Source organism: Anarhichas minor, unplaced genomic scaffold (genome assembly GCF_050575085.1).
Source record: "Anarhichas minor isolate MPS153535 unplaced genomic scaffold, ASM5057508v1 ptg000045l, whole genome shotgun sequence".
Lineage (NCBI taxonomy): Eukaryota > Metazoa > Chordata > Actinopteri > Perciformes > Anarhichadidae > Anarhichas > Anarhichas minor.
In genome coordinates, this window is record NW_027466491.1 from 1,080,893 (window position 1) to 1,225,071 (window position 144,179).

Consider the following 144,179-nt stretch of genomic DNA (forward strand, 5'->3'; position numbering starts at 1 on the left):
TATTCCTGCAAATACATTATTCCACAAATCCTAAGGAGACAATTCTGAAACAAAAAAAACATGACCGTTTTTGAAGCGCTGACCTTTGCATGTTTGCTTTGTCCGTCTGTGAGCTTCTTCTTGTCGTCGGCAGGTAAACGGCATCCAGGAGTCTTCGCTGACGTCCCAGTTATCCCTCTAAATCAGAAATCGTGTTTCCGAGAGATGGCGCCGTCTCGGGGTAACCTCTGACAACCCTCCTGTCGTTACACGTACAGTGCGAGTACATTTGTGATCAAATGGACAAAAGAAGAAGAGGAGTTTGAGGGGCCGAAGAGCGAAATGGGTAGAAAGCGAGAGAAGAAGAAACGGGAGTCGACTGACTCCTGACCCCCCCCTGAGATGAGGCCATAGATTACCGGGAAGTAATCACAAGTACTTTCTACGTCTGCAGTCAGACTACCAATGAGGCCAGTGAGGATCAGTGTAGTCCTCACTCGACCTTTGCCCTGGTTGTCCTACGGCTGCAGTGCTGCCGCCTCCTCTTCCTCACCACAAACACACTGTCAGCGAGCAGCCGACACGTAAGCATTCAACATGTGAGCACGAAAAGAGGATCAGACTTTCCAGTGTTAGGTTTCTTGCTGCATTTAAAACAGTCATGAAAAGTCAAAGCTGTGTCCTACCGTCCCAGGTGCAGCCTCTGTTGACGAGATGTCCATGTGTGTGTGGCTTCAGCTGCTACCGAAGACCAAATCAAGAGAGAGTGCACGTTTGTCTTCACATTTGTTTAGCCAAATGAGGCACTGACTTTCCATGTCCAGATCGTGAGGACTTTCTGCAGACCTTTATTGGAGAACATCCATCCATCCATTATCTGTAACTGCTTATCCCGTTCAGCGGTCGCGGGAAGGGGGGTGGGGGAGGGGGGGGGGCAAAGGCCTTTAGAGAACAGAAAGGACATATTTAAAGTCCTTTAGAGAAATTTAGAAACCGCACAGGACTTTGCATTACTGATCAGATGATATGAAAAGCAGCAAGGAAACCGTGAAGGATGCGACTCCAGCAGGAATACAGGCAATCCTTTTATTGCCACACATAACCTGGATGCTATCTGAAGGACTGCTAAGCACCACTTCAATGTACGTTGCAGGTAGAGTTTGTGCCCTAAAAAAGTATTGAAATCCTATTGAAAAACTATTGAAATCCTTCACCATTTGTCTTTTGTCACAGGCCTTTGTCACAGGCCTTTTGACTTAGCATAGTATAGGAAAAGCACAAGTGTTGCTAGTAACGCTAAAGACGGCTCTGTTCTATTCATGTGTTCCAGTGAGAGTGGGTGAGCCAGCATGCAGGACCCTGAAATCAAACCAGGCAACGTTGGATTATGTAAACTGAAGGTCGCTAGAGCAGCTATGATCAATATTTCATATTCTCAACGGACCTCATGATTACTTTTATGGTAAAAGGGTTTGCTTGTAGTGAACAGTTCCTCGTAGCTCTGCAGACCCAGACGAAATTAGCGTTTAGCTTGTGAACACGGTGGGGCATGGAGCAGCTAAAGAGCCAGATATTTTCTCAGGAGTGGGAGGAGACCAACAACAGAGCTAAAAGGATGTAAAGTATGCAAATTGGACACTTTTTGCTAACAGGTTTTTGTATCTCTTGCAGGTTATTTCAGCGGCAGATGCTGTGTCATTGGATCTGTGAATACTATACGCTTGAATGGGATACCACTCAGGGTTTGCGTAGTGATCAGAGATTGTGCAGCTAACAAGGGGACTAATGCATTTAGATTGTATTTCCCCTTAGTCATGCTTGACACACACACACACACACACACACACACACACACACACACACACACACACACACACAGAGAGAAACACAGACAGACACACAAAAGTACCGCTGCTGAGATTTACCAAATCCTCCCTCTGCTCTCATTTAGAAAGCCCTGTAATAAACCTCTTAATCCCAAATCAGTATTTTCTAGAGGGTTGCACAACCACGAGCGCGCTTTATGCAACTGGCAGAGCATCCAGAGTCAATTATAGAACAGTTGGGAGGAAGGGGAGGATGGATGACAAGGCTGCTGATGCAAACCACATTTGGATAAAATGGTTGATTGAATACTAACATGTTATCTGAGGACCTTCCATTGAGCATATTCTATAATTTGACACTGCCAATGTCTAATTGTAATCATAGAAAACATATTGTGGTGCATACTTTTATATATGTGTGGTTTTTATGACAACAGATCACTCTTATAAAGTTTGAGGGGGTAACTATTTTCTGATACATTTACAAAACACCTGCCTCATCATCCCTGATTAGTGTGGCCGCTGTTCAGTATCAACCCATAAAGACAGACAGTGAGCTAATTAAATTTTTTTTTTTTACATAAGTGCTTCGTTTTTTACCACCACATTACTTAACATTGTTAGTCCCAAAAATCTAATCTGATCAAACTATACCCACACTCTCCTGATGAAGCCGATTGGTTTTCTGACCTTTAAACTCTTGATAAATAATAATACGAAAAAAATGTACTCCCCCACTTTTTTACTTTGTTTAGTGCTTATTTAGTGACTAATATTTAATGCAATATATTCGATTGCTTATGAACTCGACTTCTTCCTTATAAAAAGGAACATTGTGGTCTTCCTTCTTTTTAAAGGTTACTGAGCCCCACTTTAAGAGATTCCACTCACCCTCTAATCATCTCAGTAACTGTGCTCACAAATACAGAGATACCAGAAAACACCCTCGCACACACTCTGCAGTAGATCTACATGTAACTTTACATTCTTCACCAGCAGATGGCACAATTGGATCGGTCATCCCTCTTCCCTCCTGCCTGTTGGTTCGGCACTGTGGTTTTCTTTAGGATGCCAGCTGAGTCTGAATTATTTAGTTCGCCTGGCTGTGATGGAAGCAGAGATAAAGAGGAGGGCAGAGCGTCACTCCGATAGACCTTTGAGACCATTTACTACTCAAGTCCTCAAGTTTCAAGTCAAAGCTGTTGTCCCAAAGTGAGACACAGACTACCTGACAAAATGATACCTGCTTTGACTTAAGACTTATCACTGGAATTTGATGTCATGTAATGGAGAAGATATGGAACGCAGACAAGAGCGTATAGCTACTGCAAACTGTGTGACTAACCCCACCACCGGTCACATTTTGGACATGCTGCCTCTGTTTGGACGACTTATTTCATATTTGTACCTCATGTCATCTGAGGAGAGGACTGGCTTGAGTCGCCTTGACAACTAACCGCCCAATAGGCTCGTGAAACCTGAACATCCCATCTAACCTTTCACTCCGCACGCTCACAATCATTTACTTGGCATACAGGGGCAGCAGGATGTACAGTATGTGTGCTTGTTTTGTGCGATGGACTTGGTGCAGTTGTCCTTTCCAGGCCAAGACCAAACCTTTACATCAATGACATGAGCACACCTATCTCAACTACACTAAGACACGAAGAGAAGAGGGTGATTTTACGGCCTGTAGTGACATAAGGTCTCTCACAGTTAAAGCAGAAGGTGCATTCGTGATCCTGTCTGTCCTCAGCAGCCTTTCACCTCTCCCCAGCTCTTTGATCCACTGATGCTAAGTGCATCTCCACTAATGAGGTCCATATGGCTGAAGACAGATTCCTACAGACAAACATTAAAGTGGGTTGAGCTGTGGGGGAAAAAAAGTCAATAATGTGGGGGGGAAAGGCTCAGCGAAGGACTTCTCAGGGAACCGTCAATTATCACGAAGCATCTTTAGTGGCAAGTTTTTCAGAACATTTAATAAGCAAATTTCTGTTCCGCCAATGAATTTTTTAATGCAGAAGTATTTTTGACATTGAGGGAAATGTGCTTGTTTGCTTTCCTGAAGCCACAGCCAGCAGTTGGTTAGCATATAGCTTAGCACAAAGACTGGAAACAGCAGGGAACAGCTACAGATCTGTCCAAATGTAACAAAACCCGCCGACCTGAACCTCTACAGCTCACTAATCAAAACTTTATATCTAGTTTGTTCAATCCGCACCAAAACCAAAATGTAAAATCAACAACTCGCCTTTTTTTATGAGGGGGGGTCATGTGTGATATTTGTTGACCAGGAGCAGTCACTTCCTGGAGTCTCCTCTATTCGCTCTCCAGGGTAGCCGTTTCCCTGTTTCAAGTCTTTATGCTAAGCTACGATAGCTAAGAAAGGGAATAAGTAGTGTACTTCCCAGAATGTCAACAACTGCTATGAGGTTGGATACCTCTCATGTTAATGACTTCTAAACAAATGAAACATAGGCCTATGATTTGCATCATTATGGGAAAAAGAGGTAGGATGTTGCTTTTTGAGTTCTTTTACAAATAACTTTGCCTGAAAAAAGTATTTTGCTCAACTGAAAAATGTGTAAAAAAAAGTGTGCGTGTGTTTAATGTGATGCTTCCATAGGCTGTGTGCAAATGTGTGGGCCCGGCAAAGGTTTGCATCAAAGGAAGGGGATTCATTAAGAACGGCTGCCACCATTGTTCTGAGGATTAACACAGCCACTCTCTTTGACACACACACACACACACACTCACACGCACCTTATGTTTAAGGTTCAACTCCCCAGAAGAGCACCCTTTAACCCTACTTCCTCTCACACACCCCCAGTAAAGCGTTCACTGATAGTCGGCGGGGCTCTGATCACTGGGCACAGGACAGATCGAGACAGTAAGACCGCTCTCCCCATACATTACCTTGTATGGACAACATCTCCATACAGCATGCACAGCACTTCACGGTGCACCTCTGTTTGAAATCAGTCATCTCTGCTGGATTCATTCCAAACCTCTGTCCCTCCATCCTCTTCTCTCACCCACAGTACTATTCTTATTCTTATGAAAACAGGACTACGTTATCATGTAAAACATACGGCATCAATGAATTTCATGCTGACATCACTTTTTTCCTCTAGCTGTTGTACCTTCATTTCCCTTATATTTGTATTGTATATGAAGATGTAGTCCAATTTGTGTATTTGTTTGGATAAGTTGGAAATTTGTGCATTTCATGCATCTGACCAGTAAAAGGTCTAGTCTAAATATTTGCTAAAAAAATGTGATATCCAGCATTCAAAAAGACAAAAAAATACAAGTATTGTGATCCGGCATCATTGCAGCAGGTTGCCACCAGTTTCCAGTAAGGACCCAAGACCTCTCTTTTCCCGCATGTGCTCACCTACTCCGTAGAACTGTGTAATAAGTGAGTAACAGTCTGTTACTCATCACTTGTTGGCTCTAAAAGAGTTGTGTCACCTACTGTTTCTCGGGTAGCGTAGACGTGTTTCAACGAGCCAGGCTTCCTTCCGGGCATCGGGCATGTAATAGGCTGCGCAAGACGGATAAAAATTCATCATGACTTTAATTTTACAGTCGCAATCATCTTTTCTTTCCAGTGTCTCGAAACCATAAAAAATAAATATACATTATGTTACAAAACATTTCCAGTGTCTGGGATTGATTTAAAAAACAACAACATAAAGGACATTTATCAACAGCATTGATTACAGGAGGGCAAGAAAAACACTGGGGTTGTCCGAAGGCATTTAGTGAGTGCTAAACAAGACTTTACGTTAGCTGTGAAATGCTTAGAGTTGGCTTCATTTACACTTTGAAGACATGTTTCTAATCATAAGGCTTTGACTAATTCTCAACATGTATTTTTATGCCACTAAATGACAACAAATGTCTTTTCTTTCACCTAAAGTGAGTTCAAAGTGAAACAGACTCCAACCCCAACGTGCACATTTTACTGTAGTTCATGACTTTTGTAACCAGGAGTGTGTCGTATTGGACAAACAGGCGGGATGGACACTGGAAAAGAAGGCTTCAGGTTCATAGTGCTCGAACTGAAAAACTGAGTTTTCAATCGGAGGGGGGAATCCCTCTCCATTCCACGTAACTATTGTTCATTTATGCTCACCGTTCTGTGTGCGCATGCACTTGAGACATTCTAGGTCACTCTCACACACAAACATAACAGTCTTGCAGCCATTATACGTGTGTGTGTGTGTGTGTGTGTGTGTGCGCATGTGTCTGTACGTATAGCAGAATATACTGTAGATCTCTGGCGAGCCCACTACAGGCCGACACAGTATGTGTTTGTTTGTGTAAGGCCTCAATTCAGGATTGTTCTCAGTCGAAGAAACCAACATATTAAGTGATTTTCACAATCGGAGAGCTTTCACCCGACTCAACACAGGCAGATGATTTTTTTTTCAGTTTAGAAACTTTACAAAATAGATAATTTCTTCTTCACCTTAAACAATATCTACATGTTAATTACACTCTAAATGCACTGCATTGAGAGGCTGGGGAAGCCTTTCTTTGAGTAAAAAAAAAAGAAAGAAAAAAGAGCACTTGGTGTGTGTGATTGCGCCGTCCGGTATCAGAGTCTGATGTGTCCGATAGAACAGGTGGTGTTATGTCTGACGCTTTAAGGGACTGGCAGTCCTTGAAATCCATTCGGAGTAGAAATATACCGGCATGTATTCGAGTCTGGGTTCATGCGCAGTGCTTGTTCATCGGACTTTTCCAGCTTTCCTGACTTTTACCCATTGAGAGGGCGACTTAACCACACGGAGGAACACCAATTTCGGGGGCTTCTTCATCTTCTGACTCAGTCCCCGTTTCCTACAGTGGTTTTGGCACACGTGGCTCCATCTTGACACAGTCCAGCATTCCCTTTTTTTTATTATTTCTCACATCTTCTCATTATCTCTGCTTGTTTTTCTTGTCTCTGGCAGTCTCAAAGTCTGCAATTAATACTGCTCCTCAAGTGAGAGGGACCATGAGCGGAGGGACGGATGGACAGACCGGGCACGGAGAGAACGCCTTTTCCCTCCTTCCACCCGATCTGCAGCAGTTGGCCTTCAATTTTCTATTCTGTAATCCCAGTCCTCTCGGCTCTCCTCCTTTCTCCTCCTTCCCCCGGCAGGTTCTTCGCTCCTCCTCTCACAAGGGCAGGCTGGTCTGAGTTTTCCTAATAGGTCAGATCGAAGTCTCGTTACTGCCACTGTTAACGGAAGGGACGGAGGGAGGGAAAGTAGAGGGATGCAGGGGGAGGGGGGGAGGGGGGTGCAAGGAGAAAGAAAGGAAGAACGTGCAATGTGAAAAAAAAGAAATGAATGCAGAGATGCAGGAAGTCATCATGCGGCATCTCAGCAGGATGGTCATATTATTCATGCTACAGTTAAAAGAAATACCATTATTGGCTTTCTTGCTGAGAGTTAACTTGAGAAGATCGATACCACTTTCTCGTCTAAGAGTTGTTTCAATCGTCTCGTCTAACTCTCGGCAGGAAAGCTCAGCGTATTTCCCAAAGTGTCTTACTATTCCTTTAACTATTATGATGCATGCATTATGCATCCGTTGACTAAATGACAATGACTCACTTTTGAGGTAGCATCCATTCATTTGTTTTTATGAGCACAAAGAATGATGCAAAAAAAAAAAAAAAGGTCATTGTCACATGCCAACACTACTCAGTAAGAACCACTTACTCTGAGTCAGACTCGTTGCCTCCGTTGACCGTCCCCGACTTCAAGTGCATTGCCACGCCCCCGTTGGTCTCCCGGTAGATGCCCGCGGGCGGGGCCCCCACAGGGATCTGCGGCCGCGGGGTGACGGGCGGCTTGACGAGGGAGCTGCTTTCGTGGTTTCCCGGGCGACCTCCATCATTGGAGGCCAGCGAGGGCGGCCGGGACAAGGGCGTCATGATGTTGACGGAGGGGGGAGGCGGGGAGGAGGTGTTGTTGTTGTTGGGGGTTGGGGAGGTGATGGTGGGGGTGGGGGTGTTGTAGTCGCTCAGCTTCTCCCTCAGACGGTTCTTCATGTTCTTGTCGGTCAGCGGAGGGGGGTAGCTAATCTTGTTCTTTAAGATGCCTGGGACGGACACAGAGAAGTTATTCCAACGTAAATCCCATCAATCAATTTCACTCAATTTCATTGAAAAGGATCCTCCTCTCTCACCTTTCCTCTGCTCCGGGTGGTGGTTGCTGTTGCCGTGGGGCTGGCCAGACGGAGATGCGTCTCTAGCGTTGCCAGGCGTTTGTTTGTCCCTCTCCGGGAGAGTCTCCCTCTCTCTTTCGCCTACGTGGTTGAGCTTATTTTCCGCATGGAGCTCCACGTTCACCTTGGTCTCCACCCTCAGCCTCTCCGCCCCGCCGGGCTCCTCGCTGTCACTGGCTGTGGTGGCCTCTGCTGGCCAGTAAGGCTTCACGTGATTGGATACTGAATCCACTAGTGGAGAGGAACTGGATTTTCCTGCGTGAAATAGGATGTAATGTAAGTGCCTTAAATGTGTACTTAAGTGAGCAAATGTACTCAGCTACATCCTTCCACTGATTAAACCTCGGGTTTAGGCTCAATAGGACCACCCATATACCTTTAGGGGTGCTGTGAAGGGGCTGCCTCTCGTTGTTCCACTTGGGCTTGACATCGATGTCGTCGTCCTCGCTGTCCGATGAGTGGGAGGAGGCGTAGGAGGAGCTGTGTTCGTCCACTGACAGCTCACTGTCTGAGTCAGAGTCTGACGGGGACAAGGAGGAAGGTACGAAGATTAACTTCTATTAACAAAATGCACCGAGGTATTCATTTTTCTATACGGGCAATAGAGATATATGAAAAACCCACCATCTCCCTTGGTGCCGTTCCTGTGGAAGAGAGGTCCATCCAGATCTGTGTGTCCTTTCGCTGTTCCTGAGGAGACGCTGGGCTTCTGACCAGACTCCTCCCTATGTAGATAAAGACAGACGCAGGAAGAGGGAAGGGATGGGAGGAGTAGGAAGTAAGAGAGAGAGAGAGAAATGTGAGTGGAAAGGAAGAGGTGGAGATCAAGAGGAGAGAGAGAGAGAGAGACAGAGAGAGAGAGCCGCAGGTAAGGAGCATGTGTTTGTATCGCATTCCCACTTCAACAGGTACAGTCCCATCTCTCTTATTTCCCAAGTTTATTTCCCTATCTTCTCTCTCTGTCCTCCCCCCCTCTCCCTCCTTTTCCCCTTTGCCTCTCGCACAGGCAGCACGCCATCCCGCTTCCCCCTTCTGGCATTTTCTCTCTCATTGACCCCTCGCGTCAGCTCGCGTTACCCAGATGACAGCTTTACGAGCCGAGGCGTACAGTCACACCTCACCTTCATTCTGTAAAACTCTTTTAGAACACCAGGTATATGTAACACCGCTCCACCGCCATGAAAACATGTCTGTGATACGCGCAAACACACACGGCGGTACAAGACGCGCAGGTGAGATGAGCCTGAGATGATATACCCTGCAAAAAGCTACATCTCAAAATGTCACCTTTTTAGAGATTAATCAGGAACACACAAAGCTGAATTGCTCCAAACGAATTCTTCAAAACGCAGAATGTTGAATTAAGAAAGCAATAAAAGGCATGTCACCTCAACTTGATATATTCTTGGCCGTCACTTATAACAAATATTTCCGTAAAAGCTGTTGCCAATTGTATCACTGCCAACTACATAACATATACAATTTTGCTGTATTGTACAACTACAATATGTTTACATTTTATAAGATCTGAGATATTGCTAATAGTGAATTGCTAGCATGGAGCAGTGGACACAATGCTATATGTACCACACATGAATGATTATGGTGCAGCTACCGTCTTGAACTGTAATAAATTAAAGAAAAAGTTAAAAAAAAACATTTCTTTGACACTGCAAGAGTAAATATGCTGAGTTGCAAGTTAATAAGGTTGCCCTAGCTAAAACCACATTAGCTAAAACTGCATTACTTTCAGCTAGCTGTACCTAGCTACCTACCAAGCTAATACTAATGCTGTTTAATACAACAGCCCTGTGGTGGCTGGATGTAATGTTGAGTGTATAGTCATAGTAAGAAAAGCATGTTGACTTATACATACTTAAAAAAATTCTAAAATATCTACTTAATTTAATAGAGCTGATAAAGCTAGGTAGGAAACACTACAGCTGAGATACTACATTTCTAACTACTGTAGTTTTTGGCTATAAACGCTCTCACATCATTTACTACATTTCTCTAAAAAGCAGAACAAATACCACTCGAAACGCATGTTATAACGTAGAGTGCAGTCAGACTCGAGTCTGCGGTGGGCCTACTGTGTATGTGCAACTGTGCACAACTGTAACTGTGCAAACATTATTTATATTCATTATATTCATTAATATTACTATTAATGATTATTATTTCCCTAAAAGTGATAAAGTTATAGAAAAGGAACACCCAGCTAAACCTGCATGAGCTTGTTTTGCGTCGGTGTACCTGGCTTAACTAATGCAGCTCAATACAGCAGTCCTGCAATGAATCCTACCTTCATGAAGGTTTTAATGTTTACTTTATGTTTGGAGTGTATTTTTCTGAATCTGTCTGTTCCAATGCAATCAAGCTATATCCCACATTAAATTATGAAAACATATTCACAATGTTTCTCTGTACTCTTTTCTTTAAGTTTGTTCTCATTCAACCATTCTTGCACACATTTTGTTGCTCCCCATATCCCCACATGAAACCTCCAGCTACACAAGACGTATCAAATCAAATAAACAACATTAGTGGTTTAATAACCACAGAACAACATGACAGTATGTATGAATAGTGTGGATGGATTTATAGAAGCTGCTGTGTTCGTTTACCTTCCTGCGCATATCAATGAGAGCAGATATGCCTTCTGCTGTATGTGCGTGTTGGGTTTTTGCGACAAAGCCGTGCACCGGCAAATCTCAGCATGATCTTTCATGCAAGCGGAGTCGCTGTACAGTGCAGGTGCCATTCTGTGGCAGCATGCATGTGCGAAAGAAAGGAAAGCAATACCGTCAAAACGTAGAGAAACTCTTGCAACTTAACTTATCCTTGCTTTGGATAAAGCAGCGAATAAGGGCAGGTTGTGTGTGTGTGTGTGTGTGTATGTGTGAGTCTATTTATAAGAAGAAGAAAAAATGAGGGGCTGGGGATGAGTTAGTATGTGTGAGACATTTGATGCATCAGCAGACATGCAGGGAGGAGAACAAAGAAAGACAACAAACGGACAAACGGACACACTCATGCAGCAGTGTAGCAGAGGCAGCCATGCAGTCAGTGAGCGTGCTGTACCTCAGTGTGTATGCCAGGTAGCTGCTGCGGCTCTTGGCTGACCTGAGCGTGCTGTCAAGGGAGACGGTGGACTCGCCGATGCCCGAGCGGTACAGCTGGCCGTCTTCTGTGTACGTGTTGTTGCAGTTGAGAGAGCGCTGACGGATGGACGGTTGAGAGGAGGGGGGGGCAGAAAAAAAAAAAAATATGACTTTGTTTTGACTGACAATTCCAAAAACCCCAAATATAAGTTAATAAAAACAAGATGCGGGGCCATATTAGTATATCTGTTCACTCACTGTGAGCAACGAGGCCCTCGTGGTGCTGGATTCGTCTGGTACGCTCTTCTTTCCTGTGAAGACGTTCTTGAGGTTCTTCCTCACCTCCTTGTTGAAGATCACATGGAAGAAGAAGATGAAGACTCCCTGCAGGCAGCTGAAGCCAGCGAACAGGTAGTGGAAGGTCATCACGTCGCTGTTGACCGCCAGCAGGCCGAGCATCCAGGTAGCGCTGATGAGTAGCAGCAGGAGGAAGGCCATTCGAAGTGCAGGACTGAGGAGGGGAAAAAAACACATGGATCAGCTTCCCCCCCAGTGACAAAAAGCTATGCTGCTCATTCACTTTTATTATATTGGATTATTAATGTGACTTACATTGCTCCGGACTTCTCCATAGCCTTCTGCCTGCGACCACATGAAGCCTTCGCAGCCAGAAGAAAGATCACTATGTTGACCTTTGGAGCGAAGAAGATGAGGGAAGGAAGAGGCGTTGTGAACAAAACACTTAATTCTCTCTTGTATAATTGGCCTTCAACAGGACTTTTTGAGGTATTTTATTTTGATATTCCACATCATTTAGATGATTTATAACGATGTAAAAGCATTAATCCACAACACTTAACGGTCTGAATACATTCAAGTTCACATACCAGGACGACTACAAAGATGGGTCCTGCGAAGCTCCAGATGAGTGTGTCGTGGACAGAAAGCCAGCAGAAATCTGGGTTCCCATAACCCTGAGGGTCAAGACCTACTGCCAAACCTAGAAACACACAAAACACCAGTGTTAAAACTATTTCTATGCCTTGTTTCTTTTATTCCCTTCTCCTTTGGAGGGAGTGCCACAGTGCAAGCAGACACCAATTTTGTTTTGTGTTTCAGTTTTTCCTTCTATCGTCTTAGTCACTCATGACTGTCATTTTTATTCCTTATCTGTTCGTCATTTAGTGCGAGTATCGCTCAGTAACTCTATACGTCTCTCACAGTATGTCTCAATCCAAATTCCAATCAAGTAAGCTTTGCTGGCATCCAAATACTGCCAAAACATGTCGACACATCGCCAAGCATTTAATATACTACTGCAATCGTATCAGACATCAAAGGGCCGTAAAGTCAAACACTGTATGCAGTAAATGACAGGCTTGAAAAAGTGGTACTAATTGGAGATACCAGATGATTGAAATGTAATATTGCAGTTACGTCAAGAGACGGTAAAAAAAGGGCCATAAAAACAAATAAATGTCGAGAGTATTTTCCACAATTAGATGCTTTTTTTATACATGAAATGATGCTACTGTTTTTGTCTTCATTTGACACATTGTGGAAATCTAAACAACGCGTCCGTCTCTCATTCTGTGTTTCTCTTTCCTCCTCTGTGTTCAATCCTTTTCCCACGGGGATTAGAGCCTCTTCAATAGAGACGAGTCACAGCACGAATGCACCCCTGACAATCAGCCATCATCCTTCCTTCCTTGTTTCTGAGCGTGTGTCTGTGTGTGTGTGTGTGTCTCACCAGTGATTATCGCCGGTATGCCCCAGCCCATGGCGTAGTAGAACCTCATGTGGCCGTGGTTGATGTTCCGCAGCTCTGTCAGCATGCGGTAGATGTGCAGCCCCTCCACGAACATCCAGGCAAAGGTGCACATGTAGAAGTAGTGGAGGAGGATGGCTATCACCATACACACAAACTGGAGGGAGATAAAAGAGTGATCAAAGTATGAGTCTACATTCAAAGAGAATCCACAAAAAAAAGCAGCTTTGTTTTACCCAAAACGTTGGTCTGATTGCCGTCCCCGCTGTGCTCTCCCTCTTCTATCGCTCGATCAAATATTGTTGAAATTGATGCATCAATAAGTCAATATTTTGGGAATCATTTATTACTAAAAATATACCCTGAAAAGCTAAGTTCCAGTATCTTAAATGTAAGGATTTACTGTCTTTCTATGTTTTACATCATTGTAAATAAAATACGTTTGGATTTGTAAAAAGAAGCAATTTGAAAATATCTCGACGGACTCTTTCTGGCATTTTATAGATGTTATTTGCAGCCCCAATGGTAGCATATGTCAAACTTCAATTAATCAATTTATGCAAGGCAGTAATGATTCAACCTATCCCCACACTCCTTTGTCTCCTTCCCTCCCTATTCCCATGTCTGTTGTTGCATTGGAGGAACGCAGTGTGTCAGGGATTGTCCCAGCGGTTGAGATGCTGTATTTTAATAATGCCGTGTGCTGCTGTGGAGATTAGAGAGCGAGAGAGAGAGAGAGAGAGAGAGAGAGAGAGAGAGAGAGAGAGAGAGAGAGAGAAAGAAAGAGAGAGAGAGACTACTTTGACGGGGTTGTAAATCATCCTGCGGATGGCCCTGGGCTCACACTGACAGCATTCCACAGTTGAAACACACACACACACCTAAACACTAGATAAAGGACGAGCATGCACAATGTAAAAAAAACACATTCAACTTTTTTTAAATCATACAGTTGCAGATAATGCAGTACAGTGTGTTGTGAGTCAGGGCTCGAGTCCCCCTTCATCCCAGTCACAACACGGTGAGTCAGAACATTTCTACAAGAAAAAAAAGACTCTCTGGAAGCTCTTAAGCTTTAACCCTGGTTTGTTGGACGCTTTGCTTTCATATTTCACATTATAAAGACTGCTAATATATGCAAATGTGGAGGGGACGTTGAATTGTTGGGCACATTTTGTTGATTGTTGACACGAGTTGATTGCAGAATGTAAGACCCACTGAGATATTGTGTAGGCTACGCGACCTGGATTGACTCGACTTTAATCTCTGATGTACATCTGGTTGACGGCTGGTGGTTGGCAGTTACTACCAGCCGCGGTGATCTGGGACCGACAGCTGGGCCTGATGATCTCGTGACGTCTTGTGTAAGACTGTCGACATCTGGTTTGGCCAGACTAGTCAGAGCTGATGCGTTATGCGACGCTATATGAGTTTTGAAAGAAGAAACAAATGAAACGTTGAAGTCACGAACAATAAAACGCACCGCTGCTCAAGTAAACACACTCGGGTGTTTGGCTGCTACATCCTTACTCGTTCTGGTGTGACCAGAGGCTTTTGGTTGTTAAATGTTTGCTAATGTTAGGGAACCGTAGCAAGGTCATGTTCTATAATTGACATTACTGAGCAAGTTTGGATGATTGCATGATGATTTTTTTCTCTATTTTTGCTGTTGTTACACTATGTTGTAGCATATATGATACCGGTAGTTACATATTATTGCTTTAAACAACGTGTTAGTTTAATCCCTTGAAACCTGGACAGATGGCTGACGAGGGCTAAAGAGGCATCAAACGAAGTGCTTGCAAATAAGAAAAATTTATGAATTAGACAGACAATGTTCAATTAATACCAATTAACGTGGCATTCATGTCACTATACGATTTAGAAAGCTGCTTACGTAACAATACATGTGCTTGCTGCAACACTATCTGTGTTAAAAAGTGCAAAAATTAGTAAAATCTATCTGTGTTCATGTCTCCCCAAGGCCTACCAAGTGTCTAAGCTCTCCAAGCCTCAATTCTTCAAAAAAAAAAAAGAGCAGGATTACCCGTCAATTAACATTTTCATGATGTTTTCTGTACCACAGAGGACATTTATCAAGTGAAAACTAAGAAGTTGTTTTGGGAAACCTTTGCCAGTTCCTACCGCCCCGAGGCCTGCTTCTGGAGACAGGTACCAGTCACAGCATGTCTCCGCTACTGGCACACAGACGTGCGTGTGTGTGTGTGTGCATGTGTGTGTGTGTAAATCTGAATGTCTGTGTCAGCAGACTTCAAAGAATTCAAACACCTTTTGATCCTTTACATTATGTCTGTGTGTGTGTGTGTGTGTGTGTGTGTGTGCGTACATGCATGGCCGTTACTGTGACCTACCCAACTCCAAACTGGATTATGAACTTAACATGATTAGCTGATTTGATTTCTTACTACAGACTCTGTACTAACTCCGGATATATAAATATATATTACACCTTTTTTTAATTAGAGAGCTTTACAGTAACAAAGTCACATCCAGCCGGCGCAGTCAGCTGAGTAAAATCAGCTCATGGGAGGTTATATTGGGAAAGGTCTTTGGAAACCAGCACATTCCTCACCATTACGGTCATTAGCCGATCATCCAAACACATAATCTGTCAAATAGAGACCGTCTCAGGTAGGCCTTGGCCCATTAAGCCTTGTAAAGTCCAGTGGTGTATAGTAACGAAGTAGAAATACTTCGTTACTGTACGTAAGTCGTTTTTTTGGATATCTGTACTTTACTTTACTATTTATATTTCTGTTGACTTTTACTTTTACTTCACTACATTTTGCAAAGAAAACTGATACTTTTACTCCGATACATTTCCCCTGAAACCTTCGTTACTCGCTACAAAATCAAATCTATCTTTAGAAACAAAATGAATCATGAGACCAACGTCGGGGACTGTGGTGGAACAGAGACTGCAAGCAAGCAGGTTTGGTGAATCAGTGGTCCTAGCTTACAAGTTAAATCATTGGTTAATCACGTTAATGCGCAAAACAAGTGCTCTCAAAGCCGCGGTGTTTTGATTCCCAGTGATGCCCAGGATGCTATATGCTATAGCTAGCAAGCGACAACACACACAGGACGGGTGGGATGAGGAGAGGTGATGGGTCAAACAAACACTGGTGTTTCCTCCAGGAGGCCGCAGTTTGTGCCGTGTGTGAAACGAGAAGCCAATGTTGATTTATTTGTGACGTGACTTCCGTACTTAAGCAACGCCACTTCCGTAGATATTTTAACGCAAACCACGATCTTTTCCTAAACCTAACTAAGTAGTTTCATCGCCTAAACCTTAGTTGTTTCCTGTGAAGATGGAAGTTTATTTTGAAAAGACAGTATGCATGTAACAAGCGAAAACAGACTCATGTTGCTGGACTTTTGCAGGAAAAACGCACGAAAAGTGAGGAGTAACTTTTCGTAAGATATCAATAAAACGGGGATGAATTTATATCATTGTATAAAGAGAGTGACATGAGAAGATCAATCTCATGTCTGTAAGTTAAATCAGCTATAATCACTCTTTTAAAGTGATTAGTGACTCGTCTAAAACATTTAAAAAAGGAATAACTTCAATAGAATCATTCTATACAATGTAGCTTCTTTACATTCTATTAGAATGTAAAGAAGCTACATTGTATTAGAATTGTCTTTTGAAGATGAACAGGACATTTTTCAGTTTCAAGTAATGACTGGGTTGTTACTTTCGGTGCTGCTTTAGTATCGATCATGTTTTGATATTTGAGTCATTTTGTGGATGATCAGATGGAGTTATGATGGTAGCAGTCGCCCAATTGCAGATTCAGCTTGAGCAAAACCTTTGCTATTGTGTTCAAATCAGGCCCATAGGAGTTCACAAGGCAGGTGTCCTTTCTCAAAACACTGACCTGATGCATCAAGTGGATATTTTTTGCTGAACACAATATTATGCATTTGCCCTCTACATCCTCTAGTCGGAATGAGCATACTTATAAACGCACTGTTACAACTCCTTCATAGTGTCATATTGCTTTTCGGAGAATTATGATGATAAGTTCATAGTAGATGCAAAAGTATACTTATGTACAATATATTATGTTGAACATTGTTGCTCCTGGATGGATCACAGCCAACCCAATTATTTTCAACACAGCTCCATGTCCTTGGTCATGGTGCCACAGCACTTAAAAGAAGAAACTTCATAATTCTCATAATTCTGACCCTTTGCTTTTTTATTAACAGCATTTACTTGTACTTTTACTTTCAATACTTAAGTACATTTAATATCAGAAAATTACTTTTGATACTTAAGTACAATAAATATCAGATACTTTAAGACTTTTACTCAAGTAGTATTCTAATAGGTGACTTTTACTGGAGTAATTTTCCAGTAAGGTATCTTTACTTTTACTCAAGTATGGCTTTTGGGTACTTTATACACCACTGGTAAAGTCCCTGTCAACGCCACGTTTACCCGCAGGCCAAACAAATATCGCCGGCAGTTTGTAATACAGTGAACATCAGCGTGAGGCGCCCTTATCCCTTTTCAAACATGATCGTCTCTCTGCCTTGAGCACGTTCATGTTGCTTCAGCACGCTCCCCTCCGCCTACATGCAGTCTGTTCAATGTGGGCTAAACGCTCACCGTGTTGTCAGTCTGGTTGATGCCGAGCAGGAAGACGAGCTCAGAGAAGAAGAGCGCCACCACCAGGTTCCTGTGGATGGCGTGGAGGTTGGAGCGGAGCCGGCGCAAGACGCACAACAAGATGAAGGTGAGGAGGAGGAGGAAGAGGGAGACCGACACCGTGGTGTAGGTGACGATCTTCAGGGGGAGAACGTCACCGTGCTGTGGAGAGCGGTCACAAGACGTCAGGAGTCAGTAATGAGACAAAAAGACAGAAAATAGCAAGCTAGGTTGGATGTTTTTTTTTCGTCAATACCTCTCTCTTGGAAATGTCCATGAGCACGGCGAAGCTGGTCATGTGGTTACACTGACAGCTAATGTGGCTGTTGTTCCTGTTGAGCACCTCACAGCCTTTAGCGGACCACCCGCCTGTACCTCCGATCCTAAACGCACCAACGCACCAACGCACACAACAGAAGAAAGTGAGAAAAAACTAAAATATATATATTATAAATGCTGTTTTATCTGCAAGATTTCATCTCTGGGGTTCTCAACACCCTTGGGCGTGCGAGGGAAGTGAGGTGCAACTCACGCGATGGAGTGGTTCCAGAAGACACACACAGGTTTGGTCCTCTCCTCCGTCTCCAGCATGGTGTACTCCAAGGTGATGGGGGGTTCCAGGATGGGAGGAAGAGGCGGACCCTCGCTGTGCACCGTGGCGCTCACTATGGCTGTGTTGATCACTGGACGGTTAGGGAGCCTGGAAAGACATGGGGGGGGGGGGGCGGGAAACACAATTAAGTTTGTCCTGAAATGATTCACTTAGAGTTTCTAATCACTTCGCTACATTCAGTTTACATTTGCTTTTAATGGCTTTATTACACAGATGCACACTGATGGTTGGATGTTGTTTACATTTGGTCATATTCCCTGTTGTCCTTTTGTTAACTTCTTAATGTCACCTTTGAAACATATTCTTACTAACGTTTCTTTCTTTCCACACACATGAAGAACACAGTTTTTCTGAATAACTAAGCGAAATTTTATAGGCACTGATAAGGTGGTTCCTTCAAACACACCTACAGTAAATATTATGACATGTACTGTATTAACATCAGATTAAAACATTTTCTTCAAACATTTACAGAACATGATGAATTATACAGTACCCACACTGTAAAGTACAGAAGAGAGATGTAAGAGTCCAGATTACGTGAGGGCTGTCTCTTTTCCATTATTTCAGGCCTTGTTTTAAACAATTTGACTGGATTACACTTCATACTTTGATCCTAGCAAAGTGCTTGAGAAAGTTGGTCTGCGCTCCCTTGTGTGGGAAGGTTTTTGAAGGCCATGACGATGAAGTCATCAGCAGGCCTAAACTTGAACCGTCAGTAGTCTACCTCAGGCTCCTGCGGTCAGGGTCGTATCTTTCTGGGAGGAGCTTCCCCAGCGATTTGTACACTATCACCACCGCAACCGGCAGAGGAACAGCTGGGTCAAGGTGGCGCCGTCTCCTATCGGACGCCGTGTGCTCCTCCTCCTGCGGGGGATCGGTCTGACTCTGAGGGCCAAGGGTGGGCTCTGCTGAGAGGAGACAGCAAGAGATAATTTAACAGACTACGACTGGAGTTGTGTATTTTTTTTTTTACACATTCTAAAGTATCACATGGCGCTGCTACCTTTGTGGCTCTGAGTGTGGAGGTTGAACTGGGGGAACTGGACGGACGACCCGAGCTCTTTGGAGAAATCCTCCTGGATGTCGCAGAACCGAGGCAGCGTCGCCCTCTCAGGGTCCGACACGTCCAAGTAGTCCACGGTTAGAACTAGGTCAGTGGCAGGAAGGAGAAGGAGACAGGGGCAAAGGATGAGGACCATGTGTCACGTGTGATCGTGTTACCCGATGTGCGATCGCGGCTCCTCCACTCACTCATGTTGTCGGTGACGATGGTGAAGGGTTTCAGGTAGGTTTTCCTGACGTTCTGCGCCAGGGTGTTGGCGTAGTCCTCGAAGTTGCGCAGCAGATGGGCCGTGCCGCCGTCGGTCTTCTGGATCTGCTCCCAGTGCTCCTTGGTGTCGGGATCCAGTATGGCGCTTCCTGCTCGCACCAAGTTCTGGAAGAATCAGAGAATGAAGCAAATTACATGAATGAAGCATTCTATTGCATATTATCGTAGATTATGTAAATGAATCACATGATTATCAAAGAGAGTCGTAATAAAGCAATGGTGGAAGTATTAGAAAACTACAGTGATGAATCAAGGTGCTCTCCCTGTGAGAATCAACCAGTGGAGGGCAGTGTGCCACCAGTGCTCCGAGTGCTACAGACTGGGTTCCACTAAATTAAAGCTTTCAGATATTTTCCAATCCATCCATTTTGCAAGAAGCTGCTCTGCGAATCCGGTTAGTTTTCTTCTCCTACCTCGTTGAACTCTGCGTCTCTCGTGGCGGTGAGGTTGAACCCTGCCTGCAGGCTCTCGTACTGCAGCACGTGATTCAGCAGCTGGGCGGCGGTCTTCACGTCGTTGCCGTAGTAATGCTGGGTGTTGTTGGTGGCGCTGTGCAGCAAACGCACAATGGTCTTGGAGCGCTCGCTGTCCATCCTGGAGCTGTTGCGACGCAGGTCCTCGTTCTGGAAGAAAAACGGGGCGTCGGGGGACGGGATAGAGAACGAGCAGGTCAAGGTCAAAAGGCAAGACGAGTGGGTGCGATGCAACATAGTGGAACTCGGTCAATCCCGGGATTAGTGGGGCTTTGAGGAGTTCACGCCTCCAGTGTCAGGTTCAGGTTCAAACACAATAGGTGCAATACCTTAAACAGGAAGGCGTTTCAAGCAAAATATAAGAAGGAGTAACAAACAGGAAGTAAATAAAAAAAAGCCTTTCTGGCAGTGGCTCAATCATTTAGTTTCTGAGACCACCTGACACCTTTTGGACAACTCATCTGTGGTTGAGTACACAGAGCAACCAGTCAACTCTTTTTATAGATGCAATACTATGTTCGACTCTCCCACTGACTATCCTATGAAACAGCATGACATCCATAGTTCAATCATTTCGATCATTATTAAGGGAGACTAACACAGAGGCCTAAACATTCTGATGAGAACTGATGAGAAAAAGGAAGACTTTTAGTTTAGAGATAATTCATTTTTCTCTTTATTCAAAGGGTTTCATGGGCCTTGAAAACTGCAATCCTTGCGTAAAAGATTTTCAGCTGAAAGCGACAGCATACTGTTTTACTTTGTGTAGCACTCACCAGTTTCTTCAGATGGGAGAAGGTGACGGTGGTGCAGTTGAAGAGCTCAGGCGACAACCAGCCCTTCTCATCGTTGCAGTGGCGAATGGCAGTACCTTAAAAAGAAAACAGATTTTAAATATGTTTCTGGCAAATGTTTCACAGACATACTGTCCATGAGGCGGCCAAGTTAAACATCTAGTAATGTGAGTGCACACAATGTGTTAAAGGCACAACAACGCAACACTTTGTGAACAGTGTTGAACTGATATCCAACTACATTTTTTGGGGGTTTAAAAAGAGAATTCAATCTAGTTTTATTCACAGGTCATAATGTCCTAAAAAGATCCCAACGGCTCGGACTATGTGCAACAGTTAAATACCGGAAAAATCTAAAACTCTTCCTGTCTTAGTGGAACTTGCTCTGGTCTGATTCAGAGAAGACTTGCAAAGTCTCTTCTAATGCTATTGTTGCAAAAGAAGAGCTGCCCGAAGGACTTGCCAGTGAGTCGGAGCTACGAGAAGGCGACGAGCAGCGTTAGCATATAAATTCCCCAAAGAGTCTGGGGAGACGACAAAGGGGTCGCCGTGGTGACGGCAGTATCCAAGGGTGTAACCAGGAAAGTGACAGGGCTTCACTGAGGAATAGGTCAGTGAACACAAGTCTTGAGTTCGACTGTCTTCCTCTCTCACGCACTGCTGGAGGAGGCTGGGCATTCCCGTCAGCTCTTGGTCTACCTGGTGTTTTTCCAAGACTCTTTACAGACAAACCAATGACAAAGCTCTGGTGGATTAATGGACCAATCAGAGAGCCTCATCACTGTGTTGTTAAGCTTTAGATAGCGAGTGTGTGCGCTTATATGCCTTAAAATACATTAACACACAAACACACAGCCACCCATGCAGCTTGATCCAACTGCTGTGAGACCAGCGTGTTTTTATTTTTAATAAAGCGAGACCATGCGACTTTAAAAAAATAAAACAACACAATCTTAGCCTAAGGAATGTAGAGTTGAATTCATAAGCAATAAAACAGGAGTCAGGAGTTGTGCAGCTACAGCGTTACTTGGTCTAATAGCTTTTGGTAGCTAATGTTGGCTAGCTTTAGGTAGATATTGTTTTGCAAGTCAGTTAACTTACTTTATGGGATTTTTCTACTTGTGTTGGTGTACACTATGTTTTAGCATACAACATTATGCTGTAACTGTCACGTGTGGCTATGGGGTTGCTGTTAGCTGGCTAAACTAACCAGTGGCCGGTTCATAAAAACTGGAAAAAGTGGAAACAGCTAGCCTGGCTTTGTCCGACGATAAACAAATGTATAACTCTTCCTTTAAATTTCCCAGAAATGGGATGATGAAACTTAACCTCAACATTGTCATTGACCTTGATATAAATGAGTGGGCTGAAACTCTCCATTCAGTGGACCACACACTGTTCTGACTCCATCCAGTGCTAAATGATGACACCACATGTCGCTTTTGTCAGCACAGGGGTTTAAAAAGCACTCACCGATTGATCCTTTGGGACAGTTCATGGCGGCGGGGCGTCCAAATTTGGTCTTGGGCCACCAGATGCCCGCATCAAACGCCTTGGGACAGCCCTCATACACCACTGTGGAGGAAAGGACAAACGTGAATGTAAACACACATACAGCTTCCATCACACTGATGTATCAGGCAAGAAAATGGTTTGTGAGCATTACATAAATTGGCCCTTAAAGAAGTGCGTTATAAACTGAAGCTGGACCTGAACTTGCACGACATAAATTACCCGTTAAAAGGTAAACGCCTGCTTTGGTTCCACCTCAGGACCACACTTACCCTTTCTTTAAGGATCATTTCTACAATAACACAAGACATTCTGTCGTTACTAATGGCTGTGGTGACATTCACCGCTGTGTTTGGGTTCAGAGCTGACAGATCGGTATGAGGCCTGCCATGGTTGGTCACATCTCAGTGAGCCGCAGGACATGACCAAAGAAACATCTCGCTTGTTTCATTCTTCCATGTCCACTCCCTCTCTCACTCCTTTCCCTGCATCAGAATTTCTTTGCCCCTTTAGATGTGAAATAATGTCTTAAATCCGCTTGATCAAAAAGGAACAAAGCGAGATTTTTAAACAAAAGGAACCCTCTTGTCATATAGATTTACATCCATTAACAGTCCAAACACGTTCTGAGACCGGAGAGCTCCGTATTGGGTCAAACAGTCAGCACATCGACATTCAGTTTCTGTTGGTGGGGACTCTGTGGTTTTGTCTTCTATTCATCTCTACTGTATTGTGCGTGTGCGGTCCCACTGCCAAGTCAGCTCACTAGCCAGACTTGCATCTTCTGCTTGACTGGGTGGCGACAAAGACGTGCAGTTAGCTCGACTGCTGCACCGGCAGACGTGAGCGACAATATTTGTCTCCTTTTGACACTTCATCCGGGCTCACTCTGTGAACCGGAACGTTTAAAGGAATAATACACCCAATTCCTAAAATAGTTTTTTTCACTACTGTCCTTGACATGACCATAACAAGCCATTTTTTATTTAAAAGATATTTATCTGACTTTCACTTTTCTTTGACAGTATTTTGTCATAGTTATGGACTTGCTATGTTTCACTTCCATGTTAGTATTGTTGTTAATTTATTATAAATTCATTGTTATGTCTTCTTTATTTAATGTGAGTAAACATTAGCTCTTTTGCAAGGCTAATTTTTCCAACCTTCAGAGCTATTGTTTAAGATTTTAGTCACTCGATTTCTGGTTTCCGTGCATTCAAATTACAGTCAGTCGCTAGAAAACGATATCAGGAAAGTTCATATTTTAAATACGCATACCCTCGCATCCAGTGGGAGTGACCTCAGCGAAGGGGTTATCACAGCGGTTACACTGACGACCGATGACTCCTCCTTTACAGGGGCACTGCCCGGTGACGGCGTCGCATGTTCGAGACTCGGAGCCAATAGAGAAACACTCACAGGGGTAGCAAGTGTCCTCGCCTTCTGGCCGATAGTGGTTTTCCTGCAGGAAGGGAGAAGACATTAATGACTAATACCATATTTAAACTTGTCATCCATAAGATGCCGATTGTGTTATTTCTCCTTTCAAATGTTACATTTGTCTTGCTTCTCGCTTTATCTGCTCTCCTGAGCAACCTTTGCTGGTGAATCACAAAAAGTAATAGTAAGTGTATCAATCCAGGAAATGTGTATTATTACCTTGCAGCGACACTCTCCGGTGGTCTTGTTGCAGTCTTTATGGAATCCCCCGTTAGTGTCACAGTTACAGGGTCCACACATGGGACTGCCCCACCAACCTTGAGGACATGGCTTCTCAATTCTGTCATCAAAGACAATTTCAAATTAATTAAAGCAGCTTCAACACATATCTTTATTATAACAATTCAACAAATGACACTGGGACCATGTGAAAGGGGCTAAAAAATATCAGTTATTACAGGTGTCAGCACACTTGCATTGTAAAATAAAAATGTATCATTACATTGTAATGTGAGAGAGTGGACAAAACTGTTTTGGAAAAAAAGAAGATAATAATCTTTTGGTTAACGCACAGTAGCACCAGTGCACCTTTTGTCATTCCAATTCTTTTGGAATAAAAATAATGTGTTGTACAAGCAAAGTGATGGTTGATCGGGTTTTGCCATTTACCGACATGGTATCAGCTCCAACAAAATACTCCAAATCTGATAGTTGACTATCTAGTAAGTTTATCTACAACTAAACGCTCTTTGTCCCCTTGAATCTAAAATAAACTTCCTTTCGCACTTTTAAGTCAGTGATTCAGGTGTGACTCATTCATACAAACACACACACGGACTCTCTTTCTCTCTCAATGGGACAGCGAGATGCAAACTCAGACTGAGCGATGTGATCTGATAGGGGACGAGCAGCAGCATGAGGGCAGCGGTGACTAAACACCTATGGAAGATCAGTCAGGCGTGAAGGGGGAATCCCACATCCTGCTTAAGGCAGGACGTGATGCGTGTCATAGGGGTCAGGGGGGGGAATGACTGCTTCTCAATCAGGGCTGGCTAATTCACACGCCCCTCTGAGACAATGCTGACGGCGCAGAACCAACTCGCCACTTTCTGCGCTTATATACAGACTTTCCAAATGTCGCCTAATAGTTTGATTATTTCTTTTTGATGTCTTATCCTTTCCCTCTCTCTCCCTCACACACACAGGCACACATACACTATCGAGCTCAGATTACTGACTAATAAAGCTGCTCTGAAAGACTCAGGACGTTGGCTTACAAGATTACAAAAAGAGCAAGAGCCTAACATAACTAAAGGAGATTAGTGTGCTTTGTCAATTTTTTAGCCTGCTTCATTTTTTAAAATCTGGATACAAATTACGGTCTTGGGGGGGATCTTTCAGCATGCAAAGCTCACTATTCTGAAATGCAGTTAAAGATGCAATCTAAAGTAAAGATCTAAAAGATACAACTTTTAGAGCATAAACCAGCCTCTGAAGTGAATATTACACTAAGTGCTACCGGCTCAACTTCTGCAGAATCGCTGCCGCTTTATGGCACAATAAAGTGCTATAAAGATAAAGTTTCTTCAAGTGATAGAAGGTGAAAATCCAACATCTGGCGTATTGAAAAATGTGACCTTGTTTAGCCACAACTGCTAAAAAAACTTCAAACACACACACAGAGAGGGGAAGGGAGCTTACTTGTTTTCACAGTACTGGCCGTAGTGGTTCGGTCCACATTCACAGGTGTAGCCGTGGGAGGAGCTTGGTTTGCGAGCGCAAGTGGAAACGTGTTCGCAAGGGTTGAGCTGGCAAGCATCCACACACTCCTTCCCAAAATGACCTGCAGGACAAAGAGAAAACAGTGAGGAATGACACTCAAACTTAACCGAGTGACATTAAGAGTTTAACTGGAGTCTGTGTTGCTTGTGTATATATTACCTGGGTCACAGACACAGGTGTGTGTGCTCCAGTCATCGCTGCAGTGGCTGTTCTCAGGGCAGATGTTGGAGTCGCAAGGGTCAGCCAGGTCGCAGCCGTCTTCCACGCGGATCTTTAGGCCCTTAGCCATATTCACGTTGGCCACGTTGGTGGACGTCTCACCCATACGCACTCCCTGATGGAGGGCACACATTGATGATGAAGAAGAAGAAGCAGGACAAGAGGAAAGGGAAAAAACAGAAGGAAGAAGTGGTCCAGGAAAATAGAAAACTACTGTTACACTTTGAAATGTGAAAATACACTTACCTGTATGCAGCCAACAAATCCTTTTCTGACATGGTTTCCCTCTCCAGGCAAACCTCCTACATGAAGAGTTCGCAGCTTCAATCCTGGGAGGTCATTGCCGAGCTCCACTGACTTCTGCTTGAAAGAAATACAAAAAATAATGATAATTCTTTTTTTCTTGAAAACGTGTGTACATCCTTGTGAAGTTGTGATGTCATTTGCCTGTACCTTGTACATGCCGTAGTCCAGGGACACACGAGCCATGTATTTGATGTCCTTGCCGTCTTTGCCGCTTCTCAGCTCGACCAGCAGGTGGTGCCACTCCCCGTCATTGACGCGCACTTGTGGGAAGCTCAGCGACGCCAGCAGCTGCTCCTTCAGAAACACCTCCATACGTACCTGCTGCTCATTCACCTGAATGGCGGGGAAGACGGTTATTTTACCTTCATTTCCACTCAGAAAGTATTCTCGACTGCGGAGGAATCAAGTCCAAAAAAAGATTGCACTATATGCTGACGACGATTACATTTTTGTTGACAACAATTTGTTGACATTGTGCCGTGTACTGTGTCTTACCATGAGGTTGATGGTGGAGTGGGGTCCGGCGTTGGCTTGCATCAGGGTGCCAGCGGGCTGCCTGGTGCGGAACATGAGGCCCATGTACCAGGGAACTGCGATGGTAATGTCCGTGTCGCTCCAGGAGACCAGCGCCTGGCCGTCGAAGAACTGAGGAGATGGCATCACTGGACAGGGACAAGCCGGGAGGAAGAGTAAGGGGAAAACATCATTAGGGTTTAGCATTTTAAGGACAAATCTGTGCCACATTTATATTGAAGCATTGGTGTTATTCCAATTAAAATGTTAAATCACTGCTGAGAAGCAATGGTCTACAGGTCAGGCTTCACAGAGATCTGCTGGATTGCTGCACGACACAAAAACATGAAAAAAAGCTGTTCCTCTGCTGCACATGAAGATAAAGGTTTCAGATTTTCTAATGATTTAACAGCCAACTGATCAATCATGTCCAACATAATTATCCTCTTCAGTAAAGAGTTCAAAAATGCGAAAACAAACAGCATCCATGTCTTTTGGTCACACTTGTCTTCTAAATGCAACTTTTGTCATGCGATCATGCCAGGACACGTTAACTTTCAAGTCCGTACGCTCCGAGATTGGAACTTGCTGGCGTTGGGATCCGATCAGCCTGATCACATGCCGAGGAGGACTGGCCATTGTCCAGTGTGGACACACATATGTGGACACAGCTGAGTTTCAATCTGGCGCATCTGATCATGAACCTTGCACTGAAAAGACAAGTGTAACCACGGGCCATTGTGACATGAGGCAAGAAGGAAAAGTAACAACACCACTCTTATGAGATTGAGGCAGTCACATTTTAGTTTTACTGTAATTATACTTGAATAAATATGGCTTTTAAAAAAAAAACCTCGATAGAACTTCAACGCATTGAGTGGCTTCAGAATTAACAGTTTGCTTACTGTGCTGAATCGTGATATTTGGCTGGTTACGATCACTTTTGTTTTTAATTTCATGTGATATAATTACTCATTTATGTCTCAGGATTACTTCAGTAATTCTTAGACAAACATTCAATGTCTAGAGACATTCTGTAAATCCACAGAAAAACCTACAGACATGACACACTACAGTACATAAGCTCCTGTTGATGCTGAGAGAGAGATCAAGAAACACTAACGCAAACACACTTAACACACACGCACAGCAAGGGTCCACCTTTCAGCACAACGTACAGTGAAGTGCTTCCTCCCGTATAATCTACAGCATAAACCCTGTATGTTCTTGGTTCCCCGGGGCACATATTTCAACAGAAGCTTTCGCAAATACACACATACACAGGCTGTAGTTATGAGACAAAGCACATATTTGTTACTGGTAACCAGTAGCTACAGTGGCTTTAGTCGGACTACTTTACCGAAAGAAAGGCCATACGTAGAGTAAAAAAAAGTAAATCCCAGAAAACAGCCACTCCTTGTTTCTGATTTACTTTGACACAAAGGTGCTTTAAGTCCAATGTAAGCAGGTTAGCATGCTCCATCAGATGCTAACACGCTCACGGTGAAAAACACATTCTGCACTCTGCTAACTTCTGTTTAGCAGGTTTTTATTTATCATCAGGTTCACCATCTACGTTTAGCCTGTTAGCGTGCCATAATTAAATAATATTTACTATGCTAAACCTCATATTTTCTTACAGTAGTATTAAGAGATTGAGCACAAATCTTGTATGCAGCGCTAATCTCGGCCCTTAAATTGTGCATGGATCAGAGGGAGGTTCACACGGTTCTGTAAGAAGCTACACAGTGGCGCTTTGACATCCAAAGTCTGCAGCCAAGTCCAACTGAGACTCATATTGTCTCACCTGAACAACTTTCACACTTTCCTCACAAATAGTAAAGGTATTAACCAGGTGTGTTGACTATAAACAAATCCTCAATTACTGCAACAGCATGTTTGACAGCAATACAGAGATTCAAATACTTGTCATAACAAGCTACTGCCACCCATGTAGAAGCAAATATGTTCCAGTATACAGCATGCTTATATTTAGCCTGACTGTAATCTGCTTTAAATTAGCGTGACAGAACTCATTCATTGTCTTTTTGTTTTTTTAAATGGTCTGTACAATTGATATCTGATGTGATCTGGAATTGAGTCTTTTCATGTCCGTCCAGTCTGGATGATTTTGGCACAATAACAAAATCTCTTGTTTCTCGCGTGGCAGCAAGGTGTGCAACGCCTCAAACCAAATGTGTCAACAAGCAGCCGAGCGGCAAAAAACCCTTTATCCCAGCTTGCTGTGATCCCAGCCCAGTTCAGATAGTGGATACTGGGGCCTGGCGCTGGCGCTGGCTAGGCGGCTACCTCATAGACGAAAGGGGAGGAATTCACACCTTCACTCATTGTTTGGAAGCTCGCCCTGAAGGAGCAAATCAAAGTTCTCTCCTTACCGTAGAAGAACGTGAGATGGTGTTTTAGAGTGAAAATAAAAACACTGTAGGAAAGATGTGATGCTTTTACACTTCCTCAGCTAACAAGGAAACACTGCCAAATGTTTAATCCCTTACTATCTATCTATCTATCTATCTATCTATCTATAAGTGCTGTATATAGGTCAGCACCAGAGTAACATGAGGTGGGATCAGAAACACACAGGGGACAGACATTGGGTCAGCGTGCGTGTGTGTTTTTTTGTTTCATCCTTTGTCTGGGTTTTGATGAGTGAGTCACAGTTGGTTCTTGTCCTTAAAACTCCAAACCTGAGGCCATGTTTAGTGTCTGTACAGTAGTGAGCAGAGGTTTCACTGTGAATCTCCACTGTGGCTGCTGCATGAGTCACACTGAGTCAGGGGAGGCGCTCCTTATCCCATTTGATCTCCCAAGCACAAACCATTTCCTGGAAGTCCTTGAGATCATACACACACACACACACACACACACACACACACTGTGCACTTACAGTAGGTAAACACAGAAGCTCACAGGATGAGCATGTAGACGCAGGCACATTTGGCCAAAGACACACGTGTATATGAATAACATATGTTAACGCAGAGACGTAGTTACAGACACTTTTTAGACTCCATCATGATTCTTCTTCTCACCTTGTTCACAATTCTTGCCGCCGTAGCCGGTCGGGCAGTCGCAGCTGTAGGTGTGCCACTTGCTGGCACACACTCCTCCGTTCTGGCACAGGTCGTTCATGCAAAAGTTTTTCTTTGCCGGACAACCTTGACACCAAACACATAATAATCAATATCTGTATGTGCAATGTATGCATCTGTTTATAAAAAATAAACTCATGCTAACTTTAGCTGACTGCTAATGGTATGTTTTCATTTAAAAGGAGCAAATGCGAAGCATTAGGGTTTTGCTCTTGTGCATGTTTTTTTATTCAACATTAAATTAGGCTGTTTCGTTGACATGCAGCATGTCCAACCTGCTTCGGTGCCGTTGTTGGCGACGTAGCTGGCCATGTCGATGGGTTTGCTGTCGATGCTGAGGTTTCTCATGCAGCCCACGAAGTCTCGGTTCCACACCGGGAAGGCCTCAGGTAGGTTGGGAACGCCGCCGAGCAGCAGCGGCCCCGTCAAGTCCAGAGACCTGCAGACGACACAAACGGAAAATGTATCAGAGCAAAATCCAAATGTAAATAAAAATATCCAAATATCTACTGAATGTGTGTCAATGTGAAATACTTTTAATTACAAGAAACCAGAAACACAATGATTCAGATCTGCAATGATTAAACCCATATTTTGACTGTTTGTGAATAACTAATATAAATAACGATGATGTTCAGGATTGTTAATTTCTATTCTACTTGTAAATCTGTGACAGCCCGCTGATGCTCCAGAGTTCAGCCCTAAAGGGCGACTGAGGTACTGCATGAAGCCGTTAGCGTGACTGATATTTCTGAAATAAGTTTCCAAGGTTTTAATAACCTGTCACAAGGCAAACTGCTGCCATCACCATGACCGAGTCAGGTTCTACATAGTAGGTCATGTAGAAGCTGCTTACACCTCCAGCCTCTGAAACACTCAACATCAAACCCCAAAGTGCTGTAAGGGACTTAATCTAATGCAATGCTAAACCGTTGCATGTCGTGTGCATACAGCACAAACACCGATGTGTAGTCAGGAGCATGGGAAGCTTATTCAAAGACTCTTTGAGGAAATAAATAAACAAATGTAAATCTGATGTCGTTTTAGAGCCATAAACTGCAATAGTTGCCTCAAAATAACCCGTCAAGAATATGTTTGTATGTTAATAATGCGACCTGCTGGATAGATTACTAGGACTGATATTTGTTTTCAAGATGAAGCATTTAAATTCTGTTTCAATCAATTAATAAATTCAAGATATTTGTGCAGAATGGAGTCTGTACAGAGTTGTAACAGGAATAGCAGAGCATTGCTGTGTAAGACATAGTTAATACATGTGATGGGTCACTGTATGGACCTCAGAAAAGGTTCTTAAAATAGAGATTTGCACAAAAGCTAATCTGGTTTTAAAAGCTGAGTGACTGTTTTAGTTTCAGTGGCATTTCTCAGGTTTACCCTCCCTCTAAACAGTGCTGCTCTGTGACTCAATCCCACTCTGGATCACATCAATTGTCCACAACAAATCTCCAGGCGTTTGCTAGTTTGCATCACATTACACACCAGCGTAACGTATATACAGTATCTGTATATTCCAGCCCGACACAGTTTAAGTATCCAAACGCCTCTCAGCTTCTGTGACCTGTGCAACAAGTTCCTGAAGGAATGTAACCTCATTAACTCCTCTTTGAAGCTCTCTCTGTTCCCCACCCTCTGCAAACTAAATGTGTCTCAGCATGCTAGCTCTCCATTAGACTCATTAAAAAGAAAGTCTCACGCTTCAAACATACAAATTCATTACTGTGCGGGAAATCGCCCAGTAAAGTTCGATTAAGCCTGTGCTTTTTGGACGTCTAAGGCCGTGTCAGACAGCAGAAAGGCCATGAGGATGAACACTCAGATTAAAGGTGGAGAGGGTTGTAGAATGAGAGCTGTGTAATCTGTTGTAATGAAGCCCCAAAGGTACAACACATCTGTCTATTAGTCTGACTAGTTTGCGTGCGTTGGATGGATTGGAGATAATTTGATGTAATGTGATTATTGATAAGACTTGAAGATTAGTGAAAGAGAAAGAACGACTCCAGCTTACTTCTTCTGTCCGGTCTGGGTGCCTTGGGCGGCACAGGAGTAGTTGCCGATCTGCTTTCCGAAGCGTATCGCCATGGAGATGTCACAGTCGTCTACGGCAACCACGGCTACCTTTTCTCCAGAGGGTCCATGAGGGACGCCTAGACGCCCGATGTTTGGCTGAAAACATAAAACAAAACACAGGTCGCACCTAGTTATTCCACAGAAGTTGCATGTTAGGACCCAGGATGTGCTGCATCAGTAATTCCATGTTTACTACGGGGGGTACTTGGAAAGACTGTGGAGCAGCTTAAGTAATTGGATTGAAAAACGTGATATGTCAATATATTGAGTCAGCTATAACACATGAGCACAACAGTTTGGGACCGAGTGCATGAAAAATAGCAGGAAAGCTAGCAAGCAGAGAAGCATGGAGGCTAAAAGTACTGGATGAATTGTTGAAAGGGATAGCTGAGTTTAATAAATAAACAGTTGAAATAGTTAGCTAAAAGTAAATGGTTAAATGTTTAAAATAGATAGTATAAGCTAAAGGCAGTGGATAGATAGTAAAAATAGATAGTTAAAAGCTAAAACCTATGCATACAAGGTTAAAATGTAAATCAAATGGATAAATGGTTAACATACACATGCAGTCAAAAGCTAAAGGTAGTTGATGAATTGTTAAAAAAGCTAAAAACTAAAGGTAATGTATAAATAGTTGAAATTGTTAATAGATAAATGGTTAAATAACAAAGCATAGTGGATAAATTGTTCATTGGCAGTAATGCAAACAAACTTAAACAAACCAACTGAAATACTGACATTTCAATTGCATGAAAGAATATTGCAACATCCCCTTTTGTAACATTATGAGTTAAATATTATCCTGTTTAAAAACAGTACAAATGAACACATGCATAACATGACGGGCGGTGTCGATAAAGGGGCAGGATACCTAACTTTATCTGACGTATTTCTGATAAAGAATGTCGGGAACACTGCTCTACACTACATGGAATCTCATCTATTGTCTCCTTTTACCCACCGAGTGGTATTTTTTACAGTGTATGGTCATGCTCAATCTTAACTGACGGAATTTAGCTCAAACGTTTAATGCTCGATTTCTTTTTACTCAATAGAAGAAACTTGGCCGAGCTTTGGTGCTCGATCGGTGCAGATCAGAGCAACACAAACAATGTCTGTCTGACTTTAGCCGACTTGGAGCAGAAGTGCACAGGCCTCTCTTGGCTTAGGATGACAAAAAGCCCCATTGTGTGCATTAGCTTGCACCTAATGATTACAAAGTAGGCTAATTCCTCCATCAAGGCCAGTGGCCGACAAATGTGGATCTGAGAAAATGTGGATCAGCTTAGAAAAATCAGGCCACCAAAATCGCTTTAGTTTCTGTAATGTCTAACCTGAGACCGAAGTTCAGTCGAGCGTTTTACTTCACAATGGCGGCCTCGGAACGGGAAGCAGAAGGAATTTGAGGACTTCAATAAAAAAAATGTTTCCACCAATTAAATAACAGCTCTTTTCATAGCTAAAGATATGAGCCATAAAAGGAATAAGTCTTTAAACCAATAACGTCGATATGGAATTTTCACCATACTTAAGAGTCAAAAGACAGATTATATTCTCGCTGTGAGTGGCTTAAAATAGATCAAAAATGATTAGTCACCTCTCTCTGCTATCTGTCCTGGGAGAATGGCAACTCTCTATGACTATAACAACACACAACAAAGGGACTACAGATCTTAGATCTGATTGCAGGGAAGTGTTTGCATAAGGCACCCAGGCTGTTTAGAGGTATGCCAGTTCGAGTGATCGCAGGAGAGACTTTCAAACCACTGCGGTGGCGCATTAACGGTACACAGCTCAACCTAAGGGAACGGAGATCTGGAATAAATTATTTCATTGTTGTCGTGTCGAAAAGAGAGTCACGCATAGCGAGACGCTGTGTGCGTGCATGTGTCTGTCTGCTTCATAAATAGGATTAGAGTAATGAGATACTGGTGGGGCAGAGACTCTGCAAACAAAGGAAAAGGGGGGAAAATAGAAAAGAGAAAGCGGCACACAAAAATAGGGAAGTGGACTGACCAGAAATAAGAGACCGAAAGAGAAAGACAAAAGAGAAACTGCCGGACGGGTAAAAAAACATGAGCAACAGAGGGAGGCAGTGTCTTCTATTTTAGCTCAGGTGGGCTCTGGTCTGGGCATATTTTCCAGCCCACAGGGAGTTTATCGCTGCCACTCCCTTCAACATGTCCCCGTTTCCACTGATTCCACCAAAAAACACCTTCACACTTTCCACAGACAAACAGGAAGGCCAACTGAACAGCGCTGCGTCTCTGACGCCACAGCTGTTTTCTTTCTTCTTCACTTCTAATCTCATTTGTCTATTATTATTTTCACTCACACACATATTCATGCGCACGTACACACACAAGTGAGGACAGAAAAAGAGAGCGAGTGAACAAGTTGTGGGAGCATTTGATCCCGTTCCTGTGGAAGTGTGACAGTAGAGAGAAGCCGTGTCAGGCGTGGTACGAGGAGCAAGGCATCATGGGTGAGCTCTGTCGCGTCTCCTTTAGAACAGAGGAGCTGTGTTGTCTTGGATGTTTACGATTAATGTAAACTCTCAGGCTGTTTTGCATGTGTCTGTGTGCGTCAGTACCCTATAATCACCTTGTATGTGGAGCATGTATAGCAATTATGATAGGAAACCACACCCCTCTCGCTGGCACCCGGCCAGCCGCCCCTCTGCCCTGTATCTGCAGGTGCCGACTTGTGTTACACCCCTTCTTTCCACCTTTACCTCCCAACATCACCGTCGAGACTAAAGACATCCGCAGTTCCACTCAGCCGACGTGTGAACAAGGAAACTGTTTCTTGTCTCCAACAGTTGGTTGAAGTGGCATAATTCAAATGAGAAAGGTAGGAGGGGCCTATTTGAAAGCCGTCATGATTTATTGCGTCGTCACGGTCTGTTGGATTCAAACTGTAGAACTGCCACGACGGCGGCCTGCGGCGGAACGCTGCACTTCGGGGAATGTGCGTCAAAGCTGCGCACATGTGGAAATAAATTCGGAAATGTGGCCAAATGTCTATGAAATGTCCCTGATAATTAGGACCTTTGATGCATTACCCCGCTGTGTATTATGCATGAACGTCTCCTGTGATCAAGGGACTTGCTCCAGTGAGTGAGAATGAAAAACTAATCAGGTTTTGTTCAGAAAGCAGCAAAGCCTGCGGACTGAAGCTGGAAGAAATGTTGGCACCGTGCAGCCAGCAGCAGCACAACAAAGACGACCCCGGCACAATTAACCACAGTGTTCAAAGATGCATAACAGCGGTGAAGGAAAGAACAATAAAAGGGGCAAAAGAGCAGAGAATAAACGGCCATCGTCCTCTTCTATATGACCAAATTCACAGCAGAGAACAGAAGTTTAAAACACCACAGTGACTGAACAACATGCTGTGTAAGTGTGTTGTATTGTAGTTAGTTAAAACTGCCCCTGGGCAGGAACACATTCTTCTAAAAACCTGATCAAGGGACCAGCTTTGCTTCATATCCTCATTTTTACATCTTTCCTGTCTATCTTCTTTTAATATCGAACACAAAACTACGATTCGTGCATCATAAATATCGCTTGAGGCCAGATTTGATGAAACGAAGTTACGAAAGTGAAGAAGAAATGCTTCATTCCTACTTTCATCAATCAATATCAATGTGCAGGGGACATGATTTGGATATTGATAAATGTATTTTACAAAATGTTGAACTATTCCAAAACAAATGTTGGTCAAACGATGACCCAAATGACTTTTCAAGCCAGTGGGGAGAAGAAAACGAGAGGGAAAGTGTGATAACTTGAAGGGCAACAAAAAGGTAATTTGTCAGAGAGGAAATCCCTCACTCAGTGACTCCTCTAACAGAGGAATCTGTAGCTATGCTGATTACGATCATCTCTTTTGAGTTCAGTCGAGCGAGGACGGGATGGGATAAAGACAGGAAGCAACGCACAGGAGAGAGAGAGAGAGAGAGAGAGAGAGAGAGAGAGAGAGAGAGAGAGAGAGAGAGATGCCCAGATATGATATCGTACATAATGGACCCGCAACCCAACAGTCTCAGGGGTCGCAGCTGTTACATGTGCTGCTCACTCACAGGCCGACGTGTATGTGCACACCGCGTAAGTGCTGCATGTATTTAGGGTCTCTGTGTAATGTGTAGGGGATAAAGGAGCATTAACGCAGCTGTTGGAACATAACTGATCCAGGCTCATACCTACGCTTCCCACGCTGCACATCTTTTACACACAAACTCTTACTGTAACGGAAGAACAACGCCGATGCATCTTTATTTTCCGGACACCGTTTGCTTTAAATAAAACAAAATTTCCAATAATGTAGGCATCCTATCATGTTATTTGCTGTGAGCCCACAGGGTTTATTTCGAATATTGAACCATGTTCTTTGCTTTAAAACATTATAAACTCCCTTTTTAAATCTTTGCACTGGATGCCATGTCCTACATTGAACATTTGTGTTCAGTCAGCTGAGTGTCTGTTTATGGTTTCAAGCTTCTGTTCTGACCCCTGGTTTTCAAGTGCACTCGGCCCTCACATTGAGGGGCCCCATGAGAGTCTCTCGTTTACCCTCCGCCCGACTCCGGGCTGCTGAAGATTCCCCTCTCACTGAGGTGTCGTCTCCAGGGGCGATAGGCTTGCCACCGCCATGGCAACGTACTTGATCCCCGCAGCTAGCCACAAAGACGAGGAGGGCGGAGGACGCGAGCTGACGGAGGCCTGAAACGCGGCGAAAAACACCCACACTTTCGCCCGACAGGACTACACCCCTTTCCACACACAGACGCAGGACATGGATCCTCCAAAGCGCACAAACACACACACACACACACACTGTCCCTCCATTCCACCAACACACACACTAACACCTCTATTACCATCGGGCTGCCTGTCAAAGCCGACATGATAACTCAACCGGCCCTGCGGCCGGGAAAAAGATCCTTGCTGCACAGATTGAGTTACATGCAAAACACAGTTCGACAGCTTAGTCGGAAAACACCTCAAACTCTGTCAAAACGAGCAACTAATGGCCAGTAAACATGTGTGTGTGAGTGTGTGTGCGTAGAGGGTGGGATAGAGGGAATACTCCATGGTGATTGTGTGTTTGTGCGTGTGTTTGGAGATTATGGGAAGGATGTCTGCAATTTGTGTTTAAGCGAGAGTGTTGAGTAAGCAAGAGGCAAGCTTGTTTGTGTGTGTGTGTGTGTGTGTGTGTGTGTGAGGCAAGAAGTGGCTAGCGGAGCTGCAGACGGCCTCGCGGCCCATTCTGATAATAAAGGAAGGGGGGCGCACACGGTTTTATTTTATCTGGGCTCGCCTGAGGAAATGCTATTGTTTCTCTAACTCCTGGATGAAAATTACACTTGATGGACATTTGAAAATGTCTGGATGCTTTAAGGCGCGCGTGTGTTTGTGTGCTCTGTGTAACTCTTGAGGTAACCACAAGTAAAGACCAAACATGTTTTTGTTATCATAAAGTATCCATAAACTGGAGCCAAAATAAAGATGGGCATTGACCCAACATCAGTATCTCTCTTAGAGGTTTGTGTGTGTGTGTGTGTGTGTGTGTGTGTGTGTGTGTGTGCGTGCGTGTGTGTGTTTTGGCCCTGTCATGCACAGGCTACTGTCTCCCACCTTCCCTCTGGCAGCAACAGACTCTGTCATGTCCACATTACCTCACCTGCCCTCTGGCTATGTAAACCTAGAAGTGTGAATTATTCAAACACACACACAGAGTTCCCAGAGGCTTTCCACGGGGCTACGGCGTCCCGCGTTCAAGCCTATATGTTACTGCTGTCTTCATCGTCTCATCACACTTCTATCTATCAGCGTAACAGACGGGCAGCGGCCATTGTTGGCTTGTGGCTTTCAAGCAGCAAAACAAATGCGGGAACGACACATACACTGAGGAACAGGTAACTATATCCCGTTTGGAACTGCTTGAGAAAATTCCTTTTACAACGTGACAAACATGACCAGCTGCCTGCACACTGACATCAATGGGATTACCTTCTGACTGAACGCATTTCAACGGCTCGTTAGAGCATATTTTGCAGGCAGGTTTTGTCTCTCTGACTTATTTTGCATGATTAATCTTAAAAAAATTTTATTTATTTTTTTTAGATCAAGTGCATTGGATAACTTTAGTCTTGATGATTTGAGGAGGAATCAGTTTCGTTTTTAAATAAATACATGAATATAAAAAATCAAATGTGCTTCTGTGGCAGTAAAATATAACTGGAAGTAAAAAAAAAAAACTACTTTAATCGCTTTATATTCGAAATGCAAAACATGTATCTAGATCTGACCTCTGAGAGAGCAGCTGCTGTACAGTGACCATCTCACCATTATCTAAACATCCTTGTAGAGAGCACGACACAAAGCAATTATGGACCGCTCGGAGTTATGCTAATGCTTAGCAGTAAAAGCAGCGGCGCAGTAAAACTCAGCTTGATAGGGATCATATAAGAGATAAGGGATTTACATTAGTGGAAAGAGATAAGATGAGGAGACAAAGAGACGCAAGAGGACGAGGAGGAGGACGCATCAGTGCCAGGACTAGTGGTTATAAACTAGATGGATGTGTTCTCTCTCTCAACTTCATTCTTATCTCTCTATTTTTCTTGCCCCCAAAATTCCACAGTCCGTCCGTCTCTCTCAACTTGAATAAGAGGTTTACTTCATGCTTGGTGAGGTGTTTGAAATCTCCTCCTTACAGTGACACACACACTCCCTCACATCCCGGGAGAACGATGGAGAAATGTCAGAATGAGAGAAGGTGAAGACTTGTAAGTCTTATTATCTTAAACTTTGAATATTATATATATATATATATACAGTACAAAATATCTAAATTCTTTATAATATGATAATATTATTGAATATTTTTACTGTTTTTATTGACTCATCCAAAACTAGTAACCCTGCCACACACACACTCGCACACACCCAAATACATAGTAAAAGAAGGTGGCTCCAACAGCCACAGAAGCCTGAAACTAGGCGTAACCAATATTCAACCAACTTATCTCTATTATTTATCTAATTATCCAATTAACACCAACCACTAAGGACACATTAGGGATCTTAGTGTAACAGAAAAGAAGCTTAAGAATACGATCTAAACCTTAATCCCTTAAACTAACCTGCAGCCGTGTGGGCCCCGAGATACTTGTTGTCCGTGCTCATTACAAGAGCTATCTCCCACGATTTTGTGAACGTTGTTAATCCTCCCTGACAGAATTGGATGCTTCAGCTTGTCAGGCTGCTGCCAAGGAAAACGCAATGCTCACTGGGTGTCGAACCCGTCTGTCTTCCTGCCAAGGCTTAGACATGTTTAGCTCACCTGAACAAACCTCAGTGGAGGAAGCCAAGGAAGGCTGCTACTGTGTCATTTCTGCTTATACAACACTGGTCTATTTTAGATATGAGGAGCTTGATGGAGAAACAGAGGCAGGGAGGACCACAAGGCTGATATAGAATGCACTTACTGTCCCAAAACCTGTCCCTACCGGCTTCACAAAGAGAGACCCTGACCTCTGTCTCCTGTTAGTGATTTAGTTTAAAAGAACTTCAGTGTGAGAGCAACGACATGCAACACCAGGCCGAAGCAGAAAAGGAATGTTTTGTAGATTATGCAATGTTTTGACGAATGGGTCCCTGATTTGTTTATAGGTTCAACGAAGAAGTCAAATAAATGAGAGAGAAGAAAGTCAAGTCACACTGCCAACTACCAAGTCCACACACCTTCTAGGGCCAAACTAAACCAGAAAACCAACCCCCAAATCCAATACAGCGTCTTCATTAGTCCAGGCCAGACCATAGCCAGACTAAATCAGAGCGAACACCCGAGTGCCATGTTACCTCTGTGTATCTGAGGTTAGCATGTAGAGTAGAGTTAGTCCACTAGACCGTACTAGAAGCAGAGCGGGGACTGCGTGAGATCACGGGGGATGGGGGGGGGGGGGGGGGGGGAAAGAAAGAGCACCAGTGGGGACTAGGCTAGAGGTCAGAGGTTACCTCCTTCTGATTGAGCTCCAGCCAGGCAGTATAGAGCGGGAGCCGCAGAGCCCCACTGGAGTCCACCAGACTCCCCCCGTCCTGGGAGAGAGACACCGTGAGAGAGAGACACCTCGTTAGACCTGCAGCCCACAACCACGCCACGTCACTATATGTGTGTGTGTTACGTTGTCATGTTTATGCATGTTTGTGCATTGAAGTCTGTTTTTCCGGTGATGAAACTGGGGTAGGCAGTATATGTTTAGTATCAATGGCCAACAATTCCATAATAACCTTTCCAGAAAACTGCCTACCCTGGGGAGGGACTTGAATTACAATATGCTGAAAGGTTCTTTTGGATTTTTGCTCAATGATGCTAAACATAAACGGCCCTCCCCCAGTTTTAACAGCCAGGAATATACAGCGCGGGGCAGAAGAAGTATGAAGACAGACATCGCTGTGTGCACGTACTGTATGTGCGTGTGTGGACGCATGCCCGCTGAAGTGTCTGCGGTTGGATTTGCTACCAGCCAGTTTTGCCAGCGATAACGACATCCAAAGTAAAACACGATTCCTTCCTGCCCACTTCAAACACACCTCTCCCACCACCTCAACACAATAGGCCACAACTCATGCGCTGCCGCCTTCGGACAAAGATGTCTCTGGCAGATTTATATCACGCTGAGAAATACTACGCTGTGAATTTACAGCAGGAAAAACACTGGGAACGAGCACGGGAAAGCCCAAAACCAGCCTCCACATGTCAACATAGGTTGTTACACCACACTCACACAAAGCATGGTTTTTACAAGCATGTTTACATGCTGCAGTACTAGATAAATATGTGCTATAATAATGATAATAAGTGATTAAAAGCACTTATTATATGACTCCTTTACTTTGTTTAAATAGTCATGGATACAGTATGATGCCTTGTAATTAGTAAAATAATCGTTCCTGGTACTTAAGTGCAATGTGTGTGTTTATGTGTGATGATAACCTTAACTGCTTGACGTCTGGGGAAACCTGCGTCAAGAAGAACAAAGAATAACATGGACGCTTCCTCTAAAAACACACCCTGCCGGGGAATGTAGGTTTCTGGGGCTTCACCTCAAAAAAGAACTACTTAACCTCAAAAAGCACAAACATGCACCCGTGTCTGTGCAGAAACAGACAATGTCTGCACATCCCTATGCACAGCTGATGAAGTGTGTGTGTGTGTGTGTGTGTGTCGCCATGACACAGTCACACACCTAATAAGGCATGCGTCTTTACGGCCACCCAGGAAAGCCACATGTGGCCTCGAATATTAGCAATAAAACTGCAACACAAGGACATGGATGGCAACTCTAAAACCACTCCAAAGAGCAATTATCCCCTGTGTGCATGTCTAGAAGACTGTGTGTGTGTGTGTGTGTGTTTAACTGCTTATCAGCTTGTCCTGGAAACCCAATAAACTCTGGAACATCAACAATGAGACAGAGGGAGAATACAGAGAAGAGGGCAGCAGCTATTTATTTAACAGCACAGATTTATATAACTGTGCAGAGCAGTTCCCCCTGATGGCGACCGTTGAGAAAAACTCAATTAGAAACATGTAGATGTTGCATCTGTAATGCATGACAATGTCTTGTGAAATTGTGGCTTTGACTTTTACCACTACAAAAAGTCACATGAATATGAACATGTAATATAACGTATCAATATATTAGACTCAGTTAATGTGGTCACTTTCAAAAAGGTTGCCCAATGGTAAAGTTAATCTGAAGCTAAAAGGCATGAGAGAATATGGAACGTAAACATTAAACCTGATTTTTTTGGCTACATTTTGGGGCAGCAGAAACAAGCTATGAACGCAGCATATTGACAAGTGGTGTTTATGTCTGCTGATGGATGTAAGTTCAGTATTAGCTCACCTTTTAGCTCTGTTTTTGGTCTCCACCCACTCCTGTAGAAAATATCTGGCTCTTTAGCTGCTAAATTCTCCACTATGTTCACCAGCTAGCCGCTAACGTCTGTCTGTCTGCTGTTTAGTGCTGAAAGATTGGTAGCATGCTCTGTAGAGCTGAGGGGAACTCTCTGTGGGCTTCCTTACTACAACTGACCCCTTTTCACATACACCTAGTCACATGATCAATTGATATTTAAAAATATTTAATACAGCAGCTTTAGAAAAATTTGATTAGTCTCTATCTTAAAAGCCTAAAAGTGTTAAAAATGTGGAAATATTGCAGCGAGACCGGTCTTCATTTGAGTTAACCAACAGCTTTCCAAATACAGCTGAGTGGTTAAGTTGCAGCCCAGCAGCGGTGGAATGCAAAGAAGACACACACGGCATATTTAAAAAGTACTTCAGGCTATGCTGTGAAGTAATTTGCACGTATGTTCTGATGCTTAAAGTCATGCCCTGCAAACAGCACCAGAGTGAGAGCCAGGGAGGAGCGGCAGAAGCAGAAAGAGTGAACTTTTGGTGCTCGCTGGTGATAAGAGCCAGCTAAGCCTGTCTGGGAATGCCGTCCTCACACCCGAACCGTAAATATCATAGCTCATATTAGCCAGTGTAACTGTATTAAACCTGTCGAACATCGAGCCTGTGTGCAGCGAGAGGCAGCATTATGAAAATGCTGGAAACACACGGGCATGTCATGTCAGTAGTCATGCTACGCTTCGCTGAATTTGGCAGCATATGGATGGATCACATGGAACTTCATTACAGTTTATTCATAGCTGTGGTTTACACTTAATTGGTGTTTCAATCATAAACTTTATTCTTGTTTAAAGATAGCCAGTGAAACATGAACGCAAGTGTGATTGATATTCCTGCGAGTCCCGTCTTGTTCTCATGCTTCCCATGTGAAATCATACCGACCAATAATACAAACTCTGCCTGGAACTGCAGGCTTATGGGAATGGATCAGATGGGACGCAGACACAAAGTCACATTTTTGGTCGCCACCAAATTAAAAGGGTTTAGATGATGGAGTTTGACGTGCAACACCCACTGTATAATCACTGTGTTTAAGTTTGGTTTACAGTGAATGCTAAATGTAGAAGATGAAGTATCTGAAGTGACTAAAAGTGCTTTTTGACAAAACATTTGTGCCTCAAGGTCCATTTGCTCTAGTTTTCCCAGAGCCTTCAACAGCACCTCACACTCACAAGGTCCACAGCATGGACCTTGAGCTAAGATGTTTCTGTCAGACTACTATTTCTAAGGTCATGAATCAACCTTCATGTTCTTTTATATTGTTTCTTTCAAGGCAAAACCCTCTATTATAAAATAAGATTTTTTTTCAAATGGAACTATTTTGGTGAGGTTATGGCTGTGGTTATGGTAAAGTTCAATGGAAATATAATAAATCAAGCCTTCCTTGTCTATTCTGCATCTATTCTATCCTGATGTACTCCATGCAGGTGGCTTGGCAGACGTAATCATGATACGACTGACATCCTGCCCAGCGTCCAGCTAAATAACATCATTTCCTGCAACAAGAGACATCATTTCCTGCAGTTAGCACACATCAAAACCCAAGACAAAACCTCCTGCTGCTCCAGGAATACCCATCTACGCGCTTCATCTGTGCGTTTGTGTGTTTCCTGTTTGATTCTGCCTTGCTGGGATGGTCAACTATCCTTGAGACTCTGCACCAAGGAATTCAAAAAATGTCTTTATCCTTCCACTTCTATTGTAACATCCCTAATAGCGGTACGGACATGTGCACATTTTCAAAAAAACACGCACACCCTCAGAGTAGCTCTCCATTTGTCTGCCCCCCCCCCCCCACCCCCACAGATGCAAACACACGCACAGACAGCTTTTCCAACCGATCCAGATCCCCGCAACAATGGCAAGTCCGTGTCTGTTGTCTTGCCAACCCTCCCCCGACCTTTGACCTGTGTCTTTTAGCAGAGGCACCCTGGTTCTTCTGAGGAGAGCAGCAGCGGATTTTAAAAAGGGGGCACCCATAAAACCCTGCACAACTTCAACCAGTGTCATCATCTGACCCAGTAAATCACCGTCTATTCGTGCATGTGTGTGTGTGTGTGTGTGTGTGTGTGTGTGTGTGTGTGTGTGTGTGTGTGTGTGAGTGGGCCGTTGGGACCGTTAAAAAACAACTGGGGGCTCGTGCGGGACAAACAGCCCTGGATTGGGCTGCACCAGCTATTTGTGACGGTACAGTTGTACTTGGTCTCTTTCCTCGGTTCTTAAAAACTACGAGCTAGTTTCAAATTAGTGATTCGGGTTGCACCGTTAAAAAACGTCTTCGGTAATAAAAACTTCAGTGACGTCAAAGTGAGTTAGCTTGTAATCATCTGTAGCTCTGTTCAGTCAAAGGCAACCATACAAAGAAAGTCACAAGCGTCACAAGTTGCACAACTTAACTGGAGCAACTAAAGTCTATCAATCACCCTTAGCCACATTGACCAAATCTCTCCATTCATGATGGCTAAAGCCCCCGGAAAGCTCCCAGAAAGATAACACATGGACGGAGACGGAACATTATTTATGTTGCGTGTTTGAGTGACATGAATCTGGATTACATCACGGTTTGAGAATTGGGCTCTGATCTTCTTTCTAGTCTCTATCTGTGCTATGCAAGCAATGCTACCCACGCACACATGTGTGTGTGTGCGACTTCCATTGACTTCACCCATGCATTCACATGTCAACACATCTGATCTATTGTGAGAACAGTACTGCTTTCTGCACATATACATTTCCACTGAGCCCTCCAGCAACTGATGTGGCATTAAATTACCATCAGTCAATCCGACTTCTGGTCATTCAACGCATGAAGAAAAGCTGACCCCGAGTCAGTGCTACAGTCGGCCTCGGGATAATTTCACGGACTGTGTCACCAGCTTTGCAAATCACTGGTCTGTATTAAGACCGGCATTGGTTCTTTACACTCCAGGATACACACTCATAATACTGGTGTAATACATGTGTGTGTGTGTTCATGTACTTGTATCTGCCCGTCACAGAAGAGAAGCGGAAGCCTGTGGGATCAGTAACGCCAAATAAATCAGAAAAGCAAACTTGCGCGGGCGGCACTTGAACAAAGCAGGAAATGAATCTCTCGTCGCCAACATTCCTACAAATACCAGACAACCGAATAGACAAACAGAATAAAGACGTCTTCAGTGCGTAATGACTGCAAATAATACCTGTGGTAGTTAGGGGGCTTGCAGCAACGTTAACAGAGCACTACATGGTTTAAGCTATCGTCTCTAGCGTCATAAAGGCCGTGCTGTTAAACAGACACGCTCACGGCCTAAATACACCTCAAACAATAGATACACATGTGACCCTGCGGCTAACATGGTCCAGTACGGTAGCCTGATTATTCACCTTTGATGGAAACGTTCCTGTCAGGGCTCACACGTATGCTATGGGCTCTATAGCCGGTCGCAAGAAAGGGGTGAACAACCTGTGAAATGTGAGAAGGTGTGCATTGTGGACCAGCGTCAGGCCAAGAAGCACGGTGCAAAACATAGGTGCTGCTGAAATACGACGCTGGAAGTCTTGGGTCAGACCAGGGATGCTCCGGCTTTCAGCGTCAGATACATGAAGGACGAGCCAGAGGCAGATACGGGGAATGAATAGAGGGATCGATGTCTTTTGTCAGAGCATGGCATTGCGCATGCATACCAGTTAGCATATTAGCTTTGAAAGGCTATGGAATAAGGCTGCGCACATGTTGTGTCACATGTCCACAAGGCTTGTATTGATTAGCCCCACTTAGGTGAGACGGCAAATGAATCGCTGTTACGACTTCAAATGGGTCAAATTGATCTTTAACCAAGTGACGATGAAGCTAATCGTCGCATTAGCAAAGCCATACTATAACTCAGCTTCCATACGTAACATTTCTATTACAGTAGACCACTGACAAAGTTGATTTGAGGGAGAATTTCACATGCAGATAGAAATGATTGGATCAACATGCATCTTGTTTCCTGTCTGGTTTAATGTGATAAGAACAATGCCCGCAGGCTCTGGAAGTTTGTTGGAAGTTAACACCAGCACTTGACTGCAATGTAAGCCCTTCTAATACAATATTACAACAGAAGTGGACACATGAGCCAGGTTGTGAAATAATCGTCGTCTCTCGTGTGGGATTGGTCTTCGCACAGAAGCAAGAGGAACATCGTGGGAACATCTTGAAACACTTAAGATGTCTCACGGTTTAAAAAAAAATGAAAGAAATCCTTTTGTCAGCGATTAAGATTCACTTAAGATATAGTGACATCATGCAAGAATCCCTACATGTGTAGACAATCTATCCTCCACTGAGAATATATACTTGAGCTCGAAAATACCGTAGATGAACTTTTGACCCGCGAAGCTGCAGCCAGGCCCCTGCACTTCTTTAAGATGAGCTGTACCATAATTCAGTGTTGAAGGGCTAAGGCAGAGGGTTGATCCGGTGTCAAGAGTTAACGTCATTAGTCAAACCTGCACTGTCTGTCTCGGCAGCCTCAAAGAAAAGACACATTTCATACATGTTGCTGCCACGATACACCTCCTGAACGTCTAAATACTGGCTAAGTATGATCTTAATGGGCTTTGCGTTTTAAGGGGGGGGGGGGAAATGCAACATTCACCTAGATATTTCTACATTACAAACTCTCCAAAGCACACTCTGAAGGGTCAGTGTCTCATGCTTTACCCTCTATCTCACGTTTGTCAAGTGCAATTTTCACGGGAGGAGGAGGAGGAGGAGGAGCAGCGGTCGATCGGGGTGATTGAGTTCCTTACCTTGTTGTAGTAATGGAGCTGGACAGAGTGCCACTGGCCATCACTGACCCCGCCCGGGATGTAGGGAGACACTGTGGTCTTTGTCTCACCTGGATGGGGAAGGGAAGGAGGGAGAAAAAGGAGAGAGGGTGGAGGTTAAACCAGTGCCGGGGATGTAGGGTAGGGGAGAGGAATTGAGAGAGGGAGTAGGGAGAAAAGGTAGGATGTAAAATTAAATAGTTGAAGAGGAGGAGGGGTGAAAGGGAGAGGAAAGAGAGGTAAACAGCAAAAGTAAATTATGAATATAATGTAATTTAAAAGGTTGAGCACAGCTGCTGCTGAATGCTCACATAACGGTCTACATCTCTTAACATATTCCACGGGTTATTGATGAGTTACCTTTAAAAGCGAACTTGACAGACACACACACACCATGATCATAAATCAACTGGGAAAGCCAGTATTAATCTGTAGTATCAATGGCTCCTCAGGGAGAAGATTGCGCGGCACAATGGCACCAGATTTACTCTGTTTGTCAAGGGCAGGAGCAGCCTGGGCAGGAATCCACTGTTCTGGAAATCAACAGGACGGCAACACTCGCAACCAATGTGTGTGTGTTTGTTTGAGAGAGAAGGTTAATAAGTGATGGCTCAGTTTTCTGGGTGTGCACGTGAGAAAAAAGAAGAAAGAAAAAGAGGGCGAAGTGTTTGGAAGTGATCGTGTGTACTACTTCATTACTGTGCTTGTTTTCACCATACTACATGAAGATAGAAAAACATTGAAAGAGAGGCTCTCATCCCACTCTCCTCATTAAGCATGACTCATAATTTGAGTATTTAATTTGATGAGTCATGCACTCTACATTTAGTCACATTTCAGATTTGTAGTGGGGCACAAGGACTTGGCTCGCCTCCCGAACAGGCTTCACCCGACATAATCACATTGAGCAGGATTCCTCTCCGTATGGAACCATGGGAAAGTAGGCCTGCTGGGAAAACAACAGTCACCAGCCCAGAGAGCCCGACGTGTTTGATCTGCTTTCCAACAGTTGCCAGTTTGAATAATGATGGTGGGTGTGTTTGGTTCAGCGGTGGAAGTAAACTGTCTGTACTTGAGTAAATGTATAGACAGCGTTACAGCTTTAGTCACGTGTTGCTTTGCATATTCAGATTAATAATACAAAATATAATCAACAAATAAAATACGATGTATTCTGATTACTTCTGCCACCACTGGTTTGGTTGCACATGAGCTGTGTGTGTGTGTGTGTGTGTGTGTGTGTGTATGCGAGTGTATATGTGTAAGAGCATGCATGCTTTAAAAACTTGCAAGTTTTGAGTGTGTGTGTGTGTGTGTGTGTGTGTGTAGTAAGTGTTCTTTGGCCACTAAATGACTGTGCCATCATTAATCAGTCTGACAGCTCCCTCTCTGAGGAAGGAGCTGCTTTCAAAACATAAAAACACACCCGTCTCTTACCAACACATACAGAAACACACACACACACACACACACACACACACACACATAAATGAATGTGTTCATTTTTTGATATGTTTGAATACGTGAATGCAGTAACACACAAACACACACGCACAAAATCGCACACCTTTTCAAAAAGAAGTGCATGTTGATAAGAGTCGGCTCTTTGTGAAAGTCACTTTAGATAAAGTGCACTTGCACCTGTGTTAATCTACTTACAATGTAGCTGATATTAACAACAATTACTTTAAGTGGTCGCCACACACACACACACACACACACACACACACACACACACACACACACACACACACACACACACACACACACACACACACACACACACACACACACACACACACATTCATATTATGGGGGCTAACCTCCAGAGAAGGTGAGCTGAATCTGCTCGTCAATGATCTCCAGAGCGATGAAGTCGTGTTTTTCATTGAATCTGCCGTTGTAGAGGAGCAGAGCGTTCCTCTCTGTGGTAGCAAACCTGCAGACAGATGGGATTTTAGAGATTCTTATAGGTTATTTTCTTTCTTTTCCTCTATATATATATATGGAAGAACAGCACGACTAACAGTGGAAATCAACCCAAAAATAGAGAAACAGTATGTGGTATTTTATTAAACAGTTTGTGTCTCAATTCTTTTACATGTGTACGGGATTTATTTGTCCAATTTAAAATTCCAAAGGGAGAAAAATAAAACAATGGATATTCAGATGAGTCACACACAAAGGGTTGAGTGGATTCCAACAGTTTTTCTCTGCTCTAGCTCACGTTTCCTGTTACATTTCTAAGCACCTATCCAACTCAAACAGAGCGGGACCGAGCGGTTGAAGGCCTCGCAGATAGCCTGGCGATGAAAGGGCCGATGGGGCTCTTGAGGAAAAGTCACTTGGAAAGGAAAGGCAGGATGTGTAAGAACCGGCGGGCCGCAGAGAGGAAACAGTTCCCCTTGCCTCGGACGATGCATGAGCGTGTCCCACGTGTCAGGACGGGGACGGGGGGGGAGAAAGACCTGGTAAATACCTACTGGCGAGTGTGCTCCACAAGGGCACACAGTTCACATTGCTCTTTGTGCACGTCTGTGTTGGGAATGTAAGGTGAGGGCAGAGGAGTCAGCCGGCAGATGCCAGTGAGGAAGTCAGGATGGCTGTAGCCAAACACTGATAAGGGGAAACACATCACACGGCCTTTCCTGTTTTCACCGCACTGCAAACCTTTCTCACCGTCACGGTGTCGACGAACTCCCTTTTATCAAACTCCCCTCACCTACGACTGGTAGCGAAACATTCGATAGAAGTTTTTCTCGTCATAATATTTACTGTGTCGCAGTTCTTCGATCAGCAGTTTCACGAGCGAGCCTCACAACGCTGCACATACGGAGTGTGTGAGTGCGTGTCGTCTCTGCTATTACATGTGTGTGTGAGAGGAGGGAACCGGGACACGATGGAAAAGTGTGCACATGTCTCGGCACGCCACAGTTGCTGTTTTTATTTGTGCAGCAACACACTGCTACAAGAGGTATCGCAGAGGTGCGCTGCTGTTGCTGTGCAGTGAAAAGGTGTGTGGTGCGGCAAAGAAATAAATAAATGCTATCCAGAAAGTTTAACAGCCTGTAATTCTGGAGTTTCCTTTATTTTCAACACAATTTCATCCATACATAGTCATTTGGAGTGAATGTCACTTTGTGTTCATTGGTAAATAAAAAACAGACAAAAAGGGAACAAAGGAAGGAAGTAGGGAAAGTACTCACGTGAAGGAGACGGTGAAGTGGAACCTTTGCCGCAGGCCTCTGAAGGTGATGAAGGACTGTCCGGGGAAGTTGCGGGTGGTCATCTCACAGTAGGGCTTCTCGAACTCTCCTGGTAGACACTCGCACATGAAACCACCTGCGAGCCGGTTGACGCACTTGGCGCCGTTCTTACACACACTGGGCTCACAGCGGCCTGACAATGCATCCACCTCGCAGTGCTCGCCTATGAGAAGAAAGGGGGAATTAGTTGTATTCACTGTACGTCATTTTATTTTATTTTTTTACTCAAGTTGGCATCTTCCCCGGCTGTCTTCGTTTGAACGGCTGGATATCTTCACACCTTGTCTGGATACTGTAAGCCTGTAGATACGATGTGTGTATTGCAGTGACAGTGCATCTGAATGATGAATTACCTGTCGTCATCATCATCATCTCATCAATTCACTGTCATCATTTTATCTTTTGTGCGAAGCGTGTTTTCCACCGTCGACTGAAATACACATCATCCGTTTGGAATCCAGTTGTTTTAACAAGACGCCTTTGATTAGAAGCCAAGCACACTTTTACAACGAACCCGTGCCTTCTGCTAATAAGTCTGCAACAGTGTTATGTTGTTAAGGACTCTTCTAAAATCTATCTCCATCCAACACTGACAAAGCCCTGTTTATAGGTTTTTCTGGGTCTGTTTTTCTGGCCATATTTGGAGAGAAGACAGAGGATTGGACATAAAGAGGAGTAATGAGGGGGAAAAAAAGCTTAACGGAGAGCAGTTAAAAGAAGAACTCTAGTGACAGGGATGAGAGATTCCGCCATTAACTCAAATCCACGGCTGATACTTTCGAGCCATATAAAGATAACAAAATTCCTTCTTAGCGTAACTCTAGCTTGGCTTTAATGAAGTCCCAGAAAACATTCACTGTTAAATGAACATTCCCACAGTTGGATTTCTCCCTCAACCACTTCTTCATCTACTTTAACCAGCCATGTCCAACATTTACCAGAATGAACCAAGGGAGCTTTCTGTTTTCCATTCAGATTGGATATATGCATCTACTTTATAGGTCTGTGTGATCAATCATCAGCGCATCGGTGCGAACGCTCTGCATTCCCTACTGTCAGTGGAGAGGTTTCCTCTGTTTATGAGGTGATTTCTGCAAACATGACTGTTGAAAGAAATACGAAATAGTGTTCTCGGAATAAGCCCGTTTTTTCAGAGCGACCGATACCAAAACGTATGATATTATATCATCTAATTCAGTTAATTGCTGCAGTGGGTCTGGCCATGCATTCCTCCTAAATGTGATCATGAGGCTCTAGCTCAGCTTTCCTGGCTCGGCTCGCATAAATTCCTCCACTAATTCGCCAGCAGACCTCTTTCTGACAGGACAATATTATTTGTGATGGGTCCCATGCCGTGTTGTGTGTCAACTTGCTGTCCAGATAAGATCTGTCCACCCAGGACACACACACAGATCCCCAACACCACAGCCTGGAACCAGCTAATGGCCCCTCTCTCCTCAGCATAATCCTTTTTTTTTTTTCGAGGGGGAATTATAAGGATCTGTTTCCCTGTAATGTAGGAAACCCAAGGAGGATAGATCGGGCCCCCCTTGTCATCAGGCCCATAATGGCCCCTGATGGGCCCTGACTATCTGGAGTTGAACTGTGACCTTCAAAGAGGGGACAGCGGGACGCAGGTAAGGGAAATATGATGGGTGAGTGGAGAAGACGGACATGGGGAGCAGGAGGAGAAGGCGAGAGAGGGCCGGTGAGTGACAAAGGCAGGTATAATCAGGTAATTACATCAGATAGGATGGAGGAGGAGGAGGAGAGGACAGGTAGAGTGTTGGGAGAGACAGAAGAGAGCGGGGACGACGGCTGTCAGAGGCCCTCTCTGCTCTATTAGGGAGAGACAGAGACGCAGAGACAGTCAGCCAGGTATCAGATGTACAAGGGGGGAAGTACGGGAGGACATCGGGAAATATTTCGGAAAGTGATTTCAATGGGGATGATGAAAGCTTCCGAGGCTCATCTACCATGTGAATGCTGTGCAGAGAAACAGAGTTTAGAGTCCTTTTTCTTCAAATCAGTTTTTGATCAGTTAGAATATTCTCAAACTTGACTTGTCTAAGAGTCCGTGGTTACTAACTGGCTTCTTCTTCCATTCCTCCTTTTATCTGTCGAGTCTTGTCAATGCGTCTCCATTTTGTTGGCTCACTGATTTATGAGGATTAACTGAGAATCTGTTTACTTGCCAAGAGTCTTTACTGATCCCAACAAAAATACCTGTTCCCCTCATGTATTCCTCTAAAAACAATGACACACTGTGACACAATAGGCATGGATAGTATTACTTTTTAAGAAGCACAGAAATAATGTGGATTATATGATATGTGAGATCTGGTTTGACCAGTATAGTCAGCAATGCGCACATCTCTATACAGCAATAAATCTACTGCATGTGTACCTGCAGCATGACAAAGCACGTTTCCCCTTCCTGCACTGGGGTCGACCTCAAGCGACAACAAAAGGTGCTGAGAGCTTTTACAACCTGTCAGTGCGGTTTAGCACATTTTGTACCAGTCATTGAAGCCTTTGTCAGAAAGAATATGAGCCCTTGCATGTACTTAAAAAAGACATAGGTAGTTTTCTTCTGTGCTGGCTTTATTACACACAGGCAAATACCACAAATGTGTAATTTGATTTAAGCACGATATAGTTTAGTTGAGATACTTTTGTCCAATAATCTAGTTTCAAAATACAAATAAATGAAGAGGTATTAAATGTAATAAATGATTTACTTTGATAGTCCCACCTTTCTCCAACGATATGCAAACTATGAATTCTTTTGAAAATGTAGGGAAATGTTTCTATGATTGCGCTGCAAATTCTGCCAGCTTTGGGCTACAATGAACTGCAAAAAAAATGAATTCTGTAATTAAGTCTGAGTGGAAAAACTGAGCACTAAGATCATGTATTTTGTTTTCTATTAAAAGAAAAATGAGTTGAGTTACGAGTAACGATTTATTTTTTTTATTTCCTTTTTTGTTCCATGCAGAAGACTCACCTGTGAAGTCTTCCGGGCACTCGCAGGTGTACCCCCCCTCTCGGCTGCGGCACCTCCCGTTGTTCTTGCAGGGTCCCGAGTAGCAGAGGTCGACCTCGGTCTCGCAGTAGTCGCCGGTGAAACCGAGCGGACAGCGGCAGCGCAGCCCGTTGATGGGGTGGATGGGCCGAAACAGAACCGTGTCGGAGGCGATGAAGGGAGGGGAGCTGTCGAACTTCAGCACCGACACGCACTTCATGTAGTTCTCGCAGGGCTCCCGCAGGCAGATGTTGTCATCAAATGGCAACACCTGGAGAGAAGGGGAAAATCGCGGCCTTAAAATGCAACTTCAGCCTATGGAGAATACTTGCACTTGAACGTGCATTGACGTGTGTTACCTCCTGAGAGGATATCAGCCTCAGCAGAGTCCTGTTGAGGTAGATCTGCTCCTGCAGCTCCTCGGAAGGGAAGAACGTCCCTTTACCCGGGGTGCCTCCGGGCTGCAGCGCCGAGAAGGTCACGTTGAGGATGGAGCCCTGCACGTCGGTGTCGTTTTGGATGTTGAACACGAACACCGCCTCCCGTTTGGTGGAGAGCACAGCCGCCACGCCCTCCAGGAAGAGGCTGAGCAGGGGGGACAGGAAGCGCTCCTGGGACATGTTCTCCAGACGCACCGTGATGCTGTTGGTCAACATGTCGTCGGTGATGATGGTGACGCGCAGCGTGCAGACGGCCACGACGTGATGGATGCCATCTGGGGGGAAGAGAGAGACGATATTTTGCCGTTAATGCACTTCTACTGATCGGCAGCTCCAAAAGCAACAGGCTTGCATGCAACAGATTAAACACTGACATGAAGAAATCATCGAAATTGAGCAGTAAACTATAGTCTGACAGGCAAAATGAGGCCCAGCGTGTCCTCAGACATGGGGCCAGGTTTCAGCAAGGTGAGCGCCTTCTGTGACGCAGTGCATATCAACAAAGCAGATGAAGCCGACAGCAACACACACTTGAAAGCCAAATGTGTTTCCAAGGTTGCCAATTAAAGTGAAATAGTTGGGAAATGAAGATTTCACTTGAAATAAAAGCAAAAAGGAAATGTTTGTAGACCTGCACTACAACACAAGCATATTGATTCACTTCCTGTAGTAGCGTGTGTATAGTTCTCTCACATATTTCCCAACTATTATCAAGTTACACTGAGACTTGATTTACTGCCAAACTGCTCCCCCTTCATGTCTCCGGACAACTGCCTCTGTCTCCTCCGCTCATGTTCCCGTCCACTCGTATCTATCATTAGCTAAGTTCATTCTTCAGTGTCCCACAGCGGCTTGAATACTGTTTCCGAAAGACATGCCTATACAGTATTTATTAATATGAAAATAGAAACGTTAAATATATATATAATAGATTTACCACTCAAAACGCGTGGTCATTTGTGCTGTGTGCATTTGTGCTGTGTGCAGCTTCAACCCAATACTGGTTGGACCCAATCCTATCTCTTCTGCCCTCTCGGCCCTCTCTACGCTGCAGCTTAACAGATTGACTTGTGTACTTGTGTAACACTTTTGCCGCTAGATTGAATCAAGTAGTTGCCAGTCGGGGTGGTTTCGGTCTGATTCAAGCCCCGGCTGGGAGTAATTGGATCAGTGTAGGATTTCTGCCCCTGGGGAGGGCTGGGTCTGCTCTCATACCTACTTCTGGTACAACTGTAAGCTCTGGTGCCTATGGAGGGGAACAGAAGGCTATAGGCTGCAGAGGGCACGGGCAGGGTGAAGTACAGCTGACAACAGGTGGTGAGGCCAGATGAAATTTGAAAGGGGGGGTGGGGGGGGTAACCCTGTTGAAACGGGGCAGGGAGATGGGTCGTATTGCACAGCTTTGCTGCACCACACCTAGCACATGAGTGTGTCATGTGTGTCTGGGGGAGGTTTCGGGGTGAAAGAGTCATGGTGAGGTTCGGCCACAGGTGGCCTGTCACTCTGAGACGTAGGTCGTTTCTCAGGACCCCTAGCTCTCCTCACACAGTCCATCAGAGCAGGGTGTGGACAGGTCGGCTAGCTTCAAGCTAACCACTAACCAGACCGGGGGGGTCGACTCCAACTGCACTAGGACATACAACTCACAGTGGGACTCGGCAGGAGGGTCGGCTAGCTCGGTGCAGCCGGAGTGATGCACACAAATGCAGACACACACATATTAACGAGTCACTGCCGCAGGACAGTGATATTAAGCAGCAGCTGTGGTGTACAGGGCCGCTGTAAAGCGCTGCTCATTCAACACAGTGCTGACTGTCTGTTGGCTTTTGTGCGTTTTGTTTGTCTGCAGCGCTGCACACCTGTCTCTCCATGTAGGTCGGAGAAAACACTGCTATCCCGCTTGCCGCCAGAGATCCGTCAACTGACAGGTTCACACACACACATTCACACTGGAACGCACACATTCTGCATGCACTCACATATAGTGGCAGAGAAATGCACGCACGCACTGGCACGGTTCTGTTTATGCAGTCGTAATTTAGTGAATGAAATTCTACGTCGGCTCTTACTCATGCTATTCTTTGGTTGAGGCTTTGTGGTATTTTTACTCTACACTCAAAGTAAAAATAAATCACATCAAATGAGTCTGTAACCAAGAAGATCCTGACACAATCTGTTACCACACACGCTCACCCCTTCATTTGCATTTATTCATTCTCGTTTCACATCCAAACATTCAAACCACATGCACTGACAGCTGCTCTCAGTGTACGGCTTTTACACGGTGACTGACACGGGACTCAATCACCCATTCTGCACACAAGTCAAGCTATTTGGTGACTAAGTAAACTACAGCAGATTAGTGCTCCGATACAGTCGGTGCTCCGAGAATTATTAGCTTCCCCGGAGTGGGAAGGACTTTGCAGTGTCGTGACAGTGTGGTGGTGGGGAGAGCTGGATCCAAAAATGACAGGCCGCGACAGAAAAAGATCACAGGCTCGTGGAAAGATGGGGAGCGGAATCTACGAGGCAGAAAGAAAAGACGAGGGCGTTGCTGAGAAAAATCTGATTTCGACCGCATTGGCTATGCAATCATTCTCATCTATTATAACCGAAGGAGTGTCAGTTATTACATACTGAAAGAGGATGGCAATATCTTACAACTGTCTTACTCCAACACCAATAATTATTTTTTACACTTGGGACACATTTACAAGCAAGTAGTTTGTTTTCTTTCTCTTTTGGGGCATCCCAACCCACGCTATTTATAAAAGCCCACCAGCTGCTAGCATGGGATCACACACTCACACACACACATACACACGGAGGATGGGTTGAACCGTGGAAAGGGTGTGTCACGGACAGACGCCACGGAAAAAAACATTTTATGTGTACAAGCATGTCAGCACACACACACACACATACACATATAGCCGCCCACCCACAGACACACGGGTTTAACGGGACTTACTACTACTGAGAGCGTTTTAATAGATGACCCTCCGAGTAAAAACAAGCGGCAAAGCCGCTACGTAATCTCCACACTTTTGAAGTATCATGGGTGAACAGTTTATTAGCTACACACACATCCCCTTATCTCTATTAGCTGGCATGTTTACAAGCGTCCAAACACTCACTGGACAGCCCTGGTAAAGATCAGCAATGTGTTTGCGGCACATTACGATTTGGTTATTGTCCTCCTACAGCTTTGAAGCACTGATAAATGTGAATCTAACGATTAAGACGTGTAAAACACATCAACTGGAATCAGTTAAACGTAGTAGGTTATATTTAGTGAGGTGTAGGTGGGTTCATTATTGACAGAAACAAAAGGAGATGTGCCAACAGGCCACACAGCTGGAGTCCCGCTAGCAGGGCTGCAGAGGCGATAAGAGCTGTTAATGACCTGTGAAGCAAGCCGCAAAGATGACACACGAATGACCACACACTCGTGCACACGCATGGAAAGCTAATAAATATGTCTATCAACTTTCAGCGTGCTCCACTGACCACATAGTGCTGTGGTTTGTGCTCACCAACCAACCTAAATTGCTGGCCAGCTGTCACTGTGAGGGACAAGAACACGCACACATGCGCACACACACACACGCACACACACACACACACATGCACACACACACGTTTCACACACGTTTCATGGTGATATCTGTTAGTTCAATTTGTTTCCCCTATTCACCTGTAGTGTCTTAAAATTGTTGTTTATTTTACGATACATATCTTTAATAAAAGACGTTTTCTCAAGATGAGGTTTTTTCTGATACTCTGAGCCAGAATGCTCCACTTCAGTAGCACTTACAAGTGTGTTCAGAGAGGGTGTTCACATGTCATTCATACCCTGATTTATAAAACATTTTATAACCAAAAACATGGCGAAATCTTTTTTGAATGGCTGTTGACAGTATTTTCGAATTGACGGAGTGATATAAAGAGATATCCAAAATTCCCTCTTTGACTCCAATATGTCAACAAACTCAAATTAATAGTTCTTCCTCGTTCCTTCCAAAAGAACGCTACCGTTAGAGATGTTGACACTATTACCAAACACCTCACATGAAAAACAACATTATCAAGGACACAATCATCCGTATCTCTGAAAATTACTATTTTTGTATTTGAGACTTGGCATTTCTTTTAGTAAAGTATTTGCTTGACAACTCTGGTGGCCACCCCACCTGCCCAACTCCAACGTGTAAAATCAACAACTGTGTTTAGTCAGTTAGCGAGAGGGACGGCTAATAAAACAGCAGAAAACAAACAACACATTTGTAGCTGTGACAGGTTTTAGCGAGGTGACAAGCCCACCAGGGAGACACACTTTAACCCTTTCACACACAACTTCTGCCGACCTTAAACCCAGTTGAAAGGTTCAATACAGACGTGATCCACAGAAAACACCCAACCTGGTGCTATTCCTCCTGTCAGTGGCTCATTCTCAGCTGATGAGGTTATTTCCCTCCTGCTGACATTTATCGTGACTAAAGAGAACGGTAATAGAGAGCTTAAAACCTTACAAACCTTTTTACTGCACAGTTAAACTTTTACAGCGGAGCAGCCAATGAAAACTGCTGTCAGGTACTTTTAAATCCCAAGAGAGAAGCGGACCCCCCCCCCCCCCCCCTCTTAAAGGTTTTCAAATATTTCAATCAGTACAAAAACTGTAACCTGAATGGCTTCCAGCCAATCGTAGAGCAGAAACTCAACTGTCAGCTCCGCCTTATTGGACACGCCTGAACACCCTCAGCCTGGGTAGGGCAAACAAACAGCACGCTTGTCTTGAGAGGTGATCAAACACACACACACACACACACACACACACACACACACACACACACACACACTCTCTCTCTCTCTCTCTGAGAAGCACAATTTGGCAGCACATCTCTTTGCAATAAAACATGGCAGGAAACTGCCCAAAAAAAGTCACTTTGCTCTGAGCTGAGTGCTATGAAAAAAAATCCTTCTTTCTCATCTTTCTGCTTGTCATCTCATCGATCTAATCTCTCTTTGTGTGCCCATACTCCAATTAAAATATTTTGGTTTTCCTCAAAGGAAGCATTGCCCTCAACATTAATTTCAACTGTTCTGTTCAGAGGCCAACAAGGTGTCAAGGCTCGTCTCCATTTCTCTCTTTCTTTCTCTCTCTCTCGGCAGCCAGCGCCAACATCAGATCCCATATCAGCAGTTTGCAGACACACTGACATACATCCTGTATGCTGGAGGCAGAGGGAAATCGCCGCCACAAAAATCACACTGAAATTAACCTAATCAAAACGCCGTCGATCAAAAGAGGTAAAAAAAAAGGAAATGTCTCTGGAGTATCAAACTTTAATTTCTACAAACTATTAGACAGCTACAGAATTGATCCGGCTTGATTGACACTCTCTCTTTGCAACCATTATATAATATAGCCCAAAATAAAATAAAAGTTATACGGTTGAACCATATATTCTACCCTTACACAAATCAAGAAAAACAGCAAAGAAAAACAGCACTCATGGCAGCCTAAACGTGGTGTCCTGCATGACACGCAGTGCTCAAACGATGAAAAGGACAACGCTTCATCCAGCATTACTGCTTCCTTAAAACAACAGTCCGACATTTGTCATAAAACAGGGTACACCTAGTTCTGTTAACTTGCAAAAAAGCTTTTTTGGAATGCAAACAGCGGCTAAGCGAGGATAGATGATTAACCACAGGAATGCCAGAGGCAGCAGGTTAGCAGATAAAGAAAGAGATTCATGGGTTCTCAGAAATAAATCTCTCGGACCAGACTCCTGCTATACTTCATTTTATGACTTATATAAACAACATTGTTCGCTTCAAAAGAGGCACAATTCATACAATCTGGCAAGATGATTACCGGAGGGATGACTATGCCAAAGCTTTAGGTCCAATCACAGCCAAGAACACCTTGCTGTCACCTTAATCGCAGCTGTACTTAAGAATTGACAGAGTCGAGATTCTGTTCTACAACCTCTGTCATCCCGCACTCGACGCTGCGGAGCCTCTGTCTGCCGTCACTCGACTGCTGATGCGTGTGTGCGAGTACACTCGCTCATATCTGGAAGCACTCAGCGAAAGATCCCTCTCGTCTCCTTCAACAAGCCGCTGGTCGTATCTTTTCCCCTCAGGTATGCCTCGTCTGTCCGTCTGATTGAAGCGTTGAGGACAGACGGGGCTAAGCTTTGAACGCTCACACAGAGACGTGGAGATAAACTTGACGGACATGCAAACCGCCGGGGCGGTCAGATTGGTGTGAAAAGGGAGGGAAACTATGGCCAGAGACGGCGAGAGGAGGGGAATGATACAGTGTATGGTGTTTAATATGCAGTGTGAGTATGGACGAAAACAGCAATAAAGAACTGGAGGGAGACAGATGAAGGGTTGCACAGTGTGTGTGTGTTTCACTCCCGTCTTATATCTCAGGGGGCTGATTAACCGTCGTGTCAGAGTTGCAAATCGTGTGTCCATGTGTGACCATATATCATCAAGCCTGAACATATATATATACACATAAACACACAGCTGTTGCAGTCTTATTTCACCCCCAACACCTACAGCTCTTCAGGAGGTCCAAACACGGATTAGCTCTCTCTCATTCTCTCTTCGAGCCGTCATAGAGCAAAAAAAAAAGTGGCAGCAGGCACACAAAAGACTCCTTTCACCCCAGAAGTGAGTAACAGGAAGTGTGTTGGGACTGCGGGTGAGGTCTGGGCGGGTGCGCCGGAGTTGTCAGATGGATAACATCCCGGAGAACAGGTGGGATTACACGCAGACACACTGACGGAACCGGGAACCAGTGATTGAGCCGATCAGACAGCCATGACGACAGGTGGGAAGGCAGCTCCTTGATCAAACTGGAGCTAGAGGCCGGATCCTTTGTGTCACACAACTTCGAGAACATCTCACATTAGAAAACAGCAATCCTTAAATTGGAAGTTGAACGCATTTATCAAAAAAACTTTATCATAACATGGACAGCACTATGATTGAATACGTTCGACCATATTCGGCATATTTGTGAAATTGTCTTATTATCACAAGCCCATTGCAAGAGTGGACTCTGCCTCAGGCCTTGTTGCCCGACAGACAACAAGGCCTGAGAATATGGAGAAAATCCAATATCATATTTTTGACCAGATACCTATCAATATTGCGACGATATTGTAGAGTTGACCATTAGTGCTTTTTCAGAATATTTATACAATGAGATTTTTGATAAATAATCATCAGTAATGTGGATATACTGACGAATATAAGGCAAATATATCAGAACAGCTTGAACAGCAGCCTTTAAAACCAGGAGCACTTGTGCCATATTAAGATATGACGATATCCACAATCTAAGACGATGTCTAATTCTCATATCAGGATATCAATATAATATTGATGTATTGCCATGTTCGAGAAAAAAGTACCGCTGTTATCAGGGTAAGTCGGACAAAAATAGTCTGGATATCAAAAAAGATGTTTTGGGTTGCAGTTAAAGGATAAGTGAAGGCACCAGCCGTGACACTGCCAGTATAGAGAGCTATACTGTGTGCAATTAAGGTGTATCTGTTCCATCACACAATACACGGTTGAAACACATCTGGTTCAGGAAAACCATCAACACACTGTGATAACGGGAAACCTTTGGCTTGGCACACGAGGGAGTTCAGAAGCCTGTGCCGCCGTATCGACTTCTCCTCCACCTTCACCTTTAAGCAGAATGGACTTCCACAAGCCCTCCACAAGTGCCCTTAGTGGCTGTGCTTAAGCGGAGCACTGGGGGGCATCGAGTGCCAGGCCAAGAACCGACCCGGCTAGAATATCTATGTCCCATTTAGGATCTCTGGGAGAGAGCGGTGAGAAGAATGGAGGCACTGTTCCTGCCCAGACAATGCTGAACGAGCCCGGATGAGAGGAGGCCAGACAATGCAAAACGGGCCTAAAAGGAGCGCCTGGCTTGTGTTAATGCCTGAGGGTTGACTGGTATCACGGCACTTGTTAGCTCATCGCTTGCTAGACTATTGCCAAAGAAGGTAATTAATCACGGAGATACTACAGAGACCCTTGATCAGCGAAGTGCAGATGCGGACATGTGACCGAGAGCAGAGGGGGGGGGGGAGAAGGCATCAGGCTTGTTGTTGTGACAAGGTTTCCGAGGATAGAATCAGCAGCTGGTAGGGAACATCACATTCTGCTGTTAACAAGCTTGAGAAGATGCCCTCGGGACAGAGAAACGTAGAAATGGGAGGTGAGAGAGAGGGGGGGGGGGGGGGGGGGGGGCATTGTGGGAAACTGCATTAAAGCTTGCCTGTGTAAATCATTTACAAATGTCTTTGTCCACTAAACCAGGCGAGCGTCATGCGATGCTTGCTTGGCTCACGCAAACTCAATTATAACATGTCAGAGCATAACACCAGTTGTGCTGCACAACACCCGGCCTAACAGCGCACTATCAAGCACCATTAGCTCTCTAAGTGTGCAGGCACTATCACATCACTCTCGTTGCAGCGCTGCTTTCATGACTGTTTTTCAAAACGCTGTTAAATCCAGCTGTTCCGCTCCAGTCCTTCAGCCGCGTCAGCCATCCCCTGTCCCTTCTGAGTCGACTAATCGAGTTAAAGCCCTCCACTTCTTCTTGTTAGGTTACAGCTCCCAGGTGTTATCGGGCTCTGTTTTTCACAAGACGATGAGGAAAAAGAACATCTCGCCTTCAGGCAAAGATGTGGGCCAGTTTGCACCCCACACAGTCTGAAAGGCAAATTAAAAGGGACAGAAAAACGATCCAGGAACTGCTTCTCATTCTTGGTCTGACAACTGAGGGACGGTTTAATTGAAGACTTCTAATTGCAAAATGTGATTTAAGGTCACTTTTAATCAATCATTCAGAATCTCTCCAGGATCTAGTTGTAAAAGTGTCATCCTCATTTCACATCACAGTTTCTTTTGAGTGCTATCTGTAATCTAATAACTGTAGATATCTGTTTTTTTTTAAAGGCGGATGTCATATTGTGTATCATGTCTCTTAATTAAGTAGGAAAGAAATACATGTAAAATAGCTGAAGGGATGAACTCCAGGACAAGTCAGAATGTGTACTGTCATCAACTCCAGTAGGGAGCCATTAGCCCCTTGACATCATGCAAAGACAAGAATGAGCATCCTCATGACCCGTCAGAGGGCTTCTGGTGGTCCCAGGATTATCTTTGGGAGTACCCAGTTCATTAAATGTATGAACAAGTTCTTTAAATGTATTTTTTTTTTTTTTTGGCGCTTTGAGCACCAGAAGCCGAGTGCCAGATAGTCCCATTTTATTGGAGGTGAACTGTCAAAGAAGGGACAAGCAATCTATTCAAGGACTTTAGTTATTTATTATTCAGTCATCATCAGTTTGCACATCGGCGAGTGAGTTCAGGCAACTTCCACGATGAATCGCAAAGTGGTGTAATTTCCATGCAATCTGTAAACGCCTCTTTTTCATGCTGCTTTTACCTGTTTGTAATTTTGTGAGGTCGACTGAGACACGGTACGTGCCCCCATTCATGTGTACGATTTTTAGATTGACATGCACATAAAACACCTGCATACGCATTGATACCTTTGCAGGATAGCTGGTGTCTACCAATGTATCACCATGGTGAGTCCTTTCAGCATGTGTGTGTGTGTGTGTGTGTGTGTGTGTGTGTGTGTGTGTGCTTGTGTGTGTGTGCGGTTGGCTCAATAGAATTAGCACTATTAGATCTTTTTAAAGTCCTTATTCAAGAGAGCACAAGAGGGTGAAGAGTCAAATGGGCCATTCTCTGTTTCGTAGGAGAGAATCACTCAACTATAACCAGGAATGCACACACACACACACACACACACACACACACACACACTCACAGCCTAGTCAACAGTCAGTCGAGCTCTGCTGCTCTGCTCACACATTGTCCTCAGACACAAACACATGCGTTCCCATTTCCAACTGCCCGTTCAAACAAAGATGAGTGTGTACACATAAACAAAATGTACAAACGCCAATCACACCCTCATGACCTGCACATATGGACACACCGCTCCTCCCCTCACTCTCTCCAGCATTGATCCCATTTGATAAGCTGACAGTGGACAAATAGTCGGTTTGGGGGGGGGGGGGGGGCGCACTGATCAAAAGCCTCCTCGCGGGTCGACCCGCAGCGCTCTCTTAAGAGCTACCCAGCCATGAATGGCCTAATAGGACCGGAGTATCCATAACACCGACACCAGACCCAGTCTCTCTCTCTGCTGTTAGCGGCTCACGTCCCTCGCCCATCCTGGCCTTTGCTCACACATATGCATTCCTTTCATTCACTTTTATTACAGACACTTCATGAGTGTAGTAAAATATCCAGATTTTATTGCAAAATCTGTTTCCGAAAAGCAACAAATGAAATCATTGTAAATACAGAAAACAATATAGTATATAATGAAAGAAATCTACTTCAAACATAGTTTCTGTCTTTCTTTCCTCGTCTCTCTCCGCCTCATTCCAACTCTCTACTTCCCTCAGTGTCTTTCTCTCTGAGGAGGTGTCGGGTTGCAGTTATTGTTGGTGCTGGTTACTGATAAAAAGGGTGCCTAGTTACCAGCCAGCGCACGATTGGCTCTTTTCAACAAAGCAGGGTGAAATAAAAAGGAGGAGGGGGGAGGAGGGACTGGGTGGTATGGGGAGGTGTCGCCCTGGGAAACCATGAGGCTTGTGTCAATTTAAATAGAGACTCGGGCAAATCTCCAAGACGTTTGTGTGTGTGTGTTCAAGTGTGTGGATGTATGCGTGCATGGGGTCGCTTTCAGAGGACAAAAGCTCGGGAGACACCGACCCTTCCGACACCCCTGAATACCCCACCGACACCTGCTGAATGCCCGCTGAATACCCCCATCGTGCCTCCACCCCTGCTGGCATTAAAGTGACACTCTGCCAAACTCCACCTCCTCACGAAGCCACGGGCCGCCCGGTTAAAGGGGCAGAGAATGCTTAATACTGACATCGTACAAACAATCTTCCAGAATGCAATTCATTGTAATTTAAAACAAGGAAAAGCAGCAAATACTCATCTTAATACAAGTGGAAGGTCTGCTAGTTACAAGATTAGCTACTGGATGAAAAGAATACCTGCCATTTCTCACTTAATGTCTGCTGTCAACCCACAAGGCAGGAAAAAGCACCAAAGAATAGAGTGACTTTTATAAAAGCAGGCTGCTATAATTGTTACTTTCCATTCCTAATTAGCCACGATAAAACTCCCCAGCTACCTCACCCTCTGCCCCCCCCCGTCGAGTATCTGAGGCCTGGAGGCTTGCTCTTAAGACCTGCTGTCAACTCCAGGAAGTCTAGAGAAACCCTATAAATTGTTAATGTATTAGCCGGAACTGTTCTGAGGACGAGAAAGCTGACAATTATCCGAAGATGGCACAGAAAATGCCGAGCAGCCAGATTCACACAATCTGTCTTCAAGGATGTCTTCTTCGGGTCTGATGCGGTCCTTAAAGTTACCTTAAGATTTATATTCAACAACTCCTGTTTATCAATTTGTTTATGATTGGAATCTTTCAGAGATAATTATTCAATGTATTCACATTCTGCAATTACCTCTCTATGTTGTAGTTCTTATTGTTAGTGGCTGGGTCCGCCTTTCCCGCACTTCAGATTGCCTTTACATGCAGCGATCCAGCGTTACTGTTCTAGTCTTCTCAAAAAGCCAATGGATAAAACTGGCAAAAAATACTCAAGCTGACAAACTATAGAATAGATATGTCATGCATTAGCGTTACGTATTTTTGGGAAGCTGAGAGGTTGCGCTCCAAATGTGTTTGGCTAATTGCCCTGACACATGGCGGCACATGGAGTATATCAGCTGTTCAGACGCTGGGGGCCAGTTGGTCCCCCAGCCAAACGTTATCTCAATCAATGAGTTCATTCATGAATCCATTCAGCCAGTCAGATTCACCGATTCATTCATGCATTCAGTCCATCGGTCAGTCAGCCGCCGAACCAGCCAGCAGATTGAAAACAGTGTTTAATACAGACGCAGGTGGCTGGACCCGGGCCGGGCTCACAGCCCACCTGGAGCTGCTGGCTGCCAGCTGACCTCTTGATGTTTCTATCCTCCTCCTGGCCCCGCGCCGCCACCGATTCAGCCGGGACGAGCCACCACTGAAATACCTTACTTGCTCTCTCTTTCTCTTGTTTGGGTTACCAAAAAGAAAGTGGAGAGAGGATTACGGAGAGGGGAGCTCAGGTGCAGCTCACAAAGACCGTTTGTGCGCCCACATGTGTTTTTTGTGTCCCGGTTTTACAGGCCCTTACTGGGTTTTACTGGTCGGTGGCCTTCATCGTGTTAATCCCCGGGGAGCCTTAAGGTTTGTGGGCTTTTGAGAGAGGGAAATAAAAAAAAAGACAGAATGCAGAAGTGGAAGAGAGAGTGGGAATCTTCGCTTTCAGAATCAGAAAGAAACGGCAACCGACAACCCTCTTCAATGCATCAGCTATAACACTGTTTGAGTAGAGCCATGAACATCCCCGTTTACAAGACGAAGCTGTTTGGAAGCAGTAAAACGCGGCCACCGTGGGGGGTTGCAGAGGTAGAGGGCTAGTGGGGAGAAGAACAGTGGTGTAACAAAGCGGTACGGTTGAGCGGAGGGGAATAATTCCCTCTCACCGGGAGATTCTTTGAAGTCCGAAAAAAGAGAGTATGTGAGGGTAAAAAAAGGGGAGATGCTCCCCCCCCTCCCTCTATCCTCTCCCCTTTCCTTCCTTTCTTCCCTCCTCCTGAAGTCACCTAATTTTACTCCCTTCCTCTTGACGACTCATCTATCTCCCTTACTTCAGCTCTTATCACGGCCAGAACTTCCATCCACCATTAGCCTATATCTTCCTCCTGCTCCTCCTCTGTTTACTTCTTCCCTCTCCCCTCGTCTTCTCCTCCAGAGGGTCAGTTAAATGTCAATGCATTGTGCTCGGTGACACGGCTGACAAGAATGGTGTGTGATAATGAGTCAGCTTCAGGACAGAAAAGGGAGGGAGGCAGTGAGACGGATCAGTTTCTTTCAACTTACCAGTGTCTTTATAGAGTATCCATAACCTCTGCATTGCAGCTTCTAAATTAGGCAATAAAGCCTCTTTAAAGTATTTTTCTGTTATTAATTCTCAACTAAAAAATAAGTCGGAGGGGTCAGTAGAGGCTACATGGAAGCAACATTTTCTTCCCTTCTTTTTTTTTCCAGAGATAATCTTTCCTGTTCGGAGTTTTCTCCTTGCCAATCCGGCCTTGTCCCGATCTTAACCCCTCTTTTTTTTCCTGCTTAAAAAGTAATTACAGCCCACGCTGGTTTGAATGTAAGTCCGACAGGTTCATTATCCTGCATCACACGGGGCTGTTGTGTGCGAACCTATCGCTATGTAATTCTTAGCTATACTCCACAGGAACACAGATGAACAATGCAGATTTACAAAACTTTACTGTTCATCCCGATGTGACAGGAGTTTGTCACACACTTTTTTAGCATTTGGGTGGTCTCACTAGTTCTCACCGGCACTGACAAATTGACAGCATTCCTCACTGAAAATACGGTAGCAATTACAGTCAGCACGTAATAATCTCAGTTTCTTACTATCAGGATATCTTCAGATTCTATGTTGCAAAAACGAAAGACTTTTGTTTCCCTCAACACACAGTTAAGTATCTGTCTGATCTGTCATTTCATTCATGCTAAAGGCTAAGACACTGTTCACAAAAAACCTCTACATCTCAACTTTGTGTTCTTCAAAATCCCAATCTCCCTCCTCTCATACAGGGGAATTCATCAGGGCGGGGGGAAGCAGTAAATTATGACTTCAGCTCAACCTGCAGGTACACGCCACAACATCACACAGCTATTTAACCGACCCCCAGAGAGACTAATTTTAATGGGCTCGCGAATTACAGTCTCAGCACTTCACGTCAATCAGTCACAAATACGGACTATTTCTGCTCTTCAAAAAAAAGGTTATTGATGTATTGGGCCTGTGTTATTACACGTTTAGATGCTTTCAACGAGATTGGGAAAGAGAGGAAGAGCAGGGTCACTATATATACTATAATAAGACGAAGGGCCGTAAGCTCTACTGGCTCCGTGTGTGTGTGTGTGTGTGTGTGTGTGTGTGTGTGTGTGTGAATACTGCTGACAGGAGAGGGAGGGTGAAAATATTGTAGTAGGCGCCTCAGACATTTCTACAGGGCAATTTGCTCCCTTTAATGTGTTTCGAGTGTGTATTTGAAAGTCAAACCACACTGCACGTATGTGCACGAGCCCTACTGCACATGCACACACACACTTAAAGCGAAGTCAGACTATAAAGATGCTTTTTGAATTTTGCTCGCAGGTGAAGTCATTCCTGTGGTGGAGGTCTGGAATGCAGAGGCTTTTAAGTAGGAGGAGAAGTGACTTCTAGTAAGACATCAACGCAAGTGTGTGTTTGTGTGTCAGAGAGAGAGAGAGAGAGAGAGAGAGAGAGAGAGAGAGAGAGAGAGAGTGAGTGTGTGTGTGTGTGTTCTCTATTGATCCTGCATCTGTTCCACCTCACCAGATGTGGTTTAATCCCAGGTGGGAGGTCTGTAGTTTTCCAGAGAAAAAGAGGGAATGATAGTCTTTGAACAGTTGTATGTGTGTGTGTGTGTGTGTGTGTGTGTGTGTGTGTGTGTGTGTGTGTGTGTGTGTGTGTGTCAAAAGCATGGTAACATATGCTAATAAGTGCTAAACACAAAGTCCACCTGAGGCTGATGTAAATGGAATTAGTTTTATGGACATTTGATCATAAACCAAAGTATTGGACAAATTAAAAAAAAAAGATCTGATGATGGCACAAGATGACCAAAGTGGACCATGAATGTCTGTACAAAATGTCATGGCGATCCATCCTATTGCTACAGACCAGAACGGTGGAACAACCCAGCAACCGACGGTCAACCCGGCATTGACACCCACTAACCACTAACATGGTTAAAAAGCCATTGATTTGCACCCTGCATACTTAACAAGTGCTCTTTAGATAGAAAATCAAATTGTGGCTTAATGAGTGCACAATTCCTCCTCTCTGTAGATATTATTGTTTCTTTCAGATGGCTGTCTGTGAGCGAGTAGGAGTTATTCGATTATTGACAGTGTGAGATCTCTGTGGGGAAAGTGAGCCAACGAAGCACCAAAACAAACAGGGATATAAATATGAATCTTGAACTGATGCAAACACGTGTGTGATAGAATTCACACCTCACAACGTGTGAACTAGCCACAGAGGGAGAGAATAAGAGATATAAAAAAGTATTTGCGTGCGATACAGGCTCCACTTACGCAATGCCAGAGGTATGCCAGCCACGGCCGCTGTCATCGCTTTCGTAATAATAGGCCACTATTTCCACTTTATCAGCCCCCACTGGCTGAGTGACTACAGAGAGCCGGTATGGATGGGAATACAAGGCCGACTGTTTATACGTGTGCAACTGAATATGTGTGTGTGTGTGTGTCAAAGGTTGATCATCCCAGCTGCAAACCAAGTTGCCCTGAAGCCAAACCACAACTAACCACAGCTCACCTCTCTCATTTTACGGATGCTGTCTTACATGGCTGACAGGCCTCGACTCATATCAGTTTTGTCCTCTCAGCACAAACGATGTACGACTCTGCAGATATCCAAGTATCTCTTCTGTTAAAATACAGTCCAAAATGTAACCGATCCTACCAATCTATCTACTGGGAGCAGCGGGCAGCTATTCACCATCACCCGAGGAATGTACACATGTATAGGTGTGTGTGTCTATGTAGTGATGAATGTGTTGGAGAGCGGCAGTATGCCAGGCATGGGGAGCCAGCTGTCGTGCCCCCGGAGACCCTCAGTAAGTTAAACAGCAGACTCCAGAGCAGAACCAACTCATTCCGCACATCACTCGCATGGCCCGAGCTCGGAGGGGCTTGTCTCGGGCCCCGCGGTATCACAGCTTTACCCCCCCCCCCCCCCCCACTCAGTCCACAACCCACGTGTGGTATCAGATGTATGGCAGCGGACACGAAACACCAACGGCCGAAAACCTGAGAACCCAGTATAATGCATGAAGCACTCAGGATCCATGTCGCATACATGACCGAGGGGCCTCCAGAAATGTGGGACCATCAGCACCAGGAGCTCACAAGATTAGGACGACAGACTTTACTGACGGCTTGTAAAGACCAACAAGCGCGCTGAGAGTCTTCAAAAATTGGATAAAAAAAACAAATAAGTAGCTCGCACACTGGTGTTATAAATACATTTTTATTTCATGATCTTCTCACTTTGGGCTCACTTTGGGTTTTGATGTGCAAATAGAAGCCTATTTTTTTATTAGGAGTCCACATAGAAAATCATGTTCATGAGGAAACATCCAAACGCTAACTACGGGCTAAAGTAGAGGTTTCAAACTGGATTTTTAGTGTCACAAACCACTTCTGTCCCTAAGAAATGTGCTTAAAAGTACTCAACGTTCCTCTGATCCCTGTAATAAAAGGTTCCCATTGAACCCTCCAAATTGAAATGCCCCGTCCTGCGAGTCCATTGTGACCTGTGTGACTCTTGACACGTTGAGACAATCACTTCACACAAACAAGACAAAGCTGCTGGCCGGGGTGAGAGCTGGCTGCAGAAAGGACCATCAGCATTTGAAGACACCCGCAGGACACACACTTTAGACATGTTAAAACTGAGCCTTTTCCTTTCGTGTGAAAGCAGCTTATCGGTGAGAGCACTGTATTCTAATATTAGAGGGAGAGAGAGAGAGAACAGGATTGGGAACTGGAAGAAAACATGCAAATGAAGGCCTGACTCTTGACCTGCTGACGGTCCGTGGGCACGGTCACCGCAGACTGAAATGCGAATCCTCTCCCTGCTTTGGTTTCTCCGCCGGTATCTCTTATTAAGAGGGAACATGAATTTCCTCATTCACCGGGACGCAAGCTGTAAATCATTATTTCGGTCTAACCATCAACTGTTCCTGTGCGGTTAGGATTTAAATATGTACTCCATGAGGGCAGCAATTACATCGCACACAGGAATGAATGATGATAAGCATGTATCTGACTATCAAGTGCTTTGTATTAAACAGTACAGTAAACAATTATAAATGGAAATATTGCAATGGGCCAATATTAGCTTTGTGAGCGGAAGATAGCGAACACTGACTCAGCACACAGCTCTGGATCAAACAGGTGCGCTCCAGTTAAGTTAAACAAGACTAATAACTAAATGTGTTATCATGTAAGTGGATTCTCTGGTCTTTATTCAAGTCCCAGATAACCATGTCTGAGTGACTAAAAACCAGGACTCTAAAGGACGCATGAGCCATGTTAACTTATTCCATGTCTGTTTCCCAAAGAAAGACGAGCGCTATCTGCGACAAACAGAAGGTAGGAAGGACCAACAGTCCAGATGACCCCGCAGTAAGTGGACGTTTACCCAGATAAGACAATGGAGCCCTCAGCTGCTAAAGTCTAAGCCCTCCACTTTGTCTGTGTGACCTGGGGGGGGGGGGGCCCAAGTTGAAGTAACCGTAATCAGAGGTCACGACCCCTGAACCTGCGTCGTCTCATCGGGTCTTTTTTTTTTTTTTCTCGGCCTGACAGAAAGCAGCCGTTAAACGGGGTCCTGACTTGTCCTGCCCCCGCGCCTCATGACTGAGTGAGATTTGAAGCCATCGTGCTGTTTGCTGTGATCTGCTGGAACACGATTCCTTCACCATTACGAGGCTGAGATGTAAATGCAGCCAAGAAATGACTGAACCTAACCAGTACATGCAATAACTTCACATTTCTTCCTTAAAGTGGCTTGGTTCTGTCTTGCCTTGTTGCATCGAGTGGCAACAGAACTGATGGCTACATTATCCACTGATCTAAATCAACATGGAAATTGATTCCCGGCAGCATTTTAGAGGATCCTGATTTGCTGCCGTGACTGTCTATGGTCAGTGGACAGTGAGCTTATCCATTAGTCTCTAACGCACTAGCACAAGCAGAAGTAGCTCTGGCCGACGTCCCACTTTGTTGCAGTGCATTAGTATTGACACAAAGTCCAGTGGAGGTCCCTGAGGTCACAGACGTTCTGTTCTCTAAAGCAGCACAGTGGCATCTACGGCCATTTTTTTAGGTGTCAACACCCAAGTGTGAAAGTTTCCCTTCTTACAGCTCTTATCACTGAAGAGACATCAGGAATGAGTAGGAGCCGATTCCTCACATTCACCTGATCTACTACACACACACACACACACACACACAGACACACACATACACACACTAACTCATGCACACAGAAAAAACAGCTCCTCGCCGTAACCCAGGATGTGATTTGATAAGACACTGCTGAAGTGGACAGCAGCATGTTCGTCATTTTCAAAACATCACATGGGATGATCAGAGACAGAGAGAGGCATTGTGGGTCCTTGTCCTGCTCCATAACAGAGGTGTCAACAGTGATGAAGAGGAAGCTATCAGGTCCAGTTTATCTTTGAACATACAGACTTACTAAGATGATTACTATTAGCAAAACTGGCAGGATTGTTTGGATTAATGTTGTGGACCGTCTAAAACCTATTAACAAATTATCATATTTTTAAAAGCTGTTTATAGATTATAAATGACAAAAGACAAAATCTCCATTTAAGAGTGGTATCAGTTCAATATGCTACATCCCCTTCAGCACACACAAAAACTTACACACACTCGTATAAGTAGTTTCTAAAATGATAAATGAAGGTATCTAATCACAGTTATAACATCAAGTCAAGCAAAACATGTTGGATGTATCATGCAGAATGTGATGTTAATGTGACAACAAGCCCCCCCAAAAAACATTCAGCAGGAACTTTTGAGCACATTTGTGAGTTGCACTTTGTAAAAGCTGTTCCTGGCAGATGGAGCAGCCATTTATTTGATACCTGTGTAACTGAAGACATTTTTGGGAGGGTGAGGCGTTTTTTTTGTGCGCCGTATAAAAGGTGGAAGGGATCTTTGTGTGAAACTTGGCCTTAACACTCCGGGGGGGGGGGGGGGGGGAGGTCGGCCGCTGCACGAAAAGCCCACGGTCTGTGTTTGATCTGGATTATGAAGGAGCGACTGCATGTGCAAGTGAAAATGCACGCTTATATACAGGTTACGGATGTGTTTTTTGTGCGTATATGTACGTATGTGTAACCCGTCCAAAATGTAACAGGAGGATGTCTCAGTTCAAAGAAGCGTCTTGACACCCTATCAAAAGGCAGAGCAAACCCAATACACCTCGGAGCTCCCTCTGTCTACATCGTCTCTCCCTCTCTGTTAAAAGATGAGGCCTGGAGGTGTTGGATAAATCACACAAAGCTTCAATCCGCACGCCTTAGCCTGTGCCTTTGAAATGCTTACAGAGGCCTAAGCCGCTCCGCCCTTAGGAGCCAAGTGTGACCTAGGGTGTGGTGTTCGCTTTGCCTGCGATGCTCCATGTGCTCTTGTGTGTGTTAATGCAAAATGAGTGCATACTGTGCGCGCACATATTTCCCCCTTAAAGCTGACAAGACAGAAAGGTGCTGTCAGAGCAGAACAGAAGCTGTCACGGAGGTTGTCAGGTGACGCCCGTGATGACGCCCGGGGGGGGGATGTTCCTCTGCCAGTTCAAATCCCCTCATGACAGTAAACATCCAGGCTACGGAAGTGCCCCTGAGCAAGACATTAAATCCTTTTGCACTTGACCTCCCCAGAGGGGGTAAACATAAGTATCCTTCCAGGGATCAACAGAGTCACAAATGCATAACAGTAGAAAATTAGCATCCGTTCTGCAAATAAAAACCTACGTAGAGCTAACACGACTTTGAGTCTACGGCCATGCTAGCAGTTCTGCGAGGCTGTACTTAGCTGCTCCGAGCTAAATGCTAACATGCTCACAACGACACTGCTAACTTGCTGATGTTTAGCAGGTGTGCTTTCCAAGTTCACCTCCTTCGATTTGTGTGTTAGCATGCTAAGATTTGCTAATTAGCACTGAAGACAAAGTAACAAGCTAAGGATGACAACAATGTAATTTGTTTTGCAGGTACTTGGTCATAAAACAAAGTATTGGATAATTCAAAATAAATAAATAAAAACACGGATGGGTGGACCAAATTCCATAACAATCCATCCAATAGTTATAAACTGTGCGCTAAAAATAGCCTCACCCTAAAAAATGTGGAGAACACATAGTTGCCGAGATTAAAAGGCTTTGTAATTAGACTGCTAGCATGGCTGTATATCACGCTGCCAGCCACCTCAGTAATACACCGACGCAGGATCTATAGATGCATCAACACCACCTGTAATCTACGCACGATTGCCACTTAATCGAAAAGATAACATTTGGGGAAAGTCGAGTGCTGTTTGACAGATAGTAAGACACAAAGGGGCAACAATTTGAGAGCCAAGCGTGCATCAACAAGTTCCCACACACGAGCTATTAACCGTCAGGATTACAACTGTCACCGGCTCCTTCTCTGGCTGTCGCTAAAGGGGGAATGACTAAAAACTGACACCTCTGAGAACACAATCTGGCATTAAGTCTCTCTGTGGAGTCCAAAGTCAACACTCGTAGAGGGTCAGTGTTGAAGCCCCAATCGAGTTTATAAGGAAGTCCAATTATGAGATGGTGTCAGTTTTCAGGAAACGCGTTGACAGAAATGTTTTCATCCAAACTCTTAACAAACCCTTAACAAACTCTTAACTGAAAAAACTTTTCTAGTCTACTTTAAAATATTTTTCACAACCATAAAGTGTAATTTCTTGTATCAAAGGTTATTTTTGTAAATATAACAATTCCTCCAGAAGGGCACCTTTTTTTGTTTAGGTCTGGATTAAGCAACGGAACTTCAACGTTCAACAATTATGGGTCCGTTTGTGCCAGTGAACTCAATCCATTTAAGCCGTTTGACATTTCATCCTAATACCTGCATTGTCAGTGCCAATGCCAAGCCTTAATAGCTGTGAGGATCGTAGCCCAATGCATTACACGTAGGACTAACACACAGGGAGCAGGGGTTGGTCCTTAGTAATGGATGAGATATGAAGTTACAGTTCGTGGCAGAAGTAATGACATAGGGAAGGATTAGAGCAGAGGTTGCAGGGTACACTCCAAACAGCAAAGTAGGGTTGTAATAGGCGGGAAGTTGACATTTTGTATAGCTTCTTCTCACCTTCCTGACTTCTCTCAAATATAGATTAAACAGCCAATAATAAATGAGATAGCAATAGAAAAGACAAAGAATTCAATTTTAATAACTGATGCATTTCGGGACATACTTTTATTGGATTTCTTGCGGAGAGTTAGATGAGAAGATTGACACCACTCTTACATTGGTATGCCAAATATGAAAGTACAGCCAGCAGACAGTTAGCTTAGCTTAGCATAAAGACTGGAAACAGGGGGGAACGGCTAGCCTGAATCTGTAACCTCTAAAGCTCACCGATTAATGTTTTACAATCCGCACAAGAACTATAGTGTTAAAACAAGTTGTCGATTTCCTTTAACTTTTCAGATCCTTCGTGATACATTTAAGATACAAGATTTGCTTTCGAAGTAATAGCACCCAAAGTATTTCAGCACACAGAGTACAATCCTCTCTGAAGAACAGCTGCTGATTGCTTTCTGACACGGATTAAATGGTGCTCTTAAGTCTTTGATGTTCCTAATCTGTGTTTTTTTTTAAGAATAGTTATACAAGGCTGCACCGAGTTAACAGGCCTCAGCTCCTCAGGCCGGTTGTTCGTCATTGCTGAGACCCTGATGATGAACACTTGGCTTCCTCTGGTCTTCGGTCTAGAATGAAGAACAGCCTGGACACCTCGGGCTGAAGTCTGGTTTCTAACAGTTGAAAAGTCAGTTATGCAGCTAAAGGGCAAACTGTGTGTTTTTAAAGTAACCGGTGAGACATAGAAAACGGATTCTGAACCTAAGGCTTCATGTGTTGACACAGTCACATGAACTTCAGTCACATAATTAGATGCGGTACATCAGTAAACAGTCTGACCTCATGGCATGCAACCTACACATGACTGGTATTTGAACGCTCATATCTAAATTTGTACAAGTAAATGTCATGTCATTCACATGAGACTGTTGCCATAACTTGGCACCAGAGAGGCTTGACGGGGTCAAGTGTCGAAGCCTAAAGCTTAAAAAGCATAAATAAGACAAACAGATACATAAAGATGAAGTCTTTTGTTATTTGTCCTCCCAAAACTCATCTTTGGACTTCACTGTCAGTTCATCATGCGGGTTCCTACAGAATTCCTAAAACATATCCCACAAAATCAGACATGAGACACAATTGTGTGAACACCGCACAACAGGACACCAGTGGAGCGAGGCTCCAACCGTCCCCCTATCATCTCCTCTTTCTCCTCTTCTTTTGCCTCCTTCTCATTCACTGTCACACCTGTCATTCACTCTGGCTAGATAGCACTGTATACACCCTCAGCCCCCAGCTCTCCACCACTTAACATTCCTGCAGCTGGTCACCGTGCATCGTGACGCATGTAATGTCACACTCGTGAGCCGCCGGCGAGCCGCAATGCTCTCCCAGCCTCCTCGGCGAGCGGGACAAAGGGGAGTACTGTGTCGTCTGATTGTGGAGAGAATGAAAAGGGAAAGGGACTGAGAGAGGTGTGTCGAGTTACAATCAAGTACGACCCCTCCACCACCCAAAACCTGTTGGAGTTTGAGTGGTGAAATCACTGTCCGGCAGCATGTAAACGAGAGATAACCCTGCCTGTGTGTGTGTGTGTGTGTGTGTGTGTGTGTGTGTGTGTGTGTGTGTGTGAGACAGAGAGGGGAAAGGAGGGTGTATGGCATCTGTGTGGTAAACCAGATGGAGGCCTTTATCACCAAATAGCACAAACTCATATATATTAAAAACTCATTTATACACTCAAATTACAACCTCCCTCTGAATACCACCACCTCTACCTTGCTCAACCCGGACACAAAACATGGGTGTTTGCAAACAAACAACCCCCCCCCCCCCCCGCAGCACACACACTTGCATGCTGGGAAGTCACCTCCGTTTCTGACGGGAAACAAGCACAGCGATCAGAGAGATTTCCTGCTGGAAGCAAAAACACCGATCTTGATAAAAAAGCGGCACATGGATTAAGAGTGTGGAAGGAAAGATGGCTGCAGTAGCCTAAGGTGGACAGATTAGGGAGAGACTATGCCAAACAGTGATAGGAGTGTTAAAACTAACATCTGTCGCCGGATACAAAGAACTTAAAAAAATGAAACCGAACTTCTTCTAGCATCTTTCCAGTCAAACAAAGTCATTTTTCCTGCGAGGTAAAGGGAGCAGTTTGCCCCCAACCTATCCCACAATCACCTATTCCTTCTCTCAGGCAGTGACGGCATCGGCAGACACCCTTGGAACCTTAAACGCCCCCCCCCCCCCCCCTCTCTCTAGCCTGCAATTGGGTGTTCAGACATCAGTGGAGTCAAACAGTGACCGGTCCTGATCCCCCTGGTATTTACACTTCAAACTCCGGCCCGGAGGCACACATGCTCGCACAGACCCAAACATTAAAGCCCGCGGTGGATGCTACGAGATTAAGCACGAGTGCAATTCCTTTCTCGCTCATTGAACACACAAACAGAGACATGGAGACGAGGTATTACACCTGCACGTGTTCTCTGCGCCGTCCTCTGGTGTGCAAAATGCAGGCAAAGAGATATACGGGCACAGAGGCAGACAGGCATGTGGACGGACAGAGAAGGCGAGACGGACAGTAATCGAATAAGTTTCTGTAACCACTAGGGACAGATTTAGCTCCGACAACCACGCGGCGGGACGGCAACACTCTCCAGGCACACGGTAAAGCAACGGGTGCATTCTTTGGAAAAGCGCAGGGAGACAAAGGAAGACTGAGAAGACATTGGGGGGGGGGGACAATGAGTCAGAGGGTGAGAGGAAAGAGCAGTGAGATAGGAGCAGGAGGGAGGACACAGAGGGGAATGTGGAGAGGGGTGCAGCTTAAAGCCAGCAGTGTGCGATATCTTAGGAATGAATGGGATCTCCCAATATCAGTTACTGAGGGTGCCAAGCCCGGGAATGGCAGCATATCTCACACACATACTGCAGGAAAAACATATGAGCTGCTGCAGACAGGACTGAAGCACACAGGCTCTGTCTATGCAGACTGCAGCAGTTTGAAACGACTTCGCCCCACACACACACGTGCTTGTCATTGTGGTTATTCAACTTTACCTCTGTTGATTTTGACTTAAGCAACAAAGGAATACGGACATCTCAGAGCCACATAGACAAGATCTCTCATCCACACGTGCCTTCCGTGCTTCAACTCCCCCCCTCCTCTCCCTGCCCCATCCATCAAGGTTGGGAGGTCATAAGTCATGTGTAGAAAGAGTTCAGGGTCATTTCTCACCGCTGAGCGTGTGTGTGTAAGACCCCATGTCCCACTTTGATCTCACAGGTGAGAGGTCACGAGTGTCATTACCGCCACGCCCGCGCTCAAGCGAGGAGTCGCTTCTCGTTTGTCGAAACATCCAACGCAAGACGGTTACCCGGGGAAAATAAGGTAAAAAAATGGGAACAGAAAGTCTGACAGGAGGAGGTTTGTCCCATGAACAGAGGAACTTGCTGGATCAGGTGATGATGATGATGTGGCAAGAGAGAATGAATGAAAAGCTGCAAAATGCATACAGAGGGCAACGCATCACGCCCAATACTCCACAGGTTATTGCACAGCAACTGGGCCTCCTAACGAAGAGACAACTATACTTGTCTTTCCTTATGAATAAAGCGGTTTTCACAGGAATGTTTTTAAGTGGAAGGTCAGTGAGTACACGCATAAAGTAGGCACAAAAGCTGAAGCTAAAGCTTTTGTGTCACAGTAGGAATCTAATTATGTGTATTGAGAGAGGAAGCAGAGAAAGTGTGTGTTGGAGGGGGGCAGGCGGACGAGAACAGAAATGTTAAAAAGCTGAGCTATGCAACTCCTCCAACGGGATTAAGAGCCAAACCAAAGGCATGGAAGCTCTGTGAAAAAAATCCCCATGGGGGAAAAGAGGGGGAGGACAGCCAGGAGGGGTTTGTGTGTGTGTGTGTGTGTGGGTGTGTGTGTGTGTGTGTGTGTGTGTGTGTGTGTGTGTGTGTGTGTGTGTAGCGGCATGCCGTCCCGCTCACCAAAGTTAAGGAAAAAGATCAGAGCCGAGGTGGAAAGAAGACGCTATAGTGGAATCTGCTATGCTGTATCACTGAATGATATAACACGACTCCACCTATAGCCAGTCGGTGCTAGCCTTAACTTTGGCTGTTGTGAGCCCAACTTATCAGGTAGAACGTTTCCTGGAAAGAAAGAAAAAAAAAACTCCAGTGCACATTAGGCGATGCTTATTGCACATCAGGAAGCGGCAAGTTTGGTTGGAGCTGATCAAAGAATGTGGTGGTTACATGGACGAATAAGCAAAATCACTAATTATCTAGACAGCTGACAGCCGAGGCACATTAATAACAACAGAAGCCAGCCAAGTGCTGGTGAATCTTGGCTTTAGATAATGGGTCTGACTGTCAGTTCTGGAGATCAACCAGCTGGTCTGAGAGTCTAATTGCGTGGCAACCACAATAACAAATTGGAGAAATGGTGATGCAAGGGTGTACCACTGCGGACTAATTTCAACTTGTAAGAAATCACAGACCTGTCACTGACTGGATAGGGCTCAGTGACGTCTAGTTTAAAATACAGAAGAGAAAGCAAGGCTAAAGGAGCACCACACGGAAATACTGTACAACTCCGTTATTTGTGGCAGTTCGATATTGACAGATACTCCGCTATTAAAAAAACAGAGAGAAAGGTTTTAAGTGAAATTTGACAAGCTAAGATAAGAGCGCTTACAAAGAGAACACATAGCCCTTAGCTATCGAGTCACAGAGCTACCGTCCCACACACACACACACACACAAGCACAGGGGGAGAGGGACCGAGGACAGATAGTGTTGTGGCTAGCAGAGTGTGTAAAGCCAGTGTATCTCGGGAGAGGTATCAGGGCCTTCTTGTGTTTCAGAAACATTCTCGGGCCTTCTGTTCGCCACAATAAAAGCACCTGTGCACTTCTTTGACAGGTTCAAGGGAGAGCCTTGATTAGCAGGATGTGAGGAGAATAATGTCCTCCGCAGTCAAGATGTCTTTTGTTTAATTGATCAGGAATAATAATCAGGGTTAAGTACGTAGGCAAGACGGAGCTAATGCACTCCGATTAATCTCATCAATCATGGACAGAGGACATCAATGCTGATGTGAGCAGACATAATGAGCTGATAACTCTGATGCACTCAGAAATAAAACATATTGGAGGTTCAGGAACGAGATCTGTGGATGTAAAGCCAGACTCTACCGCATAGTCAGAGCATTATTTGGACCCAGTTCGACTCGGGCCCCTACATGGGGCCGGGGAATGAGAAAAGACAACAACCACGCAATAAAACTAAATATGCCAAAAGAGAATATGGGAGACCATTTGAGCCAGAGGCACAATCAGAGACTCGTCTCTCTTGTTAAAGTGCTATTCGCTCACCAATCCCCTGAGGCCTTCCTCTCCCAAGAGCCCGGGGTTGAAAGGTCAAGACACCAGCGGTAATGGTTACCTAACACTTGACATCAGTGTGAGCCACCAAAAAGGGGGGAGGGGGACAATTTGTTTAATTGTACGCGACCACGTGCTTACTTATATTTGCGTGTGTGTGTGCGCACATGGTTGCAAGTAATGAAGGGGTCCAATCCCCTTTGGGACCATTATGAGTTCACTGTTGTCAGGGATACTGCAAGAGCTGTCAGCTGTTTTCGACAAACATGAATGCGATGTAAGTGAATGAGGACGGCTTGTGGTCAGTCGCTGCCTCCTCGTACGCTCCACAGGTCGTCTATAACGACCATAAAGCACTTAGAAAAGGACAGTCCGTCTTTTGTCCAAGATAAAGGACAGGGAACAAGTCCTTTAAGAAAAACACTGTAGAGGAAGAAGGGGGGCGACTGGGGGGTGAAGCCTTCCACTGCCCGATGAACCATGGTGTATAACAATGCAGGTTTAAGTCCAGCTCAAGAACTACTTTACTGCTTTCAAAGGCTGAAATGCCCCTGAAATGAAATGATCAAAGAAAAATATTAAAGAAAAAAACAAAAAAAACTTTCTCGCTTGCAAAACGTTCTGAGAATTATTTCTAACCGTCAAAATGATCGAGAGCGCACAGTTAAAATAACCACAAACATGATTCGATTATATACTGTGAATGTGGGCTTGCCCCAGTGCATCCTGGTCCATTTTTTGAGCTCATTTATAGTCCTAGAGTCAGTTTGTGCGATAGGCTGGCATGCCTTAGTTTAAAGAGATGATAGAATGATACAGAGAGAGGGTGAGCTGAGGCTGTGTTGGGCCGTTTGCCCATTTCAGGACTTAATGTGCTTTAAGAGATCAACTAACAGAGAGAGATGGAGAACGAGAAAAGAATAAGAAAGAAAGAAGGTTGAGCAACCAGTTGTCAATAGGTGACAGGGTAGTTATTCTGTAGGGGGATTAGAGTTATCCTGCCTGTTCAACTGCTTGATTAATATCACTGCGGTTTCTTGCAAAGTGTGTGTGTGTGTGTGTGTGTGTGTGTGTGTGTGTGTGTGTGTGCTTGACTGTTGCCGTTACGCTGCCAGTTTAGGTGTAAATGTTCCGTGTTTGCATTTGTCTAATCTTTAACTTGAAAGAACAAAGTCTGCTTCTGTAGTGGGGGAAAAAGAAGCAAGTTAAGGCATTTTTTCTCCCTGCATGTCCTTGTAATATGAACGCACAACAATCATTGATGTTCATGTTACTCATGTTACAGAAAGTTACACCAAAACAAAACTGCATCAAAAACTTCCATTTCGTTCAAGATCGCCGTTTGTGTGAGATACTATGCACATCGTGGTAAGTTATTCTGGGGAAATCTTGGGAGACATCTTGCCACAAGATGTACATAAATCTCCCTGCAGCGCACCTACACCAGGCCTTCAGACACTTCAAAGAATGCGGCCTATTTGCTCTAAGGGAGGGAAATCATGCGTGTGCATATGCCTGCCCACATATCTGCAACAACAAAGCAGGTTCAGTTATCAGGGTGACCTGCTAATAGCACCTTTTTATTACCTCAACCAACCACTTGCACACAGAACATTTATCACCCAAATGGCACAAAAGCAGCACAACCGGATCCTGCATAGAGCCTGCAGCAACCACTCACTGAACATACAGTCAACACACCACAGCCGAAACCTGCCCTCGGTCTCTATTCAACAGCAGATTCTATATATCGACTCGGCAGAGTGTTGATGCATCACACGTGGTGACTCAAATTTCCATCTTTAACACATTTTAGCACCTTGTTACACATGTAACTGACATGGAAAGAGAAAGAAAAAGCTTGCAAATAGAGTAAAAGGAAGAAGACATGTTCAGATGTCTTTCTTACCTGACACGGAGATGGTCATGGGTGCTTCCAGGGTCCTGTCATTGTCCAGGTCCCTGCTCAACCTCAGATCCCCAGTGTCCTCGTTCAACAGCAGCAGATTGAGCTCATTTCCAGACTCAAACTTGTACCGCAGCTTATCCGACACATCCGGGTCATGAGCTGGTACCTTTCCTATTATTCCTGATGGGAAACTGTTGGACTTGTTGGTGATGTAGTTGTTGAAGATAATCTCAAAGTTCTGCAGCACCGGCATGTTGTCATTCATATCTACGAGGCGGATGTGCACAGTGGCCCGACTCACTAGTGGAGCTGAGGTGGCCTGGACCACAATGACATACTCTGTTTTAGTCTCATAATCCAGGTCTGTGAGTGCAGTGAGGTCGCCGTTAAAAATGTTAAGATTGAAAACTTCTGGAAAATTCCCTTCCACAATCTGGTACATGATCTGAGCATTGGTGCCCTCGTCGGGGTCGGTGGCAGTGACCCGGGCCACGACGGACCCCACCGGGCTGTTCTCCTCCACGTCGATGAACAGCTCGTCCTTCTCAAACACTGGAGCGTTGTCATTTATGTCTTGGACAACCACGTGAATGGGAACAGCAGCCTTCAGAGGCGGAACCCCCCTATCCACAGCGTAGGCCTTCAGATTGTAAACTGGAACATTCTCCCGGTCCAGTTTGCGAGCAGTTCTGATGATACCAGAGTAAGGCTCGATGTGGAAATCCCCCTCTCCGTCATCGCCACCCTGAAATGTATAGCTCACCCTGCCATTCGAGGCAGAGTCTCTATCCGAAGCAGAGATCTGGAGAACGCTGGTATAGACAGGTGCGTCTTCCAATACGGTCCCCTGGTATCTGTCCCTTAGAAACTGAGGAGTATTATCATTGGCATCGAGGATGCTAATCTCCACATAGGCGGTATCAGATTTCTGAGGGATGCCATTGTCTTTGGCAATGATGGCTAATGTGTAGGAGGCCTGGTCTTCATAATCAATCTCCATTTGTGTCGTGATGGCACCTGTATCTGGGTCAATTTTAAATTGAGGAACATTGTCCTCCATCATGTACGTGACGCGAGCATTTTCCCCCGTGTCCTCGTCCGTCGCACTGATCACCACCACAGTGGTGCCGACTGGTTTCTCTTCGGAGAGCATCACCTGGTAGTTGGCATTTTGGAAGACGGGCCGATGCGTGTTGGCGTCCGTCACGTTGATGAACACCTGAGCAGTGTCGTAGCGTGTTCCATCACTGGCGGTGACTGTCAGGACGTACTGGCGTTCCTGCTTGTAGTCCAGGGGGAGGGCTAAAGTGATGAGACCGCCGCCGCTCTGGCTAGTGATGGCAAAGCGGTTCCTGGTGTTGCCACTGGAGATCTGATAGGTCACCACGCTGTTGATGTCCCTATCTACGGCCGTCATTTTCAGTACGCTGGTACCCACGACAGCATCCTCATTGATCTTCAGCGAGTAGACCTTCTCTGTAAAAGTGGGCAGGTTGTCGTTCACATCAAGCACCGTGATGCTGACGCTGGCTGAGGAGGACATCACAGGTATCCCATTATCTCTCGCCTCCACGCCAAAGGTGTAGAAGTCCGTGGTCTCCCTGTCGAGCTCTTCACTCACTGTGATCCAGCCTGTGCTGTTGTTGATCGTGAACGGAAAGCCCGGCGTGGTGTCAGTTAACCGGTACACCAAACGGGCGTTTTCTCCAGAGTCACCATCAATTGCTTGAATGTGGATTACAGAGTAACCAATGGCCACATTCTCCAACACGGTAGCCTGGAAAGGTGTGCTGACAAACATGGGGGCATTGTCGTTCACGTCCACCACTTGCACCACCACCATCCCTGTGCCGTTTATCAGAGGAGGCCTGCCACCGTCCTGAGCCTTAATCCGCAAATTATATTCTCGAATCATCTCATAGTCCAGAGGATTGATGATATCGATCACACCAGTGGGGGAGTGAATGTAGAACTGTCCTTTAACGTTGCCACTGATGATGCTGTAATGAACTTTGGCGTTGTTCCTCTCGTCTTTGTCCGTAGCTTCCACCTGGATGACTTTGGTGTTGACCGCCACATTCTCAGGGATCTGTACAACATACCTCTTTTCAGTGAACTGTGGGTAGTTGTCATTCTCATCCTCCACAGAGATCTTGACAGTAGCGGTGGCACTGCGGGGGCCCGGGTCTTTGCCCTGGTCGTTGGCCTCAACAATCAGCTGGTACTTGGCCCGGGTCTCCCTGTCAGGCCGCTCTCTGATCCTCACCAGGCCGTTCCGGGGGTCGATTTCAAACACAGAGTTAACTCCGTCGCCGTTGACGATTTTATAAATCATGTTGGCGTTGGAGGGAGCGTCCCCATCAGTGGCTCGGACTGTCATCACTTCAAACCCTGTTTCGACATTCTCCCGGATGCTAACGCTGTATTCAGTTTGCTCAAACACCGGGCTATGGTCGTTAGTGTCACTCACAGTGACGGTGAGGTAAGAAGTGGCAGATCTCTTGGGGGAGCCGTTGTCAATTACAGTGACTTTGAAAACATGGGTGTTTTTGACTTCTCTGTCTAGTGACTGGACGGTTGTTATGCTCCCTGTCTGAGAGTCTATGTCGAAAAAGTCGTTGGACCTACTGTCAAAAATGGCCTCCATGCTGTACTCCAGCCTCCCTGCCTCTCCATCATCCGGGTCAGTGGCTTTCAGGGTGATAACACGCGTACCGGGCGGCTCATTCTCGGGCACGGACACCTGATAGTTGGGGAGGTGGAACTGGGGAGACGCGTTCACCTGTCGCTTCCCCCTGCGGATCAATCTGCCAGACTTTCTCAGCATGCTCTCTGCGACGGACCCGTGTTGCTTATGCACTTTTAGAAGCGTCAAACTCAGCCGCACGGAGAGCCTGCCGCCCGCAGAGCTGCGCAGCGCGCAGTGCAAACTCGCCTCGGGCTGTCCTCGGTGCTCAATACATAAGTCACTGGCCAGGAACAGATCCCCACGCCTGAACACTGCACTCAGGTCTTTGCCGACACACATGCTGTCCAAAAATGCGACGTTGCGCGTAAAGGTGGGCAAAAGTTCTGTTACGTTCAGCAGCAGTTTACCTGCCGGTAAGCAGGAAGTCGCCTCCAGTTTCGTGAGGTGTTTAATGTGAATGTCTGGCTTACCTGACGATTTCTTTCTCTTGTATTTAATAAAACAGTCCTGGCCGTGGACGAACACATTAAACTGTGTCAGGATAACGTCCCCAGACGTCAAGGAACCTGTTCTGAAATAAACAGGCGCCGGGTTCCTCGCCGTGTGCGCGCACTGAACTTTGTGGGACAGACGGACGACCCCGTCGTGTCTCTCGACTTGGAAAAAGCTCTGAATGAATTTTGGGGATAAAGTCCTGTCAAGTTTAAAAGTCCATCCGGGGCCGAGCGACAGGTTTGCCAAAAGGGTCCCGGGCTGTAAAGTCTCCGAAAGGTGTATCTCCAAACATCCCGCGAGCGGCACGTTGAGCAGGACACAAACCCAAATCCAACACATCGGTAGCTCCATGCTTGTGAACCTGCCAAAATCCCATTCAACTTTACACAAACTCCTCCGCAAAAGCCTTAACTCTCCCTCTCCCAACACCGCGTTTTGCTTTTACCCCTCATCGTGAAGTTTTAACGTGGAAAAAGTCGCTCCGTATCCATAGCATCGGCGCGTCCACGGCGCGCAGCAGCTGCGTTAACCCACACTGAGTTTAAAATGAGTACAAAATGGCTCCGTGGCTCTCCTCCGCCTCCTCCTCCTCCTTCTCTTCTCCTCGGAGCCTTATTACCATAAACCTGCTGCGTTCCCCCCTCAGGGACGCTTTCATGGGGAGGTGGGGGCAGCTTCTTTTTTTTTCTCATGGAGATTTAGGAAGTGGACCTGACCGGGTGACCAATGCGCGCAAGTGCATTGTTATTACAATAAGGGTGAGAGCTGGGTGAAATTCCTAATGCGTGTTTAGAGGGTGTACTGTGTGCATGCTGAATGTAAGTAAGCATTGAGGGTGCATAACACAAAACAGCTGAACTAAGACTTCAATGTCCAACATTTAGAAAGTGATGTTGACATGTCACACAACTCTAATAAGCTGCTACTCATGTGTTCATGGAGTAAAAAACAGTTCAACTACTTGTATCAGCACAAAATATTACAGCTTGATAAGTTATTATTTTATTACCTATTTTAAATAACATACCGTGTTCTTCATGGTGAGAATGTTGAATGGTCATCACACAGTAACTGTTCTTTGCAAAGTTGATCTCTCAGAAAATAAGAACGACTCTTTATCTACGAGTGAAATACATTAACCATGTAATGTGTTTTCTTCTCTATTTTCATTATTTGGAACTTGTATTTTCACTTGAATGTGTTGCATGATGATATATCAGCAGAACCTTTTCTTATTCTCTTGCTATTTTTGGTTTGAGCCTTTATGTCCCCCCCCCCCAATCCAGCTGACAGATGACAAACCTTCCAAAACATTTTTTTTATAATTTCTGGAAAAAGACAACATGATGAGGTCACATTTGTATAAGTATGTTCTTACATAAGTGTCATGAGGATTCATAGGAATATACAGTATGCTGATCGTGCGAAACAATGCTGACTCGAGAACAACAGGTTCACCCTGCAGGTTGATCTTGTATAACAGCGCCCCCTTGTGGATCAATAGCGGCAGGACAGCCAGTGCACAACTTGTATATTAACAACACATCACTTATGAGGTTTATTCAGTCACTGGTAAGTGTTCAAGTATTTACAGTTCGTAGTTTAGGAAGAACTTACAACAATATGCCATTTGAAGAGAAAAGGCACTTGAAATGTCCAATGTGCAATGTGCTTCCTACTATTACGATAAAGAAGAAACACTAAAGGGCTCAGACTGCCAGCGTCATTAACAAAGACAGCTTTTCTTCCAGAGCACAGGTCAGAACGTCGACTGTATGGAGACAAAAACTCACCGTACAAAAAGTTTAGGTCCGTGGATTGTTCTTCTACATTTAAAAAAAAGAGAGCTTGACTTTAGTTTCTGTCATGACAACTTATTTTCCAAAGGAGAACCACAATTGCAGCGATTGAAAATACATCGAGCACTTATAATACATGAATATCCTGTCTTTTTTGCCTTAATTACCATAATGCCAGGCTGCAGGTCTCTGCAATGCACAGCAGAACAGATCTAATGACATCATGAATGTACTATGGAGAAGTTGCAGAGCATAAATAAAGGCAAAGCACCACATCCGATATTCGAGTGAACTGACGGAAAAGCTTGATTTTCTTTTTATTTATTTATTTAAATTATTGCATCTGGTCTCCACTCCAAAGCACACACAGGCTTGGAAGCAGATAGTTTACCTGAGCAGCCAGCAGATAACCTCAGAAAGCGTCTTGTCCTGGTCCTATCAATACATCAAAGTACTTAAAGAACAATCCCCCCTCTAGGGTCTCTAAAACGGCCTCCCCATCACAGTTGATCCCTCGTGAACAGTGTGCTCTACCTAATGTACCAGGCAGAGCTCGTGCCCATCCCCGGTCGTCTCAGCTGGCTGGTTCGGGGCTCGGCTGGTCCTTGTGCTGCGCGGCTGCTGCCATCCGTTCTCTGCCCCGCTGGAGTGTGTGTTCACTGGGCCCCAGCTGCATGATCTTCCCACTACCCAGACACTCTTCTCCTTTGTACAGCACGGCAAACTGCGGGGAGGAACGTTAAGAAGGGCTGAGAAAGCGTGCACACACTCCTACAACAAGAGAAAGCTTTTTGCCGTTATTACTGGCAGGCCCAAGCAATCGCACTGTATGCTGTAGCACAGGTGTGTTACCTGTCCAGGTGTCAGAGCTCTGACCGGCTGGGAGAGTGTGATCCACACAGAGCCGTTCATGTTCAGCGTCACTGTGCAGGGAGCTGGAAAGCACAAAAAAAAAAAAAAAAAAAAGAGTTTTTATTTGTTCAGTTAACACTCTTTCATCAACGTATGGGACACAAAACTCACTGAGAGGCATCTGGTGGATGAAGCGGAAATGACACTCCATCATCTGGGTCTTGACTAGTTCAGGAGGCGGGTCAAACGTGACCCAGTGGAAGCGGTCTGTCCGCACCGTGTCACGGAAAAGAGCCGGGTGATTGGTAGTCGGAGCCTGATCGGCGACACATTTAAGGGAATAAAAAGGAACGGAAAAAGTTGGTCAAACAGTGTTGCACGCTTGACTCCACCTTCAAAAAAGTGAGCACACTAAATGTAAATCCTAAATGTTAGCGCAGCGTTTTAACCATTTAACAACCTCGACAAACTTTCTCACCACAAACACATCTCCAGTATCGGTGTCTTTGTCCACCACAAACCAGGGGTCCCTCTGCCCTCCTATTCTCGCCCTCTGGCCCAGCGTCAAAGTGAACCAGCCTGAAGGACAAGAGAAGGAGCAGGAAGTACACCATGAGATGTTTGAAGTGTCAGTAGTTTGGAACACAAATGTAAAAGGATATCCACGAGTGAGGCGGAAAACAGCGATTTAAGTGTTAATTGGCCTAAGATATGATACATGTGAGAGCCATTACATCAGGACTGTATAATAATGCAATAGTGACACAGCAGTTCTTCATTGGGTCAGAGAGGTTCACAATTTGAGAGCCTCAAACAACAATGGGCATGCCTTTGTGTGTTCCCATGACAGCCCCGTCCTCGATGGAGACAAAGTTCCCCGGTTTGGGTTCCAGATACTGGAAACAGGAAGAAGAAAAAAAACAGTATTATTTTACATGCATCTGTCAATACATGATAGATGAGAGGAAAAATAAATGTGTCATGTTGACAAACTACTTGGAGGTTTAATTCTTACCTCCAAAATAAAGTTTTCAAAGTTTCTCTCTCCGATGAAACAGATGCCCATACTCTAGAGAAGATAAAGTTTACTGTTGGTATACAATGTGAATCCATAGATCCCTATTGACGCATCTTTCTTTCTTTATTCCTATGTGTGGCTACCTCTTTCTTCTTCAGCACATGGTGAAACCCGGCCTCAGCAGCAATCTTTTTGACAAAGTCTTTGGTGAGTCCGGCCAGCGGGAAGGTGGTTTGTCGCAAGGCATCCTGGGAGACCTGACTGAGGAAGAAGGTTTGATCTTTGAGGAGATCTGCTCCTTTGTACAACCTCACCGCTGGGAAGAGAGACGGAGAGTTTAAAGAGACCTTAAAGCTGGTGCTGTGGTGAAATTTCACTCCCTGTCATAAACTCTTACGATTTCTAGTCTCGAATCGGTCTCTGAAGAGAGTGGACGGCGGCGCTGTGTGCGTCTGCTGGAACACCTCTTCGTCTTCCTGCGACGTCCTGGCGTAGTGGCCTGTGGCCATGGCATCCGCCCCTGAGTCGACAACAGCGCAACGCGAATGAAACGCCACACGTGTTGTGTGTCCGACATTGAAATCAGTCCAATTCAATCCTCTGATCTCTAACCACCACCCGCTGTTTACCAGATATTAAACAGCTGTTTGGAATGAGTTTACATCGGTGTAGGAACACATTATGATTCACATACCCAGAGTGGTGAGAGCATACTTGTGGAAATGGTTGAATTTGATGTGCTTGTTGCAGAGTATATCTGGGTTAGGCGTCCTCCCCCTCTCATATTCCTTCAATAGTTTACTGAAAGAGGCAACAGACAGATGATGCGTTCACATTAAAGAGTTGCACAATTAAAACGCGTTTGTGATTCGTGCACGCACGGCTGCAGCAAATACCTGAAGACTTCATGCCAGTACTCTTTGACATAGGACACCTGATGGAAGGGGATGTCCAGGGTCCGACACACTCTGTAGGCGTCCTCACAGTCTTTCTCTGTGGTGCACACCCCGCTCTCATCCAGTGAGTCCCAGTTCTTCATAAAGACTCCTGTTACACTGTAACCTTCAGGTGGAAGGGAAAGAGAGAGAAACAGCTGCGTGTCTGGCTTTGTATTTCTCCAGGGAGTGCGGTTTCAACTGGTTAGCTGACCATTTAACATGAGCAAAGTCAGTTCAAGTGTGTGTGCATGTGTGTGTGTGTGTATGGTTTTTCCTCACCTCTTTTCTTTAGTAACAGCGCCGCGACAGAGCTGTCGACGCCGCCGGACATGGCGCACACCACGTGTTTAATAAAACCCATGTTTTCAAATGACAGTCCTTCCTTTTAATACTATTTTTCTTGCGTAACTAAGAAAAGTCCCCATTGTCACTTTCGCGGGCAGCCATGTTTTTGGCCCCTTTAATAATAACGTCCGACTAGAAACCACCTTTGAGACGGAACCAATGTTGCTGGTGGGGGGGGACACAAAATAACGTACCTATTTGCTCACTTCCTCTTCAGTGCAGCTATTCACAATTGCCACTAGGTGCTGCTAAAGGACACATAAAATAAACCAATACACTGACTAAGATCAAATGGTTCATCATCTGTATGGAGAAGTAAATGACCCCAACTTCTACTACTCTGGAGTTCAGGAATTAAATTAAACACCGTGCAACATTGGTGGGCTGGTGGACTGTCACTACACAAATCCTGTTTCATGAATGGAGCATTTCTTCTTCTTTGTGTTGTTGAACAGCAGTTAGCACCAGCTGATGCGCTATACCACCCCCTCTGCATAACAGTATTATGTCGGTCAAATTGGTCAAATTCTGCATCATATTCCGCAAAACTAGTCTTGTTGAGCGGCAACGTTATGACAAGTCTTGTCTTTAATTTGAATTCCCACTATAATAAATAGTATAAATGGACCATGTTTACTCATATTTCTGTTCCATAAAACCATATATGTAACAAAGTATTTATTGTATAGATAAGTGTTGTTCACCTGCAGTGGAAATGCTGACTTAAACAAGTCTACTAAGATCAGGTTGTGTTAGTAAATTGTATCCCAATATTCAATTCAAAGAGAAAAGGCATGTCTCGCTGGAATTTCCTTGTCTTAAATGTGAGTGTAAAAGGAACACATTCTGACAAAATATGCAATTGTATTAATACCATTTTAAAATTCACACAATATGAAAAAATTATCCACAATAAATACTACCTTCCACCTGGAAAATGTCTAAATATCTGGTACTTCTGGACGTTTGATTTCCATTCTCTATGGCATATGGTTGATGTCTGCATCTCTTTCATTAGTCTACTGACTCCCTCACTCATTTCATGCTGTAACGAAAGATCCAGTGTAAATGACTCAGAAAATGATCGCAAGATATTTGTCACTAGAGAAAATGGGCTTGTGTCCAATTAATGAAATATAATGAAACACACCAGGTTCTAGTCACAGTTATGAATGAGCTCCATCAGTAGTGCAGTAGTGCATCAGTAGTGCATCACTAGAACATTGGCCCACGCGTCACACTCGAGGAGAATGTACACACACACAAGTGTGGGGGCAGGAGCAAAAGCTGTGGGCAGACTGCTATTGATTGAAATCTCACAAAGCAGATATTCTATTCGGTGAGTAGCATCGCCCACCTAAAATGTTAAGAGCTGCAAGGAGCCGGGGCTCACTGAGCCGGGTTTCTAGCGGGTGGGGTTAGAGGTGAGATGTAGTTTTAGGTGTCCTTAATGTCACAAGTTCAAACCCCTCGACGTCAATCTGTCTTTGCGCAAAACACTGAACCTGCAAACTGCTCAGACAGTGGTGGTCATGTCTGTTGTCAAGAGTTGTTTCGACGCTTTAGAACTTTGAGTTTAATAATGTGACGGAATCTTACAGGTAGAAATGACATGAGAAAATGATTCTACACGTCTCGTTTATTCTGGTCAGAGGTGTCGAATGCCAAGAAACCAGCAAAATGAAGAAGTTGTTACACACTGGACTTTTCCCCCCCAGTGCTGTGCCTTTGTAGAAGTCTTACTATGATACACATTGTCAGGGTAGTGGCTGTATACACAGCATATCTTCATTCAAATGACATCAAACCAAAAAAATGTCCGACATGTGAAATTTTGAAAAAGAAAATCCTATCAAAATATACATGAGAGCAACAAAATATTAAAGTAACTTTACAATATATCACCATAATCTAGCACTAATAACCTCAGCCATTGTCATACATCATGATCGGACTGTGCAACATTAGAATCATTTGTTTACATCTACACATAAACAGAAAAGTGCACTGTCGACAAAAGACACCACTGTCCCACTTCTTTTATACATCCCTGCACGGGCAGACAACATTTCAGATATAAAAGAGGATGGTTTGATTATATACAACATTTCAAATGTGTTGGTAATACTTTAAGCAGATTTGTTAAGTGTGTTAATAGAGACCAACGTTATCTATTCTGTGGTCTTCGAAGAACAAACAACCTCAGTGTGTTTGAGGTACAGGGGTTATGATGAGAGGGGCTCCATCCGTGTTGCTTTGAAAACTGAAGTATGGAAAAAGTTTCTCTCTAAAGTGGGAGCCAGTGAAAGAATAGATACGCGATTTAGAATTCACATCAAGGAAAGAAACCTCTCCTTTGTTGTAGTCCACAAAGACGCCCACATTCTGAAGCTTTTCTTTCAGTGTGAGTTTAACCCAACGTGATGTAGATGCAATATATATTCCTTCATCAAGCCCAATGAGCCAAGCACCATTTTCTACTGATTTACTATTACCCCTTCTATCCACAGACTCTCCGACCACTCCAACAAGCCACTCAGTGTTTCCTTTCACTTGCACCTCGTAGTAAAACTTCCCTGCTGTGAACCCCTCCTTAGCCAAAACATCTGTACACATTTCAAATCTCTTTGGATTGGAGGGAAGATTCTGTTTTGTGCCTGCATCTCTCACTTGTTTTCCATCCGGACTTATGACAAGTGAACAATATGCTGTGTCGGGATCAAAGGTCAAGTCCACTGCATGTTCTCTCATTCTTTTCATTTTGATCTCCGGAAGCTCCTCCAGAATTTCATCAACTCTCTGTTTCAGCAGAGTCACAGCGCCTCTCGCTGCCTCGAACGACGGATCACTGCGAACGCCAATGTCGGCCCGGTTGGCGTATGAAGGAGAGCGCAGGGTCGGGAAACTCTGGAGAACATAGTGGTGATCCTTAGACTGCGACAGCTGCTCCAGCTGTACGTTTCTGCTCTCGAGCTCTGCGACCTCCGCCCTCAGCTCTCTGATCAAATCTTCAGCCTTCTGCTTCGCTGCTCCGTGCCTCTCCTCGATCACCCCGACCAGCTCGGCCTGGCTTCTCTGGATGGAGCGGATCAAGTCGGTGAAGACCTGCACGCTGGCTTCTTTCTCTTTCTCAGCTTCCGACTGGCTGACATCAACTGACCTTTCGACCTCGGCTATCTTCTCGTACCGAGATTGTGTCATCTTTTGGATATTTGCCATCGCCTTGTCTCTTTTTGCCATCGCTGCTTCGTATTCTTCCTCAAGTGGGACGACATTGTGGCTCTTGTGATCGGTTTTGAGACACAGCACACAAACAAAGGCCCGGTCAGTCCTGCAGTACAGTTCTGTTGTCTTGTCGTGGGTCTTGCACATTCTGTGGTCAAAGTTCTTCACAGGGTCTAACAGTACGTGGCATTTGAGACCGGCAACCCTCTGATGTGGCTCGAGGTGAGTTTCGCAGAAGGACACCAGGCACGTCAGACAAGATTTAACTGCATTTTGCTTCATCTCGGAGCAGATATCACAAACAACGTCTGCAGTTCCAGGAAGTTGTGGGTCTGGGGTTGAGGCTTTGACTTGAACCAGCGTCTTAAACTCAGCAGCTAACTCGGACACAAAAGTGTTGACTTGGAGCTCAGGCCTCTGGGGAAATAGTCTTTTGCATAATGGACACTGGCAAGTGTCACTGCCGTCCCAGTACGTGTGGATACATGCACTGCAGAAGTTGTGTCCACATGGCGTTGAGACCGGCTTAGTGAACACATCCAGGCAGATGGAACAGAGGAACTTGTCCTCTGACAGCAGACTGCTGGCGGTGGCCATATCTGGACAAGAGGTAGTACACAAATGCAATTACAACTCATACAATTCAAGTCAATGGGCTGCATAATCTGTTGAAACTGTGTTATGTGTGACGAGAAACACAAAAAGGAAATGAAAACAGTTGAACTATATTATCTTTCTTACCTGTAAAAGAGGAAGTTTTCAAAGCAGCAGCGCTTAATACTCAAAGTTAACTACACTTTAAGAACTTGTCCGTTGACTCCTCACTAAGTTTCATTTTCGCATGGTGACGTAGGTAAGAGCTCCTCCCCTGCTTTGGAACTTCCTGGTAAAAAAATAAATAAAAAAATTAACTCTTTCGACTCCATTCACAAGAGTAATTGTGGCCTATTTTGCTAAATATGTTCATATCCTTCGAATTATAGGCTAGTCTTGTCATGTTGCTATTGGATTTTGCACAGATGTAATTTTTCGACAGGAAACTATTTATATTGCACGAGTGAATTAAGTCAGTTTCTACTGAAGCAGTGTTGATTGTTAAGTGTGACAGCAGCAGGAATGAAGGAGCTCCGGTTCCAGCTGCCTTCAAAGAATAAACATACAAAATAAAAGAATAAAGAGGAAGTCACATAACTAGTTATATCATTTTAGATCCAATCTGTAGGCTACTTGTAGTTTACAGACCTCGTTCGGATTTATTCGTGTGTTTGTAAATATATATTTATGTGGAAACTGGCGTGTATCTGCATTGTATGCTATCCTTTGTTTTTTTTGTCGTGAAACATTGCTTCTCGTTTTGATATGTGTGATATAAATAATCTTTATTATTATTATCAACCACACAAGATATGTTTTTAGATTAAACCTTCATTGCACAACATGAGACTAATAGCCAACAATCTAGCGTTAAGTATTACAATTACACAGAAAAATAGGATTTTCTGCAAAACGTGGTGTTTTGTCGTCAAATCCAAGAGCCAATCAGCTCTCGTGAGGTTATCGTTGCCCACGTGTTCATGACGTCGGGATCAAGTCGGACACAAAGCTAACCGGCATGCATTGTGCCGACTGGCTCATCTCAAACGAGCCCAATTGCAGGGAATGAACTGTTTGTCCCGCGCGTGGCGGCTTGTGATTGGTCGTACACTTGCTTGACAGGCAATCTGAGCAAATCAGCGCGAGCCACAATTCGACCAAGAGGCAGACCCGGAAGTCTAAAGCCGTATCGGTTTTTTTCCCCACAACCGGCATGTAAATACTATCTTGTAGCGTTTGGCATAGACAGCGCAAACCTAGATTTAATGTTAGGAACAGCTCATTTAGATGTGTCCAACCCTGCAGCGCTTTAACATTAGTCGAAAGCTTGCTTGCGAGTGGCTTAAACGTGTGTCCTGATATGAAACTGTGTCCCAATTGATCGGCTGAGATGCTGCCCACCGGTCCACAGCTGCGGCTATTGTCCTGTGTAACTCTTGTTTTACTTCTTCAAGTCACCGACGCCAAGAAGGATTTAAAAAGCGCCTGTACTACCTGTCAGCAAGTTACTGACAACTTCAACAAGGTAAGAGAACACGAATAAGCTTCTCCTTTGTGTTTGCTTATCTTGCTCTGTTGTGAATGTTTCCTGCTACCTTAAATGGTGCCAAATGTATTAAAACATAATCCACACCCTTCACTGTTTCTGTCTGTACAAACAATACCACTATTTTTTTGTATTTCAGGGCTTTGACAGAACAGCAAAGCAGAACTTTGGAGGTGGCAACACAGCCTGGGAGGAGAGAACACTGTCTAAATATGAGACGAGGTGAGACGGTGCAGCCTGTCCTGACCCGGGTCACCCTGCCACAGGAGCCGGGTCATCAGAGCCGTGTTTGCTTTGCACCAGAGCTGCTGGCTGTTGTACTTGGGGCGAGAAGCTTATCAAAGTTGTAGATGAGCGATATGCATTTTGACTATATAGCTGACAAAACTGCAGCATGTGGCAGAATGTGTTAATTTGCCACTCTCACAAGGCCTACAAAGCTGTGCAACAAACACTTCCTGTGTTATCACACAGCTTATGGGTTAGCACATGCTCATCTCCAAACTTCTATCCGTTCATGCCTTTTGCTTCCTTTACAGCGAGATCCGTCTGATGGAGATCGTGGAGGGGCTGTGCGACAGCAGCAGCTTCGAGTGCAACCGCATGTTGGAGGAGCACGAAGACCATTTTGAGACTTGGTGGTTCAAGAGGTGTGTGTGTGTGTGTGCTAATGCAAATATTTTCAAAGTTTCAGTTAAGTTTCAGCCACGATGGCAAGCAAACAAATCTCATGTCTTCCGGTTTTCTTTCCTGTTGCAATACAGGAAAACAAAACATCCCGATCTGCATAAATGGTTCTGCATCGACACCATCAAAGTGTGCTGTCCAAAGGGAACATTTGGACCGGACTGCAATGGTGAGACGAGATGTGCTTTAGCTCAAAAGTAATGCGTTGAACAAATATACACAAGGGCCTGATGCAAAAAGTGGTTAAATATTAGTTCTGTTGTCTTTCTGATTTAATGTCTTGAAGCCTGTGTGGGCGGCTCTGACGCACCTTGTCATAGAAATGGACAGTGTGACGGCGACGGGACTCGCGGAGGCAACGGGAAGTGCAGCTGTGACCACGGCTATGAAGGGGAGTTCTGCTTCGACTGCATCGACGGCTACTTCAACGAAGTGAGGAACGACACCTTCTCCCTGTGCACAGGTACACATCGAGTGAACAAGCTGCAGCTCTTTCTTTGACGCCATCGCTTACCCTCATTTACATACGAAGGAAAAGAGTGAGTAGTGAAATCTGTTCTCGCACAGAATGCCACTCGTCCTGCAAAACCTGCACTGGAGCGACCAATCAGGACTGCGATGAGTGCAAAGACGGCTGGGAGGACGACGAGCAGGAAGCTTGTGTTGGTATGAGGACCAGTAAAAAGTCTCTATCTAGTATACAAGAAAAACAAAAGCATGGTCTGTGTACACACCACTGTCTACCTCACTGCAGTACATGTCGTGTGTTCCAGATGTAAACGAGTGCTCTGCAGATCCTTCACCGTGTGAAGAAGATCAATACTGCCTCAACACGGAAGGCTCTTACTCCTGCTCGGGTAATTAACGTTCTCTGCTTTGCACGTTTTGTCCGTAAGACTTGGTCGCAACAATAGCGACTGCATGATGAAGTGTAGCTAGTGTCATGTGTATTTCTGCCATCATGTATATAAAATCGCTTTTGTCCTTCGCAGCTTGCGACAAAGTGTGCTCCGGTTGCACTGCGGCCGGTCCTGATAAGTGCCGGGCTTGTGCCGCCGGGTACCAAGACACAGAGGGCACCTGCACAGGTATAATGTAAATAATTCACTATTTAAAGGGGTTCACTCCCCTTGGCTGTATGTCAATTCTAGAAGGATGCATGAGGAGTATTTCAAAAACAGACCAACTCATCGGAAGAGAGAACTTTGTTTCGGTCAGGTCGGTGTATCAGCGTTGCCTCGCGTTGTGTGTTTTCCAGATATTGACGAGTGTTCCCAGCCAGAGCCGGTATGCACCAAGGAACACGAGCAGTGTGTCAACACTAAAGGCAGCCATGTGTGCATCTGCTCCAGTGGTTATGGGAAGCAAGAGGGAGAGTGTGTCCAGACGCTCCAGCCAGGTGAGGATTAGTGTTGGTGTCATATTATCTGTGCCCTGCAGGTTGTGTAATTTAGCTGTATACTTTTTTTTTTTTTGGTTGTCATTTGATCAGAAAGTTGTCCACTACAAAGTTTAGTGATGCTACAGCCTAGAAAGAATATATATGCATTGTCACAATCCAGCCATTAATGACACTTTTCTTTGATCCATTCCTGTTCAGCTTCACAATCATATTATCAATATTAAAGGAGAATATATTGGACTATTTTAGAATATGTATTATTATTTATTCATGCTTCGATTCTCATCAGAAAAAGAAGAGGGGTCGGAAGCGTCCGAGACGACCACAAGTCCAAAGGAGGAGCTTTGATTTACAAACCGAAGACGGACCAGGAAGAACCTCTGCACATCTGAAACCGCCCATTTCTTTTACCAGATGCACTTAGTACCAACAAACGCTGGCCACGCAAGTTTTTCTCCAGCAGTGGATCATGGATTAAAGGACAAAAAAAAAAAGAGACATTCTATGCTCTCGGTACGCTGGTCGTTGTTGCTTTTCTCTGGTGTGCTCAAACTACCACTTGTCTTTATTTGTTGTATGGTTTTAAAATCAAAGATTCAATAAAGGTGAATTAAATATAATTTAAGATAAACCCATGTCAACAAGGGTGTGTGTATATTTTCTTGTACAATGTGTCCTTTGTGTAGTGCAATGGATTACATTAGCAGGTGGATGTTGGGTGTTGTTGCAGTGATCAAAGATGACCACATGGTGGCAGTGTTGCCATATAGAATTTGGATGCTTACAAAGATGAGCGCCGAGAAAGGAATAACTATAGTGTCTCACTGTTTACCCATCGTCCTCATGTCTCATAGCCATTCTGGTGCATGGTCATGTCAGAGTGTGTTTCACCGTAGTGAATCATAACTGTATATTGGATATCTCCATACCTACATGTTTAATATTCTCAGTCTTGGATTATTTCCACACATTTAATCCACATTCCTCACACAAGCCATTCTAGCACCGACTTGAAAGTCTGCAGTGCCGCCACCACTCAGGTGTTGGGAAGCTTTTTGGAAAGACCTTCCTGTGGCCCCGTTTGGATCAAAGCATATTTTTCTAACCCAGGTCTCACCTTGCAATAAGGCTTCCCGGCTTCCTGCGGGATGATGTCAGCTGTTTAGACTGGTGAGGCTTGCCAAGGTGCAGGAGCAGCCAGCCGGTTGAGACCTGTCTGAGCTGGCGGTGAGACTCCCCCCCCCCCCCCCCCCCCCCATAGCTACCCCTCCACTTTTCACCTCTGGATGTGGAACTATGGAAGGGTTTTAATCAGATAGACGGTATTATTTGCTGCTGGTGCAGATGTAAAATCTCAGGATTGATAGTAATCTTGACATAAGGCCCCAATAAATCAAAGATGTACTCGCCTCCACCCACAATCTCCATTTTTTTGGTGGGAATATAATTCATTCTGTCAAGATATGCATGAAACCACATGGTAGAAACATGTCCAAAATGACTTCACCAGGGCAGAAGAAGTTTAAAGTCTTTATCACTTCAGACATTTTGAGAAATGCGTTTATTTGATCTCTCTGCGAGTTAGATGAGAAGAATGATACCGCTCTCTTGGTATAGGCATGACGCTACAGCGAATGGCGATTAGCTTAGCTTAGCATAAAAACTGAAAACAGAGAAACCGGTCTGTCCAAACACAATTCGCCTCCCAACACTTCTAAGGCTCACTCACTAACACATTGTTTTACACCGGGTTTTTTTTTGTAAAGATTAAACAGGATTAACCCTTGGACGGAGCCAGGCTAGCTGTGTCCCCCTGTTTCCAGTCTCTTTGCTATGCTAAGCTAACAGTCTGCCACTTTCACATTTAGCACACAGACATGAAAGTGGTATCAATCTTCTTATCTCTCAGAAAGATAGCAAATAACAAAATGCCCCCCCCCCCCCCCCCCCCCCCGAAAACCAAACAATTTCTTTAAAATGTTTTTATCAACACAATTAAAGCAACAATGTAACAAGGGCAAGAGACAGAGCAGCAGTGCCAAAGCCCTGATAACCACTCACAAACATGTATCATCAGTTGCTCAAGGGAGGAAGGGGTTGTCTTTACAAGAAAAGATGAGCGCGTGAAGAAAACAAGCATGAGTCAGCACGACTAATACATGAGTCAGTGTACCTGATGCTACAGCACGCATCTAGGTGAATTTATCTTTGTTTAGAGCACTGACAGAGGGGAGATGTTTGATATGATGCTTCATGGCTTTGGAGATGATACTGACTCTCCACTTTCACCACCTCAGTGATAGAAGCGGCTCAACCGGGAAAGTTTGTGATCATGTTGCAGAGCGGGCTGATGCTGAGTGACTGGGTATATACTGTGAGTAATCACCACACATTCACCCGGCTTTTCCTTCACTTGAAAGCCCTTTTTCTTCTCATTTGCAACACACACCAAGCAGTGCAGCAGCAGCAGGAGCAGTTTGGTGTTTCAAGCCGGAGTAATAATATACTCCACTCGACTTATCAGCCTAAACCACAGAGTGTTCCCACAAACGTGTTACTTGGCCTCGTGGCAGAATAATTTACATTGAACTTAGCAACACAAATGTTTCCAAAATGACAACAGAAACTTTAGCTCGGAGATGCTCAATGAGCGGGCAGGTAGCGTCCTGAGAATGTTGCTTAGACGCTTCCAGTATCTTGAACTTGTGACCTTTCTGAGACTGCTCTTCTAACCACTGGGCTGGCCTGCTGTTGTTCCAGTATTGTTTATCCCACATGCTGGCCTCCCTTTCCGTGCGGCGTGGTTGAATCCCATAAAACGTGCACAGAGTAGATGGTGTTTGTGTGTCACATGCGTGTGTTTACAGCATGTGTGCGAACACTCTGCGGTTGGAAGGGGCACCCTGCTCTTTCCTCTTGACTTTGTGGTGGTTTTCTTTCTGCCAGTAAATCTCAGCTGTGGACCACATGGTCCAGCTGTAGTGGGGTGACTGTGAGGACACTGACAGGGTTACTGAGGAAACCCAGGAGCATGCAGAGCATGAAATGACAGTGAGCTGATAGCACAATAATCTCCTCCATTCAGAGATGCTTTTTTCCGAGCAGGCCAGGACACCCTGCCCTCTATACTGCCTGGCTCGAAGTTGGGACTCTCACCCTCCTTCATCCGCGGTGAAATTTCAGGGCTGCTGTTTCCCAAGCCTATCTTTAGACAACAATCCTCTTTGTTCCATTGAAAGGCGGTGGGACTGAGATAATCACAGTGCTGAGGTATACGCTGAGGGAAACCGCATGCTAAACTAGAAGCCAGATGTGGCACCATGTGCTTTTGTTCAGCTGTCAGTGGCCTGCACCGCCTCTGATGTCAGGCACTCCTTAAACTTGCTGCCCTCTATGATTCCTCCCCCCCCCAGCTCAACCGCCAACGATTAAGCCAGACAAATTGGAAACGCTGCCGAGCAGACCCGAGTGCAGCTCAAACAGAGATTCTCAAAGTGCCGTTTGGGAATTTTTATCACGAAGGAAACGTCGGTGAATGGACGCCAGCGCTCCTGCTCCAAGAAGCTTTAGAAACATTGAGAACATCTGGGGGCTGCATGTGTAGCCTGAGGTTAAGGAGGGGGGAAATTGGGAATTTGTGTTGTGTGCGAATAGAGATACAACGCAGTGACTTGCAGTCTGTGTGACCCCTGGAACATCGATGAACCCAAATGCTGGATTGCACTCATCTGGGGTACAAATAAGAACACATTATGCACTTTTACTTGTCCACACAAGTGTGTATTCGAGCCTCTTTATCTGTAGACAAAACCATTTTCTAGTTTTCTAGTCACCAAAACTGTGACACAGCAGGCCAGAAACCCAAAAGATGCTAAACCGCTTTGTGTCGGTTGATAAGTCTGTGTGGGTTTGTCACCAAAACGACTGCTTTCACATTGATTAGTGCAGCTTTAAGCTGCATTTGGATGAATTACAAACTGGGTTTAAAGGCGGTTAAAGGGTATTTTTGACGTGTCTCCTGCATAAAATCATCAGCTAGGAGAGATTGTAAGCTGAAACTATAAAAGATTCATCATAATTTGAATAGTGCTGTGAAAAATCACATAATTTGCAAAAGCCGTGACGTTATTCACCTCGTGAGATGTGACTATAGATCCTCTTGCTACGTATAGAAGTAGATTATGGCTGTTTCACGTTCCTGAATCAAGCAGCGCTGCATTTACTCAACATGTTTTTGGATGGATGATCCGTCTCTATGAGACTTTCAATTGACTTTTGAGAGGAACAAACAGGGAAACGTAATTTGAATCTGAATTATTTACGTCATCACGGTGGTCAAGCTGCACTGAAGGCAGCAGAGCAATAATGCATGAGCAAAACATTCAATAACACCGGTGTTTTCGTCTCTCGTGTAAAAATGATATTCTACCCGGGGACTATTCTGTTCAATAAGAGTGTAAAACCAATCCAAACATTTTGAATTATTCAGCATGTTTTGTTGGTTCATTGTGCTGGGGATGAGAAGTTGTTATTCTTTTCCCGTGAGTATGTGTCGCCATGAAAGGCTTATATTTTGTGTACTTTTACTGGAGATACGTAGAATCGAAATTAAAATTAAAATGTACTACGGAGGAACGTTATCTTTTCCTTTTATTCTAAATAAGATGCTGGTTTCCATGGAACAATGCACCTTTGAAACCCCTCTCAACACAGTTGAGAGGGGTTTGGAGGGGCGTGGTGCTGTAGCTGGCACGCTCTCTGCTGTACAGAGGTTTCACAGACAGATAGGATGGATTGATGTTACTCACCTTTGTTTGATCTCAAAGCCAGCGCCCATGTCTGTGTGTGCGCGTCTGTCTGCACTGGCAGGCATATGTGTGTATGCCTGCATCACAGTATGATGAGATTTGGCTTGTGTGTGTGTGCTGCTCTAAAGTGCGACGGCATCGTCTGGCCTCTGGTCTCTTACACCCATCAGGAATGAGAAGAGGCAGACAGGGCGACTTTGATCTACCTCTGAAGAGATGCCGCAGTCCTCCCTCCTAAAAATCTTTGATTTTTTTTAGAAGCTAAGATGGGAAAGTCAAAAGAGAAACAGCATTTGAATAAATCCCTTTCTGTGCGGTGCATTGTTGGCATTGTTTATTGTACTAATTTAACACTCAGGTTACAATCGTCTTTGTCAAGTAACATTTTTGGTTTCCGTAGGTGGGGTAGGGGATTAAAGAAACCTGATTTGCCAAGCAAAATGTATCTTGGAGAGAGTCTACTTCTTTTAGGTGGTGTTGGACAAAGTTGGACAAAACAAACGAAAAATACAAGTGGCAGCGACCTGGCTAAATGTCCGTTTGACATGGTTTTAGACATGAGTCATCGCCCTATGGCCTCTTGGGAAGACTTGGGCCTTGACACCCACGGGCAGGTAACGGATAACCTCACATTTTTATGTTCCATCTGTTGTTGCAGACTCCCCACTGGGTGAAGGATCTTGTGAGTCCCAATGAAATGAATGTAAGCCAAAACCAGGTGCAAATTCTCCCAAAAACAAGTACTTATAAACTGTGTTAAACTGTGTTCTGAGAAATTAAAAAAACAAACACATACACAGCGTGCAACCAACCCACGTGAACTGATGAACAGTTGCAGCAGCTGCGGTTGTTGCTAAACCAGCATTCTTGGTGCCATGAATTCATCATATGTCTGCGTGATACTCTCCAAATTTGAATTTGGCATCGTAACTAACCAGCCAGATGTTGATACTCGACAGATTCTGTGAGTTGAGGCATGGGCTTATTGCTTGAGGTTACATACCATGTCATATTTCTTTTATTAAAGTCTAAATCAGAGGTGTAAAACCTAAAAAACCCAATAAAGGTGTATTAGTCACTGTGTAGGTGATAGTACGACCTACTTCACACTAGGGTTGTAAAACTGGATCTTTTCCTCTGAATAGACCTTTTTTTTAAAACCCCTGCAGTAACATAAAACACCGGCTGGCTCCCCACATCAAAGGCATATTTCTCTCTCACTGTTGGACACAACTTCAAATGTCTTCTGAACCTCCGTCTCTATAACCAGTTTGTAAAAACCTGTTGGAATCCGGGGGCCTGATCTCCTCGTAGCGGTGTGTGTGTGTTGCCATGTCGCTCGGGCGGTGTTGACACTGGAGGGCGTAAACAGACGTGGAGGAGAAGGGACAAGGTGGTGGTGTGTTAGGGGATAGAGGGGGGGTCACACACAGGCAGACAACACGGGGACTGAGATTCATATGATGTCATGATTACTCTTAAAACAAAAACCCCAAAACCTCAAGCTGATGCACCCCCCAGACATTTATTTAACGCATATTTTTGTAGGTTCTACAAAACCCTCGACATTGTTTCTATTCCTCTCTTGAGTTTATTATTTTTAGTCTCAGCCTTCAATTCTTTCTCATCTGGCTTTCTTTCTCTCTCTCCTTTTACTCCTTTTATTTCTCCGCAGGCATGTCCCTTAATCTCTTCTTTTACCGCTTGAATAGGAGCATGGACCACCATTTGGCTGTCACTAAGAAACATGTATGTGCTGCATGAAACAAAAGTAATATAATCATGTTTTTTTATTATTTAAATGTATTAAAATGTGTCCTGCTCTATTATCACCTGCATGCATGGATTACCCAAAGAGGCCTGCAGGCCCCAGGGGTTCAAGTCATCATTTAGACTGTTATGTTTCACTGTAATTCATTTGTTTCTCTTCATTGTGTTTTCAAATATTCAAATGAGAAAACCCAATGCCATCAAACCTTGAACTGCTGATGTGTTTGAAAGAGGCTGTGACACCAAATACACCACCCTGCCTTCAGTTCTTAAGCCATCTTTGACTTGGGCTCCTTTCAAAGTGCTGTTTAAGGGTTAAGACTCATTAATCCTCTCAGGAATACAAGAACAAATGCACGTGATTGTGTGTCGGCATCTTCTCCTCATGCGTGGAATACTGGAGCCCGGCATTAGAAGAGCTTTCTGTACCACTCTTTCTTCTTCTTCTTCTTCTGCTTGTTGTCGACCTGGCCCTGGAGATCTTCTATCTGGGACCTCATGAAGCTCTCTGTCTTCTCCCAATCCTGCACCTTTTCCTGCAGAGTCTGTTTGAGGCTTTCTGTGGCCTGAAGGAGGGACGACTTGTCCTCCTGCCACTGGAGATGTCTGATCTTCAGCTCCTGCTCAGCCTCCACCAGAGCAGCCATGACCTTGACTTTCTGCTCGTCCAGTCGAGGCAAGCAGGAGGTTCTGGGTTTCTCTGATGGTGGCACTCAGTCTCCAGCAGATCTTCTGCCTTTTTCAGGGCTGCAGCGAGCTTGCTGTTCTTAAGTTCTCTGTTCTTCCAGCTGGGCTTTGATGGGAAGACAGATTTTTCCAGCATGTTCATGGCGTCCTGGGCATTCACATGGGCATTTTGAAGGGCTTCCTCCATCTTGCTCAATTCACTCAGTAGTTTTTGAGTTTGAGCCCTCTCGATGTCCAGACAGCTCTCCAACTCCAAGTTTTAGCCACTGCAAACATCTGGAGATCCACTTCCTGTTTCTCTCTTCTCATCTGCTCCAGCTTGACGTGCGAATCGTATTGCAAAATCTTTGTGCAGTTTGGCCCGGAATTGGTCCAAAAGTGGAAGTTTATAGCTGAATCTTTCTGAAGTGGTCGGATGTATGTTAGACAGCAACTGTTGGAGACTGTGACAGACTTGCATGCTGTTCTGGAGGCAGAAGCGGAAGACTCGCATTTGGCTCATGATGATGGGTTGCAAATAGCTACATATATATATAACTTCACTCTCAAAGCACAAGTGCTCAATTTGCTACATAGTCTCGTCTTAAATGTCAGTCACGATATCTCAATTTTGTCAGCTGCACAGTCAGAATACAGCCTGCTACTACTGGGTTATCAAAACATTCTCACATCTTGATCCAGCTTCTGCAACGTGACTCTGTCTGAGTCGCGTTTTTATTGGGTAGTTTAGTGGATGTGTTTCATTGCAACGTAATAAGAGAGGACACGAGTCTCCTATGAGCCTTCGAAGCCACACGGCCACATGAAGATCGGCCTATCACGACAACAGGCATCAAGTCCATTTCTCCCTTATTATAATGGACTGGATGTGAAGCAGGCCTGTAATTTCCCGGCTGTTATCAGCTCATGTGGCTTTGTTTTTTTCTGGACAGGGAACCGTGGAAAAGAGAGTGCCGCGATCACAGGAGAGCTCAGCAGCTCAGCCACGCTGACCAACCCCACCGGTGGCAGTTATGCAACTGACGGGGTTACTTTCGGTCAGAGCAAAGGGGGGGGGGGGGGGATTCACGTTCAGCTCGATGACCTCAGGGTAAAAACAAAACTCCTTCCTTCGTGACGGCAGATTTTGGAACAGCACCTACTCCGGTTTTGAGGTTTGATGGGCCGTCATGGACGGGGCATTCTGTATTGAAGGCTATGCTGATGAGGCTGCAGTCAGACAGAGTGAGGGGGAGAGAGTGCAGCACTGCTGGGTCAGCTAAGCCTAGCCTGTCACCTCTCTGTCAGCTCAGCACTTTTGGATATATATCTGCCGTGTAGAGCTGCTGGGCCGATGACACGCCACTCATTCCCCACTGAAGCCCGCTCTGCTAAAGCCTCTCACTTCCTACAACCCCCCCCCCCCCCCCCCCCCCCCAACACACACACTATAACTTTTCACAGCACAAAATACTACATACTCAAAGATGTTCCCAATTACAGCTCTTGTCCTGTCCATAAATAAATTGAAGCAGTAGAAGAGGAGACATCCTGACTTTTACCTTTTACTTTCACAAACATTGGATGCTACATTTCCCAAAATGCATTTATTTCATCTTTAGTAGGACACTTATTGCCTATTTAATACCAATGTCCTTCAAACTCCTTCACCTTCAGTTTCTCATCAGAAAGTATCAACCCAAATCCAAGATGACCCGCGATCAGGGACACTTTGGAAAGTTCCCTCCCAAGCCACAAAAGACATTAAACAACTGTTTTCACAGGCTGAGGAACGAGTAAACAGAACTTCATGAGTAAAGTACCCCATTAATGGTGGAGAAATGTTTCCGATGGCAGTCACACTAAACACAGTTTATACAACAGTTTCTTCCTGTTTCTGTGAGGTCTCTCCATCATTTTGTCCACTCCCAGAATACACTGTCGCAGTTGTGGAAGAAGCAGTTCAACCCTTAACTTATAGCAATAACGCAATGTTAAATACTCCATTAGAGGTAAAAGTCTTGCACTCAAAATCTTACCCATTTCCACTCTGGGTAGCACCAGAAGAGGTTATTTTACTGACGTCTCTCCTCCTGTCGTCACACCTCTGGCCACTAGGTGGCGACCTTGGCGTAAGAGGCGATCAGTCAGTCGCCCCACTGAGGCCCACACATGTGCTGACTTAATAGCCAGAAACATCTGGACACACGAGCAATTCAAAGGCTGGACACAGCTGTAGACAGAAACCATCCAGCAGAGTGTTTCAGCAGGCGGCCTGTCTTTGTTTTACTGCTCTGAGTTGGTGCCGGCACGAGCTTCTTCGCCCGGGACCTGAATCTTTTAGTTTACGACAGGCCAACAACACCATGCACCAAACAAACCATGCACCAAACAACACCATGCCTTCACATGATGTTCTTTTGTGGTAGAACACACCCTCGGGTGATGATATTGAGTCCGATAAGTCATCTTTTGTGTTTCTAATAGCGCACATACTGTGGGAGACTGATCCACAATCATTCTTTAAGTTTGCAGGAGGTACGAGCCTGGCCCACGTGTAAGGTTTATTCTACTTATTGTGGTTGGTTCGTCTGGCCTGAAAGCTTACCAGTAATTGGTAAATGATGGTGACATAACACACCGTCTGTCTTTGATCTAGAAGGCTTTTACAGGTATTTCCCCCTCGTTCTCCAACCTGATGTCATTGGTAGAGTTGAAAAGAGAAGAGAGGACAGACAAGAAGGGCTTCTGGTGTTTCATTCCATTGCAAGAAAAATGTAAACTTAAGCGTGTGACCAAATGACTGCACATCTCAATCTGGCAGTTTTAAATAATGCTGGAACCGAGTCGGTGTCCCGTGGCCAAGCAATAGCAGCTCCGGCTTGGCCTACATCCTGTTTCTGGGACTATTTAGCGGTGGCTGTGAATGGCTCTGGTAGCAAACGGCGTGGAAGTGTCTCTGATTGCAGAGAGAATGGAAGGCAGTGAGCAGCCCACTCACCAGCCTGCCGCTGCCTCTGCACACACACACACACCTACACACACACAATTACACTCGGAACGCTTGCATATTGGCAACAAGGATGGCTCTGGTGCGCTATCCTTCTATTCCAATCATCAGGTGGGAAAAAATAGAAATGATTAAATTTAATTCTGAAATTTGATTTAATCGATCGCATTGAGAACAAGGCCGATACGCTCCCTCGCGCACACACATACACTCTCACTCACTTGACTCTTTCCATCTTGCTCTCGCCCACACACTGACACACTCTCACACGTTTTGTATGTGCCAATAGAGTACTCCCAGATGGACTACTACCAGAGCAGGGATTACGTAACAAAAGGCCTGTTTCAAACTACAAACTTTAAAATTAAACAGAGGGGCAGACGAGTGGATTTGTTCCCCATGAGTGCATGTTTGCCATTAGTTGATAGTACTCGCTGTGGCAGAAACATTACCACCAGTAGTAGTAGTACTAGACAATGTTTTTCTAACCAAAGTCATTTCTAACAAAGTCTGACAAAGTCATAAAACATGATAAGCAAGATGGACTAAACTAATTTTTCTGAGCCACTGTTAAACGGATGCTTGTTTGTGAACCGGGATGAGACACTCTAGCTCTAACACTAGTGAGCAAATCGGTGTCATGTTTGCTGCTGGCTGCTATTATTATTAGATAACAATGTTATCTGTGTGTGTTAACGTAAAGAAGACCCAGTTTGTAATAATTATCACTTAAAGGTGCAGTGTGTTGGATTTGGTGACATCTAGCGGCGAGATTGCAGATTGCAATCTACGGAAACGTCTCCCGTGTGCCGAACGTGTATGGAGAAATATGATGGCCGACGCAAAAATGTAAATGGCCTTATCTACAGCCAGTATATGGTTTGACCATTCTGGGCTACTGTAGAAACATGGTGGACTCCATAAAGAGGACCCGCTCCGTGTGTGTGGATATAAAACGGCTCATTCTAAGCTAACGAAACCACAGTGATTTTTTTATTTTCAGGTGGTTAAACGCGAAAGAAAACGTACTTATTAAAATTATATTCCAATGCTACACACTGCTACCCAATATGTACGCACTAAAACGGATGATGGTAACATTCGTAATGTTAACACCACTATATCCACTCCTTTTCATACTATCAACAAACTGCTACTATTTATCTGTTTGGCACTCACAAGGGCACGACGAGTCGAGCTGACTTTACTGAAACTCGTTAAAACCTCCCGAGCAAAAGTTCAAATCTGAACTCGTCTCCACTTTGAATGCAATGAGGAGGATTTGTAATGATTTCGAACTCTCACCCCGTCAGGGAGCCGGTCACACAGCTGGAGGTTGCGAAAGAACAAGATTCGACTGTTAATCGAATGCCTCTCGCCTCATCTCCCGCCAAGCAGTGAAACCCCCTGCCCCTCTCAGACCCACGTGGCTGGCAGAATGCTACCAGTTACAAGCAGGGGAGGAAAGAAAAGGGGGTTGTAGGTGAGGGGGGGTAACTGGGAACAGATGTAACTTCTGCCACGAACACACACATGCTCCGTAATCCTGCTCTCACTATCTCTCCCTCACTCATGTCCTCCCCTTATGACCATGTTTTCAATATTGCTTCCCCGCTTTTACTGTTTTTCCTTACAGCCCCCCCCCCCCCCTCCCCCACCGAACACCACCATGTCTTACCTCCCAACCCCTATTTTCACCCCTTACCCCCACTCTAAACAGGCAGGTTTTAACAACAAGCTCAGTGTAGCCCACTGGCGTCACCTTGCTCCTCTACTGGACACAGGCTACTCTGTCTGGACGCAGGAGGGCCTACTTGAGATGGGGGGGGGGGGGGGGGGGGGGGGGACTCTCCAATCACCCTGTACCACCACAGCCGACACAGGCAGGGAGTGCAAGTATGTCGGAAAAAGACAAGGGGAGAGTGTTAAATGCGATTCCTGCCTCCTCCCAGTCTGTCTTGCCTTCCTATCCATCTACTGTTTCTTTGTCTTATCACTCACACCTGTCTGCGGGTCAAACAATGTGCGTGTTGTCAAAGGTACAACACCGTTAGGTGTCTCTGTTTTACTCTACGAGCTTCCCCACCTGGCCACATCACACACAGAGAGCAGCACAATAGCCTTGTTGTGTTGGCACTATTGCTCAGGAGGGAAATACAAAGTTCATGCTGTCATACCCCCCCCCCCGAGTGTTTGACGATCAACTTTGATGCAAACAGCAATCTGAACAATCGCCCCTTTATAAAACCTATAATTCCCCACAGCTCAGAGTTGGATGGTAATAGTCAGAGCCTGCATGCTGATCATGGGTTGTTACATTTGGTCTCTCTGGATTGAATTAAATGCATCGTACTGTACTTGTGAGAAACTGCAGGGTTAGTTCAGGTCTCTCCCAAAAAGGGGAGTACAGGCCCTCGCAAATGTTGCGTTTCAACTGAAAGCCATTGTGTGCAGAGAGCTGCTCTGTTCACGAGGGGCCCCGACGAGGCAAATCAGTAAACGACATTATCCCTCCTACGCTACACAGAGAAGCCACCAAAGTCAAAGGCGACTGGATTCTCTGTTCGGTCTTGAGGATGTTTTCTCACTCTGATGACTCTGATGACTCTCACATGAGTGCAATCTGACCTTAACGACCCACAGCTGATCTCAATGACTCCCATGTGACCTGCAAAAGCCTCGATGACCCAGAGAGGTTGAAATGGCTCCATTGAGTGGAAGAAGCCTCCAGCTGTGTGACGGAACATGCACGTCTGGTGGTCTTTGACCTGTCATTATCAATTATTGATTTCCATTAATCCTAAATAATGAGATGCAAATGAAGAAAGGCAGATTAGTTACAGGAGGATTTGTAAAACAAGATCTGTTATATGATTTGTGCAAAAAGTGGCTTCATGAGGTTAATTTACATTTAATCAATTAAAAATACGAACAATGTTACCCTCTCTCTATATGAGGCGTTATCCAAACTTATCCATCCTTTTTTTAAATAAACTGCGCTTGCCTTTTAGTGCGCGTTTGTGCATGTGAGCATGCCCCACTGGTTAGCTCCGGTTCCCGGTCAGGTAAACACTGTTGGCTTTGTCAGCACGTTTGCCGTAGTTAGCGCTGTTAGCACCGTTAGCTGCGAGCAGCCGGTCGTCATATTGAAAGCCGTTGAAAGACATCAGAATGCTCCCAAGCTCGTCTATAGCACCTTTTAACGGTGTATTTTCTGAGATGGCATTTGCTCATCTACGCACCGGTATTTTAACTGTGAATGTTGTAAATGTGTTGTATGTTGTTCGTTGATTCACGTTATCATTTCTGCTGTCCCTGGATAACTGGATTTCCCTTTCGGATGGAATACGGAGGAGAGGAGCTGTGACAGCGACAGATGAGGGCTCTGTCTTCCTCCCTGTTCTCTCTGGTATTATATGAGATAAACAATGCGGCCATGTTATAGGAATGCATCCTATATTCCCCACTGAAAGCAGCAGGATGTTGCTGATGCTCATAGGTTCTTTCAGCCAGCAGACCCCGCCCTGCGGCCCCAGCCAATAACAAAAGACCCCGCTGCCTGCTAGGACTGATTAACCAAACAAATGCCACCGGTGGCACAAAACATGTCTGTTAATGCACGTGGGCATTCCTAACATGCCTGCCTGTTTATATGGCAGGGGGTTCAGGGGGGTTCAGGGGGGTTCATGCACTTGTGTGTGAATGAGGACAGTGAATGGCCCGGGTGAACCCAACGACTGAATTCTGCTCCACACACAAGTTGCTCCCCGTATGTATGTGTGGCAACTACACAGAGGGTCCTGTGATTGGTTTGTCCTTTGTCCTACAAGTTTCAACGACCAGTAGATGGGGCCACACAAGAAAGCATCTTCAACTGTTCAAGGAAAAACTAACATCAAGTTTCTTCGTCAGGTGTCGGGCCATCAAGAGCCTCCATAACAGCTTCAAAATAAAGATTAATTTCCTGTTTTGAAGCTCTAATCACAAGAACTATATATGGAAGCATCTGTATTTGTTTTTATGTCGCTCAACTTATTCAGGTTATTTCTTTCAAACAAAAGACAGATTTGGCTCAACCTTGTGACCAGCAACAACAAACGGGCAACTCCAGACCCTAGCCTTAGTTTTCAAAGCCAAATTAATTTGTTCATAAATAATGCCATGAATTAACCTGGAGCTATGGGCAAAAAGAAGTCTGAAATAAAAAGCCTCAAAAACCCAACTACCACACCTCATTTCAGGCAAATAAACACAAAACAAGGACCACAAAGAAACTACACTGCAGAAGGCTGCTTTGTCTGGAAGCGAGAGCGCCTCCAGCCTCCCTTAAATATGGGGGGGGGGGCAGGGTCGCTTAATAATCAACCAGATCAGGAACACCTGAGAGCAGAGAGAAGAGAGGGAGTAGAGCACACACCTACTGACAGTCATACATACACAGCTGGCCACAAAAACAAAATGTGATGGTTGGAACGTCGGATGGAGATGTGTTCAACCACCCTGTTTTTAAAATGTACATTTTCTGAAAGACGTATATGTATCTTTCTTTCCTAATTCGATAATCATTCTGAAACGATAACTGACACCAAACTGGGCCTGTATGAAATAGAAGACAGAGAGAGAGAGAGAGAGAGAGAGAGAGAGGGGGAAATAAAAACAAGAAAGCAAGAGCATGAAGTGATGGAGGAAGTGTTCCACTTACAAGAAGTGACAGCCAAGGAACAAAAGGTGTTACGGAGGGGGGTGGTTGTGAAAGCACAGCTGCACACACAATAACATAAGCACACACACGATATCGTCACACACAGACAATGACTTCTCAACTTGGTGCCTGTCATGGGTGAAGGAGCTGCTAATTCACACAGGGCGAGTGACAACAAGCTCCATCACTCAAGGTCCCCTCAGTATTGAGGGGTATTGTCTAACTACATGCAACAGCTTCGTGTCCTGTGGTTCCATGACTACTCGCTAGCTCCCTCCATTCTGCAGGACAACACTAAATATCTAGATACAAGCATCAGGTTGAAATTCTTAGCTAATATATGTGTTTTTAATAGTTTTTGGACAACAATGGGGGGGGGGGGGGGGGCTGCGGTGCAGAGGAAGAAGCTTGCACATGCAACTTGTTAATTGGGTTAACAACTTGTTAATTGCCCAGAAACAAGACCACCATCCTCACCAGAAACCAAATAAAAAATATGATTGAATAAATGCTTTGTGAAGAGCGAGAGTCAGGCGTTTAATAGCATAACATTACACTTAACTTTAGGCTTTAGGGGGAAAGAAGAGACTAACTCTGTGTGTGTGTGTGTGTGTGTGTGTGTGTGTGTGTGTGTGTGTGTTCCTGTGAGTGTGCAGTTCCTACCCCTCTGACAATGGATGTTATTCATGAACAGCGTGAACGCGGAAACACACAGAGAGCGCGATGAGAGGAAAAGCCGAGAAGATATTATTATCATCCTGGAGCGGTAAATGACACAGTGACATGCACACAGGGGCTTTCATCCGTCTTACACTTCACATCCTGGAAACAAAGCACAGCAAGTGGGGGGGGAGGGAGGGAGAGAGAGAGGGAGAGAGAGCGAGAGAGAGAGAGAGAGAGAGAGAGAGAGAGGGAAAATGGCACTCCTTAGCCTTTTTCCACGTCTTGAATAATTAAGCAGTGCTGAGCAGTTCACTGGTCAGATAACGAAAACTCTAATTTTAGTGAGCACGAGCAGCACTCAGGTCATGACTCATTAAAACGTAAGACACGGGAGCGCACACCAGCACGCAGACAAACGAATGCATGCGTATGCTGGCATTCGAGCATCTACGTAGGAAACCAGATCTTGTTTTCAGTCCGTACGCACACTTGCTCTTTCCCCTGCATCATATGTGTCTGCACACACACACACACACACACACACACACACACACACACACACACACACACACACACACACACACAAATACAGTCACCTGAGGGCATCTCTGTGCTTTTGGCCAAAACAATGGGCCCATCATCAAACATAATTAGAACAACGTCAAAAATGTTCCTTTTTATCAGAGTGTAAAGAGTGTTTTCTTTCCAGTGAGTCTCTTAAAGTCGTCATTTTTGTTCCAAAATTTGCTACAAAGAAGCAACAAATGGTGGGCTGACCAAAAGATCGATGGCACAAAAGTAAAGGGTTGAGTCACCCAAATTGCAAAAGTGTCGTGGTTTGACCTTGAGATATGCATCTATGAAAGTTCTGCTTCCACACAGTGACAGTGAAATAACGTTACGCTAACGACAAACTTTGGCATGAAATGTAGTTATTATTGAGGGTCGGCCAAACAAGTTTTCCAAGGTAAAAAAAACAAAACGATCTTCTGGTGTTTCGGTCTATTTGGAAGATACTGCAAAAAAAAACTCAACAGTCAATACAATAAAACCTGTGAAACATACCTTGTCGTAAAAGATAACTCGGACATTGTCACACCACAACATCATCAAACCAGTAAGAAAGCAAAGGCTGTTTTTCCATTTTCCATATTCACCTCCATACCTCATCTTAAATATGCACTTTAAATCCTCTCCCTTGAAAAGCACTGCACTATATCACTGGGCTTATATGCTTGGGTGCATGATGTTCAAAGACATATATTAAACCTGAACATGCTAGATAATAAGATAATATGCATACATGCATACGTATGTAGGACTGTGCATATATGCTCTCAGTAGATATCCTTTCCCCTCAAGCTCCTTGTGACCCGCATTTGTGCTCTGGCCGACCACTGAACCCCCAAAGCCTGCTGGGTAAGCATACTTTCCAGCATTCAGGCAGGCTGGGATTGGCTGACTTCACAGCATAGATACATGTGTATATATAGGTTTTGAATATATATAGATGTTTAATAGTCCCAACTCAGTGTAATAAAGTTGCTGAGCAGTGTTTTTTCCCCCTTCTATTCAACCATGCCTCACATTTGTCCTCTCCGCTTCAGTAACCAGCACGATCCACACTGTCACATCATGTGTAATCATCCTGCTGTGGAGCTTTTTTTTCAGAGTTCATGTGGAATATCACATCGAGGAGAAACAAAGGAGAAAACGCAGTGTGTGTGTGTGTGTGTGCGCGTGCATGTACTTGAGTGCATGCACAGTTGTGTGGGTGATGAAAAAGTGCACGCGTGTGTATTTGCTTGACGGCGACAAGGGAATGTAGGAAAATGCGATAGGCCAACGTCAACAGAGATGAACACACGCACACAAAATTTGCCTCCCCATGGCGTCATTGGGACGCTCCGTGACACCGGCTCAGACAGCTGGCTCTTTGCATACCAAAGTCACCAACGGTTGACCAGGAGAATGATGTCACTCACTCGGAGCCGGACTGCAAAGCAAATAAAAAGACTCAAAGCCGGTTTGTCAGACTTCTTAATATTGTCCTAATATCGGAAATCATAGCAGGAATAAAATCCCATACTGTGACAAGTAAGAGTTGATAATAAGTTCCCCAGGTGCCCCATTATCTTGCCTACAATGGAAATCATATTTGATGACTTTTATCCTTCAAAATAAAAGTAATCTCGGCTATGCACCACCATCACAACAAGGTATGATTGCTTTGCCTGTTGCAGGGATACGTTGTGGGAAATAAGCTTATTTATTTTTTTGTTTAGTTAGATGACAAGGTCAATACCACTCTCATGTCTGTGCTTTACTGTAAGTACAGAGCCAGAACCTGGAGTCTTGTCGTCTCTGCAAAAATGTGTATTTCCCTTTTAAACTAGGCCTTTAAAAGTTGATATTCTACATCTTACATTCACACTTCATTTTCCATCCAAAAAGCTTGGCATGATTATTATATATTTACATTTTCAACATCCAACATATTTAGAATGCTGGTCACACACTGTGGTGGGAACAGGCAGGGACATTGTTGAGTTAGGTCCAACTTTCACAGACATGGTGTATTTCTCAGATTCTTGCATGCTGTTGAGTTGTCACTGACGGTTGTATTCTGTTGTCAGATGATAGCACAAGTCTTCCTTGTCTTTCCTTGAATCCACTGCAGTCTTCTTAGATACAAAACGAGTCATGTTTACACTAGAACTCCACAGACTACCTTAACAGTTCATAAAGTATGATTCCATACAGAGACACAGTCAAGTGTAAAGTCCCAAATAAAGAGTGCTATGAATTGGAGATTTACTTGACTTGTATAAGCTTTTCCATCAAAATGTGTGATCTTCATAAAATAAATATGAATGCGCTCACAATGAAATCCATTTTTGGAAAAGTCACTCCTGGCTCCGTGTGGTAATGATGTAACAGGCTCCAAAAATAGATCGAACATGAAAACAGATGGGATACTTGACATGCGTAACCTTTCATATTGACAGACTGGGTGTGCTGGTGACATCATAGTGTCCGGAGCAAACAGAGAAGAAGGCAAACACGTGCATGAATGAACGGACATAAGGACAAGCGAACACAGTGCACGGTCGACAGGGAAAAGTGGCATTCATACCCACCACACTTGCATTAGTATTTGTTTTATTTTGGGCTCACGCTGAACTCGGTGAAGTGATGCTGCCGTGATGCTGGACTCTTAAGTCGGGAAATCTAGCATGAAAGCCAGTGGAGCGGAAAGAAATCCTCCGCTGTGATCCTCACACACCACTCTCTTAAAGCACTCTCTTAACCGCGAAGCTAATGGGCTGTTTGCTTCCTCGTCTACCTAAACAAATACAAATGAAGGTCTGGGAGTGTCCACACCCTTGGCAGCATCATGGCCTGCAACACAAAGTGTCCTGGGACCTTTGCCATCCACCTGAACACCCACATCAGCATCTCTCTCTGGTTGGCTTCCAGTTTTCTTGTGTTCTTTCTTTTTCTCTCCTGTTTGGCAGAGAAGAGCAAGGTGGTTTGTAGGAAGTTATTTTGAGTTGATGTGCTCCCAGTCGGCCTCCAAACGGAATGCAAGGATCACATCCAGGGCTGTATCGATTCCACTTCATTGTGTGCAGAAAGTCTTCTGGATTCAAGACGAGAACCCTTTTCTAAATATCCACCTTATGAAAGAAATGCACATTTGCACACCGTTTGTGCATCATTGTTCAAAGTATGGTTGGACTGTATTTTCATCAGGCGTCTTTAATGGGCCATATAACTTTTGAAAACAAGCAAGGTTGCAGAAAGAGGAAGAAAGTAGGCTGTGACCAGTGGCCTCGCTGCTCAAACGTAGCTCCGCTTTGCTGTTTGTGTGTTATGACGCTGGATGTGACCTAGTTCTCTTCGCACAACATCTGAGTTCCCTGCTGCACGTTATACTGCATTGCACTCACTGGCTCCCTATACTAAAGCGTTCGTGTGGTACCCCGGGTTTGCAGGAAAAGAGCCTGTGGGAATTCGCGCACGGCTGCCCTTTGTTTTATAAGACAACGTTTACCTTTACTCCTTCACACACACAGCTCTGATAACAGGGCGTACACTGTGGAGCGGCAGCACGCTTCCTCGTCCCAACTAAGTCAAACATTTGTCTTTGTGGTCCTTAACTTTACACATCATGCTCGGCTATCATTATATCCTATCATCGCACAGGATATAATGTACTTAGGTTGATTAAAGTCTTCTGTGGGACTTGAAGAGCTTTTAAAAGTCTGACAATAGACAAAAGACATTAAACATCAGACTAACTATCCTTAAACACGTTAAGTTAACTGATACTAGCAACCACTACCACTAGCTTCGGTCGGGTTTTCAGGCTTCAATTAATAGGCGGGTAGACTGAGTTGCATTATGGGTATTGCAGGATCCAGCATTTTGGAACTAGAGCCCTACAAAGGACTAAAAGTCAAGATATCCTGACCTCTTTTTTAAAAATCTTTTTTAAGCCTAAACGAGCTATTTTTATTTAATTTTTCATTACATATCTGAAGGAGTTTAACGAGTGAAACCAGATACATGGTATAGTTCCTTTTTAATCATCTAAGTCAATTGTATTGTAATTGTAAGTCCTCACTTCTGGTATTAAATCACAAACCTTCCATTTACCTGTAACATCCTAGGTACTGCACGTGAACCTGTGTGAGTGCACACACACGATATGTAGAGGACATCATGTACCTGTTTGTGCATTTGTTTGTGAGTGTGTGTGTGTGTACATATTTGTGCCTTCAGGTACACGTTTGTATCTTGTGTCGTGTTACGGGAGTGGAGTAGCACCGAGGGAGAGAGCCTCTTGGGAACAATAGCGGCTTATTATTGGGAATCCCTTGTTTCCCGTCTCTCGGAACTGGCTGTCCTAGTTGTAACACGATCACTGTGACAACCGTGGCCATCGCCGTAGTTACAGAGCGACAGGTAAACAAGGGGGAGGAGGAGCGCCGAGGAGTCGAGAGCGAGCAGGTGGATGAGGAAGAGGATGACGAGGAGGAATAGAAGACTTGAGTTACAAGAACACAAGAGACGAGAAGAAACCTGAGCAGGAAAAGACTGTGTGAAGGAGAAAGGAAAGGAAAGCAGAAAGAGAGGAAAGGATGGAGGGCAATGAGTGAAAAAGAGTAAAGGATGCAACAAGAAGAGGGGAAAAGGAGGACAGAGTGGGAAGGGTGAGATGACCCACAACCAGAGAGGAGTAGATTCAGGTAAACAGGATAGAAACGCACTGGCACTGCATTGGGGTCACACTGTTGCATGACAAACTGCTTCATTTACTTGGAGGAAGCGAGTCTGATGTCGACATGCAAAAATGCGAAGTCACACCTTGAGCGAACACAGCAACCTTGAACAAAGCAGGAGGGACACATGGTTGCGGCAACGTGTTGACGGCAACAGAGTTTAGAACAGTTCTGACAGTAAAAATGAAAAGAATAATGAGAGACTGACTCTCAACCCAAGTATCCATGAATAAAATGGAATTTTATTATACTGATAATTACACTAATAATGTCTATTTGGTTTATTTGAGATTTACATTTGACGAGGCATTCGTTGATTTTGAAGCAAATATTTTCCTGCCCAAAGATAAAAGATAAATAAAAACAAGTCGAGACAGGTTTACGTTGATTTGACATTTACGTTAGGGCCAGAGAGAGAGAGAGAGAGAGAGAGAGAGAGAGAGAGAGAGAGAAAGAGAGAGAGAGCTCCCTGAAGCATAGACCAGTAGTGGAGCTTGAGGTATCTGAGGCAGGTGCCCTTAAGCAAGGCATCTGCTGGTTGGAGGGGTTATACGTGGTGGAGAACCAATCTGTGTTAACCAGGCAGCAACGTCTGGTTCCAAAAACCAAGATGGAGACGGACAAAATGGCGAACTCGAGACATCAAAACTGTAGTGCTCAAACCAATGGGTACGTCCACTTCTTATTTACAGTCTATGGTGTTGACATGATGCTCCAACCAGAATCTAAGTGATTATGTGAACTGAACAGTCGAGTGTGTTATCAGCGTCCTATCAGTCATAACAACAGGATGTCTTTTTTTTTTAACGGTGAATGTTTCTTCAGTCATCAAGACATTCTGTACTTGGTTATCACAGCTGAGATCAAAAGCTCTCAGTTTCATTTCTCAGCATGTTCACTTCTCAGAAAGGGAAACAACGCCCATAACTCTCTCCTCTCAGCTCCCACTTATTCCCAGGATCCTCCCCAAGCCATCCATTCTCAGGCTGGACGGAGTGGTGAAAGTGCAGCCCTGATGGTTGCACCTATACTAAATGTGGCTGAGTTGTGAAGCCTGGAGGAGGGGCAGTGTTTTTCCCCACACATGTGGTAGTTTTCTCTCCACTCCGTGCAGCTCCCATACATTCCTGGTAGCATGAGGGGGGAACTAAGCTCAGCCCCAAGTGGTTGTTACATACCTGCGGCAACCATGCGCCCTTTAATCATCATCCTAGAGGAGACGCGCCAGCTTTCGTGACGGTCCTGAATGGGAGGCTGAGTGCCCTGCCATTCTCACAGCTTGTAATCGAAGCCCTGCTTGTATAAACTGTCTGTCTACCCTGTAGTGATATTTACACAGTTGAAAGAAAAGGGAAGTAGTTTTGTTTTTATTGCACCGATATAACCCTTTGGTGTGTGTTGCTCTTCTTGATTGTTTGCCTTAACAGAGACAGTCTGGGCCCAGAAGTGGGTCACAGACGAATAAGTCTTGTTTTGAAGGAATTTGAAATTACTGTCTTGTCTTGTCAAAGCTTTCAAATTCAGTGTTGAGGTATAGCAGGGAAGCTTGAAGGTAAGTGAGACATTTAGCTTGATTGTAGTATACAAGACTTCTGAGTCATAACAACAATACTTCATGAATTGTGGGTCTCAACACACCGGTCTTCTCTTTCTCTAACCCATGGAAGGGAGTGATACCTAGGGACCGACCCACAGAAGTATAGCGCCCGACTCTGCAGTTCCTCTCAGCTCTGCAGAGCATTTTAGTGTCTTTTAGCTCGTTGTTTTGGGTGTACGACACCACAACTGATCGACTGGATGCGCTGTTCCTGGCTGATCAACACCATATTGAGGACTGGGTACACATAGATATCAGGCGCATGACTTCTGTAACTGTTTGACTTCAGAACACTTGAACTGTGCTGAATGAAATGTTAGTTTAAAAATGGGTTTTTATGCTCTTTTGGATCTGCAAAATGAAGGCCCCGTCAAACTCTTAAACTTTTGATTAGAGCAGCTTTAAACATGGCTTAGAAATGCTACATTTTGCACTTCTCTGGTGTCCTCCTGATCTTTGACACCAGAGATCCACAAAGGAGCAAAAAGACACCTCAGAGTAAAGTCACTCGTCCATTTTTTCACATTACGACAGATCTGCGCTCTCTCCGCCAATTCATTTCTTGACTTGACTTTCAAGGAAACGCTTGAGAGCCGAGGTCCTGTAACAAAACCTGACTGACAGGGAGTCCTGCAGCGCCATGAGAACATTCATGTCATTCCCACCATTCACCTGTTTATTATAAGGGCACAGGGGGTTGGAGCCGATCCCACCATGCATTGTGCCAAAAGGAAACACACATGGTGTGGTCGCCACCCATCGCTGGGCTCTCTTTTCGCTCTGCTGCCCTTGACCTGGATGTCTTTGGGTTGTGGGATAGAAACCCGAGCACCAAGTGAAAGATTGAAAACTCTTCACAGAGCGGACAGAGCCAAGGAGCTGGAAACATCTTGCTGTGTGTCCACATTGTTAACCACTGAGTCACCAGGACCTTCTTACTAGGACAACATATCAGTGTCACCGTGGGAAAACTGACCAACTCCAGTTTGAAGGATTGTCATGTTTACACTCCAGTGTTTTCTCTTAGTGCATGCAAACCCTCTCAAAGCTCTTTAAATGAACTAAGGTGAACGCAAATGAACAACGGAGCGCGTCGATGAGCCGAATCACGGTGGCGTTGGAGGTCCAAGCCAAAAGCAAGTAAAGCAGGGTGGATGTAAGCTGGTTGGACGTTGGACAGGACATTAGTTATGCAGGTTCAAATTAGAATCTTCCAAACTTCCAACGTCACGGTATTGCTTTCATTGTGAGAAAAGCACATCTCACAAACTCATTATACCATGATACACTTGTTGGTTCATTTCCTTTAACGGTGTATATGTTTCTCATAGCAACATATCAACGGGGGAACTACGAAAGACGAACAACCTGCTGACGTACTACAGGAGGTGTTGTGTTTGGACTAATATTTACACAACATGCTGTTGTCATAATGCAGGAGGAACAGTGATTAAGATCTCTATCTCTTTCTCTCCCTCTCTGCACACATACTCTCACACCCTTTCATCCCCTCTAATCCCGCCTTTCTTCTCATCTTCCTCGCACTTTTTGTCCTCCCCCCTTGTCTCATCTCCGCCTTCCAGACCACTTTTCCGCCTCTCGCACACACTCACAATAAGACATGATGGACAAATTGTTCAGACTCGGGACTATTAAACTGTTGCAGTCGCCTGGGTTCACCTCCCGAGATGCGTTTGTTGTTGATGTTGCTGGTCCGGGAGCTTGGCAACAGCAGCAGCGAACCAGGCTCATGCTTCTATCTAATCTGAGGGATCTGTTTGTGTGTCTGTGTGTGTCCTGTCCTAGTATGACCGTGTGTATGTTTTCCTGTCCGGTGTCTCCGCATGCTTCTGTCTGAGTATCCTAAAACGCACCCTACCCTTATGTTTACAGTGTGTCCTGTCGATCCTAGAACAATGAGTTCCTTCACGCTGCTCGGTGCACGGTAGCAGGTTCCCACCAGACGGGCAGCCAGGTAGCCTACACTCCTCTCTGGCAGCAGGCACAGTGTTTAATGACCGCTGAGCCAGACCAGTGGAAGGTCCCTGTGGAGGCTCTCCTCCAGGTAACAGAGCAGGAGGCCTCCAGAGTGGGCAGTCAGGCAATCCTGCAACCCTCAGGGCTAACAACGACGACGACGCATACACAACACAAGTGCGTAAACATTGTTTCAGGCAGAGGACACAGGAAAGATGTGTTTACGTTTTTCTACTGCGTGCTTTCTGTACATTTTTGATGTTTCCTCACACCAAAATAAAACGGGGTGACATTTACGCTAATCACATTTTTATTACCGTTTCAAACCAATCAAAATGAAGCCATCATCTTGGAGATGACATATTAAAAACCCTGTTTAATATTCATGCAACGGGCTATCGAGGTAAATCCAGCTGCTTTAGCAGAGAAAAAGATACTTTACGATACTATATAAAGATTCACAGACTCGAGCCCAGAGACATCCAGAGCTATGAACATGAGCGCATACATACACATGCGCACACGTGCACAAATTCAACAGCATGTCCTTATGCAAACTCATGCATATCAGTGTCCTTCTTCAAAAGGGTCAGACGCATCGGACAGACACACAGAAGTTGTGTGAAGTGTAGTATCACTGGTGGTGCTGGAACACAGAGTATATAACGAGAGGGGAAAGCTCCGTACCGCAGCTTCAGCTGAGGGGTTTACGTTCCAAATGTACGTACTTGAAGGACACAATCACAAGTCATAACTAAGAACCCCCCCCCCCCCTCCTCTTCAAAATGAACAACTACCAACAGAGTTGTTTTACACAAAAAGTCTTTCTTTACGCCTCCAACTTGCCACCTAACCAGAACAGTCTAGCACCACTGATGCTTGTTTCACAGATCCACATTGTAAAGAGGCTGCATAATTACACTGTGACTGGAAAAAGTTTGATTTATGGGAGACACACTTGGATTAGAAGATTGATGTACAACAAAGACTCTACAACAAAGAGGACTCATTACAAGCACCTCAAATAGTTTTAAATGGTTTACACTTCCTGTCTCAGAAGTGGGCGTGGTCATGGATGGATGGATGAAAGCAAATTGGGTTGTATTTGCGTAGTGTATTTATATCTTCTTTTAGATATTTACACAACCGGCAGCCACGAAAGTTAGTTGCCAGATCTTGTTAGTGTGTGGCTGAGACAGAGAATGGTCTCCAACTAAATTTTATCCTGATTTGTGTGTTCGAAATATTACATTTTTAGGAATGTTCGAAAGATATGTGGCTTATTAAAAATTGGTCCAATATGTACTTTGGTGGCTTAGCGTAGGATAAACACTGGAAACAGGTAGCCTTGCATTAAACAAATGAAAATACAGGATGTGTTAATTAGTGAGTTTTAGAGCTGCAGATAAGTGGATTTAACTTGTTTTTTTACAGGGAGGCTAACTTTTCTTTTTAGTGTGCAGCCATGACAGCTATTCCTTTAAATGTTAGCTTTTGCTACATCAAAATATCAAATCAAATAAATTACAAAATGACCAGAGAGGAGACTTATGAATGACACAAACGATGCCCTTGACTCACACCATTTGATCTTTTAATAGATCGCTACAAAGCGGCGGGATCTTCATGGAGTCGAACCAAGTGTCGCTGATGGATGACATTAACCCAGCCTGTGGGATCAGACTTCAACTGAAGGAGACAACAGTGTGGCATACGCCCCCCCCCCCCCCCCCCCCCCCCCCGCTACCATTTAATGAGGATTTCACGGTGAGAGAGGATGAGACCTCGCGATATAGTCTTCAGTCTGAGCAGAAGGGATTCTGATGAAGACAAGTTGCCGGGCATTTGCATGTTAAAAAAGCCTGGAGGCACAAAGACAATAGAAGGATTATCAGGGACGCATACAGGAACACAGCTGTCAACGTATTGAGTCTGACACCATCATTTATAGCTGTGTGTTTTATTACAGGGTGACGCAGGGGGAAGTTCTAGATTGATTAAAAGAGGGTGTAGTATGTCGCCATTCCCGAAATGAAAGCAGAGCAATCCTGGTTCATTGATCGCCTAACGACGAATTGTCTTTTTGTAAAAACAGGCTTTTTACGGTCTTGATGCTAAGCTAAGCTAACTCCAGCTACATATTTACTGGACAGATAAGAGACTGGTAACGATCTTCTCATGGAAGAAAATAAGTGTATTGCCAAAATGTCCCACTGTTTCTTTAAAGCAAAAAAAAATTCAGCTCTCAATTTATATTCGCATAACATGTTTGCATTAAGAGATGACATTTCCTCTCCAATGGAGTTGGAATAAAGCAATATTTTCAATTCAAACTCCTCTAGAACACAGAGTAACACTGGATCGCTGCTTTAATTAAGAGTCTTAACTGGCTTGCTCCATATATCAAGATGAATATTCCAAAGGGCAATTAAGAAAATTAAGTCTACTCCTTCCCCCCCCCCCCCCCCCCGGAGCACACAAATCAATCTCTTCATCGTGAATTACATCTCTGAGAAGATTTAATGACCAGCCGTCTCACCAAGTCCTCAAGTGTGCATATGTCTCCGCTCCGGTGGAATTGGCAGCAAGACAGTAAATTATAATCCAACATGTGCAGGTAGCTCATGGTTTAAGGTTTCTGTCGGCCCAAATGACCCATTTATGTCATCATGATCTTTTCTATTGAGGAATCAATAGCAATGGTTTCAACTATTGGAAAGTTATTACAGGGGATAATGGACCTGACTCACCAGAGGGGGCAGCACCTCCCCAGAAAAATAAACAAAAACAAACCCCCTCCACTCACTCCTGCTTCATGGAAACCCCTCACACACTAAACAGTGTACACACGCATGCACAGACACACCAACATCAGCAGCCTGCTATTCATATAGCCTTACTGCATCCAGTAAGAGAAGGAAGTATGTTATTGTGCCGTCGGTAGGCAAGCAAGAGGCCTAAATAGTAAAGCAGTTTGTTATATTTTAAAGGCTGCATGTGTGCGACGATATAAAATGTCCCCGATCTCGCTTTTCCTCCGTCATGCCAGCATCCCTCCCCTCGCCTCCAGACACATCTGTCTCTTGTTAGCGCTGTGGTTGCTGCGGGTTGCCATCCGGCTAATGGCTCCTCCGTTTCCCCTCCGTCATGTGTTCTGATGTTATTTCTATAGGTGTAAATGAACCAAGTGCTATATTGGACATGTGTATTAGCCTCCCAAGGGAATGCTGTTGAGAATAATATTGGCTGAGGGTTTCATTAACGTGTGGAGACTAAATTTACAAAACTATTCGGCCTATGTATGGTGCAATATCTCCAACATCTGAGGTACATACATTTCCCAACATGAATCTATAGAATGTGGATTTGACCAAATGTTGATTAAAACTTGTGCAAAACTTGTATCAATTGCAAAATGATTGAGACACCAGACTTATCTCTGTACATAAAAATGGGAGTTTAATTGAAACTTTTGTATCAAAAAATAGCAATATCCATCCTTCACAGCCACACAGCTGAACTGGACTCCTCCAATATGAGGCTATGTGACAACTACGAAAGCTGTTCCACCCGTTGCTTAGCTTTCCGTTAAACTCTAAATTAATCTGGACAGTACAGAAACCAGATGGATTCCTCTGATAATTAGCCATTCAACATTACCAAAAGACTTTTTGTAAAGTAGTTAAATAACATTCAAATGCTCTTTTCAAATTTAAGTAAACTTGTTTTATTCTGCTTTACATCGATAACTGCTTCAGTGCATCCTCCACATCTCAAAAAAAAAAAAAAAAAAAACATGTTGAAATGTAAAAATAAGTTATAGGAATGCAAACCAAAGGCCAAGTAGGATATGCAAAATTTAGAGGGGCTTTTAAGCATAATAAATAAATAAATAGCCACAGAGTGTGGAATGTCTACATGTTTACAAATAAATTAAATGCAAACGGGGAGGAAAAATAATGTACACAAAAAAAAAAAAAAAACAGGCTGTACAATATTTGTTGAAAAAAAATAAAAAATAAAAATACATAATTGAGACCATGAATATTGCATTGATTGTGCATTTCACACCTCAAACCCTGAGGGAGGCCAGGGGAGGGGGCCATGTAGTGTCAAGCAGTGAGATGGCAGGAGGCAAAAAGAAAGTCAAGAGGGCCAAACACCCCGCAACAGGGGGGGGGAGAGAAGCTGGGGGTAGGTGTGTGTGTTGACATTTTTGTAGACATTCAGAAAAGACAGGATCCAGTTTCCAAACACCTGTTCAGGCTATAGAGTGAGTGAGCAGCGTTAAAGAGAGCGACACAGAGTTGAGTCGAGTGTTTTTCAAGTATTCCATTGTCAGGAAGAGCCCCCACCTCCTGCTCCCCGATCTAATGCTATCTTAGCCTCTTGGCTTGGGGCTGGTTGGCTTGCAGTGATGGAGAGGGAGACACAAAATCACAACCTAACCCCCCCCCCCCTCTTTCTCCTTCCATCACAGCAAAGGCAACTTAGCCACCAGGCCATGGGCAATTCCGAAAAAATAGTTGTTGACGAAAGCCCCCCCCGAGAAAAGCAGCTTTCCAAAAAAAGGCACTACAAAAATCAAAATATTTAAATAAAAAAAAGGTGTTCTCCAAGCTCTATGAGAGCAGCCATGTCTGAATAGGAGGGCCTTGCCAGCTGCATATAACAGCCTAGTAACAAAACGAGTAAAATAAAAGTTAAAAAGGGGGGGAAATAAATAGTGCTGGTAAGACCACCCAAACAGAAAAATGTTCCCGATTAGGAAACGAGTATAATTAACTGAAAAGGGGGGGGGGGGGGGGGGGGGGAGGGAATGGGGTCAAATAAGATAAGGAAGAACAAATAGTAATAAATTAGAAATTCCCTACAAAAGAGGAAAAGTAAAGTACATTTTTCTTGCCGGACCAGCTGTGACAAGTGTCCAGCTGCTGATGGGCCAGTCGGGCTACAGGCTGCCGGCCTCGAGTCCACGTCTAACCCCCCCCACTCCATCGGAAACCCCTTCCCTCTCCACAAAGTATTTTGAGTCCATCAGAGCCGTCCTCAGAGGCTCTCCTTGCTCGAGCTTGTGCTTGACGAAGAGTCTGTGTCGATGGTCCTGAGGCGGATCTCGCTGGGGGCCGGCTCCTCTTGTGACTTGGGCGACTCCGTTGTCGCCCTCACCCAGGGGTGGTCGCAGATCTGCTCCAGGGTGGGCCGGTCTGAGGGCCGCAGGGCCAGGCACCATTTGATCAGCTGCTGGCACTCTGAGGGAGGAGTCAGAAACGATGTCAGGATCAGAGGCTCTGAAGTGTACTATATGTGGCTGCTCATGACTCAGTGTGTACGGATCTACAATATCCTAGTGCGTGGACGGCACAGACGGCCAATACAATGAGAGCACACATCCTTCCCTTGGGTGTATAACCCAAGGGTTATTGGGTTATTGGGTTGTTACACAAAGTGCACCAGGAGAAATCATAACAGCTAAAATCTCTATTTTGGTTATCAATCATAAATCTCTCTCTACCAGCAGGTAATCCATTATAGCTGAGGCATTACTCTGATGTAAATTGATTCATAATATAGCCGAACCAGGAGGCGGATCTGGGGCTGTACCAGTTACCGTGGCTAGAGGGCAACAGCGTCAACATGCGTGTTGTGAGTGTTGCGGTCGACTTACCGGCTGAAACCCTTCTCCTGAAGTACAGTCTCCCTCTGAGGATCTCCTCGTCCTGCTCAAAGGGGATGTCGCCACACACCATGTCATACAGCAGCACGCCTAGCGACCACACCGTCGCAGAGCGACCATGGTATCTGTGGAAGCGGATCCACTCTGGTGGGCTGTACACTCTCGTACCTAAAAATAAAAGAAAAGAGAAAAGTAGAGAGGTGAGTGAGGAGCTGTTGTGAAATATAGTATGAACCAGTGAAGAGCTATTTCAGTTTGATATTGTGAGAATCTAGAGGGCACCAGTGCTTGAAATGCAGCAGAATTAATGTGTGTGTCTAAAATGGCTGAGTCATAGCACAAATGCTTTCCATCTTCCTTCAGCCACAAAACACAAACTGGGTGACCTGCCTGCGTCTCCTCCCTCCCTCCCTTTTCCTCACCCCCTCCTTCCTGAAGGGAGGAACTTGGATACAAAAAAAAAAAAAGAAAAAAAAAAAAAAAAAAAGAAAAAAAAAAAAAAAAGAGCAACGAGCCCATCACGTGAACCGACGACTCGGGTTTCACAACAAACAGATGTTACGTGGCACTGAACTAATACCCACAAACTATGACTGGGTACTCAAGCTTCACTAACTACATAACAACCGGAAACAGAATAAAAGCACACTCCGTCTCACAAGACGAGGATGAATCAGAGAGAAGGGAAATAAAAAAAATAAAAACAAAACAGCCACCGCTAGGATTAACGCACTCTGAGTCATATCTGTGAATTAACAACGTGATACATTCCCGATAAAAACCCGGAGCTTTTCATTCGGCAGCATCGATTCACATCCGTAATAAACGATGAGTCGCGAGACCCGAGGCGAGGAAAACCCTCGACCAAAAACAGACCACTGCGTCACAGCATCGTGAACGCCTCCGCGTCTGAATATAGTACAGCGGAGCATCAAGGGCAAACACAACCCGGCCCACACGGATGTGCGCGCAAAACATCAAAATTACGCACGGGAGCATCGCAACACCGTTTAACGGCCATTAATGTAAGAGGGCAAGGTGGCGGCGGCTTACCGTCAAAATCGGTGTACACGGTGTCCTTGAGAATCGCCCCTGAGCCAAAGTCAATAAGCTTGAGCTCCCCGGTGCGCAGATCCACGAGCAGGTTTTCATCTTTGATGTCTCTGTGCACCACGCCGCAGCTGTAGCAGTGTCGGACCGCCTCCAGGACCTGGCACAAAAAGCCCCGGGCCGTGTCCTCGTCCAGGGCGCCCTTCTCGGTGATGAAGTCGAAAAGGTCCTTGACGAGCTCCGGCCTCTCCATAACGATCAGCCAGCCGTCCGCGCGCTCGTAATAGTCCAGCAATTTGATAACTCCGCGAAACGAGGAGCTGACCTTCTTCAGCAGCAGGATCTCCAAAGGCACCATAGACCCGTTCTGTAACAAATAAGGATTTATTAAATACGTTGAGGTGATGCAAAGCCATTATTCCTTTATCATAACAACCCCCCCCTCATCACCCAACAGCAGGCGGGAGGACGGGGGGGGGGGACCAAAACAAACCACACACACACACACACACACAGATCGGGGGATGACTACTTACATTTGTGCCCCACTCGGTCACCCTCTCCTTTGCCACATGTTTCACAGCAACCTGAAATAACACAATAAAAAACAGGAATAGTAAGCAAATGCGTCACAGTGTGGGAGAAGTCGCATTGTATTCCCCGATGGTCATGGCGGCACATGCGAGATCAAAACATTAGACTCCCCCAGATCCCCGTTTGAAATCCTTACCGGTGCGCCATCAGAGATCCGGCTGCCGGCGTACACTGTTCCGAATCCTCCACTGCCCAGCACGGATCCCACTTGGTAAACCTTTTCGAAAGGCTCTTTTTCCACTTTAACTGCAAGTCAAAAAGTGAAGAATATCAAGGCGACTGCAATAATGTCACAGCAACCCTCAGCCTAGCGCGAGGTCAGGTTGTTTAGCTTTACGAACACTTAAATATACGATTTTCTACTACTTCTTTTTTTTTAATTTCTTTTTTTACATAAAATTCAGTGTTAATGTGGGGGGGGGAAAGTAACACTCGGTAACGGCAACTTACCCGTCTGGAGCTGTATTTTCACTGGTAGATGGTCCATACTTGAGGGGTTGCAAATGTGCGAAAATGAACCAAACTTTGACAACAACATATTCCCACTGAAAAGCCGGTGTAGACGATCCCTGTTCGCTCGTTGAAAACCCAGAAGAGCAAATATATCGTCAGAAGAGATGTGGCGCGGACCGTCTTATCAAGCGAATGATATATATCCAGTCCAGCAGTGCGCCAACTCCACCGCACCGCACCCGTCTAAGTCGTCTCACGACCGTGAAGTCGCAAACCGCCTCCCAAAAACCGGCATGAAATGTGACGTTTTGAGTCTCGACTCAAGCACGAGAAGCGAAAAAACAGTCCTCTGAAGAAATAAAAAAAAAAAGCAAACACTCCGATGTGCGTGGAAGCCGTATCAACAGAGAAGTGCGTTTAAAGGGCCTCCGCAGCGTGTTGATATCCCGAAGAGTAGCCGCTGTCTGAGCTTTGGCGCGGTCTCCCAGAGCCAATATTTTGACGCGCGGTGGGATGGCGATATCCCTCCGCCACCAATACAAGTCGACACGCTCGCTTAATTCTTGCGTTAAATTGCCACTTTTCACTAGATACACATTCACACAAAATCACTTGGTACGTATTGTAATTTCTGTTACACTTTTACCGGTAAATATAATCCAAATGATCATTTTCACAGCGCACTACTTTCTCATAGTACTAGACGCCCAAGAATCCCTTGTCTGGAAGCTTTGAGCTGTGTTCACTATCGCTCTGATACGACGACCAATTGGATGTCGTATATAAATACCGTGTTTCGTTTCTGGACCAATCCAGAGAAAGGTATTATAATGAAGCAGGCATTTGATTTGAGCGCACGTGGCGGCAATTCTGAGTTGCTTCTCCCCTCCCCTCCCCTTGCCTCCGCAGCTCTGCAGTGAGAGACAGACAGGGAGTTTATGGTTGGAGGGGAAAGTTCTGTTTGTGGTGTAATTCACCACAAAATACTGATGGCCTCTTTCACGTTGTTTGCCGTTTTGAAGTGTGTACCTAAATGCACTGGTGTTATTTATTTAACTTTTGTTTACCTTAAATATAATACTTGACACATGACAAATGACACAAAACATACCAAAATCAGAGATAAAAAATAAATGTTATAGTTTCTAAGATAATGAATAATATCTTTACTACTAAGGATCTCAATATTGCCAACTCAACATTTCCTGAATGGCAATTTAAAACAGCTCAAGAGCCGTCTATAAAGACCAATCTAAAACAAAAAACATAATGAGGCTCTTAGAATGTGTGCATGTGCATTAGAGACAAAAATGAATTATGACTGTCCAAGGTTGACTGCAATAGGCTACATCACACATGGGTAGTAAAAGACAGTAAGGACACTATGTCATGCACTGACATGAGCATGAAGACGAAATGGCACATTAAACAGAATCAGATGGCCAAGGTTTGTGAAGCCAGCTGTCCCGTTCCAGAAGGTAAACTTTCCACTTTTACTGTTACACATGTGACATGACCTTGGCTCTTTGTCAACTCTCCACCTTTTTGCTACCTCTGATAACCTGCGTATATATATATACATATGTGTGTGTGTGTGTGTGACCACTAACCAAACAGAAGCACCAGAGAGTTCCAGGGAACCTTATCTTGCTATATTCCTGCCGACTGCAAAGTTATGTAAATGTAGACACACACACACACACACACACACACACACACACACACTAACACACACACACACACACACACTAACACACACACACACACACACACACACTAACACACACTCGCAGGCTGCAGAGGAGAGCAGAGTAAAAGCCTGTGGGCTAACCTGCAGCGATGCTCTGTATTCACTGTATGATAATTCACACCGCTTCATGTTTCTAGTGCATTTCTGTCACTCACAACAAGTTGAGAAAATGCACGGAAACATAAATGTACTCGGACACAAAGTATTTGCATTTTAAGGGATAAACTACTATCTACGTGCAGATTGCGTGGCGGGCATTCGAAATAATATCAAGGGTTGATTTGCTTTTATCTTGTAAAACATTTGCATAAATGACAAAGAGTTCAATGGTTTGTTGAATTAAGCTTCAAATAAAATGTGTTCGACGCTGCAGCAGTGTTAGCAACAGTCACTTCCCTGCAGGAAAAGCCTTTCCACCTCTCCTGCATGTTCATTCTGCGGTCATGGGTGTATTTTTAGAGACATTGTGGCTCTTACCCAAACAGTTCATTTTAGTAATGCCCAGGAGGACACTGGATAGCAGAGCGAGGCATGAAAAAAGTGTCTTTCTGTTCTCCACCTGCAAGCAGATGAAAACAGGTGTACCAAAATAATATGCAGGACGGCCCCCCCCCTCAGTATGGTATGTTCGTCATGCAAGTGTACGAAATGGAGGTGGAGCGGACTGGGCGAATCGAGTGGCAGCCCCGTGATAGATTTGTGTCCTGTCCAGGGTGTTTACTGCCTTTCAAGCAGTGCATGCTGGGACAAGTTCCAGCCATCACACGATCCTGGATATGCAAAAAGATACGATGGATAAAAATAATACTCATCATCACTCCTCTTTCACACACAGAAGCCCTCTTGCATAGCGCCTCAGGCAACATTTATGACAACGCACCTTACCTCCACTCACTAAATAATGCATTTAACACACAGTATGGATCCCCAAAGTATCGGAGTGTATTATGAATAGATAAATCCAGGTTTAACAAGACTTTGCCCCCGAACAAGGACCAGTAAAACCATGAAGTATTCCCAACTGTAATCATTTTTCTCTCTTGGTGGTGTGAACCATTTGAGCAACAAGGGAGGCAGTGAGGCAGTCGGTCGACCAGGCGTGCCGACAGCAGAAGCACACAGCAGTTATTACCGTGGCTTCATATGAACGCGTGCTATGCATGTTGTTCACAGCTCTCATGGGAAATCATCATCGGCTTTTATTTATGCTCACCAATCCTTTGATCCGTGGATGTAGAGGAAACGGCGAAGGGAGGGAGCAAAAAGAAAAATGGCCTGTGGCCCTTTGATGAGCTGTCACTGTCCTCCCTGCTCCCTCGCTCTCTTCTTTTTCTTCATTTCTTTTTTCCTCCCCGTCTCTCTGTTTTCTCCGCGTGCCTGGGATGCCTCCCATTTTCTTTTTGCTCTAATTACTGCCTTAGTAAACTGTGTCAGCGAGCTGAAATAGTTTTGATGAAGGGGTCCGGCTGCGTTTGCATCTGTAATTTGATGGGTTTCATTTGGGGACACATAAAACCAGACACACCAGAGGGTACGTGACCACATCAGAGCCGCGGGGTCGGCCGAGGTTATTTTTAGCCCCATCGCGCTAGTCCGGTGGCAGCCACATCATTTTGGTAAGCCGCTGATTGAAATCGATCCAGCTTGGTTGAGCTTGGTGCTCTTTGCCAGGGAAATCTGAGGGCCGGAATTTTGTCATGCGTTGTGTGCTGGGGTTAGATTCCTCAACATGTGTGCAGGATATGCATGTATTATGTTCTCTGTTGACATGTTTACTGTAGCTGTGTCATTGTGAAAGGGTGCACTGCCTTCAAGACTCCTGTGTACACGATAAAAGCCAGATTAGCTAGAATGCAAACGTAAAATGACATTACAAAAATGGTGATCTTTGACCTTTTAGGGTCCAAAGTGGAGGAAGCTCTCACAGCTTATTGTGTCCCACCTTCCCCTTTTATTTAATACGCTTCTGTAAGAGGAACTGCTTCACAAATGAACAATGGTTTGCAAAAGGTTATGAGAGTTGTTGGTATAAGTAAGTTTTTGAATAGAATACGCAAACTCAATATCTCGACAGTGACCGAGCTAACAAGGTTGCTAACTGACTGTTGGGGGGGGGGGGGGGGGGTGTCCAAATCTTTAGAAGAGGCTCAGACCCCCCCCCACTCCCTCCCTGTAATTCAAACCTTGAGCTTGGTGAGCTTTTGCTGCCTTTCTATGTGCCAAAGTGTGACCAAGTCTTTAGTGGCATATCTAAATGCAGTCACCAGCAGTGGAATGGTCAAACACAGTGAGAATATGCAAATATTAAAAGCTCACTTTCCTTTGAGAGACAGCGCTGCCGTCACTTGTACTCACCCTGTTAAGGACAGGTTAAGGCATGTGTGCTGCATGGCGGCCAGATCGCTGGATTACCGTCTGGACTCAACATTACGTAACAGTGTCAGGTCCCGTCAGCCTCGGTAATTTGGCAGCAGCATTGCATCACTGTTCATTAGCTCTTTCTACAGATTCCCTCGCACCTTCACTTTTCACGCTTCCTACCAGCAAGGGGTTCTCAAACTTTTTGGGGCTAGAGGACCCCCTCATAATCGAAACACAGATCAAGCGTTTACTATGATTTGTACTCGTAGTATATATATATAGGTTTTTCCTGACCGTTTATGCAGGATATTTGGCTTTGGTTAATTTTTTAAGATGAATACTTACCCTCGATGGACTACACTGTTACAGAGGGAGTGATAGCCCAGGGTCATACTAGTGTGCATGTGTGGGTGTGTGTGTATTTTGTGTGCGAGCCATCCAGGCAGGAAGTCAAAGGAGGAAAAATGGAGGGATTAGATAACATTTAAAATTGTGAAATGTATATTTGCTTCTGCGTGTGTTAGCATTTCCTCTCCTTCTCCTGACATGTACTGTAATAATCATGTTAAGATCATTGTTGAGCTTGTTACATAGACAGCATGTGGCAGCTCAATGATGCCCTCATTGACACTATGACCGGCAATTAAGCTCTAAAGCTCTGGGACTTGTCTTTCCAGCACACACACACACACACACACACATATTGCACACTCTGCACACATGAAACCATTCACACTCTGCACACACACGAACACGCACCTTGTTCTGCTACCAAGTGTCTTCTATAATATTAAAAACATCCATATTAGCCTATAGCTCATTGATATCTGAGCTCTCTATTTTCTGTGTGCACATGCTCAGTGTGTATGTGCGCATGTGTAAGTGTTTACATAAATACTGCAGGAGGGGACAGAACAGGCTGCAGGCCCAGTGTAGGATTCTTCATAAAAACAAACCCCATTTGATCATTTGGATAGGAACAAGCCTTTATTGCGTTAGTTGAGGTTTTGGGTTTGGGTTGGCCTTTTGAGCAGACGATGTAAAACCGCTGGCAAGCTGCCCAACTCAGAACTGAGGTAGTAAAACGTTTTGCAGTTGGAAAGATTAGCACGGTTTTGATGGAAAAATGAAAAACAGGTGCTAGTTTTCATTGCCTTCCCTCTAACAGGGGTCTCCTTAGGCTGCCATTTGCATGCAATTTGAGCCATTAAAGCCACGTTGCAAGTCTTACTTAACAGTTGATATAAATGGTTTACATTCCACGTGGAGTTTTCACCCCTTATCCTTATTAAAGAGATTCTTATTCACCAGTCAGTAATCACTTTCCAAGTCTATTGCTCCAACCGTTTTAGAAATCTTCCCCCCCAAGCAGCTGCGTTGGTGGTTAATCCTCAGTGGCAGAGCCGACGTATATATACCATCCTCATGCTGTATACATGAAAGTTTCAGCTAAGTGCTCCACTTCCCTTCAGTGACTTGATCCATTTAACTGCCCATCCCTGTCTTAAGAGGATACTGGGACCAAATCCTTAAATCCCCCGAGGCCCACGACCCCGGCAGGGTCAGAGACGGTCCACGGAGCTCTCATCGTACCCTTGCATGTTCAAGATATCAGAGATGACTTTTTCACTCTAATGAGCTGAATCCAGGTAAAGGCCATTATGCTTTTTTTTACTCATTTCCCCATTTTAAAACGTACCAACCGCAAAGGACGGGATGTGGATGAAAAGAAACAGATGAGCATTTTTCTGTGGTTTGAGTCAAATGGTTCAATGTCAGGACAATGTACTTGGTGTTTTTGTACTTTCGGTTCAGGATGTTTTGAATAGGTTTGACCCACGTCTGACTCTGATGGGAATATTGAACGGAACCAAAATACAAGAGAAGAATGTGGTATTATGATTAGATCATCAGCCAAGGAACGGTGCACAAATAAAATCACTGCATTCGGAAATATTACTAGATAAAATAGGACAGTTGTTGTAAGTTGTATTTTAAGCTGTAAATATAATGATGTAAATTGTGTTCGCATTATGTAAAATGCAAACACTAATAAGGGATTCAGAATAACTGCAGATCTTGAAAACTCTTTGACAACTTTGATTAATTGATGAATCCTCAAATTTTCTGTCAAATATTTTGGTTCAGGTCTCGTTTATTAATTCATTATAGGATTACATATCATATTCTGTATACAGCATACACTAATATAATAATTGTTTTATACTGCTGGAAGGTACTGAAAAAAATGTCATATAAATATTATTAAATCCATGTAATTGATACACAATTGTAGGCCTTTCTTTCATTCTTTTACCAGTATGATTGTGAAAAAGCTATACGATTGCATGACTTCTACTATTAAAGTCATGACTTCAGTATTTTATCTTGGATTGTTTTGGGGGTTTAGTCACACAGCATTGTTCAGGCTGATACCAGTTTTCTCTCCTCGTTACTAGCGCTGTAAACCCCCCACTCACCAGCTCGCTGGCACTCATTTGCCAGCGACATTTGCAGCATTTGGCGTCATCCGGGGGACTATATGGTTTATTTATCTGGTCCATAATTTAATAATTAATTATTTCAGATGTCTCCTGGAGATAAGTCTGTAATTCGATAGTAATTAAAGGGAAAGTGATGTTTCGAGACATCAGACATCAGTTAATTGAGCATTTGTCGATTTCTACCAACCAGGTTGTGACAGATTGTTGCCAACATGTTTAAAGGGGAAACGGTGGATTCATTGACTTTCTTTCAGTTTATATATCATTAACCAATAAAGACATCAGAAGCCATCCGAATTGAATCCCTATTCAATTGAGTCACTAGTTGTGCTGCCGCAGAGGAGCCTGTCACGGCAATTGGTTCCTGTCTGCCCTTTGGCCCGCGTTCCGAGTGATCTGATTGGCCGGCTGCTGTGACAGGCATTGTGCTGACTGTGTGTCTGTGAGGGCCGGACTCTGGCACAGGCTGCCTGGTCAGCAGTCTGCGCCCACACAAACACACACGCACACACACACACACACACATTATACCATCACACGCGGTTCAGAAGAAAACGTGTGCAAAGACATGTGCATTAATCCTTATATGCGCACACAAGCCCAAACATAACTGCTAATCCACACACACAAAGCGGTATGTACAATTCACAGTGTTGTTGTTGTTGTTTCTATCTTCCATCTTTGCTGTGGTCACATCATAACTTATTCACCAGCGTGGCTAATAGCCACATGTCACCGCAGCGGTCGGACACATTGTTCAGAAATGTAACCCTCAGGAGGCCCTAATCCATAGGTCCTGGTGTTATGGCATAGTGACAATAGCGAGCAAAGCAGCTGCAGATCCCCTCGCCGCCACACCTATGACACCAGCACAATGAAAAGGTCCCCTCCCCCCCCCCCCCCCCCCTGCCCCTCCAACCCTTCACACCTGAGCGCTCACACTGAAATGAACTAGGCGGTGAGCGGAGAATGGAGACGAGGAGACCAAATTATCAGGTCTTCAAGCTCAAATTGGCTCAGTTGAGGTTTACATGATCAGGGTAATTAAAAGGTGTAAGGTGGGAGTGTGATTGGCAGTTCATCAGCACTACTTACTAAAGCGAGGGAGGAGGTGTAGACTCTTATGGACAACCAGGCCGTTTCCCTTTTAGATGGCATGTGTGTGTGTGTGTGTGTGTGTGTGTGTGTGTGTACAATGAACGGGAATGTAATCCAGGAAAAAAAACGAGAAGAGATAAAGGCGTTTGAGAAGAGGAAAGCTTTTTTTGTCCCTTGAAGTTCCATGAAAAACAAAAAATAACTCCCCTGCTTTCATTGAAAATTTAGGATTGCACCTCCAATTTACAGCATAAAGATTGAAAGAAGAAATCGAAGCGTCAGAGGCCAAGATATTCTGACTGTGGGTCCAAAAACACTGGATTCTACATTTGATATAATTCATCATTTCCCATAATGCAACACAGAGCCACAGAAGACAGCATCGAACCGTTTTCACAGGCTGAGTGATACTCCCCGTGATAAGCAAACTGATCCTTTCTGTGTGAAACTGGTGAGGTGCCCCTTTTATCGGGACCAACAGTATCTGAGGAATCTCAAAAGTAAAAAAGGAACAGAGGAAGGTCCTTGTCAATAAAACATTCCGTGTGTTTTCTTTTGGGCTTCTGTAATGACACCGATTAGCATAATGACCTTCTGCGTTGAAGAGTCACACTCCACTCGGCCCTATCCTTGCCAAACCACACAAAGACACACACAAATAGCGAGGTAATGAGAATTAATCGAGAAGCCTCAGCACCAGCGAGGAAATGCCTCCTAACGATGGCCCGACTAATTGCGTGCCAATAGGCTTTGCACGCTCAGCAGTTTGCAATACAAGACTCCCCTCTTCCTCTGCCCTAATTGGTTAGCTTTTGCGTTGTAATCATAACTTCCCCAACCGAAGCCGGTGCCTGTTGAAGATAACACTTTGTGCTTATTGAATAATTATATGCAACATGTTCCAATTATTTCCTGTGAATATAATAAGCTTTCGCCTGTCAATAATGCCGTGTGTAATTTCATTATCATGTGATAATGATGCGTACTGGAAAGTCATCAAATATTCATCACTCTGGGATGATAGAAGAGGACAATATGGCAGCGTCGTTCAAAGATGAAATTACCAAACGTATGTATTTGCTGAACGCCAATTAAACCTGCACATACACGTGAGCTCGTTAATTAGCAAATACTTTTACATGTCTTCAAAGGTAGAGAATTAATCACTGTGTTTCCTTCTTGGCACAGTAGGCAAAAAATTCGATGCAATTTTGAATGGGAGGCGAAACAGTGTGTAGTGGGGCGACAGAGCGAAGTAACAGGTACGTACCGTTAAAGCAAATGTCCCGTGAAGGCTCGCAGCGACTCGTTCACGCCCCTCCTGTTGAATACACGTGACCTTTCAAAGCTATGCAGAAGTCTTACGAGACAGAATATGCAAATAAAAGGGCCTCTCGGTTCCTCGTTCCTTTTCTCTTTCTCGGATTGGAAGTGCAGATGGATTGTGGGTAATTATGGAGGGCCCTTGAGCTGTAGGTAATTACGGTCAGGAATGCTTTCAGCTGAGAGCGGAGTGAGAAGCCACGCGTTGGCATGGCTACCGCCAAGGTGTTAATTATTTTCTATCTTTAAAGCGAGGGAGGAATCCTCTCTTCCAAGGGAAGAAACACCTGTGAGAAGAAGCCCCCCTCCTCCCCACATGTTCTCGATTTATTGCCATGCTCTTCTAGAGCTCCCCGTTTCTTTCCGCCATTTTTTCCCTCACTGCTCGAGTCACCTCTTCTCATCTCCTTCGTTTCTCACCTTACTCTCTCTCTCTGTCTGTTTCTTACCCATAAGCATCTACTGGAGAGTACCACACTTAGAAGAACAGACTGCAAGATAGCGTTTACTTCCACTAGCTCGACTCTTATTTGACCCATTTGTTAATTAACCAAAAAGTCCCAGAAACTAAAGAGATATCAGTGCAATCTCCTTCCTGGTAGTCTCATCTGTAAGTTTTGACTTTTGGCCAACCAGGAAATATGTTCCAGGAATTAATTTAGTTGGTTATTGATTCTGAAGAAAAGGTTTCACGGTTCCTGGAAGAGTTCCTGTGGTCGAGATGATGTTAGAGATATTACTCTTGTTACAGCAACACTGTGGTATTTTTGCGTTTGTACAGATGACGTTTGGCAGACCTGCTTTTGCAGTAACCCTTCTGGAAGTACCCCTAACTTCCCATTCATGTTCTAAATAGACATTTCGGAAAATCCCAAACACAATTTCAACAAATCCAACCATTTATAATTATCCAATTATGAATCTCATAAAGAAAAAACACCTGTTTAAGGCCTCTAAGAGAAAAACAGTTGAGGACATCATTGTTGTGCCAGCGTACTATCTGGTACAGAGCAGATCTAGGTCGTTTTGAAGGCTCTTACATTGTTACAGGCACTTCATTGGATTTTTTTTACTGTCTTAAAACACAATTTAAATACATCTATCTATTTTGGGATTGGGTGTAATTCAAGGTTTCAAGCCAAAAATAATTTGAAGTGAAGAATTGACTATTTTAATGAAACAAAAACAAGCCTTTGAGCATTAGTTATTCAAGTGAAAGAAATACTCACTGCATTGTCTGGCTAGCGCTAATGATTTGTCTAGAATTGAGGCTTGAGTGAATGGGACTGAATAAATCACAGATACAAATCAGTAGGTTATTTCTATGCACGAATGCACAGCAGATTTATTGAATAGGGTATTTGCTGGAACATTTGTGAACCATACCTACAACACGAGAGAGCTTCACAACATCGGGATTGTTTTTACCCAGGCTTGCCATCTCTAATTTGAGTGATGGGCAAAGCATGCTGGGTCGGTGTGTCCTCCCCTATTCTTCCGGCTCTTTAATTGGTTCGTCAACAGGACCCCTGCCTTTGTTTGTCCAGGACCCCAGAGCACACACACACACACACACAGACACACACACACACACACACACACACACCTACACACACACATTCGCATGCAAACATGGAACATGTACGCACACAGACCCGGCTCACACAAACACACCAAAACCAGTAGGGGTGTGTGACCACACTGACTGGGGCCAACTATTTCCAGAGGCCGCTGTCCCTCTCAGCCGATTAGGAAACTATGATTAAGGTTATCGCAATCTTTCCACAACGGAGAACACCTTGACTTTCACGGGCTGTGTTTGTTCTTCATCAACACTGTGATGGTGTGTAAATAGTCCCCAACTCACGTGTCCAGTTTTCCATTTTGAACGTGAACCACCAAAACAATCCACCCACTGCCATGAGTTCCAATAGAGACAGTGAGTCTGGTCCTAACCTTTGATGTGTGGAAAAAGCAATAATGGTAATGCAAGCAATTGGGTTTTTTTCCTTCCATCAAGGAATTGTTCCTGTAATGGAGAAAGAAATGCAACATTTAATTGAAGGATTTGACCGGAAGTACACATTGTTGTAGGTCCGAACCTTCTATTTAGGGACAGTTGACGTCAGACACATATCGTCCTTTGCAAATGGCAAAACATCTATGTGCACAGGACAACAACCCTGTCTCTGTACCCAAGCTTTTTCATTTCCTCAAAGTAAAGAAAAAGAAGATGGCAAACCGTTAAAGCGCTTCTTCAGCTAGTTGGAGCGCCAACATGAGAATGGATCTCTTGGTGTTTTTTGAAATCCATGGATGGGAAAAGTGTTACGCCATAAGCTCAAGTTACTCAAAAGCCAGAGCTGTATACGTTCATTGAGTAAAGATGTACGGCTACTGGAATATTTGGTAAACAGGACATTTCGTTGTCTTTGCTGCACGTCTCATTAATGTGCGTCTTTGTTGTGCACATTAATGTTCTCTTGTACCACATTTTTAAGGTGGGTTAAACCATCCTAAATATTGTGTTATTATCTTCAAGGATTTTGGGGGCAGGATATTGGAGATTTGTCCTAAGCTAAGCAGAGGGTTATAATACTGGGGAGGGTCTTGTTTTTTTAAGGAAGTGGAATATAATGTGTTGCCCCCCCCTTCCCAGCCCAAGGATGTTCATACTGCCCTTAAAAAAAATGCAGTCTGGGTTTAAGCAATGAGTTGGCCTAAACAGATGTCTTAATGGACAAAGTGGTGAAGTGTGTTTTGACAAACATATAGTTATTTGCACTGTAGTCCCTTTAATCTCTTATCGGCAGACAGAATTAACCCCTGATTAAGATTGGCTGTGACTTTCCACTGCTCCAAGGTGATCGCCAGCTTGTCGATGGATGTCCACCTCTCCTGCTCTTTTTCCGCTGGGAACTCTGCCACATGTGACGTGGGCAGGTAAGGTTAGTAAGCAGGACACTGTGAACTTTGCTTAACCCAACTCTAAAACTTATCTAAAGCGAGGTCACACGGTCACATTTAGTACCAAATGTCTCATTTGTCTCAAGGTATTTGGTCCTTTCTTCCTTGAGCGAAATCATTAACAGAAACTTCCTTTGATCTCGCATCACCTGGTCACTTTTGGGAAATGCGGACACTGTGTACACTCACGCCATCTTTTAAGAAGCAGCTTAGCTATAAGTCTGTGGAAAAATACTGTGGAAAAATACTGTGGAAACATACAGGTGTTCCATGTTGATCTATATATGCGTATCAGCACACACACCCTGGAATAAAAAGCTAATAGAAGTGAACACTGCTGTGCCGGTCAGACACTGCAGTCCACTACCATGGTACATAGCAACATAAACAGTGTACGTCTGGGCACAGATTAGCACGGCAGTGTGAAAAAGGTCAGGAGAGGCTGGAGTTGTGCAGGCAGCTGATGAAAATACCATAAAAAGGTTTAAGCTTGGAGAAAGTAATCAAAATCATTGCCTGAGCCAAAGTGATTTGACAAAAGCTGCAGCTGGGTTCTGCTGACCTGTTGAAACATCAACCGTACTGGTGGGTAGTCGGCGCTGATAAATGGGAAATTGCCAAAGTCCTTAGGGCATTCAGTGCAAAGACTATCCTTTTAACTGCTTTAGTTCATTTGATCATAATGCAATTTCTGGTCATTTTTGTTGAGAGAAAGGAAATGACGCTGCTGCTGACTATTTTATCTGCCATTTCCAGTATGTTTTATATCATTTTCGAATAATGAAGGTGATGTTGTGTGACTCCTGCGCATGGCAAACGACCGCAGTAGCATTCCTTCCCCCCCCCCCACCATTCTAATATTCATTCTCATATTGGAATGCCTTTTTTTTACTATTCAAATTTAGAATATCCATTGACAGCCCTGGTGAGGAAATCTGGAAAATCTATTTTCTAACGATCGCTCATGTGCCCTTTTCAGAAGATCTCTCCCACTGAGTGATCGTGTGACTTTGCCTAAGGTGCAATCGCAGACGGGCATCAAAGAGAACGGCGACGTATGTTCTGTGACAATGCGTGCACGTGCACGAGAGTGTGATTGTCTGTGCATACACTGTATGTCCTTGCACCTGTGTATTAGTAGCTTCTCATGAGCTCATGAGCAGTGGTGTTCTCCCCCTCAAACCAGCCCCTTTCCGCTCCCGTGTTTGCCTCATGATCAAAGCCTCTGCCGTGCCACTGCTTCTTTTGATGCTCTGGCACAATAGAGCCTGTTGAGGTTTTGATTTCTTCATCCATTCAGCTCCATAAAGGCCAGGCCTCCCCCTTCTCCAATGGGCAGGGGGGGGAGGGACCCTTGCAGGGCCCTGGAAGTTCCCTGCCTGCAGGTTTGTCTGGTTAGGCTCTGGACACCAGGAGCTAAAGCTGAGCAGGCAAACGGCAAAGACAACATTGGGAACAATGACGACAGTTTTTTATCTCATCACAATCCTAGCACCACTGAAATTAAAGTGAAACTGCAAAATATTTAAAGGTTTGAGTCTTTTGAAGTGGGTTTGTGTCAGGTACTTATCCACAGTACGTGTATCATCACCTACGAATGGGTCACTTCCTCTCAGTTGACCTGAGAAGACTTCATCTGCAGTCACACACACAACTTGTCAGCACCTATAAATGAGCTTTTGCTGTTACAAAAAAAAAGTGCTGCTTAAGCTACTTCTCATTCCTTAAGCTGAACTATTGTTTAAGTTTAGATACTGTGACATGCTATAATGTAGCACTTCTTGTTGCCACACCAATGACAACGTATCATGTTTCTCTTTTTCAGACTCATTACACGACCTTCTACATCAGAGGTTCCTATTTCTTTTTTCAGCCAAGGACCTTTTCACCGGCAGGGTGATGAGATGCTGAGACAAAAGGATTCTTTTTAGTTTCTCTTTGCTGTTTTCACTTCGTTGTACTACTTGTATTATCCATCCTACGTTGTTCCCAATAAAAGCACCGGGATCTGTGCTCTCTATGTGTTGGTGCGTTTGTGTGATCTAGCATCAGCCTGACGCCGCTAACCTCCCGTGTCCCCCCCGGCCATCCTCGGTGTGAACACGTGTGACAGAACGTGGCAAATCTGCCTCTCTCTCATACACAAAAACACACACACGTACACCCTCCATCTCTCTAAGCGTGTCCCTCCTTAGTCCCCGGTGCCGTCGTGAAGGGGTTCGAGAGTTCACGTTTTGGAAGGTGTGAAAATACAGAGTGGCTCGGGCGTATCAGCGTGCGATTTGTGTGATGCTCACATTTATTCATCAGTGTGCGTACGTGCGACCACTAGCATACATGTGCATCATAAGCATGTGTACCAGAGTTCACGGCACGAGCGCATGCGGCTTTCTTTCCCTGGATTCCCCGTCCGCATGTGATACAGAGTGCCCCGGTTACACAATAAAAGCCAGTCACCAAGTATCATCTGAGCATCAGCACTCATCCGCTATGCTCCATCCCCTGATGGAGACATACCAACGC

The 144,179-nt window shown here is 44.6% G+C and overlaps 5 protein-coding genes across 5 annotated transcripts; 1 reads left to right on the plus strand and 4 right to left on the minus strand.

Annotated features, from left to right (window-relative positions):
* Positions 1–5,369: 5,369 nt before the first annotated feature.
* On the minus strand, positions 5,370–85,543 carry celsr1a (cadherin EGF LAG seven-pass G-type receptor 1a). The gene is made up of 35 exons (XM_076111397.1): positions 81,809–85,543; positions 53,207–53,562; positions 52,830–53,118; positions 49,763–49,985; positions 48,380–48,495; positions 46,539–46,627; positions 31,711–31,868; positions 29,960–30,123; positions 29,625–29,750; positions 26,557–26,723; positions 26,209–26,394; positions 26,002–26,115; positions 25,696–25,870; positions 25,456–25,597; positions 23,974–24,094; positions 23,593–23,776; positions 22,276–22,377; positions 20,785–20,879; positions 19,949–20,158; positions 19,457–19,640; positions 19,209–19,352; positions 18,930–19,113; positions 18,122–18,289; positions 17,846–17,972; positions 17,551–17,751; positions 12,891–13,065; positions 12,028–12,140; positions 11,753–11,832; positions 11,399–11,651; positions 11,121–11,257; positions 8,661–8,761; positions 8,413–8,556; positions 7,998–8,291; positions 7,529–7,910; positions 5,370–7,041 (listed from the first exon to the last, which is right to left on the minus strand). The coding sequence occupies exons 1-35, from the start codon at positions 85,341–85,343 to the stop codon at positions 7,017–7,019; spliced, it is 9,264 nt and encodes a 3,087-aa protein (XP_075967512.1). The 5' UTR covers positions 85,344–85,543; the 3' UTR covers positions 5,370–7,016.
* A 748-nt stretch (positions 85,544–86,291) lies between these two features.
* trmu (tRNA 5-methylaminomethyl-2-thiouridylate methyltransferase) lies at positions 86,292–90,080 on the minus strand. The gene is made up of 11 exons (XM_076111399.1): positions 89,879–90,080; positions 89,558–89,723; positions 89,356–89,462; positions 89,059–89,181; positions 88,805–88,977; positions 88,659–88,712; positions 88,473–88,539; positions 88,122–88,222; positions 87,815–87,959; positions 87,644–87,726; positions 86,292–87,515 (listed from the first exon to the last, which is right to left on the minus strand). The coding sequence occupies exons 1-11, from the start codon at positions 89,958–89,960 to the stop codon at positions 87,366–87,368; spliced, it is 1,251 nt and encodes a 416-aa protein (XP_075967514.1). The 5' UTR covers positions 89,961–90,080; the 3' UTR covers positions 86,292–87,365.
* Positions 90,081–91,544: 1,464 nt separating this feature from the next.
* Positions 91,545–94,031, minus strand: LOC142970914 (zinc finger protein RFP-like). The gene is made up of 2 exons (XM_076111398.1): positions 93,911–94,031; positions 91,545–93,768 (listed from the first exon to the last, which is right to left on the minus strand). Exon 2 carries the CDS (start codon positions 93,764–93,766, stop codon positions 92,147–92,149), a length of 1,620 nt encoding a protein of 539 aa, XP_075967513.1. The 5' UTR covers positions 93,767–93,768; positions 93,911–94,031; the 3' UTR covers positions 91,545–92,146.
* Positions 94,032–94,932: 901 nt separating this feature from the next.
* Positions 94,933–98,029, plus strand: creld2 (CRELD disulfide isomerase 2). Its single transcript, XM_076111400.1, has 10 exons — positions 94,933–95,288; positions 95,449–95,531; positions 95,849–95,959; positions 96,074–96,165; positions 96,283–96,459; positions 96,564–96,662; positions 96,770–96,853; positions 96,989–97,084; positions 97,255–97,395; positions 97,688–98,029. The coding sequence occupies exons 1-10, from the start codon at positions 95,154–95,156 to the stop codon at positions 97,744–97,746; spliced, it is 1,077 nt and encodes a 358-aa protein (XP_075967515.1). The 5' UTR covers positions 94,933–95,153; the 3' UTR covers positions 97,747–98,029.
* A 27,283-nt stretch (positions 98,030–125,312) lies between these two features.
* Positions 125,313–130,297, minus strand: LOC142970917 (serine/threonine-protein kinase pim-3-like). Its single transcript, XM_076111402.1, has 6 exons — positions 129,651–130,297; positions 129,337–129,446; positions 129,143–129,193; positions 128,610–128,973; positions 127,548–127,724; positions 125,313–127,131 (listed from the first exon to the last, which is right to left on the minus strand). The coding sequence occupies exons 1-6, from the start codon at positions 129,736–129,738 to the stop codon at positions 126,929–126,931; spliced, it is 993 nt and encodes a 330-aa protein (XP_075967517.1). The 5' UTR covers positions 129,739–130,297; the 3' UTR covers positions 125,313–126,928.
* Between the last annotated feature and the right edge of the window lie 13,882 nt (positions 130,298–144,179).

Bases quoted from the DNA above. Each gene is read 5' to 3' on its own strand.
- trmu (XM_076111399.1), bottom strand. From the start codon at position 89,960: ATGGGTTTTATTAAACACGTGGTGTGCGCCATGTCCGGCGGCGTCGAC. The intron at 88,540-88,658 runs GTAAGAATTAAA...TCCTGTTTCCAG, and splicing joins TTGAAAACTTTATTTTGGAG to TATCTGGAACCCAAACCGGG. The intron at 87,727-87,814 runs GTGAGTTTTGTG...TGTGCTTTCCAG, and splicing joins CATCCACCAGATGCCTCTCA to CTCCCTGCACAGTGACGCTG.
- creld2 (XM_076111400.1), top strand. From the start codon at position 95,154: ATGCTGCCCACCGGTCCACAGCTGCGGCTATTGTCCTGTGTAACTCTT. The intron at 96,166-96,282 runs GTGAGACGAGAT...AATGTCTTGAAG, and splicing joins ATTTGGACCGGACTGCAATG to CCTGTGTGGGCGGCTCTGAC. The intron at 96,663-96,769 runs GTATGAGGACCA...CGTGTGTTCCAG, and splicing joins CGAGCAGGAAGCTTGTGTTG to ATGTAAACGAGTGCTCTGCA.
- LOC142970917 (XM_076111402.1), bottom strand. From the start codon at position 129,738: ATGTTGTTGTCAAAGTTTGGTTCATTTTCGCACATTTGCAACCCCTCA. The intron at 128,974-129,142 runs GTAAGTAGTCAT...TATTTGTTACAG, and splicing joins TGACCGAGTGGGGCACAAAT to AACGGGTCTATGGTGCCTTT. The intron at 127,132-127,547 runs GTAAGTCGACCG...CTCCTCCCTCAG, and splicing joins CAGGAGAAGGGTTTCAGCCG to AGTGCCAGCAGCTGATCAAA.
- LOC142970914 (XM_076111398.1), bottom strand. From the start codon at position 93,766: ATGGCCACCGCCAGCAGTCTGCTGTCAGAGGACAAGTTCCTCTGTTCC.
- celsr1a (XM_076111397.1), bottom strand. From the start codon at position 85,343: ATGGAGCTACCGATGTGTTGGATTTGGGTTTGTGTCCTGCTCAACGTG. The intron at 13,066-17,550 runs GTGAGCGTTTAG...ATCTCCCTCCAG, and splicing joins TCAACCAGACTGACAACACG to TTTGTGTGTATGGTGATAGC. The intron at 7,911-7,997 runs GTGAGAGAGGAG...TGTCCGTCCCAG, and splicing joins CCACCCGGAGCAGAGGAAAG to GCATCTTAAAGAACAAGATT.